Source organism: Ascaphus truei, chromosome 9, assembly GCF_040206685.1.
Source record: "Ascaphus truei isolate aAscTru1 chromosome 9, aAscTru1.hap1, whole genome shotgun sequence".
Taxonomy (NCBI): Eukaryota; Metazoa; Chordata; class Amphibia; order Anura; family Ascaphidae; genus Ascaphus; species Ascaphus truei.
Window position 1 is genome coordinate 24723126 of NC_134491.1, and position 130077 is coordinate 24853202.

The 130077-nt window shown below is 42.5% G+C and overlaps 1 protein-coding gene and 1 long non-coding RNA gene across 2 annotated transcripts; both read left to right on the top strand.

The window, feature by feature from the left end:
* The first annotated feature begins 6848 nt into the window (after window positions 1-6848).
* On the top strand, window positions 6849-106013 carry NGF (nerve growth factor). Its single transcript, XM_075615386.1, is given in 4 exon segments — window positions 6849-7040; window positions 8881-9001; window positions 97805-97920; window positions 105095-106013. Coding segments are annotated over 4 exon segments (1113 nt in total). The 3' UTR covers window positions 105779-106013.
* Window positions 106014-123870: 17857 nt separating this feature from the next.
* Window positions 123871-128072, top strand: LOC142502254 (uncharacterized). The gene is made up of 3 exons (XR_012803695.1): window positions 123871-124144; window positions 125199-125254; window positions 125751-128072. It is a non-coding gene; the product is annotated as an uncharacterized LOC142502254 (long non-coding RNA).
* The last annotated feature ends 2005 nt before the right edge of the window (window positions 128073-130077 follow it).

A 130077-nucleotide genomic window follows, 5' to 3' on the forward strand; every position in this document is an offset into this window, starting at 1 on the left:
AGTATTGTAACAGGGTGTCTCCGGAGAAAATGCCGCATTTATTTCATGGAACAGGGACCCCCTGCTCACCGAATTACAGGTCCCGGTATGGGGTGCTGGTATCTCATGTGCGTTTAAATGTCCCGGTAATGTGGCGCGGAGATTTAAACAGTGCAGGGAGATACCGGCACCCCATACCGGGGGCCTGTAAATCGGAAAGCAGGGGGTCCCCGGACGTGAACTTAATGCGGTTCTGCTCCGGAGACCCCCTGCTTAAATAATAATAAAATAAAAACAGCTTCATAACCTTAGCGGCAAGCCGTTAAGGCAATGAAGGGGTTAAATCCAAGTACCCGGTTTAAAGGAGGTAGAGGGGTGAGTGAAGGGGGTAGTTACCCCAGGGTGGGTGGTTAGGCCTACCGGGAAGGCGGTGGGTGGAGTTAACCCCTTCACTACCATAGCGGTGGTAGCCGCTGTGGTAATGAAGGGGTTTACCCCTCCCGCTACCCACCTGAGATTGGGGGTGTACCATTTCACACTCAAATGTGATGTCACAGGCCTTATATAAGGCCTGTCCCATCTCATTTGAAGCCAAGAAGCCGACGGGGCAACATCTCCACCCCTTTTGGATTATACAGCAGAGAAGAAAGAAGGAAAGAAAGAAGGAAAGAAAAGAAAGAAGAAAATAACTTACCGGAGCCGTCTCTTCAATAAACATATGATCATGGACTTCTTTGCATCGCCTGTTTGAGGAGCATTGAATCGTGGGTCAAGAGATGGTGACGGAATAGGATTCGGAGGGTGAAGACAGCAAAGGTAAAAAAACACATTGATTGTATGTTATTTAACTGTGTGTTTTTTTTAGGTTGCCCATTGACTGCTGGGGAAGTATAATATTTTCATATTATTAACATAGTATAACTATAACCAAGCAGTTGTCTTTTCTGTAAGCTATCAGAAAAGCCATGCTTAATATTACAGCTATATTATGGGTAGCAGGGAAATAGTGTATATGTGATGTAAGGTTTTTTCTTTAAACTTCTCTTCACCTCTCTAATGTGCTGAATGTGTCCTTTTCTCTCCTAGGTGGGCCCCTCAAGTTCTTATCTGTTAATTCTCTCTTGGTAGCGTTAGGCAAGATATATACAGCTGTTAGCCTTGAAAGGGGGGAGGAAGATGAGGTGGCCGGGCATCATAAGTATTTCTTTTTGTTTAGTCTGCTAAAATATATAGCAAATGTATAACTAGTGACGACATCATATAAGATAAGAAATGAGACGCCAAATGAAATAAATAAATATACTGATATATGAAATTATACATGCCCCCTCCCCTCCCCACCCCCCACCCCCCATTTTGGGGGTATAAGTTAGATTGCTTAGGACTATTATTTTTAGTGCCTTTGTGTTAGTCAGGCAGCAATGTTTGATTCGTATTAAATGCACTCTTGCATACAGCTGTTTGCAATAAAGGTTCTCTAAACAAATTGCTTACTAAAAGATACATGTGGGACTGAGTTTTTCCACGACACTGCCAATGTGTTTATCTATGCCCCTTTCTGGGTATAGATAAGCAAGGTGACACTCAATGCATTTTTTGTTATGGTTTTTTATTTTTTATTTTTTAAGTTGCCCACTCATTGTCAGTGTGGCAATCCATTCCCATAGTGGGGCATGGTTTACCACAGTCACAATCAATGTCTTTATTGAAAAATGCTTGTTTTTATTTAAATATCAGGTGTTTTATTTTTTAGCTTGCCCATTCATTGCCATAGTTGCAATCCATGCCCATATTAGGGGGCATGGTTTACCACTGTTACAATCAATGGATGGAGGGGGTGGGGGATAGATGTCCTGAAAATGGTGGTTAAGCCTCCCGGGTAGGTAGCGGGGGAGGGGGGTTAACCCTTTCATTACTATAATGGTTACTAACCGCTAAGGTGATTAAGAGCGGAAAAGGGAACAGACAAGCACAGCCTGTATAAGTATAATGCACCCCATCTATCCACATTTAAGACCCACCTTAAGACACACTTGCTTAAAGAAGCATATGAGTAGCTCCATGGATAATACTAGACACATGATACATAAAGCATGGCCCCCTGCAGACGCACTTACATGAATGTCCTCCTACTGTCTATGTACGTTCTTCCTATCTACCAATTAGATTGTAAGCTCCTCAGAGCAGGGACTCCTCTTCCAAAATGTTACTTTTATGACTGAAGCTCTTATTCCCATGACCTGTTATTTGTTTTATTTGTTATTTATATGATTGTCACGTGTATTACTACTGTGAAGCACTATGTACATTAATGGCGCTATATAAATAAAGACATACATACATACTGTGGCAGGACAGCCTCACGGCAGGGACAGTAAGACACTACAACACGATGTGAAGGTTCATTGTAATACAGTAGTTTTATTATCCACCCGGCAAGTGAATATCAAGGGTACTGTCCCTTTACAGTAAGTAACATATAAAACATAAAAATAAATTCCTATTCCCATTAGGGAAACGTACTCACTTTACTGTCTGTGACCCTTTCGAACAGGGCTGCCAGCTAATCTGGTTCTCTGCCCAAAACCTATTATCTTGTGTAAATAAAGTCTTAATTTTTGCATAGTCTTATTTATGGCTTATCTGTTTGCAGGGGATTCCTATCCCAGGGTCTCCGTGTCGCTTCTTCAGTCCTTCAGGAACGCCGGTTCCAGGAAGCAGGCTGTCCAGTCCATGGTGATCTTTTATCCTGGGTTGGGGTCCCAGCTGGTCCCAACAGCCGAGCTTCTTGCAGGGCTAGGGTACCACTGCTGCCAGGGTTCTACCTAGCTGGGGAGAAGCCTCTCTACCCTCCTGGGGAAAAGCTAACTCTCTTAAAAATTCAGTCTCTCAGGAGTGCTGTCTTAATTGGTGCCAGGTGCAGCAAGCTCACAGAGAGAAACTTAACCTCCTGCATACTTTAACCTATCCACTCTGCTAGCTCTATTGTCCACAAGGACAGTGACGCTGTCACAACACATACACAGAAAAAAAAAGAAATATCACTCACTTACATGTGAGTAAACACTGACGGATGATGTGTAGCGCGGGCACAAGAACTTCAGTGTCAGGGAGATCTCACTGGCGTTCCAAAGAATTCCGCGAGGCTGTTCCTAGACGCGGGTTTGTGTTGTGAGGGGCTGAATAGAATGTGAAATCTTTTTTATGGGGGTTGAGTGTCCTCCAAACATCAACTAGTTGGAGTTCTTTCATAAATTTCGCAAAGATTTTGGGGGATTTCTCAAATTCATCCCATTCTGTGCGAGTCCTGTCCTGTCTCATCTAAAGTCCATAGCTGTATTGAAGTCCCCACCTAGAATAATTAAACCCTTCGCAACCATCATTATTGCATTGAATATGTTTTCATAGAAGGAAGATCTTGACATATTTGGGGCGTAAACATTGATCAACATAATTTGTACACACGCTAACACACCTACCAGACAGAGAGATCTTATCTTTCTTCAGTGTCTCAAGCTGAAAGGGTACATATGGGTGTAGCGCTGCTTCCCCTACCTCCTCTAGCTCCCCAAAACGAGAATACAGGAACATATTAGGTTGATCAAGAAAAGGGACTTATTACATCCTGCCTCCAAACATTTTTGTGAGTGTAAAGAAGGAGGCACTGCGAACTTCAGTTTTATGGGAATTGATCGAATGATATTGAAAGAAGGAGGAGGGGATATTACTAATATCTTAGACCGCAGGGAGGCACAGTGGGTTTTCTTATTGAGGACTCGGGCCCCAGAGGGCATTAATATCGAATAGAATCTGGGACACTTTTTAAGATGAACTGGTGCCATTAAGATATATCTCGCTGCCCCTCATCAATCTCTTTTCCCTTTCCTCTTCCTTTTTTTCCCCTCCTCTCCTCCATCCTTCCCTCTTTTTCCTTTTAGATTTACATCGCAAAAGTGTTCGATTTAGGATCTATTAATATATATATTTCTTATCAGAATTTATTATTCTCAAAGTCATAGTATAAAAATGTTTGATTTAGGATTCTTTCAGATCTCTCTATTTCATGGATATACACCATTTATACATTTAAGGTATCTTATAGGAATATACTAGATCAAATTTGGACCCTTTGCATGTACCCTGTGTCTATATTACTGTACTTGTATTTTGTTTTTCGTTTCTTCTCATGCAATTACCTCGGGTCCATAAGTGTATGATGAACCATACATGACACTCCCTAAAGGGTGAAAAGGTTATGGACTACCGAGGTTTATGATAAATAAAATAACGTAAATATGTTGGATATGATGACTCTTGCCAAATTATTCGGAAGGCAGAACCTCTCGATGTTCTGTTTGAGAGTTTTTTTCTCATATATATGCTGTTGTGACTTGACAATCATTCTGTAGGCATATATGCAGCTACCAATAGAGGAATGATCTATTTTGACTAGAGGATTAATTTACATAAAGGTAGCTAATTCTGACCTTTAGCATAAATAGATAAAGTAGTTAACAAAAGTAGATTCAGTATAGAATTTTTTTCAATTTTTATTGGAAAATAATTTCTATTAGAAAATATTAAAAAAATATTTCATTAGAGTATGTTATACTTAATTCATATGTAATATTTTGTAAGTATAACTACTTGATTTTTTTCCATCTGTGTATGTGCATTTTGCTGTTGAGGTTGTTTTTCATTTCGAACATGGTTACATTTACTGTACTTATTATTGCTCAATTTTATAATATTGGTCAATTTGGTTCATTAGAATTAGGACTGATATCATTTATGAGAGCTAATAAAAACTTCAGAAGGTTTAATGGTATTCTTATGGTTTAGTGAAGTTATCATTTTAAAGCATTAACTGTCTGTGTCCTAGGAGGTATAGTTAAGTTCATAGAACCTGTTTTGTTTAATTTTTGTCTGAGTCATGTATTTCCATATAGGTGTTTGTTAGTAAAGTTTTTTAATTTTATTGCAACTTGTTTTCTGCCTTTGGATGTCATACCCAGAGACAGAATTTATTTGTTTAATGGCCGTTTCCATGGGAACGAGTGACATCACAGGATGTGGGGCCCGCTCGGGCATGCTCACAGAGCCCTCTTGACTCAACAGAGGGCAGATTATGGACTTTCTGTTCGCCCTTAGATGATTCAGACTTGTGAGCGTGCTCAGGTGTGCATTATGTCATCGCGCATGCACCGGACTCTCTGACGTCGCTGCGGTTTGGAACCAAATGGACGATTTGAATATCTATTTAAAGGGTTCTATGTATATGTTGTGGTAACTACTTGATAAAGTGCTTTACGCACGAAACGCGTAGGAGGGTGTTCTACCTCTGTTTTTTTAAATTATGGACCAATAAATTATTAATTTTTACCTATTCCATTTTTGTGACCCACTCTATTGGCTGTGCCCCAAAAACTCAATTTTTTGTTCATCTTGTTGCAAACATTTGGCTGCACGCTTCCAGAGGTACAGGACAGGGGTACAATATCATGTGAGTACATTGTCATATATCACTAAGTGTATCAAATATACTAATACTTTAAGGCTCCAGGAACTATCCTAATGAGGTTTCGACGAATGGGCAACAACCCACTAGTCCTAACCTTCAGGGAAAAATGTGTCTCTTAGGACTTTATATCTGATTGAGAATCACTGTTATTAATTGTAGTTCACTTGCCCCTAGCACTGTGCCTCTGTTCATTTAATCGCATTTCATATATAATCTGCCTCAGACCCTGCGCGGGAGCACTTATATCACTAATTTGTTTATGTAGAAGAGTCACTCCGCGCTGGTGCTGTCTGTATATTAGGTCCCTCTTGCTGCCGTCTGACTAAGGGACTCCACACCCCCTACAAACGAACGAAGTACTACGTGCGAAACGCGTAGAGGTCACGTGAGACTGTTCCCGTGGAGTTTTTCTGGTGGAGGCTGTGCAGGATCCTTTCGTGTCTCCCTGCTGCCTGGTATGTTATTGGTTCGGGTCCGGACCCCTTCTTGTAGCTGCTCAGTGTAGATGCGTCATTGTCCTGTTCTCCTCCCAGCCATTTTATTCAGTTTTTAACGATATTGGTGTGTTATTATTGTAATTTGTTTTACCTTGGTCTATATTCTGGGGTTACTAATAAATGAGATTGTGTCCCTTAGTGTGCCTATCTGCCTATTTTTTTTCACTAATTTGTTTACTTGGACTTTAATTGTGATGGTTGCCCGTGCTTAATCATGGATCGAATTATTTTTTGATATTTTGAAATTGTTCCCTGTGCACATATTCCTGCTTTACAAGGGCAATTTTTTGGAGATTTATTTTTCATAAGCTAAACCAATTGTGGTACACGAACATTCCATACTTGAAAATGGAGAACGCAGGCAGTTCACAGGACTCAAGTCCTCCAGCAGCTTATGCCTTTAATTGTCGTGATGATACTTCCAGAAAGAAAATAGACCTTAAAGTAGTCGACAACATTATAGATGTAGAGTCAAATGATGTATCAGACCTGAAGATTCATTTTCAGAAATTAGAGAAATTATTAATTCTGCACACCAGGGTCTGGTGGGACGCAGTGGCCCTAGAAAACTACATACAAGTAAAGAGGATCCCAAGGGGCCCTGCTAATCAAGAAGTCACCAACGTTTGGTTTCTAGCATAAAGAGTAGAAGAACAATGCATTACTGTACTTAACACCTGTTCGTTTAAATGTATTGAATTCATTTATCAGGAAAAAATTAAAGAAAAGGGATTGCTGGATGGCCAAATTAAAGATTTACAAGACCAGTACTTGGATACAAGGACATTGAAGGATGTAAGAATTACGCTCATATCCTATTTAAAACAATTGAGGATGTGGAAAGAGAAATAATGGCGAAGAAGCAAAGCAAATTTGATAGAGATTATGACAAAAAAATAGTTTCCAGCTGTCAGAGAGTTAATCATCGTACAGATCGATCTTATGGTGCCCCCAGGAACAACTCATCATTCAGATCTACTCCACGGAAATCCATGTTGAAGGGAAGAACAGATAATCAAAGTGGAGAATCGGAACTGTCGGATGTAGAGGCATCTTCCCATGCGGTTTCCTTTGTGGATACGGATATACTGTATAAATATACATTGTAATAATAGCGTAGATGTGCAGGGGGTCTCCTGAGCTGAACCTCATTGGTTTCAGCCTCGGGGACCCCCCTACTTCATGAGATACACGCCCGTTATGGGGTGCCGGTATCACCTGTACTTTTAAAGCTCCCGTGTCACGTGACTGGGGGATTTAAATCCTGCAGGGGGATACCTTTCCACAAGGCCGTGTAAGTGTTTCTGTTATTTTATACTTTATTACCCCCACCATCACTAGTTCGAGGATTCACACACTCGAACTCAAACACTTCATTTTTATTACCCCCAATATCCCTCAACCTGTGCTCCCCCTTTTTTTTCTGTATTTCTGTACCACTAAAGATCCTGGATAGATCCTATCGGGGTCTGAGTCATAGGAAGAGACTACGAAGCCAAGGGGATCCTTATATACTTAATAAGGTCGTAACATCTTATTTTATTTCCCCATTCATTCCATTTTGAGGTAGCGCCCTGGTATTTCTCTCCACTACTACCCCATAATGGGAAGAGAGAGAAGAAACTTCGGCGCTACTGCGCATGACTGACTCTGACTGACTGATCCCGGATGATCTTCAACCAACTTTATTAACACCACACACAAGGGCTACACCGCTGGGCTCCCTCCCACATAGCTCCATTGACTTTCTATTGCTGATAAACGGAAGCGCAGGACAGGCTTCTGGTAATTGTACCCCATAATGTGGCCTGTATCTCATGGAGTAGGGGGTCCCCGAGGCTGAAACCAATGCGGTTCAGCTCAGGAGACCCCCTGCACATGTACACTATTATTATAATGTATATTTATACAGTACGATCGCCTGTAAGAGCCGTGCATGGAGACGCAGCGGCTCCATGCTGTTCTTACAAGCTGCATTTTTTCTATCAGCTATCACGCTTTACAAGTTTAAGCGCAATAGCAGGGGGGGAAAAACAGCTCGCTCGATAAGGCATATTTTTGGCCGCATGGACGACAATGCACTTCATTTGTTAGTGAATCACACGTTTGGCTTCACTTTTTAACGTGCGAGGCAAAAACTCCCAATCGGGCGCAAAAACGCGCTGCTTAGTGCATAGCCCCCAAGTATTTCTAAATAATTTTTTTAACTTTACACTTTTTTTTCTTTTTGTACAATTATGTAATGTCTTTTGGTGATAAGACTGTTTGTCACTTCTCAACGCTATAGGTGAGTTATTGCCATAGTTTTGTCCTTTGTTTATTGTCATTATGAAGCCATGAATTCATTAATCAAATAGCTAAAAGTAGCTAATATCATTGAATTCAGTTTATCCAGGGAAAATTGATAATCATTTTTAGAGTCTGCAAAGTAAAACAGTTACTTTAAGGGTTACTGAAGCTCTCTAATGAAGCCAATTACACTGATACTGTACGTCATTATTTTTTTAAGCAACTTCGACTTCTAATGATCTGAAAACTGCACAACAGAGTTGAAGCTGATAGGTTCTGACATAATCCTAGTTTAAACCCTGCTAGCACTGTAGGGTTTAACAACTATTCTTCTAGAGACTAAAAGAAGAAGAATTAGAGATCTGCATCTGAGATTCTGCACCGAGCTATTGAGCTTCAGTTTTGTCTCCAATTCCGTAGCCCTCTGCTAAATTAAAATTGGAATATACAATAGAATCGATGAACACAAGAGAAAATATGAAACACACCTGGTTTGTGTCAGAAAGGCACTAGGACCTGGAGGAATACTTCTGCCTTATTAGTCAGCCGAGTACTGGAGCTCCCTCAACTTCTGAGGCCAGTGAATGAGAACAGACATGTGAATGGCTCAGCTGGGATTCAAAGCACTTTGTGGACTAGGCTACAGCAGGCTACAAAACAACTGGATCACCCAGGATTTCACCTCATTGTGACTGCCAGATCCACTACAGCACAGGTTAGGTTCTACCTGCATGCGTCAATCACTGACTAATTGCATTCTCTGATCTACTTAACGTTTCTTTATTATGACTACTGCAAACATACTTTATTAAATATAGTGCTGCATTTATCATTACCCCATACAGTACATAGATTCATCCTGTCTTCCTAAAAAAAAGTGCTTGTTTATTATCCAGAACAGGATCAGTTTCTCTCATTTCTGCCGCTCTTTTGGGTCTCCGACATGCAAACCTGGTGAACAAAAACAGCACCGCATTTATGTAAGAATAATGTTTTTTAATTGCAGTTGTTCTTTTGATAAATCTGGTACATTTGTTTGCATTTGGTTTTCTCCAGTTTTGCAGCTGGGAGTTTGCAGTAAGCTGTGTATAGACAAAGGGATTATAAATCAACAAAAGAAAAAATGATGTGTAGTCAGATCGCAAGCCTCGGAGGGCATATATACCTTCCTCTCCGTTTACTTTATGAATTAAGAATTTTAAACGGCTTTGTGTTATATAGTTTAATACCCTGCTTATTATGTCTGCTTCTTAAAGAGTACAGAGCATAAAATTAAACCATATTTACAATATATTTAAATAAAAACATACATTAATACAGCATAATGTGGTGGAAGGTATATATATAATATATATAATTATATATCCTATTATACTTTATGCAACAATAAAAAAAAAACTACAGTTTAAGGTCGTGTCGAATATCAGTATGTATGTATGTGTGTGTGTGTGTGTGTGTGTGTGTGTGTGTGTATATGTGTGTGTATATGTGTGTATGTATGTGTGTATGTATGTGTGTATGTATGTGTGTATGTGTGTTGCTAGTCGACACAACCTTAAATTGCAGGGATTTTTTCTTGTTGCATAAAGTTCTACAATGTATTTCTCCATGCATAAGAAGGTGTGGTGAGATAAAAAGGGTATTGCAGCTACAGGTTCAACTTCATAGTTACACAGGCTTGAATATTTTCCCTGGTTAACCCCTTAGGGGTTGGATGGCCTAGCAATGTGTTGCCAGACACAGAGTTAATATTTTAAAGGAATCTTTTTAATTCAGCAGACCTTTTTTTCCCCCCTCTCTCTATGAGATACGCAAGAAAATAAACATTTTGTATGCATCCCACATGTGCCAGACAGCCCAATAAAACAAGGGTATAAAGCAAACGGCGTATGCCCATGGAATATCCCTCCTTCAAAAATTAAGAAGTGCTTGTTATTACTTGGTTTCTTATAATCCGTAATCGTTTTGGGTTGCTAATGTTCAGCCTGCAAAGCTGGCGGAGAGTAATGTAACTTCTTACAGAATAAATCTTGGGTGTCTTCACGCATTAAAGCGCATTACTCAAAAGCTTGTAGGGTATTTGAAGTATTAGCTGAAGCAGTCTGCCAGCATTTAGTTGCACGAGGAGCTATGCGTGTCTATGTTTCTTGTTTAGTTTTATACTGCGCTATGTTTTATATAGGGCTGGCAACGCATAGTAATTTACACTTGTAGAGAAATATATGCTTGACAACCTGTAATTCTGGTTTGAAGTAGCAATCCTTGAGACTTAAAAATACACACATACAGTACTGTAGACACATTTTGGAAATCTAATATAATATAGCTTCAGATTCCTCTGATTAATGGTTATTGCATTTCGTACATGTGATTTGTGTCTGTTGCTTAACTGCATATTATTTTCTGAAATAAATCAGAATGCTCTCTATGTGTAGAAGTTATAACAAGAAATGGACCCAGAAACCCACTGGCCTGCAGTGCATTGCTGTTCTCTCTGGTAGCAAGTGGGTTAAATGTAAAACAATAGCGTAACTTGGGCAAAAGTGTATATTGTTTCAACAACTGCATGCAAGTTGTACAGTATACAATATCTTCATTACGTGGCTGGGTTTGCTAGATTTAAAGTTCATCAAGACCCATGTCTGTTTCGCACCCCATTATTATCGTATATTTGTAAAGCGCCAACATATTCCACATAAGGATTAACCCATGGGGATATCTTGATAGTTTTAGAAATGTTTGGGGCTTACTTGTACATTAACGACATTATCTGGGGCAGTGTAACTTCCATAGCAAGTACACAGCGCAAGGCTGGAAATTTCAATGTTGTTGATGCCAAAGGCACATATCGCTGCTCCTTCCTTTTTTTTTTTTTTTTTGTGAATCTGTTGCAGACAAGAGTAACAGAGACAGCTTGAAAGATTGGATTGTTCCCATACTTCCCTAGATACTTTGCCAACTATTATTAACCCATTTGCTGCAAGTTGGAAATGCATGGTGTGGCAGTAAAGGGACGAAGTGGCCTTAAACCCTAAAAATACAGCATTTCTGCTTTCTTGCACTTATTTAAAGCTATGATTTATTCTAAATCACATAGGTGAACAGCTGTTTTGTTAATACTGCAATTGTTTAATCATAGCTATTCACACGCACAGACCCACACACGCAGACACACACACACACACACACACACACACACACACACACACACACACACACACACACACACACACCTTTCAATATATATGTATGTGTGTAGTGTGTGTACAGTACATACATACATACTGTACACACGTTCAGTGATTAAAGGCACAAAAGCTCGGAAAACAAATACCAGTGCAAGCATCTTGGCAAGCCACTTTATCTCCCTGTGCCTCAGGCATCAAACATAGATTGTAAACTTGTTGGACAGGGACTGTGTGTCTGTAAAATTCTATGAACCCTATTGGGGGAAAAGTTCTAGATTAAATAGTTATTACATTCACAATATGTACACACACACACACACACACACATTCTTCTAAACTAGTGGTTCGGATGATGTATAGTACACCCACCACACAATCATGTTTTGCGATTTGAATAATTAGGTGGTTAATATTTATAACCACAGCCTAGACTAGATAAGGATTAAAAAAAAGCGTAGTAGTATGTTTAAATGCCAACATAGAAACGTAACCCCCCCCTGATTTTTTTTAGGTTTAACAGCAAGCGGGTTACAAATGTCAGTGCGTATGTATATATTTATATAGCGCCCACAGCTGTACTCAGCACTTTACAAGAGAGATAATACAGTACATGGAATTATAATACAATAAGTGTAATGTGACAGGGTGGATTCACTATCTGATTGTTATGCATGGGTGACCTATGTTAAAGGTTGAGCCCAGCACTGACTAGGTTAAATCTCAGCCTGAGAACAGACTGACTTGATTAGCCTGCTCACCTGGCTCGTTAGGCTTCGGCCCCCAGTGTGAGCGACGGGGTGCCTAGCGGCACTCGTTCCCTGCATCCTAGTGATCTGAAGGACTTCAGATCACTCGCGAAGGGGAGGCATGGCGGGGGCACGGCACTTGACATCACGTGGCTGGTTCGCCCTCATTGGCAGAACCGCCACCGTGGACGTGGCAAATGCTTGGCCTAACAGGGAAAAAAAGAGAAGTTAAAGGAGCAAATCTTGTCTTTCGGCAAAGGTTGTCGCGCATTGTAGTTTGTGCAGGTGTGCAGTGACTGGGCCCGGCCCCATAGAGGGCTGTTTCTTGCTCGCGACGCGCACGCCATAGCGCGCAGCCGCAGGCAGTGGGGACGAGGCCTTAGTCTCTTAAAATGCTGTAGTTCTCTGTGCTCTTGGTTCCTGTCTGAGCCAAGAGAACCATGATGAAATTCTGGAGGGAGGGATGACTGCACCAAAGGTCTGTTTATATTGGAACTATTGCTCTTTTCTATCCTGAACTTGAACTACCCTTGCTGGGAAAAAGGAAAAGCCCTTATCAAGGACTTATGTTTTTGTTAGCTGTTTATATGCTGAAGATAAGCTCTGTTTGTTCCACATTTGTTGAGGCTAAATAAAAAGCCTATATTCCGACTAACCCATTCAGACAATAAACAACATCAGACAATATGAAAGGAAATCCCTACCTTGGAGAGTTTACAATCTAAGGCTACTCTTATAGTGACGGAGACGTCAGGCTACGGTTGCTGGAAAAATCAAATTGAGATGACTTCCAGTGATCGCGACCAAGCCGTTGCGTAGCCCTTACTATAAGCGCATGCGATGGCGGCAACGCATTTGTTTTGACGCGGTGTTGCTGTCGCCGGCACCATAAGCGCAGCCTAAGTGGTATGTTGGGAGACTTACAGATACAGCAGGTGAGTGAATAAATGCAGCAGATGGCAGTGTTTGGCCACAATAGTTTGTAGGAGCGACTGTGGGTGTTGGACAATAGCCATGAGTCTAGGCTGCTGGAACACTTAATTTAAGATGTAAGTTCTATGGTTGATCTTAGAAGTGGAGAGAGAAGGTACTTGGTGTATACTGGGTATGAGGAAGTTCCACAGGTAAGGGGCAATGAGGCAAAGGTTTAAGGTGAGTGAGCAGTCGAGGTAAAAGGGGTGGAAAGTAGACAGTTATGGGTATAGTGCAGGAGACTAGCAGTAGAATAACGAGAGATCAAAGCTGATATGTAGGGAGGAGCAGATGAGTGGAGATCCTTGACTGTAAGGAAGGGAACTTTGTAGGTGATCCGAAACTTGATGGGAAGCCAGGAGAGGAATTTAAGGAGGAGATGAGCAGAGACTGTTTTGGAGAAAGATAGATTCATTTATTGTAGCAGCAGAATATTGATTTGATTGCAAAGAACAATGTTGTGATATAGGGAGGCCTGTTGGTAGTATTTTACCTATCATTTACTCTTTCACATACCGTAATCCAGTTGGGAGAGGATAAGGGCATGAAATAGAATTTTAGCAGTAGCTTGACAGTGGATCTTGGCAATATTAGAGGAAGACATGACAAGTATTAGCTATACTGTGAATGTGAATGGAAAAGGAAAGGGAGAAGTCAAATGTCACTCTTAGACAACATGCATAGGGGACAGGATAGCTGGTAGTACCGTTTTCTGTGATGGAAAAGGGGGATATTAGGCCCGATTTTGGGGGGGCGTATGAAGAGCTGTTTTAGATATATTAAGTTTAAGGTGGAAAAGCGCCATCCACAAGAATATAGCTAGGAAGTAATCAGAGACTTTTACTGGATTGCAGGTGTGAGGGTAGGGGTGGATAGATCTGCGAATCATCTGCATAGAGAAAATACCTAAGGCCTAAAGAGTTGATGGAGCCACTAGAGCCCACCTCGCCTGACGCATCCCGAGTCTCCTTGCCCCTTCAATGTATTCAAGGTTCTTGTGGTCTGTAAGGATTGAAATCGGAAAAGTTGTCCCCTCAAGCAAATGTCTTCATTCTTCAAGAGCCATTTTCATAGCAAGAAGTTCACCATTTCCAACATCATAGTTCCTTTCCGTGGTCGAATTTTTTTTTTTTTTAGAAAATAAGGCACAGGAGGGGAGTTTCCCATGAAAATCCTTCCTTTGAGAAAGAACGACTCCAGCTGTCAGATCGGATGCGTCCACTTATCTTAGGATTCGCCCCTTTCTTAGTAAGAGCCGTAATGGGTGCAACCACCTTAAAAAAATTCCAGAGGAATTGTCAGTAGTAGGCGAACCCCAGAAATCGTATCGGTTTGAGACCTAACGGTTAGGGCCAGTCCAGCACTGCCGATACCTTCGCACGATCCATCTCGAACCCATGGGAAGAGAGGAAGCACCCAAGGAAAGAAATCTGCTTTTGTTCAAATTGATACTTCTTGAGCTTGGCGTAGAGGGAGTGGCCCCGAAGTCTTTGGAGAACCAATCTAACCTGTGCCCGATGTTCGGTCAAAGAACTGGAAAAGATAAGGATGTCGTCCAGATATACAACGAAAAATTGGTCCAAAAGATCCCGGAAAATCTTATTGATGAATTTTTTAAATACGGCCGGTGCGTTGCATAAGCCAAATGGCATGACTAGATATTGGTAGTGGCCGTCACGGGTATTAAAGGCTGTCTCCCACTCGTCACCCTCCCTGATCCAGATCAAATTGTAGGCTCCTCGAAGATCCAGTTTGGTGAAGATGGTAGCCTTGCGTAAGTGGTCGAAGAGTTCTGGAATTAGGGGTAGCGGATATCGGTTCTTTACGGTGATTTTATTTAGGCCTCTGAGAGAGAACCGTCTTTTTTGGAAACGAAGAAGAAACCCGCTCCAGTGGGAGAACTTGATTTGTGGATAAACCCATGCTGAACGTTCTCTGAAATGTATTCCTGCATATGTGTGGCCTCGAGGAGGGCTGACCCATGGGTGTAGATCGATTTGCACAATTATAAGGTCGATGTGGCGTCAAATTCCTGGTAACAAACTGGAAGGCATGATGCGGAAGTCTCAGTAGGTAGCCGAACCTCGGCGATGGTGCGAGACGCCGGAAGACACGATCCATTGCAATGTTGTCCCCAGAATGTCACTTGATGTGTTGCCCAATCGATCTTGGGGTTGTGGTGCCACAGCCATGGAAGTCCTAGGACCACTGGAGTCGAGGGAGAGCAAATTTCGTAGAATGATAGGGACTCTTTGTGAAGTGCCGCGACCGTGACCAGGAAAGGATTAGTCTCGAGATTGTTGGTTTCAGGTATCAGAGGTCTTCCATCAATAGCCACTACTGGTAAAGGAATCTCCCAAGTACAGAGAGGAAGGGAATGGAGTTTCGCTAATGAGTGGTCTATGAAGTTTCTTATGGCTTTTGAATCAACAAAAGCCAGAGTGAAAATGGATGCTGGTCCCCAGGAGAGTGAAACCACCAGGAGGAGCCGTGAAGGTTGTGATGAAGGAAGAATAGCAATGTCCAGAGAATATTCCTCTATCTTCACTGGGCATTGGGGGTTTCCTGATTTAGGACAGTCTTGGACACGGTGACCTTTGAGCTCATAGTACAGGCACTGACACATCTCCTAGTTCTCTCCTGTTCAGGTAATTTGGTGTCATCTTGTTGCATCGTTTCCTCCTCAGGAAGAGGTGTAGAAAGAGGGGTCTGAAAGTGGGGGGCAAGCCAAATTGGTGGGGTTTTTGGAGACGGAGCTTGCTCCGTTCTCGTATACGGAGGTCCATTCTGATACAGAGGGCAATCAGTTCCTCCAGATCTTTGGGAAGATCCCGGCAAGTCAGTTCATCCTTTAAACGCTCAGCCCCTGCCAAAATGCTGCCACCAGAGCTTCCAGCCAGTCTCCCCAGCAAGGGTTCAACTCAATGGCATACTGGCGTGCGGTACGGATTCCTTGTTGGATTCAAAGGAGTGAAGCTGAAGCAGAGGAGACGTGACAGGGGGCGTCAAATACTCTTTTAAATGCCTGGAGAAAGGCAATGGAGTCTTTGATCAGTGGGGATTCTCTCTCCCACAGAGGGGAAGCCCAGGCCTCATCTATTAGTAGGGAAATTACATATGATACCCTGGATTGCTGAGTGTTGAACATGGAGGGCTGGAGTTCGAACTGAATCGAACATTGGTTCAGAAACCCTCTACAAACAATAGGGTCCCCTCTATAACGCAGAGGCGTCAGGATCCCTGGGCGCAGGGCGTGATGGGACTGGCGCCGGAGATGCTTCCGGTAAGGGCAGTGCAGGGGTAGGACCCACCTAGAGTTTCTCTAGCAGGGTAAAAATGTCCTGAAGTTGGCTTGAAGTAAGTGCCAGTTGTTTGTTTTGCAGGGCGAGGAGTGTCTCATGTCTCATGCTTTCTGAGTAGTTCCAATTGGAGAGATGCAGCTCGCTCTACATCAGCGGGGTCCATGTTTGGCCGAGCATAATGTGAGGGTGCTCGTCTCAAATCAGGAGACGGACCCGCAGGGCTGAGGTAGGATACAAATAAACCGACCACAACCCAGGGACAGAGTCCTGTAACAATATCTGTAGTCGGTATGAAAGCAGGGGTCAGGGCTAGCGACAGAGGTGCAAAATTGAGGAGGCAAGTGGAGGCCAGGGCAGGCGAAAGGTAGCAAGGTCCGGGTCACATTCCGGGGTCAACAACAGGAATTCAAAACAAGCAAGAGGATAAGGCGTAACTGCAGACCGACAGGAGCTGCAAACACACACAACTTTGCTCTGCGACTCCCTATGGTAACTGCAGCCATATAAAGCAGGCTGTCAGTACCTAAAATGGCCATAGAGAGGAGAAAGGGCAGGAGAGACAGAAAATCTGGACCGAAGTGAAAACCCGGCACGGATTAATCAGAATCCTCACAGAAAGTTGATCATGCAGGAGAACCCGAGACGTTCTAACAATTGGAGACAAAAAGGCATGAGGGATACAGGGCAGTAGTTATTAATGCATGTAGCGCCTAGAGTGTGTTTAAGAATAGGTGTGACCACCACATGCTTAAAGTAGGAGGGGAAAGTTCCAGAGGATTTGGAGGGATTGAAGATATGGGTTTGAGGGAGTGTATAGGGTTAAAACTCGCTCATCTCAGTAGACCAGGAAAAACCACACCCGGCTTGTAGGTTTGCAAGCTGATTGGAAAGATGAGGTTTAAAAAGCAGGCAGCAAACTTCCCTCACTGTCTCTCATTTTGCTCTGAAACTGTGAGGAAATAGGCTGCAGAGAGCTTGTCAGGGGGAGAGCCTGAACTGCCTTGTGGATACCAGCGATTAGGTACTGTCCGGTTGTTTTGCAGACATATGCTATTTAAGTTAAAGACTATTTTGTTTTGTTACCGAATTGGTGCAACACCTGATACGGGGAATAAAAAACTTTCGTTACATGAATGTGGTGTGTGAGTTCCTTCCTGACCATATCTACAAGGCAGTTCTGTTACAGCGGGGAATAAGACAGGAGTAATAATTCTGATAAGGTGTGACTGGATAGTATCGATAAAGGGAGAAGAGAAAATTAGCTTAGAAACTTCCAACTCTGTTATGAGAAAAGGAGTCAAGTGTTAGAAGGAAGTTTAGTTAGAAGCGGAGGGGAAGGGACAGAAGGAATCTCATTGTGGATAGCCTCCACCTTGCCTTGAAAGTGGTCGGCAAAGGCTTGAGGAGAAGTGAAGGAAGAATGGAAAGTTGGAGGGAGTCCAATACAGAGAAGGAAAGGCGGGATTGGATTTGTGATTGGATGAGTAAGAGTAATGTTGTTTGGCCTTAGAGAGAGCAGAGTTATAACAGGAGAGGATACATTTTATAGTGCAGAAAATCAGCCTAGTGTGAGATTTCCTCCATAGCTGTTCAGAGGTGCGAAAGAAGTGTGTTTGTGAATTTTGCCAATGCCGTGGGTCAGCAGAACGGTTATGCCGGAGCTGATATGCTGTGGCATGTAGGATAGAGTTGTAAGAGTTGACAGGTTCAGAGGAGAGATAGAAGAAAGATTAGCGTTCAGGGTAAATGCCAGAGCAAAGCTATCAGTGGAGCGATGGTCTCGATAGTAGTGAGTAGAACAGGTAAGAGGGGGTAAGGAGAATGAGTGATGGTGAATTATTAGAGGTGATGGTCAGAGTGTGGAGAAGCGGGGGGGGATCAGAAAGGTTTTTTTAGTAAAGACCAGTTATAAATAGTGACCATCCTCGTGGGTGATGGAAATGATCCATTGCTGGAGGCCAAAGGAGGAGGTTAAAGAGAGAAGGCAAGATGCCCAGGAGACTGAGAGATAATTAATATGTCAGTTGAAGTTCCCTAGTAGAAGGATAGGCGAGTCAGAACAGAGAAGGAAAGCAGGATTCAAAGTCAGACAGAAAGGAAGAGGTAGGCTGTCTGTAGATGAGAGAGAAAGAGAAGCCGGATAGTGTGAAACTCAAAAGTAAGGCTGCGTCCCCGCTAGCGCTGAACGGGCGGTGTTTGTGGCGATTACTTACATATATAGATATATGTAAGTCCCTGCTCACGCTGTGCGCGCTCGTGCGCGGGCACACACGCTGACACGCGCTCGGTGCTTAGGCAAACAAACAAAACAAACTTTCCAGCGCGCTCAACTACCCGCAATGCCCCCTCCCCCGCGCACGTAAATGCAGAACTCCCGGCGCTCATGCTTGGAGCGCTCTCCAAGCATGAGTGCGCTCAGCGCCAGCGGGGACTCGGCCTAAGAGAAAGAAACAGGTGGTGATAGGGCAGTGCTGATACTGGCAGCAGGAAGAGTCCTACAACTCCACACTGGCCATTGGGACGTGGGGTGTGAGAGAGTGAAAACATTATACTGCAGGAGACAGCCGAGTCATGTTGTGACTGTCAGGTTTCTGGTACAGCAAAGAGCTGGAGAGAGAGCAGAAGAGATCATGTACAATCAGAGCCTTGTTGGTCAAAGAGCAAACATACCTGTAAAATAGTGAAGAAAATCATGATGAAAGTTTCAGACATTACCAATTTCATACTTTTAATGAGGATTGATTGTTTAACTCAGGAGAGCGCAAACTTTTGGAGCTACGTACCCCTGCCTGCTCCCCCTCGCTTTCGCGCTCCCCTTCACCTCGCTCGGCGGCATGAAATGACGCCACGGGGTGATGTCACGTGACCCTGTTGCCATGGAGACGCCATGTGACGTCACTCCACATGACAACACGGCGTCATTTGACGCCGCTTTGCCACCTCGACGCGTCATACCAACGCACCTGAACCCGGGTAAGTTTGTTGCAGAGGCCTCACGCGATCCCCCGGCATTTCATTTTTATGCCTCTGGGAAGAGCGTGGGGCCTCTGCAAGCGCCCACGCCCCCCCCCCCCCCAAAAAAAAATCCTGCGCCCCCACTTTGCGCACCGCAGGTTTAACTAAACAATTTACATGCCGCATTGTAGCTCTATATTCTTGTAGTACCTTAAAACTCCCCCTAATGGGGAAAAAAAGAGAAGTTAAAGGAGCAAATTAAGGGTTGTAAAACAAGTTTTTGTTATTTAATGTCAACTTTTATCTCCTATTTCTATGTTTGATACAGTGACTCCCACCGTCATGCTGTAACATTACAGGGATATTCTAACATAATCGTTTTGTTAGGCTTCAACATGCATAAATCAAACTAGGCCAAGCATTGACACATTCTAACTGTGTAGTTCAATTTCCAGAGGTCGGCAAAAAAAAAGAAAAAACGGTGTACTATATCATTTGTCAAATACTGTATGTCTAGAAAAGGGGGGGAAAAAGATTAATTCCTGACAGTAAATGGCAATTAGATCGCTTCCTGGATTGAATGTCCAGTTTTTAACTTGTTCATCATATCATCATATATTAGGGTATGGAAGCAGTGCATGTGTGAGAAATGGTGAAGTGCAGGCATGGCAGAGGGGGAGGGGGAGAGAAGGGTTAAGTTAGCCAGGGGGCATAAAGGAAGGGGTTAAATGCCACACACCACACACAACACAGCACCTCTACACACACAAGCACACCACACACACACACACACACACACACACACACGCACACTGGAGCTCTAGACACACAACACAGCACCTCCTCTACACACACAACACAGAACCTCTACACACACAACACAACAGCTCTACACACACAACATAGAAGCTCTACACACACATGCTACACCCACAAACACTGCTACTGACACACACACACTGGAGCTCTATACACACACACTTAGTAGCTCTATACACACACATCAGCTCTACACACACACAAACTGCTGCTACACATACAACAACAGGACAACACACACACACACACACACACTACAGCCACAATAAAAAATGCAGCCACTTGCTAAACTTTGCATTCTTCCCCCCCCCCCACCTCTACACACAACACAGCACCTCTACACACACCACACACACACAACACTGTACCTCTATACACAACACAGCACCTCTACACACACAACATACACACACACAAACAACACTGCACCTCTATACACAGCACCTCTACACACAACACAGCACCTCTACACACACACACACACACACACACTGCTGCTACACATACATATGCTACACCCATAAACACTGCTGCTTACACTGACACACACACACAGCACCTCTACACAGATATACAACACAACAGCACAGCGCACACACACACTGCTACTGACACACTCACACACAAACTGCAGCCACAAAGAAACTGCAGACAGCCACTTACTTCTTTGCAGACTTCCCACTGCGTCATTTGACGCTCTAGGAAGGCACCGGGGGCGCGAGTACAGGAGGAGCGGTGGCAGGTGGGCGCGGCGCCAAAACTTTGCGCACCGTGCCTTGGAAGATCTGTCTACACTCTGAGCCTTTCTCTAGCTCCATCTATGTGTTGCTGTCTCAACATACATTACCCTTATTGTACTTATTGATGCCTTGTGTTTATGATTTTTTAATAATTGATTTGGATAGCTGTTTAATCTATATGTTTCCAATTCTTTATTACCGTTTATATATTTTGATATTATGTATTTTATACTTATGCCGCATTAAAATTGTGTAATATTATTTTATGTTATACATGGGTTCTCACGTATATTGATATATTCTAATCTGGGTTAATTTGCTTCATACTGATTTCTATGATTGAATCAACCACTGCTCACATGATTGGTGTAACCCCACCGCAAAGATACGCCCTTTCCTCTGTTGTTCGACTGCAACAACTCTGACTCAGGCCCTCATTCTCTCCCGTCTCGACTACTGTAACCTCCTGCTGTCCGGCCTTCCTGCCTCTCACCTGTCTCCCCTACAATCTATCCTAAACGCTGCTGCCAGAATCACTCTATTCTTTTTCCTAAATCTGCCTCAGCGTCTCCCCAGCTGAAATCCCTCTTCTGGCTTACTATCAAATCCCGTATCACACACTCAATTCTCCTCCTCTCTTTTAAAGCGTTATACTTTTCTGCTCCTCCTAAGGCTGCGTCCATAGGACTGCAGCCGTACTGAGGCGCGCGGAGGCTGAGGGAAAGCGGGTGCTTTCCCTGGCCTTGGTCCGCGCGCCATCCGGGGGCGTGTCGGGGGGGGGGCTGTGACGTCACGGAGCTGGCCGCTCACGTGACCGGCCCTGCGCTCTCTTGAGCGCTTAAAACTAAAATTTGTATAAGACCTTCGCTTCCGCACGCTTGCGGAAGCGTGCGCGAGCCCCTGCTAAAGCCGCTCTCATTGTGGCTGCAGGGGCTCACTGGTAAGTGAGAGCGCGCCTCAGCACGGGTCAGCGCCTAAGCGCTGACCATGCCCGAGGCCTTACATCTCAGCCCTACTTTCTCGCTGACTAGCACCCTCTCTATCCACCTTTTAAGACTCGCCTTAAAACACACCTGCTTAACGAAGCATATGAGTAGCTCCATGGCTAATACTATACACCTGATACATAAAGCTTGGCCCCTTGCAGATGCACTTACCAGAATGTCCTCCTACTGTTTCTGTACATCCTTCCTACCTACCAATTAGATTGTAAGCTCTTCGGAGCAGGGACTCCTCTTCCTAAATGTTAATTTTTAAGTCTGAAGCACTTATTCCCATGATCTGTTATTTGTATTATTTGTTATTTATATGATTGGTCACGTGTATTACTACTGTGAAGCACTATGTACATTAATGGCGCTATATAAATAAAGACATACATACATACAACTAAATAATCTTAAAGACTACATGGGATCCTTACCAAGAAGATCACACATTGCTTTTGAACCCCAAAAAGTAGATCAACAATATGTGAGTTTTAAGGTGTGCTGCCTTTACCCAAAATACTCAGTGTGAAGGTATTTGTCCGTCCTTAAGAACATTTTAGTTCCATTCATTAGAATGGAGTTGATCTATGCTTCTGGAGGATTTCATGGTGAGGAATATGATTAGGGTATAAAAAGGAGAAGTAAAGATGAGTAGTACAAAACCATTTATATCAAAGCTCAGAATTCACAATGCTATGGTCTTGCCTGTTCCTAATTATGTACTCTGTATACACAGTTTTCAAAGAGATTAATCCTAATTTTGTGTATGCACCCTATTGATTGAAGAACTAGACTTTTTATAAGCAGAGATTGGGCTGGGAGATAAACGGTTAGGTTGAGAAGAGGGCCTACCCTATCGGTTTAGGACATGTGGTTGCGGTGAAACGACCAAATGACTGACGTTTTTTAACTACTGATCTGCTCGCTGCCCGGACTCTCAGCTGCCGGCCACTTCGCCACTAATGTAAGTGACTAACCTTACCACTTACCCAAAAAACCCTAATACTAACACTACCACCTACCCTAAACCCCTTACTATAAAAACCTTTACCTTCAGCCCTTACCCTAACTGCAAAGGGCCCCCTGCCCTAAAACTATCTCCCTGCCCTAAAACTTACCTTCTCGTCAAAGCGGTGGAGGGTCCCCCTGTGACTAAACGCCGGTGGGGAGTTGGTCATGGCAGAACGGCTGTGACCAAAAGTCCCTTTCTGCTACCCTAGGAGCTTTAGAATACAAAATAAAAAAAAATGGAGGAGGGAAAGGGGCTGATCACTGTCAATAAAAAAAGACACAAGTATAAATGTAAGCCTGACAACCGTCTACTTTGCATTTTTATTCCCGAATTTGTATATCATCACACCTGTGTACCAAACTTTTGTATTGCACCTGGCTATACAATAAGGGCTGTTATCTAGTGGCCACGAGCGCTCTGCCATGCGTACGCGCGGCACTTATAATTGGCTGCGGTTAGTCATCTTTTCTATAATAGGGCCGCGCGCACGGGAGTGAGCGTGGAGCCGGCCAACAGGGGAGAAGATGGGGAAAAGATGGGAAAAGAATGAATTTGCGCCGCTACCGGCGCTGTAGTGTGTGTGTGTGTGTGTGTGTGTGTGTGTGTGTGTGTGTGTGTGTGTGTGTGTGTGTGTGTGTGTGTGTGTGTGTGTGTGTGTGTGTGTGTGTGTCAAAGTTAAATAAATAAAAATTATTTTTATTGGGCAACATCTTTTTTATTTTTGAAATATTATTTAATTCATTATTAACTCACACAATCTATACACACACACAAACTCACACACAGTACCTTCACTCACAGCATACACACAAAAAGCATGTGTCATGTGCACCCGCGTTCGCACAGCACCTACTATAGGACAAGCCTAAGAAACTAGGTGGCATGCAAACACTTGGTCACAGGCCTATCAAGGTGACCATATCTGTAGTACATAGATGTTGTGAATGCATAGTAGTCTGTTTTAATTTGGTCAAAGGCCAAAGGGTTATGTGCATGAAAATGTGCTTTTATTTTTGGTCAATCTAGGGTGTGGATTTCTGTCCCATATTTTGGGATTTGCATGCAAATAAAAAATGGTAATTTTTTTAAATTTTTATTATCCTACAACTAAACACAATATTCTGCAGTATAATACAATTGTAGATGACTGACATACATACTAACTATTTGTTCCTTATACGAATAGATATTGGATTTGCTGGATATACATAGGGATGTTATTGTTTCAAGTTAAGCATTTTAAACTGGATAAAAACTAATTATTTATACTGTATTTACTTACATACAGATGCTAAACATTAGAATGGTCAATCACTCCCAGAATATGGTAATACTAGAATCTGCTTGATATACTGACAAACAAAATAGGCCTAGGATTTAAACTACATTTCTGGAATTGAAAAGCTTCTTCCGTAATCTGTGCCCTCTCTGATCTTGTTTTTAGCAGAACATGTCTTTCACACAGACCTTTAACAATGGAACAATCTAATTGCCTGCAGCAATAAAGAAGAATTGTATGCAAAGCTGGTATAAATTCTCTTCAATTATGGAGTGTAGAATGTTAGTTTATCCTGGAATAAATCCAATTTTTTTGCAGGTGTTGCCTAACGTTTGAGCAAAAAACAAACAAAATTGATACAGTATGTAAATATATGTACTCATAAGTGTACAATATCTGCATGTCTTCCACAGGTCCTCAAACCTAGCTTCCCATCTATTTTTTTTATATATGTATTCCCTACACTTTTATATGCTGCATGACACAATATTAAACAAAACCTGGGAAAAGAAAGTACGGAATAAGTGGACCCACTCAGACGCTATTTCTTTATTTTTGGGCTCATCAGTTTGAGCTTGATCACTTGTTTTGTATTGTACAGCTGCTAGTTGTTGCAAACCAGATACAACTAAGTTACTGTGGGTTAAATAGTTACAAAATCCCTCACAATACAGCTTTGTACAGTCATACATAAACTGTCGGATTCTATGCATCATGCATTTTTGTGTTGCGTTGGATTCTAAGGAACACCCAATCCCAGCAAGCTCTAACCCCACCACATTATATATAGGGCTACTGAGCGTGGCCAAATGTGTACAACAAAAGGCAAAAATACTCAGTGCTACATCCAATGTGTCAAAATACATAGTTAGATACTTCAATGTTAGTATTCTCATGAGTAAGGGTCATTTAGTTAAACCCTTTGGCCAAAGCGTTATAAGCCTGCAGCCACTTCACTGCATGACGAGTATGCAGGTCCTAACACTACCTGTGAAAATTCTCATTTACCTCTGCAGTGGAGGGAGAATGACCTGTCCTGCACAGATACATGAAAAAACCTGCTACTTAAAAAATGGGGTGGGGTGAGCTTAAAGTAGCAGTTTTTTTTAATGTACATGTGCAGGATAGGTCCACTGAGGCCATTCTCCCTCCACAGCAGAGGTGAATGCGAATTTAACAGGTACCTGCATACTGGTCATGCTGTGAAGTGGCTGCAGGCTTATAATACTTTGGTCAAAGGGTTTAACTAAATGACCCTTACTCATGAGAATTTTGTCACATTGGATGTAGCTTTGGGTATTTTTGACTTTTTTTATTGGATTCTAAGGACCTTATTAAGTAAACTGCATTGGTGGTAATTGTCACGGGAGACCAGGCATTTACACCTTTTTACTGGGATCATTCATTGATCAAAACCAAGGAGTAAAACAAATTGTCATTTATTCCATTGAAACAGACGTACACACAACGGATTACAATTATACAGAGGAGAACACACTTACTGGGGATCTGGGCTACAAAACTAACCTTTCATAGTTGATATAGCACAGAAAACAAAGTCTTTACAAGTCCTTTTAGATGACCGGGACTAAGTATATAATGTATACCTTGTTCACTTATGTAACTGTATTTGTAACAATGTACTATTTGTCACTTTAACTCTATGCCCAGGACATACCTGAAAACAAGAGGTAACTCTCAATGTATTACTTCCTGGTAAAATATTTTATAAACAAATAAAATAAATAAGCCCGAAAAGTCCTGGAACTGAACTCGGCGTGCAGTTCCTGCTGCCACCGCTCTTTACACTCTGGAGGTGCTGAAATCCCTTTTACCGGGAGCGAGTACCAAACGTCCTGGTACTCTTTTCGGCTTGTAGTTCCAGTCGCAACCACTACGGTCCCTTTTCAGAACTTGGCCCTGAAAAGTGGGACTTAGAAAATGTCTTGCCTTGAAATTTCTGAAGCCGGCTCGTGTCTATTTCTCACAGAGCATCTATTGGTCGGTTCAAATCTGCCGCTGCTCTCTTGGCGCTTAGAATCTCCTTAGCTGATTGGCTGCTAGGTTTCTTATAGGATTTCACTCCCATTCACAGATTTCCTCAGCAATCAGAGCGTGGGAATTTTGCCACCAGCCTATCAGCGTTTTGCCGGTACCCTGAAGCTAGGCGGGCACTGTTTTCAATTCTGCAAAGGGGCATGCGTCAACCTGGTACCTCTGCCTCTTAGCATATTGAACCCCCCCCCCCCCCCCCCCTGCCGAGCCAGCCTCCTCAGAGTCTGGGGCCGGGCAAATGTTCGCCTGCTAGCCCTCATTCATGTCAGGACGTGGCTACTCAAGGATAACTCCGGTACTCCATCCTCCCTAACACCTTGGCATCTCTGTGGCTTTCACGTTCCGGGACCCGAGCAGTCTTAGGGGCACCAACTTGGTAGCCAGCTGGTCTCTTGGAACAATGGATTTAGAAATCCCCAGCTCATATACAGTGCTCCAAGCATTATACATTTTAAACATACTCGTTTAATAAACTATATTTGGATACTGTGTCTTACTAAAAATGTCTAAGTCCTTCTTTCGGGTCAGGGATAGAATACTTGCTATTCTCACTAGCCATATCCCCGCCACACTGCAAAAACCTGACTTTACAATTTTACACAAAATAAACCTTGCAGCTTTATCAGATAGCTGGAGCACCCTCTGAACCCCTATGCCAGGTTCAGGGTGACTTGGGCATGAACTGGGCACCGCCCTCTATACTAGGGACCCCTGTACCATTCTGGGGATACCTTGATCCCCTATATCCCTTTTACCTTTCTGGTCTGTGCTGAAGCAGGGACTCGTGGCGGTGAGCGGCAAGAATGTTTTCAGGGTAGGATTTTGATTGGACCATTGTGTTTCAATGTATCCGAGAATCTTACCCGATTCTCGGCTACACTTTTGGGGTATCCAGTAACCCCAATACATATACTAGACTTTCTCCCCCCACCCCCTCCCCCCTCCTTCCCCAGTGAAATATCATCCAATGATATCTCATAAGGGGGGAAATAAATTCCTTCCTTACTCCAAATATTGACCATCGGGTTTCTCCCTGGATCAACATCCTGCCCATGTTTACTTACAGTATTTGATATATCCCGGTTTACCTTTCCTCTCTATAAAGATGTCTAAAAATGTTGTGTAGGCTATGGTCATGCAAAGTCGCCATCACTCTTTCGGGCAAAGACCAATAATATAAACACATATCCATCCCAGTAATTACAGAGATGCAAGCCTACATGAAAAACAATGTATTTTGGTGATTAAGGGATTCAGAACAGTGATGCTACAATGTAACCACCTCTAGGCAATTTGAGTGGTTTCATGCGTCATTTCAGTGTTGCATCATTGCAATAAACCAGTTTAATTTTCTCGCTGTTGTAGTGGCAAATTGATTACCAACACTGCAAAAATAATACTTTTAGAACCACTGTATGAATTGCTTAGTAATGGAATTGCATGGCTTTTCTATTAATTAGCAGAGGTCTACTTTCCATCAGTTTAAGTTATTGCATAACATACTGCAGAACTAGCGGCAGATACAGCTGAGATAATGGTTAAGACTCCTCATTATTAACCCTCTTCTCCACCAGCCAGACCAGATTTGATGAATTACCAGGTAATCACCAAACATACAGGTGTAGACCAACCTTATTTTTGAATGTGTGATTGGTTGGTTAGCCCCAAAACCTGGCCTGGTGGTGGTATTATGAAGGCAGGGTTAAAAAAAAACTCTGGCCTAAGCCAGTCAGATATCAGCTATCTTGCATCTTGGAGAACAAACAAGCAGATCTCAAGGAGAACTACCAGACTATAATAGTAATAACAGGTATACAAACGACATAAGTACTAAATGGTCAGAGTGCTCATAACAAGCCCAATTGCATCCTTGAAAAAGCACCAGCAGAGTGTAAAATGCGTGGGAGGAGATTTTTTTGTCAGTTTTGTCGTTTTTCGTGTTTTTTATTATGTAAATCAATAAATCTTCTTTTTTATTTTTGAATTTACTGGTGAGTTCCAAATATTTTTCATGGATTCATTGTTCCACCAATCCTTTGCCTTTTTCTACAATCTCGCATCTTGGGTCTGATTCAATATGGTGAGAAGTAATTAAAGTCAATGTCCGATTGTACCTCAAACCCTATTCTATCAGGCCCTTGGTATAAGTTACATTAATATGTTCTGCCCCCCTACCAAACTGCAAAATGGAGAAGAGAAGGAATCTGCTTCCAGTGCTTTTGTCATCCAGCTAAATGGAACTTAATGTGTGCATCTTCATTCACAAATGTGACATGAGTAGTCTTGTATTTTAAAGACATAGGGAGTTATTCATTAAAGTTCAATTAAACATTCCAATCATGGATACATGGGAGGCAGAAAGGGTGTTGCCTTCTTTTCTATTAACATAGAATGGGTTCAAGGAGCTTCTAACAGATGAAAGTAAATACAGTCATTGTACATGTTATATGTAATCCTACCTGCCTGACTTCTAGGGAGATTACATCAGTGAACGATATTTGGCTACTCAGCATACAGTAGGTTACCTTGACTTGGGTGCTGTATGCAGGCGGCTGGGCGATGCGGTAGCAAGGGTGAAAATAATGGGTGCCAGGAACTTATGTAGTACAACATCAGTCTTTATTCATGTCCCCAGACATGGCGACTCGGCACACACACATTACAATGTTGTCCTATTTTCTCGTGGTTATTCATGAATACTGTGCTTCCTCGAGTGCCCACTCTTAACACGCTGAGGGAGGTATATCTGCATAGTTGCTTTGCTGGTATTGGACACGGCCCCTTGGTCTTTTGGCGTAACTTCTGGTATACACCATTAAAGCTGTTATACGCCATTAAAGCTAGGCCCTTACTGGGATACTGGCCGGTTCTATGCAGATTATACCTTTTGTCCTCTCTGGGAACTGCCACTTCCATACAGGCGTAACCAGTTACTGGTATGGATCTGCCGGTAGAGCCGATCCTCCAACACCCGGGAACTCTCTGTCTGAAGCCCTCTGTGGGACCTGCTGGATTTCCCTAGCCATTTTCTGAGATCCTAACTTAAAGGGCACAGTACTTATCTATGCTCTCCTCTTGTCCTCCTGTAACCTTCCCCCTATACTAAATAGCCTATAGTGACGTCAGGATCCTTATGGCAACACTGGGTGGGGCACAGCATACACTAACCTGCTAGTAACCACTTAGGAGAGTGGTTACATATAGTAAGTGTCAGAAACTCTACATGATTTAATTGAGGACATTGGCTTGTATGGTGAATGTGTTAGAAGAAATCATGTATTTTGTGTGTGTGTGTGTGTGTGTGTGTGTGTGTGTGTGTGTGTGTGTGTGCGTGCGTGCGTGCGTGCGCGTGTGCGTCAAAGTTAAATAAATAAAATAAAAATTATTGTGCATCTTTCTTTAGTTTACAAATATTATTTAATTCATTATTAACTCACAAAATCTCTACACACACATACACACATACACACACAGTACCTTCGCTCACAGCATACACACAGAAAGCGTGCGTCACGTGCACGTGCATTCGCACAGGCGCGCGCCTGCACCTACTATAGGACAAGCCTAATGCAGTAGTTAAGCTGCAGATAAGGATTTTGGGTAGTGACATTTTAAGGAATACCCACAAGACAGGTCTCTTTTAGCTTTCTATCCATTTAAATTGATTTGTTAGAGCTTTTGCAAGTGACACAATTGTATATTGTAGAGTAAGTGTCGGACACTCTTGATTGATAGGGGCAGTTTGCTTGTTTTATGTATTTCAAGCATTTTGTCTATCAAAACAGGATGATCGGAGTATATATTTGTGTGAAATTACCATTTTGACTTTGTAAGCACTGATATTTCTATCAAAGCTCAAGCTAATGTTATGACATACTAAGGCAACAGTGCCCCCTTCTGTTGCAAAACTGAAGATAACCAATAGACTGTGTACACAAATGGACAAGTCCATCCAATTGATGCACTCATTTCAAAACAACATTATTGCAGTTTTACACTTAAAACAATATGATTTCGTCTGACTCAGCAGTGGGAGATTTACAATTTTTATGAGATTTGAAGTTTGTTGGAGGAACTCGTGTTTTAAAGGGTGTATATTTCTGAGGGGAATCTGAAGTGTGTTAAGATCAGCATATCAACGTGGATTTATTTTACATGTCAAATTGATGTGCCACGGACACTGTAGCACTAGAGAAGTTGGTTTACTAATCCTTACTTGGATTATACACATCTCGTCCAGTCATATAGTCAATCCACTTTGGTCTATACCCCTCCAGAACATAGTTCTCCTATTAGTTAAGCCAAGCACTATACACATGCAAAACATGTGGCAAATGTCTCATACATAAATAAACAGCTCAATTTACATATAAATACATATAACATCTTAATAGCAGCAGTATAAGTGGACATACTTCAGTCAATTCATAAATAATATAGGGATCAAAAAGGGGTCTTGTGACAGGGTGAATTCCCTATCTGTTTGTTATGCATGGGAGACCTATGTTTGAGATTTAACCTGCACAGTGCTGTGCTCAAACTTTAGTCAGAACAGGCTGACTTGATTAGCCTGCTCCCCTAGCTCGTTAGTGTCTTAAAGGAGCAATCCAAGCAAAATCGTACATGTGTTGTTTTTTATTTTAAATCAGTTCTGTAGTATTAGATAAATATAGCGGGTTTAAGCCACCTTCCCAGCAGTGCAATTTGTGTCAATATTCTTAGCAGTTTGAGCTGTAAACTGTAACAATAGATATTGTTAACTTAGTAATATAAGAATACATTGTAGCTGTTGAGTTACTCACTGAAGGATTAATTTGAAACTGAAAGGCAGGCATTTAGTGAACCCAGGGAAACAGGATGTTGCTGATCGATCACGGGAGAACCAATCGAATGGCAGCTTAGGTAATTTAGTTTTTAATGAAGGCAATCAAATGCTGCATATACAGTATTAAAAAAAAAAAGATATAAAAAATAAATTAAAAAAAAGATATATAGCAAATAAAAAGATCACTTGTGAGCACATTCACATGTCAGGCACGTTCTATTGCGCGGAATTTTAGTTGGCTGTTATTAGTCAGTCTTTCTATAATGGCGCCGCGCGCGCACGCACGGCAGGGAGAGGGGAGCCGACAGACCACGGCGAAGACGGAGAAAATCATCTTTTCGCTGCCAGCGCTGAATGTATGTATATGTGTGTGTATATATGTATGCGTGTGTGTGTGTGTGTGTGTGTGTGTGTGTGTGTGTGTGTGTGTGTGTGTGTGTGTGTGTGTGTGTGTGTGTGTTTTTGTGTGCCTGCACACATTTAATAAATATTTTATTTTTACCAATGTTTTTTTTTTAATAAATAATAAATGACACATACATATATACATACATACACATACATAAACACACACAAGCACACATAAACACACAAACACTGTACCTTCACAGCTCTCAGGCACGTTCTATAGTATACATACAAAAAGCATGCAGCACGTGCACGCGCGGCCGCACGCAGTATAGACCGGGCCTTAGGCAGGTCTGCAACCCTGCCTTTCACCATTATCCCCAGCATACAGTGCTTCCACTGCAGCAAGGGATTCTGGAAAATGACATGCAAATGAGCACACAATGTGTCACCTTTTGTCTGAAAAACCATTGTTACATGGAGCCCATATAAGCTAACGCTCGCTGTTAACACAGCTTTAAAGCACAGCATGGGAATCACACACACACACCCCTCTCTCGCTTGATTGTTCTGGGATGTTGCTTGTGCTGCTGGCGCCTCCTCCCCCTCCCGCTCCCCACACAGCTGGAGGAGAGGAGCTGCATGCTGGTTTTTCCGTGACTTCAAAAAAAGTAGTGAGTATTTTTTACTTTAAAAAAAAAAAACTCTCATTCAACATTCAACATTGGGACAACTATTCTGAACACACACACACACACGTATACATATTTGTACATACATATACACACCCACACACGACAGAGATAGCGGACATCCCAGCTTTTCTAGACTGACTGAGATCCTCCCCCGCTCCCCCCCTCTCCCAGACTCACCAGCTCTCCTGCACTGCACACAGCCCACAGTCTCCTGCACTGCACGGGTAAGTCCTGCGAAGGGGGTGCCTCTGCAACACCGACTTCAGGGAGAGCTGGGAGAGTTATCTCAGCTCTCACCCTCCGGCAGACGCGGAACCCCTGATCGCGATCCCAATAAAAAATTGCGATCCCGGTTATAACGCGGTCTCATTCTGTGGCCCCCGAGCACCGCGTTATAACGGTTCAGCTGTACTTGCAAAGCAGCTGCTGCTGCTTCGCTAAAATGTACTTCTTTCCCAGAATTGTTTTGCGTTTTTGGCAAATTCAACATAAACATTTTGGGAAACATTTCAGTTGAAAATGCACATAAAAAAATTGTGGAGGAGAAAAAATGTATGTAATTGACAGTATAACTGGCATAATCAACATTGAAAGAATTAATGGGTAAAAGAAGACTGTGGGGCCTATTCACTAAACTTCTATAAGTGCATAAATGCACTATAAATGCCCTTTTAGTGCAATATTGCACGTGTAGCTATTTACAAAGCTCCGCTAACAGTGCAATATCTCAGTAAAACGGCTGTCTACCGAGCTATAACAAGTAGTCTGGTAGCGCTCTCTCTCTCTCTCTCTCTCTCTCTCTCTCGTATACAGTAATGGTTACACAGTACATGAATAACACAGGGTAGGGTACAATGGTTACACAGTACATGGGTAAGTTACATACAGGGATGTGGGGTTAGTGGGCGTCTCTCAGGCTCTGACAGGTGCTGATGTAGTGTGCAGCTAGTTCTGCTGTGGTTTCATCTTCTCCCAGTAGGATCGCTTTCTTTTGGTTCTCTTCTATATTATAAAAGTTCTGGATAAGAGCTGGGATGCCTGCTTTCTGAGGCGAGTTTTAAGGTTTGTCAGTCTTAACACCATTAGCAGGGGAAGAGGTGGCAGGGAGGCGTGGGTAAGAGCAGGTGTATGTATATGTCTGGGTCCAGGATTAGGAGAGATATCCCCAGCAGCAGGAAAGAGTAGATAGAGGGTGTGAATAGAGAATTTCTGGGGATGCTTTTCATTGAGGGGTAAAGAAGTTGTTAGGAAAGAGGTGTATACATAATGGTGAAGTGTATGCGCACAGGAGGGGAGGAGAGATGAAGACATGGTGATAGGAGGGAAGTGGGGAAGTTGGAGAGAACAGCAAAGTTTACAAAAGGAGTGCGGAAACAGTAAGCAGAGAAAGCAATAGGGATGTTATAATGAGATGCAGGAGGAGAGACTTCCCTAGGAAGAGTACAATTATCAGAGCATTTAGTTTCACAGCTACAGAGTTGTTGTTGTTGTTGAAGTACAGAGTACTGATCTTCTTGTATGGTCCCCCCTCTCCCCCAGGACACCCACGAGCAGCTCAGTTAAATGCCCACGGTCCCAGACCCTGTTACACTGCTCGATCTTTTGGTTCAAAAGAGCTGTTAAGTATTCCATGAGTACTTCTTGTTTTTAACATTTTTCATTTGCAATCTTTTTATTTGTCTTTTGTTGTTGTTTTTTAATCAGGATTAGTTATGTTATATCAGCCTCCGTCCAAAGGAGGTCACTGTCTATTGGGGTAGGATCGTCGACTGCCGAATCCACTTCTGGTTTTGACGCTGACGATGCCACGTGGCGCACGTCGCGTCACTTCTGGTTTCGGATTCTATATATTTTTGCAGACAAGTGAGTGGGAGACGCTCTTTGACAAAGCGTCAAGAGAGTGAAACGTGTCAGTGGTGCTCCCCCGTGCCACCCTCCATGATGTCACCCAAATTTCAATAAATTGTTTTTAACCTATTTGGCTTGTGCTTAGCCCTCTTTTTTCGCCTGCTGTGGTCCGTTTTTCCTATCCTGGATTCTTCTATTGTCCTGAAACTAGTTGTGCATGTCTCTCTGTTCTATGATTCCTGTCACTGCTCAGTGTAACATTGCAACAATGTTGCCTTCCTCTTGCTCTCAGCCTGTTGCCTAATAACCTTTCCACTGGCTGAGTGGTATGATCCAGGACCCCCGGCTGTTGGTTTCTCCCTGCCGTTTTTACTGCATGTCAGGTCATATCCTCTTCCTCTTTTCACCAGCAGCCTTCAGGAACTGTCATGTCTCCCATCATCTCCTAGTAAAGTTGAATGTCTTTTACCTTTTCCTGAATTATTACAGTCCACACCCCCCTTTTTTGCATGCTGCTATTTTTGCTCAAGAAAAGCTTACAGAATAAAGGAAGGACTTTGTGTGAATACAAGGGGAAGGGGTTTCCCTGCAAGAACGAGACTTACAGAATAATATCACTCAGCTATCACGGAAGCTGAGAGAAGGAGAAAGAACCTCTTGCTGGAAACTGCATCACAGCGCTCCAGCGCATCCTGGCATTCCTCAAGGTTGTCAAAATCAGCGCGCTCTAACGCGTCTAGCGCAAGTGCAAACGCTACCAAGGCACGAGCTAGCGCAGAGGCTGCTCGCACAAGCGCTGCATACACTCAGAAAGAGCTAGCCATGACATTAGAGAGAGCGCTCCTAGAAGAGGAGGAGCAGAGGGATATTGCAATCGCTGCCGCTAGAGCCACCATTACAGCTGCTGCTACCGTCACAGCCACTGCGCGTAGGAAGGCCGAGTTGGACGCGAACTTAGAAGCCTTAAGTAAAGAAGAGGACACTGCAGCCCAAACCGTGGTCTTGGATGGAGCCACAAGACAGGATGGCGGGGAGCAACCGTAGAGTGGGTTTGCTTCAGAGGATCCAGCCCAACGTACTAAAGACTATGTGAGGAGCCTCACCAGTGTGAACGCCAACGCACCAGCTCTACCCGATGAGGAGGATATCACAGATGCCGAAGCTTTGGAGAGTCAACGTGGGAAAGATACTGTTTCTTCAAAGGCATACACTTTCTGGGATAGCTACAGCCACAACAGTGATCCACATGCCCGCACGAATACGGATGCATTACAACAGGCTCGCAATCCAAGTACGCCCACACAGAGAAACAACTCCCCACAGTGACCAGCAGTCATCGCACATTCACGTCAAGGAAGAAACAACTGCAAAGTCCCTCCCAGCAACCACCATTGGACCAAGTGCATCCTCTGTACGCACGCCAAAGGCCCCACCCGACCTCACAGACCAACACAGCAAACGTAGATGGCGGACAGGGCAATATACCAGAAAGCAATCACCCACATCCTCCGTAAAACCAACATACTGATGCATCAGGCCTAACAGACATGGGCAAGTCGTGAGTCATGATACGTCGTGATATGGTACAAAAAGGACTTACCAACTTCGACGACCGTCCTGAGTACTACAGAGTATGGAAGTGCACATTCAAGGATGTAATCAAGAGTCTGGTCTTCACTGCGAGGGAAGCTCAGCCTGCTAACCAAATGGTTTGGGAAAGAATCAACAGAGCATGCAAAGAGACTCAGGGCAGCAAACGTAAACCGCCCCCAAGTAGGCGTGCTATGGTAGCCCATAGATAATCGAAGATGCACTTTTCAAGAGAGTTGTCAACTTCCCCAGAATCACTGTGAAAAATTATACAAAGTTATGAGAGCTCGGAGAATTGCTGCAGGAATTGTAGTCTTCAAGAGCAGATCAATCTCTATCAGGTCTCAACATCTTAGATTCCGCTCGTGGAGTGTAACCCATCTTGGAGAAACTACCTCACAACCTTCAAGAAAGATAGCCTTTGCAAAGTTCAAAATACAAAAGGCAGAAGCAAATCACCTTTCCCCCCTTCTCATTCTTCTTGAGCGTTATTCGTGAAGCAGCTAAAATGAAAAATGATCCCATCTTCGCCATGGGTATGCCAGCGGCACCCAATGCAAGCCACCTAAAGAATGGAAGACCAGCGACAAGATAGAGTAACACTAAAACACCCGTCTTGGTCCACAGGACAGACGTTTCGCCTACAACCTACACGAGTCCCAACCATCCTGCCGCTGCAAACAAGAAATCACGGGACCCAAATAGAGAATGTCCCATACACAAAAAAACACACCATTTGTCACGTAAGACCCCCTGCTAGCACGTGACCTGCATACGGGACAAGGGTTAATACCGACGCTCGCAAGCGTACCCCCTCTTCACCCACTCAGGGGTCCCTCAAATGGGTTGTATCTCTCCTCAAACCGTCCCAATATACCACCGCCACGAACAGCACACGAGTGAGCACGTGACTTTAGATATGCAACCAGGGTTAATACACAAAGGCTTCTCTAGCAACCCCCCTTTCTCCTCTGCAAGGAACCAGCGAGTTAGTATTAACCCCTACTCAATTGCACATCATAACCATCCACTGCCACCACCTGAGGTTATGCAGATATGATAAAAGATCTTAGACTAAAATATCCGCCTCAGGTCCGTTTCTTATAGGAAAAACTATGCACTCTAACACACAATCAGTTGTAGTAACATGTGCCTGAATTTAGCAAGTTATTCTCTCCAGCGTGCACAAAGTTCATTCAGAGCCCAAAGCATTACTTATTAAATGGTTTAATATATATAAAAATACAGTGCTTGAATTACAGAAAAGGTATTACAAAATAAACATACAATTACAATTTAAGGCAGAGCAGCTTCTTAAAATAAAAGGGGTAAAACAGAAAAGTGCATTGGGTTTAAAATTAAGCCCATAGAGGAACGCAAGAACCTACTCAAATAATTTGGCGTTTGCTTCAAATGCTGTGCTTCCACAAATCACTTCTTCAGAGACTGTTAAGAAGCTATAAATGCACAGAGTGTAAACCTAAGCCATTCAAGGCCCCTAACTCCATGACAGAGCAGAGCAGGGAGGTGGGGGGAGGGGGGGATTTTCTCCTCACCCATCTGTAGCATCTAAATGCACCGAGGTTTGCGGAGAAGGGCGCAGTGGTAGATCCTGTTCTAAGATATGCCTTGCTGCATTACACCCAGAGGAACAACCTGAAAAAACTATAAGAATGTATGCTATTATCGATGACCAAAGCATCCGATCATTGGTCAGGTCAGGACATGAGCAGGGCGTATAGAAACAACAGGGAAGAGAATGAATGGCTACATCATATGTTCGGTAGACGGTAGAGTTAAGATACCTCTCCCTACACTTATAGAGTGCAATCACATGGCGGAGGACAGGAGCGAAATCCCCACACCAGACGTGGCACGCTATCACCCTTATCTTAAGGTGATAGCCGATCGCATCCCACCGTTAGCTCATAGCGCCCAGATCTTGCTGCTACTCGGCGGGACATCATGGGAGTACACAAAATCTGTGAACAGCGCAACGGTGCCCACGATGCCCCATATGCCCCGACCAGACTTGACCTAGGATGGGTGATAGTGGGTGAAGTGTGTATCGACAAGGTATACAGACCAGACAACGTAGATTCCCTACGAACAAACATATTGGAAAACGGACGTGTATCTCTCTTTAAACCATGTCCGAACCATTTCTATGTCAAAGAGAGGCTTGGGAACAAAGAGAAACAGAGGCGTATCAGCAAAACATATAGAGATGTCCTTGTGCCAGAAAAATGTACTGATGACCTAGGATGTACAGCGTTCCTGACAACGAAAGATGATAATAAGCAAGCGCCATCGATGTAAGACAGAGAATTTCTGAGGTTGATGGATAAGGAGCTCTTCAAAGAGAGATTGGGCAGTTGGGTGGCTCTGCTCCCATTCCGTTCACCTAGAAGACGTCTCACAAACAACATGCCTTCTCTAGACTCTCCTTACTACGCCGCAATCTACAAAGGGAACTGTAGACAAGGAATCACTTTGTGGCTTTCATGCAGAAGATATTCCTGAGTGGTCACGCAGAGCCAGCTCCCCCACTGAAGGAAGGTGAAGAATGCTGGTACCCTTCATCATTTAGCATCTACCACCCCCAGAAACCTGGTCAGATCCGGGTAGTGTTCGATTTTAGTGCTCAGTACCAGGGACTCTCCCTAAACGATGTCCTCCTTACTGGGCCAGGCTTGACAAATAGTCTCTTGGAGTGTTAATTCGCTTTCGCAAGGGGCCAATTGTCATAAAAGCAGACATCCAACAGATGTTCTACTGTTTCCTCATGCGAGAAGACACCAGAAATTACCTACGGTTCCTATGGTACCAGAACGACAATATTGATGACAAAGTCATAGAGTTTAGGATGAAAGAACATGTCTTCGGCAACAGCCTATCACCTGAAGTTGGCCCCCACAGACTCAAAAAGATGGCCCAAGAAGGGTAAGAAGATTACAGGGAAGATGCTAAGAATTTCGTCGAAAGAGACTTCTACAGTATATAGATGATGGGCTGAAATCAGTTCCCACAGAAGAAGAAGCCATAGACCTACTCAAAAGAATGCAAAAGATGCCAGTAAACTGTCACGAGAGATCAGGTTTTTTAACACCTTTTATACCGGGATCATATGATTAAGCAAAACAAGGAGGTGAAATAAATTGTAATTTATTCCAGGAAAAGACATAGACACAATGGATCACAATATGCAATAGAAAATACACTTACTTGGGATATTGACTAACAAACTAAATTTTCCTAGTCCAAATGGCTACAAAATGAAGTCTGTATGAGTCCTTTCCAATGACCGGAGGTACTCACAAAAGTCCTGGAACTCAATTTGGCATGCAATTCCAGCCGCGACCGCTACGTTCCGTTTTCAGAACTTCGCCCCTGAAAAGCGGGACTTAGAGAATTTCTTGCCTTGAAATTTCTGAAGCCGACTCGCATCTATTTCTCCCAGAACATCTTTGAATTTGTGCTGATGGTTTGGCGCTTAGAATCTGGGGTCCTGATTGGCTGCAAGGTTTCTTATAGGTTTTGGAGTCCCATTCACCAACCACTACAGCCAATCAGTACGTGGCAATTTCCCTGCCAGCCTATCACCGATTTGCTGGTATACTGAAGCTGGGTGGGCAACGATTTCCATTCTGCTAAGGGGCTTGCGCCAACTTGGCACCTCTGCCTCTTAGCATATTGAACCGCCACCCCCAGTTGTCTAGGCTACGCAAAGTCTGGGGCTGGGCAAATGGTGGCCGGATAGCCTTTTGTGCTATCAGATGGGGGTACTTGAGTGTAACTCCAGTACTCCGTCTGCCCTAACACCTTGGAATCCCTTAGTCTTTCAAGTCCAGGACCCGAGTAGACACAGTGACACCAAGCCTGGTGGCCATCTGGTCTCTCGGAACCAGGACCTGGAAATCCCACAGTTCATATTCAGTGCATCAACCATATATACCTTTTATCAAATGTACTCTTCAATAAAATATGCTTTAACACATTACTTGGCTAAAATAACTAAGTCTGTTCTGGTGCGAGGGATAGAATGAGAATCTTTACTTTATACTCACTAGCCTTATCCCTAACACTCTGTAAAAACCTGACCTGTTATTTTACCAAAACCTCTCAGCTTTGTAACTTAGCTGGAGTATCGAAAAAAGAAAGATTAGGGAGTGATCAACTTAAACCATACTAATTGTGATATAAAAATTAATGAATCCAATCGCTAATTGTGAAATGGGTGCAAACTGAACTGAAAAGTGAATCAGTAAAATGAAGGGCATAAAATGATTGTACCCCAAAGAAAATTCACTGAAATGCACACCACTAATTAAAATATAAACTTTTATTTATTATTACATAAAACATATATTACCGAGTGTATATACAGTATAACTATGTTTAAAAATAAATTAAATCGAATGACAAATGTACCAGTGTCCCCCTCAAATATAGCAACTCTTACTCAGTACATAGTGGTAGGGTGATGGGGTTGTATGGTGCAATCAGCAAAGGTGGAAAACCACCATATCAGTGGATAACACAGATAGTGTTTTGATAGTGTTACCAGAGCAGGAATTAGTGATGGTTATTATATCCCTATTTTGGTTTCTCCACCTATAGAGTGCTTAATATTTAATATAGTGTACCACAGTGCTAGGGAGCTAAGAGAGAGTAACTAGTAGGCACATAAGTGTCACTAGATACCTTGTAACATTTCTCACACTGCACTTAGGAGTAATACACGTGTATCTATAAATTACAGCAAAATGATACAACTACAAGTGCCACTTGAATCCACAGAAGTGAGCCCTTAGCACCCCTTGCACAGCCTAGGAACACTGAGAACGTATGAAAGGCACGATGCAAGACTCCAATATCACTAGGTGTAGATCAAGTAATATTCCCTGCCTGGTAAAATACAACTAAGCACTAAACTATCAACATATAAACACTGACAGGCTGACTAACACTGTATTAAAAACTGCTCCATGACAGAGCCTGCTGACGATATGATGTGCCCACGCATTCACACATATATATAGTGGTCGACAAATCCGGTTGCCCAGGGCGACCTGCCAAGCAGCTCACGCGATTTTGAATTAATTCCCCTGCTTGCGCCGAAACAAATTAAAAAATCCCCCTTCCTGATTTGACTGATGCGACTTGCTGGCCTGCTGCCAGGATTTTTTTGGCAGGCAGCTACGCTCTATGTGAGCCTGCGCTGTGATGTTGGCCCCTTCCTTTGGATCCTACTGCAAGGAGCAAGAAGGTGAGCCCCACGCCTTCATCCCCTGCCCTGCCTCCATTCCTTGCCATGCCTCCATTCCTTGCCATGCCTCCCTGCCATGCGGAGCTTCCTCCCTGCCGCACGGAGACCCCCCTGCCGCGCGGAGACCCCCCCTGCCATGCATGAGGGAGTGTGAGGGAGGGAGTGTGAGTGAATGAGAGAGTATGAGTGAATGAGAGAGTATGAGTGAATGAGAGAGTATGAGTGAATGAGAGAGTATGAGTGTGAGAGAGTGTGAGTGAACGAGAGAGAGTGAGCGTGTGTAAGTGTGTGAGCATGTGTGAGTGAGTGAGGGTGTGAGTGAGAGGGTGTGTGAGTGAGACACTGTGTGTGAATACAGACACCCACCCAGTCGGTCATAGTCTCCCACTCACCCAAGTGTCAGTCTGTCAGTCACCCACCAGAGTGTCAGTCAGACATCCACCTAAGTGTCAGTCACCCACCCAGCAGTCAGTCACCCACCCACTCAAGTGTCAGTCACCCTGTCACCCACCTCCCACCCCATCACCCACCCACCACCTCACCCACACTCTCTCTCTGTCACCCTCTCTCTCTCTCTGTGTCTGTCACCCTCTCTCTCTCTCCCTGTGTCTGTCACCCCTCCCTCTCTGTCACCCCCTCCCTCTCTGTCAAGCTCTATCTCTCTCTGTCACCCTCTCTCTCTGTCACCCTCTCTCTCTGTCACCCTCTCTCCCTCCCTCTCTCTCTCTCTCTCTCTCTCTCTCTGTCACCCTCTCTCTGTCACCCCCTCTCTCTCTCTGTGTCAATCTCTCTCTCTCTCTCTCTCTCTCTCTCTCACACCCTCTGTCTCTCTGTGTCACTCTCTCTCTGTTTGTCACTCTCTCTCTCTGTGTCATCCTCTCTCTCTGTGTGTCACCCTCTCTCTCTCTGTCACCCTCTATCTCTCTGTCTCTCTCTGTCTCTCTCTGTGTCACCCTCTCTGTCAGTGTCACCCTCTCTCTCTCTCTCTCTCTCTCTCTCTCTCTCTCTCTCTCTCTCTCTCTCTCTCTCTCTGTGTCACCCTGTCTCTATCTCTCTCTCTGTCTACCTCTCTCTCTGTCTACCTCTCTCTCTCTGTCAAACTCTTTCTCTCTCACATACACACACTCTCTCTCTCGCTCTCTGTCACACACTCTCTCTCACACTCGATCAGGATATCTTATTTACCCTATATATCTTAACTGCCTTATACCTACACCGAAATAACCTGTACTGCTTTCTTCCAGATCTGACTCAAGCTTCACACGGTAGACATCGGAATCCCCCCTAACCCAGAAGACAGGTAGGGAACACCTCCCTTTCAACATATAACATTGCGGGAATGAGAGTACCTGGACATTGAGGGACTGCGGATCAGGTAAGATCCCAGGCGGGATTGCTGCTTTAGATATTGTGAAGCGGGGGCATCCAGACACTGGTTAAGGGTTTCAGGAAACTAGTCATTCACATCTGGTTTTTTTCGCATACTCTCACACTCTTACACAACAAGGACTAATTGTAGTAAAATATAAATGTAATACAATGTAATGTAATACAATAAATAAACTTATTTCAAAAACCAATGTTGTTATTAATTCTTATTAGTTCAATTTCTTTCTTTTTTGTTTTTAAAAAAGCGGGACTGGGGCAGGGATAGGGACGGGGCTATATATATATATATATATATATATATATATATATATATGTATATATATATATATATATATATATATATATAATCTCTACAGTGGTGTGAAAAAGAAAGTACACCCTCTATGAATTCTATGGTTTTACATATCAGGACATAATAACAGTCATCTGTTCCTTAGCAGGTCTTAAAATTAGGTAAATACAACCTCAGATGACCAACAACACATGACATATTACACTGTCATGATTTATTTAACAAAAATAAAGCCAAAATGGAGAAGCCATGTGTGAAAAACTAAGTATAGCTTATGATTCAATAGCTTGTAGAACCACCTTTAGCAGCAATAACTTGAAGTAATCGTTTTCTGTATGACTTTATCAGTCTCTCACATCGTTGTAGAGGAATTTTGGCCCACTCTTCTTTACAACGTTGCTTCAGTTCATTGAGGTTTGTGGGCATTTGTTTATGCACAGCTCTCTTAAGGTCCAGCCACAGTATTTCAATCGGGTTGAGGTCTGGACTTTGACTGGGCCATTGCAACACCTTGATTCTTTTCTTTTTCAGCCATTCTGTTGTAGATTTGCTGGTGTGCTTGGGATCACTGCCCTGTTGCATGACCCAATTTCGGTCAAGCTTTAGCTGTCGGACAGATGGCCTCACATTTGACTCTAGAATACTTTGGTATACAGAGGAGTTCATGGTCGACTCAATGACTGCAAGGTTCCCAGGTCCTGTGGCTGCAAAACAAGCCCAAATCATCACCCCACCACCACCGTGCTTGACAGTTGGTATGAGTTGTTTGTGCTGATATGCTGTGTTTGGTTTTCGCCAAACGTGGCGCTGTGCATTATGGCCAAACATCTCCACTTTTGGTCCAAAGGACATTGTTCCAGAAGTCTTGTGGTTTGTTCAGATGCAACTTTGCCCACCTAAGCCGTGCTGCCATGTTCTTTTTAGAGAGAAGAGTCTTTCTCCTGGCAACCCTTCCAAACAAACCATACTTGTTCAGTCTGTTTCTAATTGTACTGTCATGAACTTTAACATTTAACATGCTAACTGAGGCCTGTAGAGTCTGAGATGTAATTCTTGGGTTTTTTGCAATTTCTCTGAGCATTGCACGGTCTGACATTGGGATGAATTTGCTGGGACGTCCACTCCTGGGAAGATTGGCAATTGTCTTGAATGTTTTCCACTTTTGAATAATCTTTCTCACTGTAGAATGATGGACTTTAAATTGTTTGAAAATTGCCGTATAACCCTTCCCAGATTGATGGACAGCAACAGTTGCTTCTCTAAGATCATTGCTGATGTCTTTCCTCCTTGGCATTGTGTTAACACACACCTGAATGCTCCAGACCAACAAACTGCTAAAACTTCGGCTTTTATAGAGGTGGTCACACTTGCTGATGATCAATTAATCAAGGCATTTGATTAGCAGCACCTGTCTGCTGCTTAACATCTAAATTCCTATGGAAGCAGTAAGGGTGTACTTAGTTTTTCACACATATCTTCTCCATTTTGGCTTTATTTTTGTTAAATAAATAATGACACGGTGTAATATGTCATGTGTTGTTGTTAATCTGAGGTTGTATTTACCTAATTTTTAGATCTGCTAATAAACAGATGATTGTCATTATGTCGTGATATGTAAAACCATAGAATTCATAGAATTCACAGTGCTAGATCTAGAATTTTACAGAAGCCCTGGAGATCTCCTAATTTAATCTTGGTGCCTGGGGCACAGGTACTGTAGAGAAAGTGACTTTCCAAAGTCACAAAGAGATAACGTGTTGAAACTGAGTTTTCTTACCACCTTACAAACGATGTAGTTCAGGTGGGAGGATTGCTGTTTCTCTGACTGGCCGGTCTGTCCGTATAAAACAGAGTAAAAAAAACTTCAGGCAGGAGAAAAGGTGAATAATCCTGCACCATAATTATCATGTAGGCCTGGAGCAAAGAGGCCACAGATGTAGCGTCATGTTGATCGTGTAGTAGGCACGAAATCCACCATGGCAATGGTCCTTGCATCCGTTTGCTCATGAATCACCGAGACCAAACTAATGGCCCATCAGTATAAACACCGTGGTCTTCCCTGCTTCTTAATGGGAATCCCGCTATGTGAATCCTACCGGGCTGCATCAGTCTGGAAGAGACACACATTGAGAGTAGACAGAATCAGTCACTCTCCGTAAGCGCCTCTAACAGGCGATCGCACAGCTTTTATTTTATTTTAATAACACAGTATTGAACAAGGGGCTATCTGGCACCGACCACATTAATTTCAGCCCCAGCGACCCTCTGCTTCCCGAGTTACAGGCTCTGGTATGGGGTGCCGATATCTCCGCCATGTTTAAATGTCCCATTTCATGTGACTGTGACATTTAAATAATGCAGGCTATATCGGTAGCCCATACCGGGGCCTGTAACACATGAAGCAGGGGGTCCCCGAGGCTGCAATTAACGCAGTTCATCAACAGAGACCCATTGATTCAATACTGTGTTATTACAATGAAATAAAAAAAGCTTCATTAGCTTAGAGGCTAGACGCTAGGTGATGAAGGGGTTAACCCAGAGTACCTGGTTTATTGGGGGTAGATAGGGTGGTTAGGCCTACTGGGAAGGTTGCATCAGGGGTTAACACCTGCATTACCTTAGCGGTTGTATCTGCTAAGGTAATGCATTGGTTAACCCCTCCCATTACCCACTGAGAGACCTAACCACCCAGTCTGTGGAAACTACCCCCTTCACCCACCCCCTCTACCCCCAATAAATGTTAAAATACAATGCAAACACCAATACTAGCCAATACACCCATTGACTGACAATGTGGTTACCTATGCACTCAATGGGAGCAAGGATAACTCCGATGCTAATGAAGGGGCAACCTACTACCCACCCCATCTACCCCCACCCCCTACCCCAACACATACAGTACAGGGCAAAATCCCTATTATCCAGATCTGGATAATAGCGCATTTGCCCATTAAAAATAAAACATTTCCCAGCCAGCATATACTAAATAAAAGTTATACTTACCCCTGCCAGGATGAATGCATTCCTCATCCTCCTTAACCACCCTAGCTGTTATTAACCGCTATGGTAATTAAGGGGTTATCAACCCTCCCGCTACCCCCCCAGAGGCGGACTATCCACCCTCTTTACGGCAAACAAAGGCAGGAAGCGCTAAACACCTTAACAATAAAATAGTTTCAATGAAGAATATAACACTATAAAACACTGTAAAAAAAATAATATGTAATGTAACAATAAATAGATAAAAGAACCTAAAATACAGGTATCAATAATATATGGATAAAAAAAAACAGTTGTATGTCCAAAAGTGTGAGTCCTGCAACCACAGTCCAAATCAGGGGATTTTCTGGTGTAGCGAAAGTGATCTGGACGTTTGGGCACAAAGAGCTGTAACAGAGGAAACAACTGTGTATGGAAGACAACAGCTTTCCCTTAATGTATGACTAGTAAGCGGTTCTGAATAAAGTACATGAAAGAGATACTTAGCTTGAGAGTTTCTTTGATGTGTGGTTGTGAAGATTCTCTCTGCAGTCCTCAAGAAGTGGGGAACTGTACCTTAATGAAGGAATACATAGCATAATAACGGTTTTAATAAGTTTAAAAGAAAAAGTGATTGAAAACTCACAAAGCAATTTTGTGTGCGCTGTTACATTTTAAGCTTTCCAGATTTTCACCATTGGAGTCCTGGGTCCAGGCACTAGGTCCACAGTTTCTCTTGCTCATTCTGGGCTTGGTGGGATCCTCCTCTGGGGGCTGTCCGCTCCCCTCGCTGTTGGTTTCCCTTTTCCTCACTCGTGTGTGCTGCTGCAAAAACCTCCTTCTGGGTAGTGCTCGGTACACTCTGGTATGCTCCGTCGGTGTATGGGATGATTCAAAGCTCTGTGTAGCCGACAGCTCTTCCTGGTATCGTGATGTCAGTGCAGGGCTATGGTGGCTCAGAAAAGACACCCTACGCGTTTCGCAATGTCCATTCTCTTCGTCAGTGGATTCCTCCGTTACAGCCCTTTGCGCCCAAACATCCAGATCACTTTCGCTATACCCTCCCTAGGACAACTACCTCCACTCCCTTTACCCATTGATTACCACTGTGGTAAACCATGCCCACAATATGGGTATTGATTGCCACAATGGCAATGAATAGGCAAGCTAAAAATTAAAATCACCCACTAAATAAAATACATTACAATTAAAACAAAAAAATACATTTGTCAAGAAACACATTGACTGTCAACGTTATTATCTATACCCTCAAAGGGACAAGGAGTGGCTCAGTGAGTAAAGACACTGACTGGGGGAAGCAGGGGAACCTAGTTCAGTTCCCAATGTCAGAGTGACTTGCCCAAGGTCGCAAGTCCTCAGGCAACACAAAATAGATTCTAAGCTCCACGGGGCAGGGACCTGTGCCTGCAAAATGTCTCTGTAAAGCGCTACATAAAACATGCTAAAAAAAAATGTCCTGTGGCTGCTGATAGATAGGAGATACTACACCTGTATGCTTGCTTGATAATCCTATTGTCTCACCATGTGAGCATAATTCCTGGTCCAAATACCCCAATACATTTTTAAGGTTGTGGCTTAAACAAAAATGTAATTTGAATGAAATAATAATAATGAATATTAAATCAGGGCCAATTTATCATAAGAAAAATGCTAATATATTTTTATGTGAACATCACCGGTATCACTATTCCCAGTGGGACTGATTTTGATCAACCTTAAGTATCATGTTAAGATCAATCAGGAGAAGACACATGTAGGTAATTTTGAAAAGATGACTTTGATATTAAAGACTGGAGTGTATCTGATACTTTTAACTGGAGATCACCTCCAATTACAAGCAGGTTAGAAGCATGTTGGTTATACAAGTCTCTCTAATTATGCAAGCTGTCTGCTCATCACAGATAAATATCTTCATTGTTTCCTTGGAAAATGTATCTATAATCGCTTGCTTGATAAAGGCAATAATAAATAATGTTTTGTTTTCTGTTTTAAAACGCCTAGTTTGCAATGTTTGCCTCCAAGGACCCAACTCTGTGAGATTTGGGGGTTCCAGGCCAAAGTCATGAAATTCTACTGAGACCTATGAGACTGACATTTTATTTCCTCTGGCTACTCCCTTTGTTTGTAAATTATATAAAACAGTTTAATCACAAAAGAGGTTAGGTAAAGAGTGTAAAAACTGGTCTGATTTGTTTAAGAAATCTATCATTTACACTTCACCTGTTGAACTCACCACTGACATTAGTTCACTTTGGTACAAGAAGGAACCGGTTCTCTACAGGTACTTTCTACACCTTGATGTTCTTGGGAAATTACAGTACAGTATATGCACATGCTTTAAGAGCTCATGACCAAAAAACACTGTAACACCTGTGTAGCTGGTGCTGCTGGTGCTGCTGGTGCTGCTGCTGCTTGAAACAAGGTTGAATTTTCCTTAGCAGATTAGATCACTATGGAGTGTAATGGATAATTGATTCCCTTTGTGCAGTGGGAGGCACAAGGCCAGAATGCAAGGGCTTTCTGCTCCGATTACAACTAAAGTTCTCTTACATAAACCATAGAGCACGCTGTTGTGATTACAGAATGGTCATTAAGTGGAAATAAACCAAACATTTAAAAGTTAATTTGTCATGCTCAGCAGCTCTTTACATCTCTGGCGCAATCTCGAATTATGGACGTCTGCTGTAATGTTTAACCACTTTGTGCTGCAATGCATTGCTGGCATCATCAGCACTGATTTGAGTTACAGTACAGCTCAATTTCACTTAACAATCTATATTGGAAGTGAAGGCAGGGCACTCAGCTACAAAACATTTATGGGGGATGAGACGGCTACTACGTGTGGGTGTGTGTGTGGTGCTTTTACCTGTGGTTCACAGGAGGTCTGAACCTTCGTTGCTGGGAGCCTGGGGTGTACCTGGTCAGTCCGGTGACAGCGCCTACACCTGTGCAAGATCCTTACTATGGGCCTCATGCAATAAGCAGCGATAAGCCACTTATCGGCAGCTTATCGTCAAAAATGCCTACTGCGATTCAGTAAACCCCGATAAGCTGGCGATGAAAGAAAAACTCTGCATTTTCTTTTCCCGAAAAAAAACCTCAGGGGTACTAGAATACAGCGAGTTGGAAAAGCTAGCGATGAGCGCTGAAAAGTTGCTTATCGCCGAGCGGTCTGTGTTTTTTTTTTATTATTTTTTTTTTTCGGGGGAAAAATGCTGAGTTTTGCTCTTATCGCCACCTCCTGTGCCCCCCCATAAAATCACGATTTATTATTTTACACACAACAATTCATACCACAGGCTGGCGGGGGTCCCCGGTGGACCTGACGGGTGTCCGCAGGCCCCACAGTGCACCCCAGGGGGTACCCACGGGTGTCTGGGGGCCTCTGGGTGGTCCCTGCTAGGCTTCGTGGGCCTCCAGGTGCCCCTGCGAGTGACTGTGGCTCCCCGGGTTGTCCCTATGGGTGTCTGGGGGCCCTAGGGTGGTTCCCACGGATGTCTGGGGGCCCTCGGGTGGTCCCTACGGGTTCCTGGGGCCCCACAGCTTTGGGGCCCTCGGTTCTTCCCTGCAGTGTCCCCTGTGGGTCCTCAGGTGGTCCCCGTGGGCGTCCGGGGGTCCTCATGTGGTACCTGTTGGCGTCCGGGGGTCCTCGGGTGTTCCCCGTGGGTCCTCGCTGGCTTGCGGTACCATTCATGTATGTAAAGAAATAAACGTCCTACATTTCAATAAATACACCTCGCCCCCACCAAATACATACAGTACTGTAATGGGCAAAATAACTATTATCCAGCTATGAATAATAGATTATTTGCCCATTATTAAACACAACATTAGCCATGAAGCTTAAATAAATCAAATAAAAACCGTTCTACTTACCCCTGGCAATATGAAGGACGCCCACGTCAAGTTACTGCAGGTCCATGTTCTCAGTTGCCAGAAACAATACATAGCAAAATACATTCTAATGGCCCCATGCCCCTTAATCACCTTAGCGGTTAATAGCCGCTATAGTAATTAAGGGGTTAACCCACCCTGCCCCGCTACCCACCCAGGAGGCCTAACCACCCACCCTGGACCCACTACACCCACCCTGTACCCATTGAGTGTCATAGTGGTACATCATACCCATATAACCGCGTTTGGATTCTTTAAGTCAGAAGGGACAGAGACATCGTATCAGAATTATAAGGAATGGAACAAAAATTGCAAAAGGGCAATCAAATTAGCAAAAATGGATAATGAAAAATTATATTATGTGGCTGTAATTGTTAGTCATTTTGCTGCCTTATTTTTAAAAAAAAAATTGCGATTGATTTTCTTTTTTAATTAATGATGTCTTGTGTTGGGTAATGCTTTTTAATGGTTGTTTAGCTGAGTTGTTTTATTAATTAATTGCTTTGTTGGTAATGGTTGACTTAATTCCTTGTTGTGTTTGTTAGTGCTTGTATTAATTGCATTTGTTGGCTAGTGTTTTAATTTATTGAATTGGGGTGTTAATGTGTTTTGGAATGTTTTATTATTGTGTCTTTTGTGCATTAATATATATTTTGATTAGGGTGACCATTGAGTGCTATAGTGGCTTATCAGGCCAATATTATATGGGTATGATGTACCACTATGATACTCAATGGGTACAGGGCGGGGGTAGTGGGTCCGCGGTGGGTGGTTACAGATGCAGCGGCCGTTATTGAAACACTTCACGTGGTGTATACCTCAGAATACCCATATTATGGCGCAGGATTTCTTCCAACCGTACCGCCTTAAGACGTGAGTGCAGAAAATGGCATTTTAGTGTTCTGGCTTTTAAACTCATGAAATTGACACAGTAGCACAGTACTGTGCACATTACAATTCCTTCATTTCATTGCATTTAATTGCACACAATCCATGAAATTCAAACAAAGCAACCGCGATAAACACGTGTGCCTGGGGCGATTGGCGGCATTAATGCCACGTGGAGTACAGCAGCGCACATGAAAACAGCGCTGTGATTTGTTCGAATAACGACCGCTGCATTTGTAGGCCTCCCGGGTGGGTAGCGGGACAGGGTCGGTTAACCCCTTAATTAATATAGCCGTTATTAACCGCTAAGGTGATTAAGGGGCTAGGGGCCATTAGAATGTATTTTGCTATGTATTTTTTCTGGCAAGGGAGGACATGGACCTGCAGCAAGCTGACAAGGACGCCCTTCGTATTGGCAGGGGTAAGTAGAATGGTTTTATTTACTTTATTTATGCTGACTAATGTTGTGTTTAATAATGGGCAAATAATCTAATATCCATTTCTGGATCATAGTTATTTTGCCCATTACTGTATGTATTTGGTGGGGGGCGGAGGTGTATTGTTTGAAATGTAGGACATGTTTCATTTTTTTCCATACATGAATGGTACCGCAGGCCAGCGGGGTTCCATGGGGACCACCTGAGGACTCCCGGACGCCCACAGGGACCACCTGAGGACCCACGGGGGACACCTTTGGGGAAGAACTGGGGGCTCCACAGCTGTAGGGGACCCACAGGGCCCATCCGAGGGCCCCCAGACACCCGTGGAAATCCCCCAAGGATCCCAGACACCCGTGGGGATGACCCTGTGGGACCCCCAGACACCCGTGGGTACCCCCCGGGGTGCATTGTGGGGCCTGTGAACACCCATCGGGACCACCGGAGACCCCCGTCGGCCTGTGGTATTAATCGTGTGTGTAAAATAATAAATCATGGTTTTATGGAGAGTCACCATTTTTATGGAGGTGGGTGTGACGGTGAAGGGGTTAACCAGGCTCAGGGTACAGTACTGAATGCGCGCTGGCCGTCAGAAGTTTTCTTTAAAATCCTTCTTCAGTGCTGCTCCCTGTCTCCCCGAGTTCTCTGAAGATTTATATGACTTTTGTCTTTACTGGGGTGCTGGGATCGGGAGATTTCTAGGCTGTAAGTTTCAGGGTGGGTTTGTCAGAGAAAGTCTTTACAGAATGTTGCTATGTATCGGGGTTCCCAAGTTATGGGACACCCCAAAAGTTGTATTTGGGTATTGAGTGAGATTCTCGGACACAGCCAAGCATATTACTCCGCCAAACTTTGACTCTGGAAGCATTATTACGACTCACCGCCAGGATCCCTGCTGCAGCATCATCCAGACAAAGTAAATGGGTATGATGGGGTTAAACTATATATGCAGTTCCCCAGTATAGCAGAGAAACCCAGATACACTAAACCTAGTGTGGGGGTTCAGGGGCTGCTCCAGCTAGGTTATAAAGCTGAGCAGGTTTTACAGTGTCTAAAAGTTTTAAAAGTATGTTCTCATGTGTACCAAGAATGAGGCTAGTGACTGTAGGGAATATATACACTCACTCCATCCCTGACACCAGAATAGGGACTCATAACTTTTAGCCCACAGAAACAGGACACAATATATTTTATTAAATGGTTATAGTTTAATGTGTATATGTATTGGTAACCTGTATATGAACTGAGGGATGTTCTAAGTCATGGATTCCGGCCAGCCCAGATGGCAACCCAGCTTGGTGCCTCTGTGTCTGTGCGGAGTCCGTACTTGAAAGACTCAGGGATGCCAAGGTGTTAGAACAGGAGGGGTACTGCAGTTCTGCTTGAGTACCCACATCCTGGGCTAACACAAGGCTATCCGGCCACGTTTTGCCAGAACTCAGACTCTGTGGAGCCTGGAAAGCGGGTGGACTCAGTATGCAAAGAGGCAGAGGTGCCAGGTTGGCGCATGCCCCTTTTGCAGACTGAGAAAAGGTGCACTCCTGGCTTTACAACCTGGCAAATTGGTGATTGGCTGGCAGGAGAATTCCCACGCTCTGATAGGCTGTTCAGGTTAGTTAATGAAAGCCTTAAGAGAGCTTGCAGGCAATGAGAAGCGCAGATTGCAAGTGCCAAACCAACAGCAGTAAATTCTAAGATGCTCAGAACTGAATAGACGTAAGCTTTTTAATGTAGCTGTCGCGGCTGGCATTGCATGCCGATAACAGTTCCAGGACTTTTGCGAGTAACTACCGGTCATTGGAAAATGCTCTAAAAAGGTCATCTTAGGGCATTCCGTTCCGAAAATGGATTTATTCATTTGCCCCAGTCTCAGTAAGTTTGTTAACCTTGAATTGTGTAACTTTGTGTGTTTGTCTTCTACGAGAAATAAATTACCATTTATTTTACCATCTTGTTTTGCTCAATCAAATGATCCCGGTTATAAAAAGGTGTTGAAGAACCTGGACTCCCATGACAGGCGTCTAAAACTGGTGGCAGAGTGGGATAGATTGAGCCTATGTTATAAACTCTGCGGTGTCTTATAACATAGCAGGAAACTTGAAGAGTGCGAGCTTCCATGACAAGGGGTAACTTACACACCTTTCACAAAACAAGGAAAAGACAGGTTCTCTTTCCCCTTAACTTAGTGCCTACATGTGAACATGGACAAGTGATCAGGATGACACCGAACGAAGATTGTTGCCGGTGTGTAATCTATGGGCTACCATCAGACGGTCATTCAAAGACGTTACTGGCGGAGGACTTGGAAGCTCTCCAAGCCCGGATGGCTTTACCAGAGGAGGACTTGCTTACAGCTGCAGCAGTTGCAGTGGTAACCCTTCAGCACAGGAGGTTATTCCTGCCACGGTGGCGGAGGATGGACATGGGGAGGGAGCGGTGCCCACATGAATATTATTGGGGCATCGGTTCTGGGGAGTGCAGCCGTGGTAGCCCCAGTGGCTAATGGACTTGCCACCCCCGGAATCGCCGCACTCTTTGCCTCATGGGTGGAGGGGGCGACCCAGGACTGGGCCGTGACAGTGCAGTGACATACCTTCACCCTCGGTGAACGATAGGGGAATACATGGAATATATGTGGAAAAAAATGATTCAGATAGTGTGATAACGTTAAGACAATGTTCAGTTTCTGTGCTGGATGAGTCTTTAGATTTTAAACTCACATTCTTTCAAATAAATAAAGGTATCTCGAAAGCAGTGGCAAATGTGTTTCCAATGGGCAGGTCTTCCTTCAATGTGGGGATATCCCTCATGGTATGCAAGAACCGTGTGTTATTCAATGTGGCAGGGAGAGAGAACTAATATAACCACTGGAAAGTGGCCAGATGGTCACAGTTCTCCCTGCTAGTTGCACTCAGAGTCAACGTTGAAGGGGAATCAAATAAAGGGTATTGAGATACAAATATCTCCAAATAGGTAGGCTGAGCATACTACTTAGTCCATATGCAAACAAAGGGTGAGCAGAAAAATACGTTTTAATATACAGTGTTGAAAATATAAAGTTTAAATCCCCAAAGCTGAGAACGATGATCGGGACACTATGGAGTATAAGCCAGAGGGCCTCAATATAGATACCCCTGAAAAGCAGTCTGATAGCCACAAATTGCTGTCATCAGCCACGAGGAGACCAAACGGCATATAGACACAATGGGGTATATGATATAAGTGTTCATAAGAAAAATCGCTGGGCCATTTAAATCGCCATTTTGTTTAGCGTTGCTATCACAGTATTCAGAAAGCCTCGATTACCTGTGATAGCAAAATTCACAAAACGGACAATTAGCCAGCGACGTAATGATCGCAACTCTCAAAAGGCCTTACCCGGCGATTTCTTTCAGCTGCAGTGAGAGCTGCTCAGAGAGAGACGCCTGTCCCTGCGCATATCTCACACGAAATTAATGTTTTTTAATAAAAAAGTTATTAATAGTGTACGTGAGCAGGGGGTCTCCGGAGGAGAACCACGTTGATTTGAAGTCCAGTGATGGGACGCAGGCCATTTAAATGCATAGGAGATACCGGCACCCCATAACTGCGCCTTTATCTCGGGAAGCTGGGGTCTCCAGACCTCAAATCAACGCGGTTCTGCTCCAGAGACCCCCTGCTTACGCACCCTAGTCATAAAATTTATATTAAAACAGCTGCTACCCACAATAAACATTAAAACCACAACAACACTAATTCCCACCTCTACCCCCAACATGATTGATACCAGGTGGTCCCCGCAGTGATCTCAGGTAGTCCCCACAGGCGTTTGGGGGTCTTCAGGTGGTCTCAACGCTTGTCTGGGAGCCCTCGGATGGTCCCCGAGGGCCACCGCTGGCCTGCGGTACAAATCTAGTGGCAATTTTTTGCTAACATTTAAATAAATACACCCCTCTCCCCCCCAACACATACATTACAGTAATGGGCAAAATAACTATTATCCAGATATGGATAATAGCTCATTTGCCCATTATTAATAAAACATTTGCGAGCCAGCATAAATAAAGTAAATAAAACTTTCTACTTACCCCTGCCATCATGAAGGGGGTCCTCATCTGCATACTCTAGGTCCATTTTCTCCATTGCCAGAAAGAATACATGAAAAAATAAAATACACTGGCAAGGAGGATATTATCTATTCCAGACTGCACATTTCAGCACTTTACTATTGCTATGATGCCGCCTTTACTATTTATATTTGCTATGGCCTCACTTCTCAAATTATGCACTTCTTTCTACCAGCCTCAGTATGTTTCTAACTTTATTCATATATCTCCATCTTTCCTTCCTTCACCACTTCTCACTTCACATAAACTCCTTTCTTACCTGTGCCCTCTGTCACCACACAGCTATATCACACCCCTACAAATCATCCTCACACATTCTCTTTCTATCCATGCTTCTCCTCCTTGCTTCTGGAGATATCTCTCCCAATGCTCTCGTAGTCGCCTGCCAAATGCAACCTCTACTCCTTCTGGTGTCAACCCCTCTATCCTGATACCTATCCCCTGCCACCCTCCCTCCTCTCTCCCATTCTCCTGTGCCCTTTGGAATGCTCGCTCCCTTTCTAACAAGTTCCTCTTTGAGGATGACTTCTTTCTCTCTCACTCTCTGCTCCTATTTGCTATAACTGAGACCTGGCTCACTCAGTCTGACTCTGCACTGGAAGTTGCCCTCTCTTATGGTGGTCTTTCTTTCTCCCACACTCCGTGCCCTGATGGCAGGGGTGGAGGCGTGGGGCTCCTCTCTCTGCCATTACCAAACCCTTCCTATCCCCCCTCTCTTTATTTTCCCGCCTTTGGGGCTCACACTGTCCAGATTTTCTCTCTTCTCCCTGTCCACGTGGTGGTCATCTTTTGCCCACCTACCTCTACTCATCCCCCTTCTGCCTTTCTCTCTCACTTTGAATCCTTGCACTCTTTCTTTCTCTCCTCAGACTCCCCTGTTCTCCTTGGGGACTTCAATTGCCACATTGATGACCCCTCTCTCCTCCCTTGGGCTTCCCGCTTTCTCTCTAACCTCTTCTTTTGGCCTTCAACAGTGGACTGCAGCCAGCACCCACAGGGATGGCCACTACCTAGACCTGGTTTTCACAAAAAAACTTTTCTCTCTCTGATTTCTTCATTTCCTCTCTCTGACCATCACCTCATCTCATTCTCTTTCGCTTCTCCCCTTTTCCACCTCCATCTACCCCCCGGTTCTGCAGAAACCTGCGCTCTATTCACTTACCTGACTTTGAGTCCACTTTACACTCCTCCCTCTCCTCTCTTAGCTCTGCTACAGACCCTGGCAATCTGGTCAGGAACTACAACTCTGCCTTGTCCTCCTCTCTTGATCTACATGCCCCGCTTTCTCTCTGCCGTCTTCGCCCTTCTAACCCCAGACTCTGGCTAAATTCCTATACGCACATGCTGCGTTCCTCCACTCGTTTCTCTGAACGCCTCTGGAGGAAATATCACACTCTCGCAGACTTCCTTCACTACAAATTTATGCTATCCTGTTTCAACTCTGCCCTCTCTCAAGCTAAACAAACCTAATTTTCTTCACTAATCAACAAGTCTAACCCACACCGACCCATCTCTGTCTTTGACTCTCTACTCAAACCACCCTCAGATGCCTCTTCTTTTTCCTCCATCTCACCTCAGGATTTTGCTGATTATTTTAAGGAAACGGTGGAATCCATACGTCAGAACATCCCCTCTGTTTCTTCCTGCCATCCTAACTCTCCTCCTGCTTTCCTGGCCTCTTTTGTCACTGTCTCAGAGGAGGATCTGTCACTGCTGATTCCTCTTTACGCTCCTCCCTCTCCTCTCTCAGCTATGCTCCAGACCCTGACAACCTGGTCAGGAACTACATCTCTGCCTTTGCCTCCTCTCTTGATCTACATGCCCCGCTTTCTCTCTGCCTTTCTAACCCCAGACCCTTGCTAAATTCCCACACGCAAATGCTGCATTCCTCCACTCTCTTGTTTCAACTCTGCCCTCTCTTAGGCTAAACAAACCTACTTTTCTTCACTAATCAACACGCACAAGTCTAACACACGCAAACTCTTCTCTGTTTTTGACGCTCTACTCAAACCACCCTCAGCTGCCTCTTCTTCTTCCTCCATCACACCTCAGGACTTTGCTGACTATTTTAAGGAAAGGTGGAATCCATATGTCAGAACATCCTCTAGGTTTCCTCTTCCCATCGTACACCGCTTCTTAACTCTCCTCCTGCCTTTCTTGACTCTTTTTCCGCTGTCTCAGAGGAGGATGTGTCAATGCTGATCTCCTCTTCTCCCTCTACCACTTGCCCTCTTGACCCTATTCCCTCCCATCTCCTAAAACCTTTTGCTCCTACTATAATCCCTACGCTCACACACATTTTTAACTCCTCCATTTACTCTGGTACCTTTCCATCCTCCTTCAAGCATGCAACAGTTATACCATTACTCAAAAACAGCAAGCTTAACCCTACCTGTCTTTCTAACTAGCAACCTGTCTCCCTCATGTCTCTCGCTTGCTCCGTTTTCTCAACACCTATTCTCTCCTTGACCTCTACAATCTGGCTTCCACACTGCTCACTCCACTGAAACAGCCCTCACTAAAATAACTGATGACCTCCATGCTGCCAAAGACAGAGGTCATTACACTCTGCTCATATTACCTGACCTCTCTGAAGCATTTGACACCGTGGACCACCTTCTTCTCCTTCACATTCTCCATACTCTTGGTATTCGGAACAATGCTCTATCCTGGATCTCCTTTTACCTCTCCCATCGTACTTTCAGTGTCTCTTTAGCTAACACCTCCTCCTCTATCGATCTCTCTGTGGTGGTACCTGGGGCTCTGTGCTGGGACCTCTTCTCTTTTCTCTGTTCACACTCTCTGTAGATGACCTAATAACATCTCTTGGGTTTAAATATCACCTCTATGCTGATGACACACAAATTTACTTTTCAACCCCCGACCTTGCACCTGCTGTACAAACCAAAGTTTCTAAATGTCTCTCTGCAATATCATCCTGGATGGGCCTCCTTAAACTTAACATGCAAAAACAAATCTCCTCATACTTCCTCCCAAGCTTGGCCCTACTACCTCCTTCCACATTAGTTGGAAGTACGATCATTCACCCAGTAGCCCAAGCAGCTGCTTAGGGGTCACACTCGACTCCTCTCTCACATTCTCCTCTCACATTCAAAAAGTTTCTAAAACCTGTCGCTTTTTCCTCCGCAATATCACAAAGATACGCCCTTTCCTCTGTTGCTCGACTGCTAAAACTCTGACACAGGCCCTCATTCTCTCCCGTCTCGGTTACTGTAAACTCCTGCTGTCCGGCCTTCCTGCCTCTCACCTGTCTCCCCTACAATCTATTCTAAACACTGCTGCCAGAATCGCTCTACTCTTTCCTAAATCTGTCTCAGCGTCTCCCCTGCTAAAATCCCTCTCCTGGCTTTCGATCAAATCCCGCATCTCGCTCTCAATTTTCCTCCTCACTTTTAAAGCTTTACACTCTTCTACACCTCCTTACATCTCAGCCCTAATTTCTCACTATGTACCATCCCGACTCTTCGGTTCTTCTCAAGGATGTCTTCTTTCTACCACCTTTGTATCTAAAGCCATCTCCAGCCTTAAACCTTTCTCACTGACTGCACCGCACCTCTGGAATGCCCTTCTCCTCAATACCTGACTAGCACCTTCTCTATCCACCTTTAAGACCCACCTTAAGACACACTTACTTAAAGAAGCATATGAATAGCACCGTGGATAATACTGGAAACATGATACTTAAAGCTTGCCCCCCTGCAGACACACTTACCAGAATGCCCTCCTACTGTCTCTGAACGTTCTCCCTACCTACCAATTAGATTCTAAGCTCCTCGGAGCAGGGACTCCTCTTCCTTAATGTTACTTTTATGTCTAAATGACTTATTCCCATGACCTGTTATTTATTTTATTTGTTATTTATATGATTACCACGTGTATTACTACTGTGAAGCGCTATGTACATTAATGGCGCTATATAAATAAAGACATACAATACAATCAAATGGCCCATAACCACTTAATCACCTTAGCGGTTAATAACTGCTATAATTCTTAAGGGTTTAACCCACTCTCCTCCGCTACGCACCTAGGAGGCCTAATCACCCACCTCGGGACCATTATAACCAGCCTGTACCCATTGATTGGCATAGAGGTACATCATACCCATATAATATGGGCATGATGAGCCACTATAGCAGTCAATAGTACCCTAATAAAAAAGCATGAAGGCGAAAAATACACAATAATAAAACATATACACAAGCACCTAAACACCCCAATGAAATAAATAAAAGCTCTAGCCAACCAATTAAATAAATAAAAGCACTAGCCAACAAAACAGTTAATTAATTTTAAACCACTAGCCAACAAAACAATTAATTAATAACACCACTAGGCAATACATCAATTAAAACCAGAAGCCAACAAAAGAAATAAAATAAAAAAAACTCTATACAAGCAGAAAATTAAATAAAAACAAGCCATCCAAATTACAAACAATTTAAGCCAAACAATAAACAGAAAAAGAAAAAACAACAATCAATGGAAAAAATGCATTTGCCAAAAAATGCATTGGCTGTCAATGTATTTATCTGTACCCTAAACGGGCATAGATTAATACATTATCAGTCAATGGGCAATGAAAAACATAAAAAGAAAAATATATAATTAAAAAAACCTGAAAAAAAGACATTTACATATATTCAATTTTTTTCTTACCTTTAGAAGTGTTGACCCTTTCTAATCCTGGAGTTTCTGGAAGCTCTTGTACTGCGACGTTATCAACGTCAATCCAACGCCATCCACCTTGAAGATCCGAAACAGGTAACATAATTCTTCTTTCTTTTATCTTCTCTCACCTTCTTCTATCTTCTGTTGTCATTATTTCTTTTATTTCTTTAATCTATCTTCTGTCTTCATCTGTCAATCCAACCGTATGGTAAGTCCCAATGGATGTTGTCTCGTTGTCTTCTTCCTGTTAAATGAGGCATGCAGGCCTTTATATAGGGCCTGTGATATCACATTTTATGGTCAGATGGTACAGCTCCAATCTGATTGGACACTGTATCATGGGCCCGCCTCTTTTTTTTTGGATGTGAAGTCATCTCCAAGGGAGGTACATCACATCCTTAAAACCACATGGCTATACCACATGGTATTACAGCCAATGGAATTGAAGACAATCCCATTGGTTGCTGTACATTAGTTCAAAAAGATGTGACATCATCCCTTAAAATTACGTCACATCCTGTATAAAAGCCTGCACACCTCATTTAACAGGAAGAAGTTGACGAGACAATATCCTTTAGGATTTACCATGGGGTTGGATTTACAGATGAAGATAGAAGATTAAAGAAATAATGACAGAAGAAGATAGAAGATGGTGATAGAAGATGAAAGAAAGAATTTTGTTACCTGTTCCTGATCTTCAAGGTGGATGGCATTGGATTTACTTTGATGGTGTCGCGGTATGAGAACTTGCAGAAACGCCGGGATTTGGAGGGCCAACGCTTCTTAAGGTAAGACAAATCTTGAATGTATGTAAATGGCTTTTTTTCAGGTTTTTTTAATTGTATTTTTTTCTTTTATGTTTTTCATTGCCCATTGACAGATAATGTATTATTAATCTGTGCCCGTTTAGTGTACAAATAAATACAGTGACAGCTAATGCATTTTTTGGCAAATGTTTTTTTTCTATTGATTGTTGTTTTTTCTTTTTCTGTTAATTATTTGGCTTAAATTGTTTGTAATTTGGATAGCTGGTTTTATTTCATTTTCCGATTGTTTAGCATTTTTATTTCAATATTTATTTTGTTGGCTACTGGTTTTAAATGATGTGTTGCCTAATTCTTTAATTAATTAATTGTTTTGTTTGCTAGTGGTTTAAAATTAATTAATATTTTTGTTGGTTAGTGCTTTTATTTATTTAATTGATTGGCTAGATAGTGCATTTATTTAATTGATTGGTTGGCTATTGCTTTTATTTATTTAATTGGGGTGTTTAGGCGCTTGTGTATCTTTTATTATTGTGTATTTTTGGCCTTCATGGTTTTTTTATTAGGGTGACCATTTACTGTTATAGTGGCATATCATGCCCATATTATATGGGTATGATGTACCACTATGCCAATCAATGGGTACAGGGTGGGTATAATGGTCCCAGGGTGGGTGGTTAGGCCTCTCGGGTGGGTAGCAGGGGAGGATGGTTTAACTCCTTAATACTATGACATTATTAACCGCTAAAGTGATTAAGGGGTTAGGGGCCATTATATTGTATTTTTTCTTGTATTCTTTCAGGCAACAGAGGACATGGACCTGGAGTATGCTGATGAGGCCGCCCTTCATGATGGCAGGGGTAAGTAGAAAGTTTCATTTACTTTATTTATGCTGGCTGGCTAATTTTTTATTTAATAATAGGCAAATGAGCTATTATCCATATCAGGATAATAGTTATTTTGCATTTTGCCCATTACTGTACTGTATGTGTTGGGGGGAGGGGGAGTATTTATTGAAATGTTAGCAAAACAAAATTGCCACTGGATTTGTACCGCAGGCCAGCGGAGACCCGCGGGGACCACCCGAGGGCCCTCCGAAACCCGCAAGGACCTCCTGAGGACCCCCGGACACCCGCGGGGACCACCCGAGGGCCCATAGACACCCACGAGGACCACCTGAGGACACCCTGACATCCGCGGGGACAACCCGAGGTCACACAGACACCCGCGGGGACCACCTGAGGACCCCTGGACCCACGCAGCCTCTGGTATCAATCATGTGGGGGTAGAGGAGGTAGGTAATAGTGTTTATTGTTGGTTGCAGGGGTGGTTGAAGGGGATATTTGGCCCTTGGTGGGTGGCGTGAGGGTTTAACCCCTTCATTGCCTTAGCGGTTACCGCTAAGTCAATGAAGTTGCCTTTAAATGCATTTTTATTGAATGGGATTATGCCGGGGGTCTCCCGTGCTTATATTAATGGATATCAGCTTCAGAAACTTCTGGCATCAATCTGATGCAGATAAAAAGCATTTTTTTTCCTAAGTTCCGCCTCGCTGCTTCTCAGCAGGTTTTCACCACCTTCACGCCAACTTTTCCTGGCGTAAGGATTTTGGGAGAAACTCGCCATTCTAGAGCCACGACGGGCCTTGATAACCTAATCGTGGCTACTCGAATTGCACAAGTTTCAGAACCTGCCGATAAGTGGCTTATCGCTGTTCACCTGGCGATTTTCTTTTTGAAGGCTCAAAATTTTGGTGATTCATTCTTTTATCGCCCACTTATCGACGCTTACAGAATCGTAGTAGGCATTTTGACCGATAAGTGCTCGATAAGTGGCTTATGAACGCTTAGTGCATAGACCCCAATGTATGCAGCGGCTGTGAACAATAGTGCCGGTGACGCTCATGAGCAAGATTGCGATCGTAAGTTGCAGCCACTGGGAGACACGGTTATATTGGGGCTTATTTCTCTTGGTCTTTTTGTGGCCATGCAGCGCTAAACTGTTTGCATAGCGCGTATACATTCCAGGGTTACTGTGCCTCTCAGATCATATATTTACCAGCATATACCACTGACTGTTTATATATCTATCTTGGTATACATACATTAATCTACTACCCTCAGATTATAGATATTCCATTTGGCACTTATTCAGTTAATTATATAAACACTTGTTCATAGCCGCTGCATCCATTGTGTCTATATGCCGTTTGGTCTTCCCGTGGCTGCATAATGCAATGTGTGGCTATCAGACTCTGAGTGCAACTAACAGGGACTACTGTGACCATCTGGCCACTTTCTCAGTGTTTATAACATAAAGTCATCCTTAAGATCTTTCCGCAACCTAACAAAATGATGTGGCCAATGCATACCCACCATTGCTAGAGAAAGCTGCCTGGAAAACGCCCTGCCCATTAGGAAATCTTTTAGCTCAAGGGTCAAGTGCCATAGCAGTGACTGAAGTATGCACAGTGTAACCTTCTTTGAAACCAGTACTAAGTCAATTAACTTCTTTAATCACTTGAGTTTCTGAATGGGCAGTCGATAAATCAGATTTACAGAATTGATCTCTATACCTAAAAAGTTATTACAGACACAGGACCCTCGTTTTTTTTATTCTGCCAATTAAACCCTAAATTTCTTAGCAATAACCTGACATGTGCAGCAAGTACCCAAAAATTTCTACCCCTTCTGGACCCACAAATAAAAAAAGTGATCTAGAAAATGCACTACCCCATAAAGGCCAGACTCTGTCTTTACCACCCACTCTAGAAAGTAACTGAAAAGCTTAAAAAGAGGACAAGCCTATAGACATGAAAAAATCAACACGGCCTCTGAAATAGCAACCCAAAATATGGAATGATTCCGGATGCACTGGGAGCAGCCTAAAAGGCAACTTAATATCGGCCTTGGCCATCAGGGCTCTTTGCCACATTGCATTACCACTGTGGTGGCTTAAGATTGCTAATGAATGTACCATAGTTAAGCTCCCCGGAATGCCAATATTCATGGAACCTCAACCCACAAATTGCTCAAAGGAGTATGATCAAAGAGGCTTGCAATCCTACCCAACCTCCCTTCCTTATCAAACTTCAGCTGGACCACTTCACTTTGTTCTACTACTGAACAAAGGTTTGTACTGCAAACCAAAACCCCACCGACTCATGATGGAAAAAGAGAACCCAAATTGTAAGCCTTCGTAAAGCAATAACGCTGAAGATCTATTGGGACAGCGGCTGAACTATGGCAACATGATACCTACGCTTACTTAACTCTGGGACTGTTGGGACATCCTCACCCATTGATGGTTTGGGTCTTGATTTTTTTTTAAACATTGTGATACCTGGTGTGACGGTTAGGGGGTACCCAGACTAATAATAAAGATATTATGCCCGTCTTGGTGCCCCTGAGCCATCTTGGGGAGTTTGAAGTGTCAGCTCTGCAACCCAGTTATGGCATGTGCACTGTATTTTAATAAAGATGTATGTGTGTGTTTTACTGTTCCAGGAGTGCCAACCAGCGGAGATGCACAGGGTGTGAGTTTCAGGGACGATTTTACGGTGTGTTGTCAGGGTGTTTTGTTTGGGTAGAAGGGGGCCAGACTTGCTGCTTACCCCGAAACATTTACCCAGAAATCCTACCAGATTCCTGGGGACATGAAGACACAGACCACCGGACAAAATCCTCCCTAGGAAGCAGTTTGCAGCTCAGCGCCAGATCTCCCTGTTTCAGCACAGACCAGAACCGTAAGACCGGGCAGGGGTTAAACACATTCCAGGGTATATGCCCAATCCCCCTGAACCCAGGGTAGGCGTTCAGTGTATCTCCCACCAGGTATAAAGTGGCAAGAGTAAAAATGTTTTTACGTTCAGCGCTTAAGGAATAAAAGCGGCTGTTTGGTAACTTTGGTTAGAAAGCTCCTAGCGCGCTGAAACTTGCGCATAGTTCAGATAGGAACATATAAAACGACCAGAAAGTAATTTTTATAACTTTTTATAAAAATTGATGAATGAAAGTCCCCCTCAAATAGTGTATTAAACATAATATTTATATTTGGGCTTTCATTCAGGACACCGGAAACAAAAAAATACTCATTTATTGCAGCCCCCACTTAGTCCGTGTGTATAGTGCCCGCGACGACGCCCAAAAACAAATGCATTGCCACCGCGGTCTCATATGCTAAGAAGCAAAGGTGCTACGTTCGCGCTTTCCCTTAGCAGAATGAGAAGCCCCTTCTGCCAGGTTTGTGAAGTATTGGCAACTCAGGGATAGGTTTGAAAAAGTTATTCCCACGGAGAGATTGGCTGCACTAGTTAGGTATAGGGTTTTGAACTCTATAAAAATCCCTGCAGCCCATCGGGAATCCGATTAATGTAAGATTCACCTAAGATTAATGCAAGCACCATCTAAGATTTCGTTTGGACAAGCCACAAGGTAAGAGGCCGCTGGCATTAACTACCTCCCTTAAACCTGCCAACTTGCACCCACCGGCTAGTCTTTACTGTCAAGGGAGACCAGGTTTATCAACAACTTTATATACTGGGATAAATGATTGAGCAAAGCAAGGAGGTAAAATAAATTGTAATTTATTTCAGGAAAAGACATACACACAATGTAATACAATTTACAGGGTTAAAACACTTACTGGGAACAGGGCTAACGAATAAATCTATCCTCTAAACGAAATTCACAAAAATGACCTCTGTAGGAGCCCTTTCCAATGACGGTAGGTACTCACGAAAGTCCTGGAACTGATTTCGGCATGCAATGCCAGACGCGACCGCTACGTTCTTCAGAAGTGGGAATTAGAAGAATTCTTGAGTCAAAATTTTTGCAGCCGGCTCGCGTCTATTCAGTACAGAGCATCTTTGAATTTGCTGCTGTTGATTTGGCGCTTGGAATCTGCGCTTCTCATTGGCTGCAAGGCTCCTTATGGGTTTCGAGTCCCATTCACAAACATCTACAGCCTATCAGAGTGTGAGAATTCTCCTGCCAGCCAATCACCGATTTGCCGGTATTGTAAAGCCGGGTGTGTACCTTTTCTCAGTCTGCCAAGGGGCATGCGCCAACCTGGCACCTCTGCCTCTTTGCATGCTGAACCCACCCACAGTCCTGGCTCCACAGAGTCTGGGTCCTGGCAAATGGTGGCCGGATAGCCGTGTGTTAGCCCAGGATGCGAGTACTCAAGCAGAACTGCAGTACCCCTCCCCTGTTATAACACCTTGGCATCCCTGAGGGTTTCAAGTGAGGACTCCGCATAGACCCATAGGCACCAAGCTTGGTAGCCATCTGATCTCCTGGAATCCATGACTTGGAAATCCCACAGTTCATTTACAGGTTTTCAGTACATATAACTATTAAATATAACTCTTTAATAAAATATACTGGGTCCTGTCTTCTGTGTGATACACTTATACATGTCCCTATTCTGGTGTCAGGGGTGGAGTGAGTGTATATATTGCCTACACTGTCTAGCCTCATACTTGGCACACTTTAGAAATGACATAAACTTTTTACACACAAGAAATCACTCTCATGTTTATCACTTAGCTGGAGTCCCCCGATCCCCTATTGGGCATGTATCTGGCCACCCTTCCTTATACTAGTGACTCCTCATTACACTAGAGACCCCGTGTATGATTGAATGCCTGTTTACCTTGTCTGGAAGATGGTGCAGCAGCAATCCTGGCGATGAGTCGTAATAGCGTTTTCAGAGTCAGAGTTTGCTCAGAGCAATGTGCTTGACTGCATCCGAGAATCTCAATCGATTCCCGGATCCAACTCCTGGGGTATCCCATAACTCTGGAACCCGATATACAGACACATTTTGTAAAGACTTTCTCCGACAAACCCACCCTGAAACTTACAGCCTAGAAATCTCCCGGTCCCAGCATCCCAGGAAAGGCAAAACACACAAATCTTTAATGTCGTATAATTTGCACACAGTCACAGTAATGCATTTAGGACATCTAGGTCCAAGAGCTGACACTCTAGGTCCCCAACACATGGATCAGGGGTATCCAAGTGGGCTGAACCTTTATTAGTGAGCCTGGTTAACCCCTTCACCGTCACATATACTTTCACACATTATTCCCTCCTAGCCCTAAACCCGGCCTAACGGCAAGATAGTGAAAAGGTTAGGTGAGAGATTGCGAGATGCTGACCCACTCACCATGGATCCCCTGCCTAAGGGCAGTGGACTCATTATACAGATACATAACACCCCAGCCTATATCTGAAAACATGGAAAACGAAGGGCCGACCAATCAGATAAGACATTGGCTCAGCGAAGACAGAGACCAAGGGCTCAACCGAGATGGACCAATCAGGTCTGGGGGCTGGACAGTGCTGTAGGATGGCCCATGGTGTGGGTCCACAGGAAGAGTGAAATATAAACTGACCAATAAGGACAAGCCAACAGGGCTTAAACCCAGGCATCACTCCCCGGTTTCAGCTCCATATTTCCCAGAGGGCAAGATGCCTCGCTTCCAGGGGGTTGACATTGCTCCAATGTTGGAGAGTATACTCTGCCAGCAGGCAGGCCCATCAACTCCCCCCCCCCCCCCCATAGTCCCACAACACTACTCCCCCCACCCACCCCCACACACACAAATCCAGTCCTTGGACTCATTGTATGCTTCGCTAAATCAATCACTGGCCCAGAATCACACAGAATGTACACAGTAAGCACATACACTAAGTAAACAGTTTTTCCATATGACTTACTGAGTGATATACAATGACAGGGCTGGAAGCCAATGGCTACTTTGACCATACACATAGGTCACCATCTTCACTGGTTTGGGCAACCAGTGAGCTTAACCTTTAATATACTCATACAGACTGACCCTATTGTCCGTGTGGGTGGGTGTGCGTGTGTGTTTTAAATCACATCAAGTAAAAGACAATTAAATTAAATACTTCTACAATTAAATCAAACAACTTAATATTAAAGGAAATTATCAAGTCAAGATCCTTATGGGAGGTTTCAATGTAAACATTTGTGCCCAGTAAAAAGACAAGGCATTAGATTACATGAAGATACTGAACAAACAAGATGTGGATCAGCAAAGCAAAGTGACAGATACACCATATCACTAAAGCTTTCAATAGCGACACTGGAATAATTGTTGAAGACATTGAATTGGGAAGAAAAATGAATCAAAATCAAAGGTAAAAAAATTAGTCACCTTTGATTTTCAAACAACGTTATTTGTGCTATAGGTCCAGAAGGCCTCAAGCAAAAGTGAGGATCAACAACTGTGTCAACTCTATGAAGATCATAATGGAATGGAACTAGAAGTGAAAACTATGTTTACCTTGGCCAGTAAGTATCAATGAATGGGACAAAAAACAAGGAAGCACTAGCTAAATGAGTGAGTGCTGCATGAATGAATAACTGTTCCCAGTTCCAAGTGAAATAGTGTCCAAGAAAAAATCAGCGCACCTCAAAAATAAAGAGAGAAAGAAAACAATAGTGAAGCAAATTCACAACAAGGCTCATGAAGAAGCAAAGGTGAGATGCACTTACATGAAAGTGCCTGAGCCCAGACACTTAAAGGTATCTTTTCCTCCTTTCCTCAATGCAGGACGGATTTTCAAGGAAAAAATATAACCTCTTAATAAAGGTTAAAAAAAAGGCTTCTTTATAGATACAACCACGTACAACTCAGGGCAGAGTCCATACATAAAAACGGGCCCAGCTGCTGAGTTTCTCTCCCCCTCCGGTTGCCGCGACCATCCTCGCTGTTCCCGCCGGCGTCTGACATTCTTCCTGTTTCTTGGGTGTTGCAGGTCCCCGTCACCCTTTGCGTTTCGCAGGTGGTTCCTGCTTCCTCACGGGCATACATCCTTAGTCCTCGTGTCATCTCCTAATATTGTCCCTCTCTAATGCTGGTTCTAATTGAATTGTATTGAATAACCGCGAGATGGGGCATATAATGGGTAGTGGGTGTACATAACAAATACAAATATTTACAATAAATGACAGAATGCACACATGACTGAAAATATACATTCTACATATTAATTAAACATTATATTACATATACTAAAGATTATTGTACATGGATTGACTTGAGAAATTGATAGGTTGGCACTTAGGTTTATGTCACAATGCCAAAGATATGTTATGTTATCTATTGAAATGTATATATTGTATATGTATATATTATTCTACTTAGACAACTATTTTTGAAAAAATATACTGTATATATAAATTGATTTTGACTGTATCACTATCATATTAGTACTTGAGTCTTAAATATAAAGTCTCCTTAGGGACAATACATTTATTTAGATAGTATGTTGATTGACACTTGACACCTCCAAAATATATTTTCTTTAAGATTCATATATTTACCATATATATTAATTTATTTTCATCTGACAGTATGACTGTCCTATTTAGTTCTTACAGATCTTATCTCCTTAGAGACAATACACACTTTGTTTGAGACTGAGAAATCAGGCAAAAGTTCATTTTGGGAAACACTGGTAACACTTTCTATACTAACTAGATATTATTTTAAAAAAAGAAAAATTAGAAAAAAATCCTTATGTCAGAAAATAGCCCAAATCTATTTTGCTTTTTAAACCCACAGGGATTAAACTTTGTAATTTGTATATCCACATGGTTTCCTTTTGGGAAATTTTCTGGACTAGATCACTAGATGCATTTGGAAGAGAGAGAGAGAGAGAGAGAGAGAGAACCTTCTACTGTGCCTATAGAGAAAAGTGTTTGACTAGTGCATTCTGCCGGTGCTCACATATGGTTGTGAAACGTGGACCCTAATTGCTAATTTAATTCAGAAGCTTCAGATCATTCAAAAAAGCATAGAGTGATTAATGCTGGTATTACCCAAAGAGACCAGAAAAAAATGAATGGGTTTTAAAGCCAAAAAAAGTCAGTAATATCACAAGGATGAAGAAACTAAATGGCAGTGGGCCAGACATATCACATGAAAGAATAGCCATTGTTGTACAAAGATGGTACTCAACTGGATTTCAAGGAATGTCAAAAGGATAAAGCGACGACCAATAGTAAGATGAAAGGATATAATCAGAATATTTGTTGGAACTACATGGAGAAGAGTTGCTTGAAACGGCAGTACCTATAAGATAATTAATATGTATGTATGTATAGGTATAGTTGTGGTGAGCGCAGGAAATAATGAGGATGTATATGGATACATCAATTAGTGATAATATACTTCAAAGACGAAATAAAATAGCATAAAATAGCAAAATAGGGTTTTGGTGAGGGTGAAAGATGAACAGGTACGTATGATAACAGCTATTCTCACACGGACAAGTGTGAGCTCTTCACATAAAGGTATCTTTAAGTTCATGTTGCCACCCCTCAGGATTGGTCCATGGATTCCTAGTTGCCTGTATTAGTGGACAGTCTGTGTCCTTGCAGTGATCCAGGAAAGGATGACAATCGTAGACAAAGATAAAACGTATGGACTTTATTAGAAACAAATAAGTATACATGAACTTACATGTATAGAAAAGCACTTCCAGCACTGGTAGCCGCGTTGAGACCCGATGTGGTATCCTCCTGCTTCCGCGTCCGGTCAGCAGGACCTCCGTCAGAGCACTAGCAGGGGCTATATATGTACACACACATACTTCTACTGCTGTGAAGCGCTATGTACATTAATGGCGCTATATAAATAAATATATATATGTGTGTGTATATATATATATGTATATATATATGTGTATATATATATATATAAATAACGGGCACAGATGAAAAATATCAGTAATTAATACAATAATACACAATGTGTCATGGAAGGTGTTCAGGGTAATAACCAAGTCCCGATTTTCTTTGATCCTAACGAGAATGACAATTGGGCCACAATAGTAAAGTATGAAACGGAAACTTTATATAGAACTAGTAAATTGGCTACTTACAACATTGTCACAGGAGACCAGGTTTATCAACACCTTTTTATACTGGGATCATTGATTGAGCAAAGCAAAGAGGTAAAATAACTTGTAATTTATTTCAGGAAAAGACATACACACAATGTAACACAATTTACAAGGTTAGCACACTTACTGGGAACGAGGCTAACAAATAAATCTGTCCTTTAAACGAAATTCACAAAAATGACCTCTGTAGGAGCCCTTTCCAATGACCGGGAGGTCCTCACGAAAGTCCTGGAACTGATTTCGACATGCAATGCCAGACGCGGCCGCTACGTTCTTCAGAAGTGGGACTTAGAAGAATTCTTGAGTCAAACTCTTTGAAGCCGGCTCGCGTCTATTCAGTACAGAGAATCTTTGAATTTAGCGCTGTTGGTTTGGCGCTTGTAATCTGCGCTCCTGATTGGCTGCAAGGCTCCTTATGGGTTTCAGAGTCCCATTCACAAACCTCTACAGCCTATCAGAGTGTGGGAATTTCCCTTGCAGCCAATCACCGGTTTGCCGGTATTGTAAAGCTGGATGGGCACCTTTTTTAATTCTGTAAAGGGGCATGCGCCAACCTGGCACCTCTGCCTCTTTGCATACTGAGCCCACCCGCTGTCCAGGTTCCACAGAGTCTGGAGTATGGCAAATGGTGGCCGGATAGCCGTGTGTTAGCCCAGGATGCGGGTACTCAAGCAGAACTGCAGAACCACTCCTGTTCTAACACCGTGGCATCCCTGAGGCTTTCAAATCCGGACTCCGCACAGACCCATAGGCACCAAGCTTGGTAGCCATCTGGTCCCTCGGAATCCATGACTTGGAAATCCTACAGTTCATTTTCAGGTTATCAGCATATAACCCTATTAAACATAACTCTTTAATAAAATATACTGTGTCCTGTCTTTTGTGTGATAAAAATATATAAGTCCCTGTTCTGGTGTCAGGGATGGTTGATCGCATATATTGCCTACCCTCACTAGCCTCATTCTTGGCACACTTTAGAAATAACTTTTAAAACTTTTTCACACAAGAAATCACTCTCAGCTTTATCACCTAGCTGGAGCTCCCCCTGAACCCATATACCAGGTTCAGGGTACCTGGGCATGTATGTGGGCACCCCTCCTTATACTAGGGACCCCCTGTTATACTGGGGACCTCATGTATGGTTGCAGGTATACATTAACCCTTTCATGCCCGTTTACCTTGTCTGGATGAAGCTACAGCAGGAATCGTGAGTCGTAAGAACATTTTCAGAGTTTGCCCGGCCGGAGCAATGTGCTTGGATATATCCGAGAATCTCACTCAATTCCCGGATTCAACTTTTGGGGTATCCCAGAACTCCGGAACCCCAATACATAGACACATTCTGTAAAGACTTTCTCCGGCAAATCCACCCTGAAACTTACAGCCTAGAAATCTCCCGGTCTCAGCACCCCAGGAAAAGCAAAACACAAATAAATCTTTAATGTCGTATAATTTGCACAGTCACAGTAATGCATTTCTGACATCTGGGTCCAAGAGCTTACACTCTAGTACCTCAACACACGGATCAGGGGTAACCAAGTGGGCTGAACCTTTATTAGTGAGACTGGTTAACCCCTTCACCGTCACAGTAGCTAATAAAATCAGGCAGTGTGGGTGTGTGTCACCTCACAGACAATCAGTGTACAGATAAACTGGCTCCCTCTCTGCTTGGAATCCTCCGTGCCTGGAGTTCTTAACTCCTGCAGTGCTGTCTTGCTCTGCTCGGTCGGGTGCTGCTCCAGCAGTGTGGTTACCTCTCCGTTGCTGGAATTCCCCATCTTACTACCACGATCACGTGGCTATGATGTCAGACGCCAAAGTCCACAGCTGTAACTGTGCATTCGTAACACACATACTATTGAACTCTCTAATGTTTTCTAGAACCAAACACTTGATCCGTAACTATATATAGCATATTAAAGCATTAAGATAAATGCACAATAAAAGTTGTATAGCTCTACGCGTTTCGTTCCTAGCATGGGAACTTCATCAGAAGAAATAAAATATTCTATGTGCACTCAAGTTAAATACACATCTAGTTACCAATGTGCCTAAAAAAACAGAGGAGAAAATGGAAAAGAAGAGGCAGGCGTTTAGATTCTTTAAGTCAGAAGGGATGGAGGCATCGTATCAGAATTATAAGAAATGTAACAAAAATTGCAAAAGTGCTATCAAATTAGAAAAATGGATAATGAAAAAGGATTGCAATAGAAGGTAACATCTACCCTAAAAATTTCTTTAAGTACCTTAAGAACAAAAAAAATAGAAAAGAAAATATAGGACCCATCAGTGTGAGATGGGCAGGCAGATTATTGGAGATAAGGGAAAAGCAGAGGTATTAAACAAATTCTTTGCCTCTGTGTTTACTGCATATTAATGAACAATTGGTTAACTGAGGGAGAAGTTCATAGGCGGCTTGAAAAAAATAATGTAAATAAAGCATAATGTAAATAAGGCACCTGGCCCCTATGGCATACATCGAAGAGTTCTCAAGGAGTTAAGTTCAGTAAAACCATTACATTTTATATTCAAAGACTCCATTTCCACATGCTCAGTACCACAAGATTGGCGTAAAGCAGATGTGGTGCCTATATTTAAAAAGGGAACTAGATCACAACCGGGGAATTACAATCCTTTAAGCCTGATTTCAATAGTGGGGAAACTACTTGAAGGTTTAATACGGGATATAATTCAGGAATAACTAATGGAAAATAAAATTATTAGTAATAGCATGGATTTGTGAGGGATAGATCATGCCAAACTAACCTTTTTTGTTTCTTTGAGGAGATAAGTAGTACTTTAGACCAGGGAAATGCAGTTGATGTGGTCTACTTAGATTTTGCAAAGCTTTTGATACGGTTCCACACAAGAGGTTGATGTACAAAATAAAGCAAATTGGACTCAGTAAAAATATATGCACCTGGATTGAAAACTGGTTGAAGGATAGATAACAGAGGGTTGTCATAAATGGAACTTTTTCAGGTTGGGCTAAAGTCGTGAGGGAAGTACCTCAGGGATCGGTACTGGGACCACTGCTTTTTAACTTGTTTATTAATGACCTTGAGGTTGCGATCAACAGCAAAGTCTCCATATTTGCTGATGATACTAAATTGTGTAAGGTAGTAGAATCAGAGCAGGATGTAATTTCTCTCCAGAAGGACTTGTGGTGTCTGAAAACTTGGGCAGGTAAAATGCAGATGAGGTTTAATACAGATAAATGTAAGGTTATGGATTTGGGAAGCAAGAATAAACAGGCGACTTACAAATGAAATGGGGATAAATTGGGGGAATCCTTGATGGAGAAGGATTTAGAAGTGCTTGTAGACAGCAGGCTTAGCAATGGTGCCCAAAGTCATGCAGTAGCTGCAAAGGCAAACAAGATCTTATGTTGCATTAAACGGCAATAGATGGAAGGGAAGTAAACATAATTATGCCCCTTTACAAAGCATTAGTAAGACCACACCTTGAATATGGAGTACAATTTTGGGCACCACTCCTTAGAAAAGACATTCTGGAACTAGAGAGTGCAGAGAACAGCCACCAAATTAATAAAGGGTAGGTTATGGACAATCTACTTTATGAGGAGAGGCTAGCTAAAATAGATTTATTTACATTAGAAAAGTGGCATCTAAGAGGGGATATGATAACTATGTACCAATATATTCGGGGACAGTACTGGGAGCTTTCAAAATAACTATTAATTCCAAGGGCAGTACAAAGGACTCTGGGGCGTCCCTTAAGGTTGGAGGAAAGGAGATTTCACAAGCAACAAAGGAAAGGGTTCTTTACAGTAAGGACAGTTAAAATGTGGAATTCATTACCCATGGAGACTGTGATGGCAGATACAATAGATTTGTTAAAAAAAAGGTTGGACATCTTTTTAAATAGGAAAGGTATACAGGGATATACCAAATAAGTAAACATGGGAAGAATGTCGATCCAGGGAATAATCCGATTTCCAATTCTTGGAGTCAGGAAGGAATTTATTTTTCCCTTTTTGAGATATCATTGGATGATATGACAGTGGGGTTTTTTGTTTGCCTTCCTCTAGATCAATAAGGAAGTATAGGTATAGGATAAAGTATCTGTTGTCTAAATTATTTAGCATAGGTTGAACTTGATGGACAGATGTCTTTTATCAACCTCATCTACTATGTAACTATGAATGATCTATTACGGATGTTAGTGCTTGTGATAGGTAAAAGCGATGTTCCCTTTAACCACACCTATCCACAGAGTTCCATTATATTTAGTACTTTATTTATCAAATGTTTTACTAGGAAGTAATACATTGAGAGTTACCTCTCATTTTCATGTACTGTATGTCCTGGGCATAGAGTTATGATGGCAAATACATGGTTACAAATACATAGTTACATTAAGTGAACAGGGTTATTATACATTATATACAGACAATGCATGCACATTTACAGTATTAAACATTGGTTCAAAAGTCTTTGCACTGTAATCCGGAAATATTTAAGCAATATCTATGCTGTTAAAATAGAAGGAGGGAAAGACTAAAATATACCAAATTTTCTGTCTGTAATATGTAGAGTGTGTCATAAAAGCGTATTATCTCGTCACATGTCAATTCTTGAACTGATTCCCTGTAAGTCTCACCAATTAGGTGCAGTCTCACTTATTTATCTATTTTGCATAAGGAGTAACCTTGACTGAGTCTCACTGATAGAAATGTAAATGACTCCACTAAAATGCTGTATGTTTTGCCAAATTTCACTGACTCTGCTCCTTGGCTGTGACCATGCACATTGTTTTCTTTACCTCAGGGATTGTTATAATTACCCCTTTCTATTTATAGTCCCAGTTGTAAATGAAAAAGATATTCAGACTTTCAATGAAGGTTTCATTTAGATGTATCAATACATATAATTGTTATTGGCCCCTTTTGGTTTTAAGTAACGTTAACGTCTGCTATAAATGGGGAAGTCACAAAAGTGGTCCATTTTTAGCCAAGGGAAATATATGAATGCACCTGCGGTTCAAAATCAAGTCCTGGGGTGCTGTTCTTGAAAGTTGTGCTTTAATAAAAAGCAGAAGGAAAAGTTCTGTGATGTCTGCCCTTTCAGGCCATCTTATTTCAGAGGAAGTTTGACATTTCCCTTATCCTAGATGAGACCGTGATATACAGTATTGTGTTTGCATTTAAATGTCTGCACGTTTTTGGTCCAGTGCCACTCATTTCTTTAGAAGGCTCTCTTCCTATGTAAATTGAGGACTGGCTTACAGTAACATGCAGATTCAGAGAACATACAGTAGGGTGTGTTTTAACTTTATAGTTGCGCAACGGCATAGTTTAAATGTTTGTTTTGGAGCGCTCACGTGTATTAATCTAGTCTAGAGACTAAGGCTTGACATCACCTCAAAATTCCTGCATTACATAAGAGGCAACATCTGCCGGGGGGAAACTGAGCCTGACACTGTTTAAGAGAAAAATGACTTCTTTCAGAGGCTTTCCTGGCTGACTTTGAGGATGATTAGGCGCTTAGTGTTCACATTACACATGTTATCTCACAATCTTTTGTGTGAGTAAAACATAGACATTTGCTATTGGGTATTACAACAAAGAGTTTTAACTAACAATAGTTTTCCAAATGAGCAATGCATTATAAAGTTAGTAAAGTACCCGTCAATTGCTAGCATTGTAATTGTTTAATCCTTTCTCTGATAAATGAGCCTGCAATGCATTGCTCAGCATCAGCAATGCATTGCAGACCCCTCTGACAGTTAATTGGTTAAGATAGCTGTATTGGCAAACTGTAGTTCTCAAATGTACATCAAACGAGTTTAGTGAGTGTTTTAAGAGATATTGTAGACTTTAAACTTCTACTAAGACAATACACTTCAACATACCTCTACTAGGCGCAGAGACACTTTAAGTTAAAGCTAAAACTCGCTGCCAACGCCTGATGCCTCTAACCTTTTTAAGTGCCTTTGTTCGCAGAGTGAAAGGCTTTTCTGTGGTTATTACTCTGGGCTACAGAGTACTGGGGGCTAGTTGTGCATGAAATTAATATTTACATTTTCAGTCCATTTGGCATAAGGAAGCTTCATTCTTCTAAAAAAAAAAATAAGTTATTGAAGTTTACAAGTTTATTGAAATGCATGTCATTATTATATAATGTACGTAGAAAAGCATACAGGGCACTGCGGATTAGTAAAACTATTTATTAGCCAATTTTTAAAGCGGTGTTTCGACCTATAGTGGTCTTTATCAAGTGAGACTGTGGCCACACAGAGCTGCACCCTTTGCAGGATAGTATTTATACCTCTTGCTGTTTTCTCCTATATATCTTTTTAACAGTATTTGCGCTTGATCTTTGTTCACACTTCTTTCTACCAGCCTCATGTCTTCAACTCTATTCATATATCTCCATCTCTCCTTTCTTCACCACTTCTCAGTTCACATGAACTACTTTCTTACCCGAGTCCTCTACACAGTCACTACACAGCTATACCCCCTGCACTAAAACACACCCGCACAAATCCTCCTCACACATTCTCTTTCTATCCATGCTTCTCCTCCTTGCTTCTGGGGATATCTCTCCCAATCCTGGTCCCTACCTTATTTCTATCCTAGGAAGTTTTTCAGGCACACGGACTTAGCTAATGAGAAATGTAATTCAGCTTAGAAACCAACGTTTCGAATGAAACACACTCTTTATCAAGTTGAGGTCTGACAGGTATAGGTAACAGCATATATTTATACCCCATAACTTACCCTCCAGGATGTGCTGCAGCTGAATAACGGAGCAAAATCAGGTCCCACCATGACGCGATGGAGGCGTGCGCATCACACGGTGCACGCCACTGTGTACCCGGCGCATGCGTGCAACGATGCGTCAAAGCATCCACACATACCGGCAGTCCCGACATCGCACCCCCTCCATTACCTAGGCAACATGATGCACAGCATCACACATGGCAACAGAGACGCAACACACCAAACATGACAACAAACCCCAGTGAAAAGAAATGCAGCTAAGAGACCAAAGTTATGCACACCATGTACCACTATAGATACTCCTAAGTGAAGGTAGATAACCCATAAGAGCATAAATGGCAACATTAATCACATAAAAATGTATAAACATTTTATTAAAAAGAAAAACAAGTGAACATAGTACAATAAATAGAACTCATAATACAAAACATACTAAACTAACAAACAACATATAGACAAACAAATAGAAGTGTCACTGAAATTAAACTAATCATCTCTACTAGTCGTCCCTAATCCATATTGGAACTTCATAGCAATCAAATACCGATGATGACGGCGGTGGATATGCGCAAATCCGCAACTGCAACAACTTGGTCAACCCCTGTCTAGAAAACATTTTAAGTTTAGCTGTTCGTTGAGTCCACCTCCATTTGACGTCCTCAAAAAATATATCCAATATGCTTCCATTCTTAATAGGGCTGTGTCTCTATCTAGGGCCCCCCTTAGTGGTGGTACAATTTCTATTCCCATTACCCTCAACGCTGATATAGGATGTTTGTGTTGAACACAATATTGTACTGTGGGTTCTGTACCCTTCTTAATAACGCTTTTATGCTCTATAAAGCGTTGTTTAAGCATTTTTGTCGTTTTGCCGACATATAGTAATCCACATGGGCACTTAATAAAATATGCTACATGTGATCCCTTGTTTTATTTTTACATTCCCACCAGTACAAGGATGACAAAAAACATCCCCAATACAGAGACTATTGCATATCGAGCAACTACAGCATCTAAAATTGCTAGGCTTGCCATGACTCACAAAGTGTGTATTTTGGTAATATTTTTTCTCATCAGATTTAATTAGTTTATCTGAAAGATTTCTCCCCCTCCTATAAGCTAGCATGGGGGGTTCCTGACAAATATCACCCAAAATTGCGCTGCGCACGAGAGCTGACAGCTGCAGAGAGGAGAGCACGTGGAGTCCTATGAAGTGAGGAGAGAGCTGACAGCTGCAGAGAGTAGAGAGATCTAGATGCCGGTGAAATTATAACGCGATCCCAGTTATAACGTGGTCTCATTCTGTGGACTCCAACGACCGCGTTATAACAGGGTCAAGCTGTATATATTATTGGCGTATGTAACAGTTACAGACCAGATTAAAATGTAACACAGCCTTAGTTTTGAAAGAACTGGTGGTGGCTGTGAGAGTCTCGGGTAGATTGTTCCAGTTTTGGGGTGCATGGTAAGAGACCGAGGAGCGGCCGGATACTTTGTTGAACCTTGGGACCATGAACAGCCTTTTGGAGTCAGATCTCAGATGATAAGTGCTGTATGTGGTAGGGCTGAGGAGCTTGTTCATATAGATGGGTAGCTTACCCAGAAAGTATTTGAAGGCAAGGCAGGACAGGTGAACTTTGCGCCTAGACTCAAGTGATGACCAATCTAATTCTTTGAGCATTTCGCAGTGATGTGTGCTGTAGTTGCATTGAAGAACAAAACTGCATATTGAATTGTAGAGGGTGTCAAGTTTGCTAAGGTGGGTTTTAGGTACCGAGCCGTATACTATGTCTCCATAGTCGATAATTGGCATTAGCATCTGCTGTGTGCCCCTTTTGTAAAACGTCAATATATATTTTGTCATATCCGCTTTCACCAAGCGAATATATGTACTTACAGATTGATTTTTAATGGGTGCTATGAAGGTGACCAACTTACACGCCCTTGTAGTATTCTCTGTATCAGGTCCGTCTGCAGTTAGTATTGGTTGCGCCACCTCTGACACACCCCTACAAATCCTCCTCACACATTCTCTTTCTATCCATACTTCTCCTTGTTTCTGGGGATATCTCTCTCAATCCTGGTCCCTGCCTTATTTCTACATGCTCTCCTCCTCACCGGCCAAATACAACTTCTACGCCTTCTAGTGTCAACCCCTCCAACCTCATACCCATCCCCTGCCACCCTCCCACCTCTCTCCCTTTCTCCTGTGCCCTTTGGAATGCTCGCTCCCTCTCTAACAAGTTCCTCTCTGTGCATAACTTCTTTCTCTCTCATGCTCTGCTCCTATTTGCTATAACTAAGACCTGGCTCACACAGTTCGACTCTGCTCTGGAAGCTGCTTCTCTTATGGTGGCCTTTCTTTCTCCCACACTCTGTGTCCGGATGGCAGGGGTGGAGGCGTGGGGTTCTTCTCTCTGTGTGACAGTGAGGGGGTAGCCAGGCCATCAAAAAGATATTCTGCCCTGCTGGTTACCTCTGATCCATATTTGGGGCTTTTGAGTGTCAGCTCTTGAATCTGTTTATTGTATCTGAAATGTATGTAATTGTACGACAATAAATAATTTTCTGTGTTTTTCCTTTCCAGGTGTGCCAGCAAGCAGATATTGCTAGGCTATGAGTTTAAATAGGGGGTTTACGGAGAAAGTCTTGTCAGAATGTGTCTAGGTAGCGGGGTTCCAGTGTTGCTGGATATCCCAAAAATGTACCCGGGAATCCAGTCGGATTCTCGGATACATTGAGACACATTGCTCTGGCAAAATCTCCCTTTGAAAACATTTGCGCGACTCACCGCTAGGATTCCCTGCTTCAGCACAGACCAAAAAAGGTAAAAGGGGCATAGGGATGCGTGGTATCCCTGAAACAGTAACTGGGTCCCTAGTATAAAGGGGATGCCCAGTTAATGCCCTGATCACCCAGAGCCTGGTATAGGGTTTCTGGGGGTACTCCAACCATAGATAAGGTTGCGAGGGTTTTTAAAAGTCTAAGTCCAGTTTTCAGTGTGTGTAGGGATAAGGCTGGTGAAAATTAACCTGAACGCTTTTTCATTCTATTCCCCATAACCAAAGGGCTGAAAAAATATGTGAAAGTACATTTTATTAAAGTGTATAAAAGTACATATGCTTGTGCACGGTATATGAGCGGTGGACTTCCAGGTCCACGGTTCCGAGAGACCATGTGGCTACCAAGCTTGGTGCCATCAAATCTGCTCGGGTCCCAGACCTGAAAGACTCAGATAGAAACAGGATGGATGTGATGCTCTAAATTGAGACCAGTCCTTTTTGGACATCCAATATAATATAGGTCCACAATGGGTTAACCTTAACAACGTTGGAGTGCCCCCAATAGAGTTGATTGACAACTGGTGGGACAGACGTGGAGTCAGCCAGACCCTCACTAGATTACAGTATCACAAACCCAGACCAGTGTTATAGAAATAAGTGGTCAATGACCATGGTAAACAGGAATCAATGAAAAGCACTATGGCTCTTTACCTGTACTACCAAGGGGGCACTCGTGTCGTCGGCGGCGTGCAGTCCATCTTGTGAAGATCCAGAGGAGTAGAGAGCGTTGATGGCGCACTGCCAGGGGGTCCTGAGAGAGTACACTTAGTACGAAACGCGTAGGTGCGTTTATCTGTCCGTTCCCTGTGTGTTTATCAGCATGCAATAAACCTAACACCATTTTTTCATCTTTGGAGTGGCCTGGCTGTTTCTTTCTCCTGATTGACTCTCTCAGGACCCCCTGGCAGTGCGCCATCAACGCTCTCTACTCCTCTGAAAGCCTCAGAGTTTGCCTAGGTGTGAAACCCGTTTGGGTACCGGAGTTAGCCTCAATTACTCATGTGCTGGGATGAATGGAAGTCATAGGACCACCATTTGCCCATCCCCAGACTTTGAGGAGCCTAACTCCACGGGTAGCTTCTGATTAACAAGTGGCAGAGGTGCCAGGTTGGCGCATCTCATCTTCAGATTCCGAATCAAAGCTTGCCCGGCTTAGATAGACTGGCAGCGCTCTTATAATTTGGTAGGATTTTTCCCACACTCGGATTGGCTGTAGTATTTCATGAATGAACTCTGAAATTCTATTAAAAAAAAACCTCAGCCAATCCGTTCGCGAGATTCTAAGCGCCAAGACAGCAGCGGCAAATTCAAAATCACCAAAAGATGCTCAGAGAGAAGTAGCAGTGAGCCGGTGTCATGGGAGACCAGGAATTTACACCTTTATACCGGGATTATATCACTGAGCAAAACCAAGAAGTAAAACAAATTGTCATTTATTCCATTGAAACAGACGTACACACAATGAATTACAATAAACAAGAGGAAACACACTTACTGGGGGTCTGGGCTACAAATCTAACCCTTCCTAGTTGCAATAGCACAGAAAAAAAAATCTTTACAAAGTCTATTAGATGACCGGGACTAAGCAAGAAAAGACCTGGAACCGAACTCGGCATGCAATTCCTGACGCCACCGCTCTTTCCGCTCTGGAGGTGCTGAAATCCCTTCACCGGGAGCGAGTACCAAACGTCTTGGTACTCTTTTCAGCCTGCAGTTCCAGCCACGACCGCTACGAAGTATTCTGAGAACTTGTCCCCCAAAAGTGTGACTTTTGGTCATTTCAAATTTGCTGCTGCTCTCTTGGCGCTTAGAATCTCCTAAACTGATTGGCTGCTAGGTTTCTTATAGGATTTCAGTCCCATTCACAGAATACCTCAACCAATCAGAGCGTGGGAATATTTCTACCAGCCTATCAGCGATTTACTGGTACCCTGAAGCTGGGCAGGCATGGATTTCAATTCTGCAAAGGGGCATGCACCAACTTGGCACCTCTGCCACTTAGCATACTGAAGCCACCCGCTGGGCCAGGCTCCTCAGAGTCTGGGGTGGGCAAATGGTCGCCAGATAGCCCTTATTCATTACAGGACGTGGGTACTCAAGTATAACTTCGGTATTCCGCCCGCCCTAACAACTTGGCATCTCTGAGACTTTCAAGTCCGGGACCCGAGCAGACTCAGTAGCACTAAGCCTGGTTGCCACCTGGTCTCTGAACCAGGGACTTGGAAATTCCCCAGCTCATATACAGTGCATAAAACATATATATCTTTATACACCATGTTAATAAATATCTCACAAAATTCTTCTGTCTCCTGTCCCCTAGGATCTACTAAAAAGACGTGCATGTTCTTTTTCAGAGCTCCTAGACCTTCCTATAAGAAGTTTACTAAACAGTTGCTTCAAATAACGCTTAGGTTAAGTTTCAGAGTTGCTTCTATTGTACCGAAGCTGTACTTAGAAATAATTTCACTCTTGCAACCTTATGGATGGTTGGGGACACTCCGAACCCCTATACCGGATCCGGGTATTCGAGCATATACTGTGGAGGACTTCTCATAAACCAGGGATCCCTGACTATACCCAGAATACGCGTATACCTATACCCCCTTTTATCTTTCTGGTTTGTGCTGAAGCAGGGCATCCTGGCGGTGAGCCGCGTAACTGCTTTCCAGGGAGGACTTTGTCCGGAGATCTGTGTCTACATGTACCCAGGAATCTGACTCGGCTCCCGTATACATTTTTGGGGTGGCCAGCAACTCTGGACCCCGACTAGCTAGACACAATCCGACAACACTTTTACCGCAAAGTCCACCCTGAAACTCATAGCCTGAGAATCTCCACTGGTTAGCACTCCTGGAAAGGCAAAAGACACATAAATTCTTTATTGTCACATATTTTGCATACAATGCATTGCAGTACATATACAACAGTCAGGCCCAAGAACTGACACTCTAGGACCCCAAAACATGGATCAGGGGCAAGCAAGTGTGTTTGACCTTTATTAGTGAGCCTGGTTACCCCTGTCACAGACTGTCACAGACTCCTGTCGGAATTTCAAGGCGAGAAATTTTCCCACTTTTCGGGGCCAAGTTCTGAGAATAGAACGTTGCGGTCACGGCTGAAATTGCAAGCCGAAAAGAGTACCAGGGCGATTGGTACTATCTCCCGGTCAAGGGATTTTGGCAGCTCTGGAGCAGATACACCGATGGCATCAGGAACTTCATGCCGATTTAAGTTCCAGGACATTTCGGGACAAGTCCCGTTCAACCTAAAGACTTTATTTTATTTGCCTTTTCACCTAGGAAAGTCCAGTTTTGTTGTCCAGACCCCCATTAAGTGTGTTTTCTTCTGTATTTTGTAATCCACTGTGTGTACGTCTGTTTCTATGGAATAAATGACAATTTGTTTTACTATCTTGTTTTGCTCAGTGAATGATCGCGGTAAAAGGTGTAAATACCTGGTCTCCTGTGACACTCTGCCATTATCGTACCCTTCCTATTTCTCCCTCTCTTGCTTTTCCCTCCTTTGAGGCTCACACTGTCAAGATCTTCTCTCCCTGTCCATATTGCGGTCATCTATCGCCCACTTACCTCTACTCATCCCCCTTCTGCCTTTCTCTCTCACTTTGAATCCTGGCTCTCTTTCTTTCTCTCCTCAGACTCCCCTGTTCTCCTTGGGGACTTCAACTGCCACATTGATGACTCCTCTCTCCCTTGGGCTTCCCGTTTTCTCTCTAACCTCTTCTTTTGGCCTTCAACAGTGGACTGCAGCCAGCTCCCACAAGGATGGCCACTAGCTAGACCTGGTTTTCACTAAAAACTTCTCTCTCTCCGATTTCTCCATTACCCACTTTCCTCTCTCTGACCATCACCTCATCTCATTTTCTCTCTCTAGCTTCTCCCCTTCTCCATCTACCCCTCGTTTCTGCAGAAACCTGTGCTCTATTAATCTACCAGCCTTTGATTCCTCTTTACGCTCCTCCCTCTCCTCTCTCAGCTATGCTCCAGACCCTGACAGCCTGGTCAGGAACTACATCTCTGCCTTTGCCTCCTCTCTTGATCTACATGCCCCGCTTTCTCTCTGCCTTTCTAACCCCAGACCCTTGCTAAATTCCCACACGCAAATGCTGCATTCCTCCACTCATTCCTCTGAATGCCTCTGGAGGAAATTTCACACTCTCACAGAATTCCTTCACTACAAATGTATGCTATCTTGATTCAACTCTGCCCTCTCTTAGGCTAAACAATCCTACTTTTCTTCACTAATCAACATGCACAAGTCTAACACACGCAAACTCTTCTCTGTCTTTGACTCTCTACTCAAACCACCCTCAGCTGCCTCTTCTTCTTCCTCCATCACACCTCAGGACTTTGCTGACTATTTTAAGGAAAGGTGGAATCCATATGTCAGAACATCCTCTAGGTTTCCTCTTCCCATCGTACACCGCTTCTTAACTCTCCTCCTGCCTTTCTTGACTCTTTTTCCGCTGTCTCAGAGGAGGATGTGTCACTGCTGATCTCCTCTTCTCCCTCTACTACTTGCCCTCTTGACACCATTCCCTCCCATCTCCTAAAACCTCTTACTCCTGCTATAATCCCTACACTCACACACATTTTTAACTCCTCTCTACTCTGGTACCTTTCCCTCCTCCTTCAAACATGCAACAGTTATACCATTACTCAAAAACAACAAGCTAAACCATACCTGTCTTTCTAACTATCGACCTGTCTCCCTCCTGCCTTTTGCCTCTAAACTCCTTGAACGTCTTGTATTCTCTCGCTTGCTCCATTTTCTCAACACCTATTCTCTGGTTTCTGCACTACTCACTCCACTGAAATAGCCCTCACTAAAATAACTAATGACCTCCATGCTGCCAAAGACAGAGGTCATTAGACTCTGCTCATATTACTCAACCTCTCTGCAGCATTTGATAACGTGGACTACCCTCTTCTCCTTCACATTCTCCATACTCTTGGTATTCGTAACAAAGCTCTATCCTGGATCTCCTCTTACCTTTCCCATCGTACTTTCAGTGTCTCTTCTGCTAACACCTCCTCCTCCTCTATCGATCTCTCTGTGGGGGTACCCCAGGGCTCTGTCCTGGGACCTCTTCTCTTTTCTCTGTACACACTTTGTCTGGGTGACCTAATCACATGTCTTGGGTTTAAATATCACCTCTATGCTGACGACACACAAATTTACTTTTCAACCCCTGACCTTACACGTTCTGTACATACCAAAGTTTCTGAATGTCTCTCTACGATATCATCCTGGATGGCCCTCCGCCGACAAACTTAATATGGCAAAAACAGAGCTCCTCATACTTCCTCCCAAACGTGGCCCTACTACCTCCTTACACATTACTGTTCGAAGTACTATCATTCACCCAGTAGCCCAAGCACGCTGCCTAGGGGTCACACTCAACTCCTCTCACATTCAAAACGTATCTAAAACCTGTCGCTTTTTCCTCCATAATATTACACATATACGCCCTTTCCTCTGTTGCTCGACTGCTAAAACTCTGACTCAAGCCCTCATTCTCTCCCGTCTCGATTACTGTAACCTCCTGCTGTCCGGCCTTCCTGCCTCTCACCTGTCTCCCCTACAATCTATCCTAAATGCTGCTGCCAGAATCACTCTACACTTTCCTAAATTTGTCTCAGCGTCTCCCCTGCTGAAATCCATCTCCTGGCTTCCTATCAAATCCGGCATCTTGCACTCAATTTTCCTCCTCACTTTTAAAGCTTTACACTCTTCTGCACCTCCTTACATCTCAGCCCTAATTTTTCACTATACACTATCCCGACTTTTGCGTTCTGCTCAATGATGTCTTTTCTCTACCACCTTTGTATCTAAAGCCCTCTCCCACCTTAAACCTTTCTCACTGACTGCCCCACACCGCTGGAATGCCCTTCCCCTTAATACCCGACTAGCACCCTCACTATCCCCATTTAAGACCCACCTTAAGACACACTTGCTTAAACAAGCATATGAGTAGCATCGTGGCTAATACTATACATGATACATAAAGCTTGCCCCCCTGCAGACGCACTTACCAGAATGCCCTCTTGCTGTCTCTGTACATTCTTCCTACCTATCAAATAAATAAACTAAGTAACACACCATACAGCATATACCAAGTTACTAAAACCCATGGGGGCCATTACTCAGTCAGGACAATAGAGCAATTAAACAAAGGGTTTAATATAGAAGTTTTTGTATAGAAGTTTACAAAAAGATTACATACAGATAACCAACAGCAAATAAAAGGGGAAGGTAGTGGAAGCATTCTTATAAATTGCAATGTTCAGTTACAGTCCATGGGTGTGGGGGTGCTGCAGAGGCCAACATCTTCCGACATGAGATAATAGTCAGATAAGTGGCTTCCCCAAGTGAATCTGATTCTTGGGGCAGTGCGTGCCCCAGTAAAGCTGCTGACTGCAGAACAGGATATGGACCCGCAGGGCAGAGGTAGGGAGTAGTACACCGACCTTGGCCTGGGATCTGAGGCCTGGGATGCAGGGGTAGACAGGTCCGGTCTGGGGAAGTTGCAGGCACAGGAAAGGGAAAGGCTCAGGAACAGGACTGAGAAACAGGACTCGGAGTACGGAGTACTTTGCATGAGTAAAATCCAAGAGCACCTGCCTGCTACTTAATGGCCAGAGGCAGCTGCTGGCAATGAGAGCCAGAGAGAGGCTAACTTCCTGTCAGGGAGTGAGGGCAGGGATTGCCAGGAAGTAAGATGGCGATGCTTGCTTCAGTAAGTATGACATCACTTCCTGTCAGGAGCTGAGGGCAGGAATTGCCAGGAAGCGACATGGACCCGTTTGCTTCAGTGAGGATAATGTTACTTCATATCGGTGGCCATCTTAGGTATCAAACAGATCCCTTATAGTATCTCCCCCTTCAGGATCGAACTCCGGACAATCCACTGTAGGCTTCGGGGAAAACAACCAAGAGTAAGTTCTTACCAAGGTGGCGTGCAAGGCTGGGTTCTGGGCATATTTCCATGGAGAGGTCAGAAGAGAGTACAGGCTGCGGTCAAGGCAAGGTACACAGAACAGGAACTATGAACGGAACAGGAGCTATGAACAGAACAATGTGGAAACTCACAGGAACAGAACAGAGCTCCATCGTCTGGAGCTATCCAGAGGACATTTATCCTCCTTAAAGGCAGAGTGCCAGTAACCGCAAAGACCACCGAATCCTCAGTGAGGGTGAAACAGAACTATATACATAAGTAAGGGTTCTTTAGTTAAATGTTTTGGCCGAAGGATTATAAGCCTGCAACCATGTCACGGTAAACCCTCTTTAGCAGGTCCTACACTACCCGTAACGGTTTTCTATGCCTCTCTAATGGAGGGAGAAATGTCCCAATATCCGGGTAGCAAGAAGAAGACAAGCAGGGGTCCATGTGGAAGTCCAGGCAGGACAAAGCATGCAATAGCCAGGTCACAGAAAGGGAGGGATCCAGGATGAGGAATATCCAGGGTGCAAGGCACTAGAAAGTGGGCACTGGCAGAGGAGGGGCCTCTGGACGATCCAAGGTGGGGGGTGGGGAGGGGTTGTCGGTGTTCCCTACCTCTGTGGGTCCTTTGCATGGCTCGTGCAATGTGTAAAGCTGTTGAATGTAGAACAGGATACAGACCCACAGGGCAGAGGTAGGGAGTAGTACACCAACCTTGGCCTGGGTTCTTAGGCCTGGGATGCAGGGGTAGACAGGTCCAGATCTAGGGAAGGTGCAGGCACAGGCAAGGGGAAGGCTCAGGAACAAGGCATGGAGTACGTTGCATGAGCAAAGTCCAAGAGCAACTGCCTGCTACTTAAAGGCCAGAGGTAGCAGCTGGCAATGAGAACCAGAGAGTAGCTTACTTCCTGTCAGTTAGTGAGGGCAGGGATTGCCAGAAAGTAAGATGACCACGCATGCTTCAGTACGGAGGAAGTCACTTCCTGTCAGAAACTGAGGACAGGAATTACCAGGAAGTGAGATGGTCCCGATTGCTTCAGTGAGGATAAGGTTACTTCATGGTGGCGCCCTCTTAGGAATTGAACAGATCCCTTATAGCCCCTTGAAGGGATTCTAGCCCCGTTACAGTCTATGGGCTGAAACTGCACCAATCGGAAGCTTGTCAGTAGGAGAGGGGGCCAATCGGAACAAGCCACATCAGGGTGACATCATATCTCTGTTGCGTTGCCAGTCCGACATGAGGGGGCAGGTCTTACCACTGGCCAATGAGGCCATATTCTTAAACAAAGAACCCTTTCTGTGGTGCGAAAATCTGCACCTGCGGCGTTGGGGGAGCAGACAAATGAGCCCCATGTGGAACTGCTCAATTCCCATGCTTGACAGCCACCATGCCGTCTCTTTCCATCCCACTACTGGAGCAGGGTAGGAGGGTGGCAGGGGAGCCTGAGGGCTATTAGTGGTCTGCTGTGGGCTGTCTGAGGACAAATAAGCAGTCTGGGCCCTCTTGGGTGGTCTATTTTGTCTGCTGCTGCTGCTGCTGTACTCCCTCCTCCTCTCCGCATGTCGAGCAGTGGGGGAAAGAAAGTAAGGTGAGTGGCTGGAAAGCCACACTCCAGCATATTCCTTTACTATTTATATTTGTTCTAATCTCACTTCTTTCCAAGCTACACTTTTTCTCCTACTATCCTCATTATTCCTCTAACCATTCATATATCTCCATCTCTCCTTCCTTTTCCACTTTTCAGTTCACATGAACTCCTTTCCTATCTGCGCCCTTAGACAGCAATTAGCAATACACCTTGTGCTAAACCACACCTACAAATTCTCCGCACACATCCTCTTTATTTCCATGCTTCTCCTTGCCTATTTGAATATTTCTCCCAATCCTGGTCGCTGTCTTATTTCTCATGCTCTCTTCCTCAACTGCCACATCCAATGTTTCCTCGTTGTGGTTTGAACCCCTCTAGCCTCATACCCATCCCCTGTCAACCATCCTTTCCTCTCCCTTTCTCTTGTGGCATTTGGAATGCACACTACCTTTCCAACAAGTCCCTGTTTGTACATGACTTCGCTCTCTCTCACACTCTGCTCTTTTTTGCTATAACCAAGACTTTGCTCACTCAGTCTAACTCTGTTCTGGAAGCTGCCCATTCTTTCTCCCACATTATGCACCATGGTGGCAGGGCTCCTCCTATCCTCAATCTGCCATTAACTAACCCTTCCTATACCTCCCTCTTTCTTTTACTTCCTTTGAGGCTCACATTTTCCAGCTTTTTTCTCTTCTCCCTCTCCAGCTGGTGGTCATCTATTGTCCACCTAACTCTACTCATCATCCTTCTCTTTCTCTCTGACTTTGAATTATAACTTTCCTTCTTTCTCTCCTCTGACTCATTCCCCTTCTCTTCCCCATGGGTACTTCAACTGCCATATTAATGACCCCTCTCTCCTTTTGGCTTCTGTTTTCTCTCTTTAACCTCTTCTTTTGGCCTTCACCAATGAACTGCAGCTAGCACCCACAAGCTTGGCCACAACCTGGACCTTGTTTTCACACAAAAAAATGATCTCTCTAATTTCTCAATTTCCCCCTTTGCCCCTTTTCTTTTTCTCTGACCATCATCTCCTTTACTCTCTCAGTTCTCCTCTTATTCACCATCTAATTTCTGCAGATAAAGTACCTGCGTTCCATTAATCTACAAGCTCTTGACTCCACTTTGCTCTCTCATTTCTCTCTGCTCTGCTACAGACTCTGAGAACTTGGTCATGAACTACAACTCTGTCCTATTCACCTCTCTTAATTTACATGCCCATATTTGTCTCTCCTGGTCTCACCCTTCTAATCCCAGACCCTAGCTAAACTGCCATACACGCATGTTCCATTCCTGCTCTCGCTCCTCTGAACATGCTGTCGCAGTCTTCTTTCTCTACAAATGTATCCTATCCTGTTTGAACTCTGAACTCTGCCCTCTCCCAGGCTAAACAAACCTTATTTTCTTCATTAATCAACACTCAGAAGTCTAATCCACGTCACCTCTTCTCTGTCTTTGACTCTCTTCTGAGACCACGATCTGTTTTTCATCCTCCATTTCACCTTACGTCTTTGCTGACTATTTCAAGACAAATGTGGATTTCTCTGTATCCACCTTATATTCTGCACCTCCTCTTCCTATCTCTCCTCCTGCCTTCCTTAACTCTGTTTCCTATGTCACACAGGAGGAAGTGTCACTGCTGATCTCCTCCTCTCCCTCTATCACTTGCCCTCCTGACCCCATTTCCTCCCAACTCCTCAAACCTCTTGTTCCCACTCTAAGACTTACATTCACACATATTTTGAACTCCTTCCTAAGCTCTGGTACCTTTCGACCTCCTACAAGCATGCAACAGTTATTCCTTTACTCAACACAGCACGCTTTAACCTACCTGTCTCTCTAACTATCACCCTATCTCCCTTCACATTATCCATACTCTTGGTATTCATAGCAGAGTTATTTTCTGGATTTCCTCTTACTTGTCCCATTGTACTTTCAATGTCTGATTTACTAACAAACTGTCGATCTCTCTGTGGGTATAACCCAGGGGTCTGTCCTGGGACCTCTTCTCTTTTCATACTCTCTCTAGGTGTGACGGTGCTCATCTCAAATCAGGAAGCGGACACGCAGGGCTGAGGTAGGGATGCAAATAAACCGACCACAGCCCAGGGACAGAGTCCTGTAAGAATATCCGTAGTCGGTATGGAAGCAGGGGTCAGGGCTGGTGGCAGAGTTGCAACATCCAGGAGACAGGCAGAGGTCAGGCGGAAGGCAGCAAGGTCGGGGTCAGCAACAGGGAATCAAAACAGGCTAAAGCGTAACTGCAAAGACCAACAGGAGCTGCAAACGGTAGAATTTTGCTCTGCGACTTCCTATAGTAACTTCAGCCTCATAAAGCAGAGTGCCAGTACCCAAAATGGCCACAGTGAGCAGAAAGGGCAGGAGAGACAGAAAACCTGGACCATAGTGAAAACCCGACACGGATCAAGCAGAATTCTTACAGTATCCCTCTTGAGGAGAGACCTCCGGGCGATCTAAGCGTGTTTGGCAGGGAATTTCCGATGAATCGCCCGGACCAGTTTTGAGGCATGGAGACCCCTGGATTTGATCCATGAATTTTCCTCGGGTCCATAACCCTTCCAATAGACCAAGTACTGTAGCCCGCCATGGAATCTACGGGAATCCAATATTTGGCTTACTTCAATTTCTTCCTGGCCATCCACCAAGAACGGTCTAGGAGGAGGGAGGGTTAGAGGACCTCTCAGAACCCAGTCGTCTTGTTGTCAGAAATAAACAAACGGCTTGAGGAGGGAGACTTGGAACATTGGGGGTATTCTTAAATTATCCGGAAGTTCCAGTTTGAGCACCACCGGGTTGACTTCTTTCAAGATTTTATAAGGTCCAATGAACTTGGATCCGAGTTTGGAGGACGGCTGTTTCAAGCGAATATTTTTTATTAGCCAGCCAGACCTGATCTCCCACTTGAAACGGAGGTGGTGGTCCTCGACGTTTGTCCGCCTGGGTTTTTTGCTGGAGAGCGGCTTTGGTCAGATTGACCTGGATTTTCTTACAGAGTAACTGAAGTTCTTGGATTTTGTCATCCACTGCAGGAACTCCGGCGTGGAGACTGGAAGGAGGAAGGGCAACGGGATGGTACCCGTAGGCACAGAAAAACGGTGGTTCCAGTGTTGAATCGTGCTTCATGGAATTGCGGGAAAACTCGGCCCACATAAGCAGATGAACCCAGTCGTCCTTTTGTCAGAAATAAAACAGCAGAGGAATTGTTCCAAGGACTTGTTGGCCCTTTCCATGAGACCTTTGGACTGGGGATGGTAGAAAGAAGAGAAATGTAGGGATACCCATTCTTTGGTAGAAGGCTTTCCAAAATCTGGAGATAAATTGGGATCCGCGATCTGAGACTATATCCGTCGGGACTCCATGGAGGCGGAATATCTCCTTAATAAAGATCTCCGATAGTTCAGAGTCCGTGGGTATCTTCCTGAGGGGAACAAAATGGGCCTGTCGTGTGAATCGGTCGACCACTACCAGTATGGTAGTCATATCCCTGGAGGGAGCCAGCTCCACAATAAAATCCATGGAAAGATGGGTCCACGGGCGGGTGGGAAATGGCAATGGCTGGAGCAATCCACAGGGTAATTGTCATGGGAGACCAGGTTTATCAACACCTTTTTATACCGGGATTATATGATTGAGCAAAGCAAGGAGGTAAAATAAATTGTAATTTATTTCACGAAAAGACATACACATAATGTCAACCTATTTCTTCCTGTCTCTCCATCTAACTGTACAACATAGTTGTACTCATTCATCTTTCTGAGAACCGTGTACGATCCAGACCAGGCAGCCATTAATTTGTTCTGCCGAGTAGGCTTTAGAACAAGTACTTGCTGTCCTGGGATGAATGACCGGCTATGGACATTCTGGTCATACCAAGCTTTCTGTTTGGTCTGAGCCTCCCTGAGACTAGCCTGTGCCAACCCCATAAGCATTTCTAGCCGGTCTCTGAGATCTACTACATACTGAAGCACAGAAACATCAGTATTAGTAGTCTCCCCTTCCCATTCCTCACGGAATAGGTCAAGAAGTCCCCGTACCCTGCAACCATATAGCAACTCAAAGGGAGAGAACCCGGTAGATTCTTGCGGTACCTCTCGGTATGCAAACAGCAAATGCTGTAGGTGAATCTCCCAGTCCTTCCCTTCAAACTGCTGCAATGAACATGCGTCTCTTTACATCAATGTATAAAGCACTTTGCTCCATTGTTTGCCAAATGTGCATCAGCTTTTCATTTGGGGTGTCAAAAGTAGAAGTGAGGGAGGAGTAATAATGCATAAATTGTAAGGAAATGTATCAGATTGGGAACCTCTGTGCATCACTTTTTCTACCTTGAATCTGTGTCAGAAAACCTGCCAAGTTTAAAATGTATAACAATATAAACATGGTGTAAGAAAAAGTTTTCTACATTTGACACAACTTTGCACAGTAAAATGGTATAAAAACACATGTTTCTATTAATTGATACATTATTTGAGGGTATCATTTTAATGCTCCCATTGGGCACTGTACCATTGCATTTTTTTAATGGTCCTTGTCACGGGAGACCAGGCATTTACACCTTTTTACCATGATCATTCATTGAGTAAAACAGGTAAAGTGAAATAAATTGTACATTTATTTGCATGAAAAGGCATACACACAATGATACCCAAACTACATAAGAAAAGATACACTTACTTGGGAACTGGGGTAAAAAAAAACTGGACTTTCCTAGCTGTATGGCACTCTAAACAAGACTTTTTCTTTGACCGGGACTTAGCCCGAAAAAACTCAAATCGGCATGAAGTTCCAGAGGCCACCGCTCCCTTCTCTTTGAGAACTTGAGCTCTTTCTTGACCGGGTGTTAGTACCAAACTCCTGAAACTAACAATGGCTTGCAATCCCAGCCGCGACCGCTACATTCTCTTCTCAGAACTTGGCCGCCAAAAGTCAGGATTTAGAAACTTTTCCACCGTTGATTTTTCGTTTGTAAATCTTGGCCGCAAAAAGTGGGAATATTTTCCGGGCAGACTTTTCTGAAGCCGCTGCCTTGTTATTCGCGCAAGAGCACTTTCAAAAAGCCCGTCCGCAGTTCTGGCGCCTGGAATTTCCACGTTCATTGGCTTAGGGGTTTATTTTGAAGTTCATTTACAAAATACTACAGCCAATCAGAGTGTGGGAACTTTCTCAACAGCCAATCAGAGCAATGCGGGGAATCTGAATCTGCCAAGGGACATGCGCAAGTTTGCCACCTTAGTCCCTTGCTATTCAGATGCCACCCGCTGGGTCAGGCTCCTCCAAGTCTGGTGGGGCAAATGGTAGTCCAGACGACTTCCATTAATCCCAGGACGTGGGTACTTGAGCCCTCTCCTGCTACCCAAATGGTCTTCCCACCTCAGGCACCCTCTGGTGGCTTTCATCTCTGATGTCTCAGCAGACTGACTGGTACCAATTTAGTAGCCCTGGCAGTCTGTCGGAACATCGCTTCTGAAAGTCCAGGGAATAGAATAGAAAGCAGCACTTTATTTTCTACTAGCCTTTATTCCCCACACACCTCTAATAGGCTTGGACTGGTCTATAACAGTCCACTCACAGCCTTATATTTGGTTGGAGTGCCCATGAACCCCAATACAGGTTCTGAGCTCCCTGAGCATTAACTAGGTAACCCCCTTAACCTAGGGACCCCTCATAGTTACAGGGACCATTTGCATCCCTGTGCCCATTTACCTTTCTGGCTGTGCTGAAGCATGGAACCCTAGCGGTGAGTCGTGCAAGGGGAGATATTGCCGGGACAATGTGCCTACATGTATATGTGAACCAAGCATGATTCTCTGGTACATTTTTAGGGGAACCGACAACTGCCCAACTACCTAGGCACATTCTGACAACAATTCCTCTGCAAACCCCCCTCCCAGCCCCTCCCCCCCCCCTTGTAACTCATACCGTAGCAATCCCTGCTTGCTGGCATCCCTGGAAAGGCAAAAACATAAAAATTCTTTAATGTCGCACATTTACACAGTATGCATGTACAACGGTTGGGCTCAAGAGCTGATACTCTTGTACCCCAATACATGGATCAGAGGTAAACAAATGGGCTTAAACCTTTATTGAGAGCCTGGTTACCCCTCACCGTCACAGTCCTATTCTAAAAAGATGCAGGGGGCCTTTGGCATTAGCGTTTTATAAGCTTTCTGATTGATGCATAAGTAAATGCTAGCAACCCTCATCGAAATTCTAATTGGTTTTAAGAGATTGAAAATTGGCATAAAAATGAGACATTGTAAGCATGCTGGCAGTTAGCAGCTCCAACACAAACATGAGAATGTTATCAAATGATTTAATCTGGGTTCCGATTTGAAAGAATTCTGGAACACAAATGTTTGTCGCCATCAGTAAAACTCACGTGTTCTTAGAAGTCTGATTTTTCTTGTATAAGAATGATGGCCCCCATTACTAAACTGTCCTATTCCATAAGACACTTTGTATCGCTTGAAAACCTTGTGTGGTCCTTTAAAGGTGTCTAATGGCAGAACACTACATATATTTGCCCATACATCCTAGATTTTACTATTCGGTAATATACAGTGCATGTAGTTATTGATTTGTATAAACTAGTTGTTAAACTACAGTAGTAAAATTCACCACTGTTCAGTTTTTTAATGCATACAGTAGTTAACACATTGACTTTAATAGCATCTCACCATAATGAATATAGGGAAATGACTTTGTCTTTCAGCATCCTTTGGTTTAGTTAAATTGTAATCTTAACTAAGTGGGAAGAAGTATAATGTTCTCTAGCAGTTACAGACAAACACTTACATTTATCATTTTTTTTCTCCCTTTATTGTAATTTTAGAAGCTAAAAACAAGGTGAATTTCTTAACCCTTCTGCTGCCATAAGGACAAGCAATGCTTAACTATGTGTTAATGCTTCATTGATAAGTGAGATTTTATCAGAGAAACAACAGCACAATTCTACATTGTATTTGCTCCAAGTTTAAAAAAAAATCTTTAGAGAGAAAGGAAAGAGTGGACTCTCTGATGATTATGTAACCACAACAGCAACATAAAATCGGAAGCAACAACATCATCATTGGATAAGCAGAAAATGCTGGATAGGCAAACACATAGCAGTAATTGCCTGGTCCAATAGTCAATACACCATATCATAAAGTTCATTAAATTGCATATGCAAAGATAAGCCTATGGAGCATACTGTAGTCTTTGAGTTGCTAAAATTACTTGTATCACTCATAGAATCTATATGTGGCAGAACCACCATTTTACTGGAGTGTAATCCATGTAATTACCCACTAAAAATGAAGGCCACAAATAAACTCACAGAGGCTCTTCCCAGCAAGTGTATAGTGTGCCACAGTAGAATATAAGTAGCATATTTGCCATTTCCGATTGCCTCAGTTCATGCATGCAGAAAATCGGATGATAAACAGAAATTGTATAATGTGACATAGTAATATATGAGTAGTACACTTGTTGTTCCAATCATCTGAGTTGTATGTGCAACAAATCATCCCGAGTGTCTCAAGTAGGCTATAGCACAACTGCTCCTCACCATCCAATATGGCCTGATTCCTGGTCAATCAAATATGTCCAATGCAGGTATTGAAATTGGATGAGATGATTGCTGTAAACACTCAAACTGGTTGAAATGGTCCATGGAGCCAGCCCACATATTAAAAAGGTAAGCTTAGAGGGCAAGTCCCATCTAGGATCAATGGTTTAGTAGGTTGAATGTAGGTGATTGGCACCTTTCAAACAATTTAGGTGGTATAGGTATTTTAAAATATGTTTCAAAGATGTAAATGTTTCTATGATAACCAAGGGCCATATTTACCATGCTGTGCTAATTGGCTGCCTGGTGGTGTCTTATATCTTGTAAATAGTAAATATGGTCCTTAATGCTTTATTCTAAATCTTTCTTGATAATATCTCAGTCTGTAAGTAAATTGTTTTCTTCTTTTGCTTTTTATTTCTAAAGGAATTATAAAGCCATCACTAGCCAAAAATGAAGGACAATAATTATGTGATAAGCGTAAATATTAGAGGATCCAGAGAAAACAAAAACACATACATTTTTTCACAGTGCACAAATAAGTAAGTTTTACCTTAAAAGTAATTCAACCTTCCTAAAGAATACAGTTACACTGAAAGTTACAGTATCTCATATTTTTGGCTGTACTGTGTTGGATTGCCCAGTTCTGACTTTGACAAAATATAATCCAAATTGCAAAATCCAGGCCAGGTAGACATTCTCAGTTATGTGGAAACCCGTCTTCCACTTTATCTTGCACTCTGTTTCTCTACTCATTTTCTAAGTCTTAATTAATATTTCACCCTATTTCTAGCATTCTCATTTTACAGTTTGACTGAAAAGTTGACCCACCATTGTCCCTCTGCTCATCTAAATGCTGACACCAGTTGCAAGAATAAGGGGTTATTGATTAGATACTGATTGGGCACTACAACATAGACACTCCCATTGACTGGATAGAGGGTTCTATGCGGTAGCAATTGATCAGCAGTATCACAGTGTAATGAATAACTCCTTAGGTATTGCTGCTAAAATATCTTCTTCACTCACACTAAGGAATGTGCCCAGTTTATCTTGATCTAAGGATAGAAGACAGGTATTTGCTACAGGTGGTATTAAGAGGCAACCAGAACACTGGAAAGAGAGATGACTGATTTGCATAGCAATGTGCTGCAGGTGCTTTACAGGCCATTTTGTTTGTGAAGGGGTTAATGAACGACCTTCACTGACCTTTCATAAATGTAGAGTAATTGAGCACTAGCATTTTGAAACTTCAAGTATAGTCATTAGGGATCATATATAGGAATAGTAGGCAGAATATACATATTGCACAGCATATTCTAATGGATAGGTAAGAAGCAATAATCACATTGTCTCCTAATAGACTGCTTAGATTGTATGGATTGCAAGCTCTTGTGATCAGGAACCTCCCAGTTAAGTCTATATTTGTTGATTTCTCTCTTGCATATGCTTATGTAACAAATGTATTTTATTTCACACTGTAGAATGCAAAGTACATCATCAATGGTATGCAAGTTAAAATAATGATCTAGTGTAACAATAGTATAGGGTGTGAAGACAGGATGGGTGCTAGGTACATATCTGAGGGGTTCAGGTAAAAAAAGAAAGAGGGGCTCACTTTTAAATAGTGCCTCTGACACAACTTCATTTGAACATATACTTTTTGAAAATGGCATCTGTTACCCTGAAATCTAGCACCATATGACGACTCATTTTGTTCTTCAACACCTGCTTGTAATGGACTCTGAATACATATTTATTTCTCTCAACAGCAAAGCACCATCCAGACTGCACATACAGATGGTATGCTGGGCCTTAACTCAGCGCAGTGTTTGGATGCAATAAAGGCCTCTGGAAGAGAGCAGCTTTCTATTCTGTACATCCAATGGTATGTTGAACCAAGTTAACAAATACAGTGTAATACAGTGGCCAAAGTGTTATGGTACCTGGGTGTATGGAGTGACACTTTTTTCTAACCCCTCTGGTGCCAGGAGGCCATGAACGTATTATGCAACAATACATTTTCTGCAACTTTGTCAATGAAAGTGTTAATTTGCACACCTAAACATTCACTTCTGTTTTAGTGATGCAATCCCACATAGCTGGTCAAAAAACAACCTTTTGTAAACAATTTAACTACAGTTCGATTTAGCTGGTCCAATTTTTGTGTGTACAAATTCCAATTTTTGTTTAAAATGTTGCATTTGAAGGAACCAAAGGAGTGAGATTTGGGGATTTTTGACCAAAACATAATATTATGCGGAAACAGTGTACTCTGCTGAAATATATGAGAACACTTCATCTTAGGTGTTTAGGTAACTAACATACATATTAAAGATTAATTACATTTCTAGGTCACATAAAGCAGAGACAGTATATGGATTAACTTTCAGTGTTTCAGTATTTTTTTCTAATTTTTTTTTGTTTTTGAAAATATTGTCAAATGTATCCAAAGCATCTGGTTACTGTGGAAAGATTAAAAACAGTGTTTTTCAACCAGGGTTCCTACTGTACTCCCAAGGGTTCATACTTGTGTTCCCAAGGCATGCAGGGTTCCATGTAATGTTCAGGTCATTTTAAAATTATACCAAATTCAGAAGAATTTACAATGCATTGGATCTCAGACACGTTATTAGAGGGGTTTGCCATTCCTCGGAATTTCCCATAGGGCTCCTTAACCAAAAAAATGTTGGAAACCACTGCATTAAAGGTTTTAAAAAAATCTAATTTAATTATTTATACTTCCGGAGATATTGCACATTAAACTTGCGAATGCCATTTGTTCATTCAACTTGAAGATCTGAATATCACATGTGAATACCAGAATGCTAAAACTCCCTTATCTGTCATGTGCTAATGGCTATATTTAATACTAACCATAACACAAAGTTAGCACCTGAAATACAAGGACACAATATAAAATTGGGCATGTAGCACCTGCTGATAAGGTCTACCTTGATGTACGTGAACATATATATAGATATTAAACAACAAAAGTACACCGCTCACAGATAATTAACAATTAGAATATATCAAAGCCATATTGCTCAGAGTGCAAGCTATTTACTACATATTGAATATGTACAAATTAGAGGATTGGCTGGAATTGTAACAGTAAGTCCTCTACAGAAAGTGCATTACCATGTGCACTCCAGGCTAATTAATTTTTTATATTTATATGCTTATGTGATAATATGAAGTTAAAAAGGGATTTGTGAAATAAAATATCAATATTAAAAATAGCACGTGGTGCTGCTGGCTCTATCGTAGCTTGCTGTAAAGTATATAAACCCATATTATAGTGAAAAGATGGAAAATTCCATACAACCTTTAATAAGACATAGTAATAATCCCATCAAATCTATACAATATAGATTCACTTATGCCATATAAATGTTGACATTAATCTCATGATATCTTTATTATTTATCATAGTTCAAAATTTGGTAAAACAAATTTGTGTAATATCAGCTGCATCACTCTGCCTATATATTTGTCCTCCATCCAAAGCTTGTACCTATCAATTACCTACATTGGTGATGTAGCGAGTAATACAAAAATGTCCAGCAGTAATGTGATATGGGATAACATTGAGATATCTAAACTACCATATAAAAGCTGTTCACTAGACAGCGCAGCTCTAACATCACTGCCTAATTTTACTATAACTGATAGATACTATTCAAGTTATACCATGGTTTGCAACAAAGTGTCCATATGAATGAAAACATAGAAATATCTAAGCCACCATATAAAAGCTGCTTTCTGGACAGCGCAGCTCCAACATCACTGAGTAATTTTACTATGTCTCACCAAGAATATCCTGGTTATCACCATAATTGGCAACAGAATGTCCTCATAAAATAAATATCATAAGTATACTTAGGTACAATTTAACACCCTGAAAATGATGGCAAGGAAGTGTTTCACACAGCAGCAAGCTAGATCCGTATGCACCACATGATGTGACGTCACAGCGTCACTATGCCCTACGTGTTTCTTTCCTCTACGGAACTTTGTCAGGGGCCGGTGAGGTAAGGAAGCTCAATTGAAGGCTTTAAATAGCCCTACAATTACTATGGTAACCCATTAATGCTACGCACGCACAGTGCAACAATGGCCAGTATGCCTTTATTTGAAGCTCTTACCCAATAAAATCATATTAAGAAACATTTTAATGAAATTCAAGCTTATTTATCTTCCTTGATTAGGTATTAGACTTTTTATAGATCTATATAAAATATATTAATATATCCCCAGACCCCCAGTAAGTGTGTCGTTCTCTTGTATTTTGTAATCCACTGTGTGTATGTCTGTTTCAATGGAATAAATGACAATTTGTTTTATAATTTGGTTTTGCTCAATGATATGATCCCGGTATTAAGGTCTCCCATGACAGGGAGCTAGGTAACAACCAGGGAATTACAGACCTGTAAGCCTGACTTCAATATGGGGAAGATACTTGAAGGTTTAATACAGGATAATATTCAGGAATACCTAATGGAAAACCAAATTATTAGTAATAGTCGGCATGGATATGGATAGATCATGTCAAATTAACCTTATTTGTTTCATTGAGGAGGTAAGTAGTAATTTAGACCAGGGCAATGCAGTTGATGTGGTCTACTTCGATTTTGCAAAGGCTTTTGATACAGTTCCACACAAGAGGTTGGTGTACAAAATAAAGCAAATTGGACTCAGTAAAAATCTATGCACCTGGATTGAAAACTAGTTGAAGGACAGACAACAGAGGGTTGTTATAAATTGAATTTTTTCAGGTTGGGCTAAAGTCGTGAGTGGAGTACCTCAGGGATCGCTTCTGGAACCCCTGCTTTTTAACTTGTTTAATAATGACCTTGAGGTTGGAATAGAGAGCAAAGTCTCCATCTTTGCTGATGGCACTAAATTGTGTAGGGTAGAATGAATTAGAGCAGGAAGTAATTTCTCTCCAGAAAGACTTGGAGAGAATGGATTGTTGGGCAAGTAAATGGCAGATGAGATTTAATACAGATAAAAGTAAGGTTATGCATTTGGGAAGCAAGAATAAAAAGGCTACTTACAAATTAAATGTGGATAAATTAGGGAAATCCTTGATGGAGTAGGATTTAGAAGTGCTTGAAGACAATAGTGCCCAAAGTCATGCAGTAGCTGCAAATGTAAACAAGATGTCACCTTGCATTAAACGTGGAATGGATGGACGCGAAGTTCACATAATTATGCCCCCAATACAAAGATACAAAGAGATACCTGCACCCCATACCGGGGACTGTAACTTGGGAAGCACTGTGTCCCTGCGGCTGAAATTAGTGTGGTTCAGCACCGGAGACCCCCTGCTTCAACACTGGGTTTTTAGAATGTAAATGAAAACTGTGTGGTCACCTGTAAGAGCTGTGAGGGAGAGGCAGCTCTCTCTGTGCAACTCTTACAGACTGCTGGAGCGACATGTCACTCATCAAGCCAACACAAAATAGTGCGATTTTGCATTTATTTAGCGCACAATAAATTTGCACTTTTTCTTAGTGAATACCATTTTTACACAAATGTCTTATACTGTAGTGCGGTAAGAACACGCAAACCCACTCAGTAATGCACTGAATTTATCGAAGTTTAGTGAATAGGCTCCGTAGAGCGCCTTATTTTTAGGCACCAATTTGCTTGGAATCTGAAAACAAGAATATTTATGGCTAAACATTTTTAGCTATAATGGCAAACGAATATGGGATTGGGGGAAATGCAAAGGTTTATGGGTTCCATGGAACGGACATTTTCGCTACTTTTTATCTTCTGGGGGGATTATAGACAGACTGAGATCCTTTCAATGCCAATCTCTTTCACTGATTGCTGTACTGATAGAGAAGTTCACTTGACCCAGTGTTTTGGTGGGTTTTCAAAACAGTTTTTTTCCATATTGTGGTTGTTGTTTTTTTTTTTGTTTTTTGTTTGTTTTTTAAACAACTCGAACCGGTGTTGTGTGTTTAAAAAGCTAAACCACATTGTTTTCCTCCCACCTTCTCCTCTTCTCTCATCAATAAACATACCGTTTTAATTGCTGGTGTTTCAGTTCTGATTAAGAAAATCCATATGGATGCCAAATCGGCCTGGGTCCTGCGTACCAATAGGAGGCCACAATGTCATCGGGGGGTGGGGGATAATTTTGAAGCTTCCAATTTAATGACTGTGCGTGCCATTCTTGAAAATCCAAGAAGTAAACTGGCAAATAAAAAGTAACTGCAGGTATCTTGGGGACAAGACAAGGATTCCTGAATCTAGAAATAGCATGGTTCAGCTCCTGAGAATCCCAACTTCGAATTATGAGAAAAATTAAAATAGAAAATGGACCAGATCGCTGCTTTAAGGATGATTGAATATTTGGTGTAGGAGAGATCAACCATGTAAGCAGGCCAAGCAAAGAAGGAGGACTTTGTGGTGAGCGAGGAGGTAGAGACTTTCACCACGTGTCTCTCTCTGTTTCACTCCCCCAATGTGTCATTCCCCGCATGTCACCCCATCTCTCCCACCATGTGTCAACCCCTCTACTCTCACCCACTGTGTAACCACATCTACTCTCCCCCACTGTGTCACCCCTGTACACCACTCATTACCTTCCCCCATGTGTCTCCACCTCACCCACATTCCACATGGTACCCCTTATCCCCATCCTATATGTCACCCGCTCTCCCCTAGCCATGTGTCATTCCCTCTCCCCTCCCATGTGCCACCCACTTACCACCACATGTCACTCCCATTTTCCCCCACATGTCACATTTTTCCTCCCCTTCACATCTTACTTTTCCCTTATACCCCCATGTCACACTCTTTCACCCCCCAGGTCATGTTTTCCGTATCTCATTTTGTACTGTGCTTCATTGTTGTCGTAATGAATTATGTGTTACTAATGCTTCTTTTTTAATTTAATTTTAGTTTTTTAATTTAATTGATCTAGCATTTAATTTGGGAATTATTCTTTGATGTGGTTTTGTGGCTTTTTCAATTGATTGATTACTTTTTTCTTTATGTTTGATTTGTTTACTGTTAATTTTGTGTGATCTTGTTATGCTCTGTATAAGTGTAGAGTGCAGTCTGGGTATACTCAGTGTCAGTGTATAATGCAGTCAGATTATAGTCAGTGTTGGTGTATAGTGCAGTCTGGTTACAGTCGGTGTATAGTGCAGGCAGGTTATACTCCATGTCATTGTTTAGTGCAGTCTGTTTATAATCTGCATCAGTGTACTGTATAGTGCGGTCTAGTTATACTAAGTGTTAGGAATATACTGCAGTCTAATTATACTTTGACACTGCACTACAGTATACACGGCGTATAACCAGACTGCATGTGCACAAATGCAGGTGCTTCCTATGGCGCACTACCCTTTGCACTGTCTTCCCTGTGGTGTGCCATGCTTTGCATTGTGCATGTTATACAAGTATGTTTAGCCTTGGTAAAATGTATGTTATTGTTGGCAAGTATTCGTACACAATCTCAAACGCCAGCCAATATTTAATTGTGCCAAGTGTAGTGCTACTGGGAAAGTGACCTCAAATATACAACATTATAGATACTATTTAGCTATGACATCAGTTATTCCTTTTTTTCCATAGTAGGGTTCTTTATATATAGATTTAGAGTTCTGATTCCTCCTTATGTATATATAATTATATACATTTATTGCATTCATTAGATTAATATGGTTCTTCATATATTATGTTCACTATAGACATTTATAATATTATTATTAATTAATTCATATTTGGTATTTATGTTCATTTGGCATTTTATATTATATTATTAGGAGTTTCATATATAAACTATAATATTTCACTTACTTTAGGCATTGTTTTTATTATCATAATATTAACATCTCTTTTATATATATATTTGTTAATATTAATTTACTATATGCACTATTGTGGTTTCCTATTAGAGAGGGATATGTGTTACACACATCATTATCCTCAGGTTGTTGTATTCTCCTGTTTTTTATTCCATGCACATTTTTATTTATTTTTCTCTTGATTATTTTTATGCTTCAATTCCTATATTGTAGATGTAATTATATGTTCACTTGTGAGTATTTGTTTCTACTAGATCAGTTATATTTTATCATCAATGATATTATTTTTTATATGCTTTCTCTTTATGTTTCTTCACTTTAACCATTTGTCTCACGTTTTTCCTTTTTTTTTGTTATACTTTGACTTGCTCCCTGGTTGAGTTGTTTGTCCCATTTAGGCTTCCGTAGCCTTTTTACCTGGTTCTTATCACCCGACCATAGGGTTTTTTTTGGCGCGAATATACTCAAATGCAGGGAGCAGTCAGGGTATTTAAAGAGATCTCTCACAAGCAGGGTCACTCTTTGATAAAGCACCCGTTGGGTGAGAAACACGTCAGAGCACCTCTTTTTTTTGCCTTGCTGCTGTTATGCATTATTAAATAAATAATTTTGTGTTGGATGCGAGCCTCCAGCCCTATTTTTCTGCAGTGATCAGTCTTTCACCTTTGCGTTATACAAGTATGTTTAGTCTTGGTAAAATGTATGTTATTGTTGGCAAGTGTTCGTACACAATCTCAAACGCCAGCCAATATTTAATTGTGCCAAGTGTAGTGCTACTGGGAAAGTGACCTCAAATATACAACAAAAAACAAAGAAGCCGCAATGCACATCCAAATTGACAAATTATTTGATTAATTTCTATATGTTTTTGTCTTCTCACAAGTATGGGTTACTTAGTTCAATCTTTTGGCCAAAAAATGTTAAGCCTGCAACCACGTCAAGGTGGACCCATTCAGCAGGTACTGTACCTACTTACTGTACCTACACTACGAATACAAAGGACACAGTATACAATTAATACAGTAGATACCTGCTGAAAGAGCCTACCTGTAAAAGACTAACATGAAAAATCTTCCGAAGCTTTTGCGATTTTCTTCTTAAAAGCTTAAGTAGTCCCTTCTGAAAAATGTATGCAGAAATAATAACTGGCTTGTTTATCCAACAAAATTACCAATATTTAGGGAACTTATGACTACTTGAATAATTGTTTTTTTGTGTTTGCAATTCTAGGTGGATAGAGTAATGTCCATGTTATACTACACTCTGACTATAGTATTTCTGATCAGCATACATGCTGCTCCAAAGACCAAAGACCATGCTCCAATTCCACGCCACGCACATCGAACTAAGTCTGTTCACCGTACTCACGGAAAGTTAGAGGGCCGTAACCATCCAAACTTTCACAACGTCACAGTCGACCCTAAATTTTTCAAAAAAAGGAAATTTCGCTCTCCAAGAGTCCTATTTAGCACCCAGCCACCTCCATTGTCTGAAGACCTGAGGAACTTGGAGTACTTGGATGATGAGGAGTCTCTCAACAAAACTATCCGTGCTAAAAGGACAGTTCACCCAGTTCTTCACCGGGGGGAGTATTCTGTATGTGACAGTGTCAGCATGTGGGTTGGGGAGAAAACCACAGCCACTGACATCAAGGGCAAGGAGGTGACTGTGTTGGGGGAAGTGAACATAAACAATAGTGTTTTCAAGCAGTACTTTTTTGAGACCAAATGCAGGGACCCAAAGCCAGTATCTAGTGGATGTCGTGGAATTGATGCAAAGCATTGGAACTCCTATTGCACCACTACACACACCTTTGTCAAAGCTTTGACCATGGAAGGGAAGCAAGCAGCGTGGAGGTTCATACGGATCGATACAGCCTGTGTCTGTGTGCTCAGCAGGAAAGGTCGGACCTAAATGAACACTCGTCTATGCCACTCCAGCTTCTCCCCACCCCTACCTCAGCCTGTAAATTATTTTAAATTATATGGACTGCATGGTATATTTATAGTTTATACTTTAAAAAAAAGAGACTCATTATTTATTATTAAACTGTTTTCAAAACTCTTTGTTTGTTTTTTGAAGACATGGCATTAATTTGATTTCTTGCAGACTTAACAAAGGATAAAGATGTATATGAGTTCTATTAATATTAAAACAATCAACCATGCAACATTTTTCTACTCCTTTTAATATGTTCTTCCATATTTCATGTTAAATTTAAAGTAAATGTACATTAGCTGCTAAATTCTAATACAGAAATATAGTAATTTACGTTTAAAATAAACCTACAAATTCCACATTGCTAAACGCCTCCCACATACTGTACTATATTTATATTGACGAAAAAGAAACCCCAATTCAAATATTAATCCATGATGTTGACAATTATAAACTGATGGATTTGAAGCAAAGAAAATGGAGTAAAAAGATTGGGAGAGGACAATATTTCCCATATTAATAAGTACTTTACAGAGAAACCCTAACAGCAAAATGTTTGTTTTAAGAATAATTACATATTTTTAAAGCTGCAATTCCCTCCAATATGATATTTTTTATTTTTTACCTTAAGAGGTCCAGGGGGTCGCATGGATCTTAACTGTGGTGCTCCCAGCTCAGGGGTCCACCCAGTTGTAGGTAAAATTCAAGTTTAATGTTTTGCAGCTTCTTGCTTAAAAAAAAAACAAATATGGCAGCTGGCTTCACCAATAGACATTGAGGATTTTTATTGGTGACCCGGAGGCCATATTGGAAGTTTTTTGCAATTATGAACTGGCTGCTACATTGTTCTCAACTGGTAGTATTGTGGGTCAATTTAGAGGCTACTAGGGTGGCCCCTGGCAATGGAAGCAGCAAGGTTGATCTCATTGGGAGCATCGAATAACTATTTTAAGAACTCCCCCCCCCGCCTAAAGAAAAAACAAATAAATAAATCCCCAACAAGCTACCTGAATTGTTTTAAGGAAGACAATGTCACATTCATCTTGTAAAGTAACCATTATTGCAAATATTTCATGGACCTGTGATGTCCTGCTTGCCTTTCTGAAGAAGCTTTTGTCCCAGTCATTTGAATAGAAACAGTATTGTAGCAGGGGGTCTCCGGAGCTGAACGATGTTGATTTCAGGTCCGGGGACCCCCTGCTTCCCGAGTTACAGGCCCCGTTATGGGGAGCCGGTATCCCAGCGACCACAGCCCACGTGATCAGGGGATTTCAACAAACCAGAGGCATACTGGCATCCCATAACGGGGCCTGTAACTCAGGAAGCAGACCTGAAATCAATGCTGTTCAGCTCCGGAGACCCCCTGCTACAATAGTGTGTGATTAAAATAAAAGCAGCTTCATTACCTTAGCGGCTAACCGGGAGCAGAGGTTTTTCTGAGCTGAGCCACGTTGATTTCAGCCTCGGGGAACCCCTACTTCCCGAGATACAGGCCACAGTATGGGGTGCCGGTATCCCCCTGCGGAATTTAAATCCCAGGGTCACGTGACGTGGAGGATTTTCACATTGCGGGGATACCGGCAACCGATACCATGGTCTGTATCTCGGGAAGTAGGGGGTCCCCGGACCTGAAATCAAAGCGGTTCAGCTCCGGAGACCCCATGCTACAATACTGTGTAATGAAAATAAAATAAAAGCCCTGCGATCGCCTGTTAGGGGCACGAAGATAGAGTGACTGATTCAGTCTATCTCTGACTGCGCGTCTCTTACAGACAGGTAAAAAAAAAGAGATGGGAGGTGGAGCGCAGAGAAAGAAAAAACCAGGGTGAGATAGGTTCAATTTATTACAAAAAACAGAAGCACAGAATTACTTACAATTAATAAAACAGCAACATGTAGATCCTCCCACAGGAATCTGGTCTGCAACTAGTGGGTTACCCCCGTCCTAACTGCACACACTGCTTCAGTCACACAGGGTCCCTGACCCGGAACCGGAAGTGTTACGACCGAGCAATAGGCGGGCTCTCTCTGGCCGTGGCAACGGCTACAGCAATAGCACCAGCTACTCAGGACTCACGGGGGAGTACCAGCAAAAAACAGAATTAGGGAGATTCTACTGTGCTAAAAGATGCACTCCTACCCAGGAGTGCAACATATAGGTATTGAAACAACCCTCTACGCGTTTCGCGCAGTATAGCGCTTCGTCAGGAGGTATTAGGGTATTGCAGGAGGTGGTCTTATATAGGTCACCACCTAATTAGCCACCACACAATGCACATGTGTCAAAACATACTTTTAAAATACTTCCCAATGGTGAATGTGACTAGAGGACATATATTATACATATAAAAACACTGAACATACTTACACATAGAAAATGTAATAATACCTAATATAAAATTTACAAATGCATGTCTACCTATACACATATACCAATATTACAATCAATAATATAGATTTAATTAGATAGATATCCGTTTTTGATCCCTAATGATGCATATTATGTACTTGTACAGTTAGACCTTTTGCTAGCATAAATCTCCCAATGGTACATACCAATATTAAAATAGAAATAAAATTAAAAATCTAAAATTCCACATCTAAAAACTATATTCATACCTAAAATATGTGTTGATGATTTTATTGTAATTTCATTTTATTATTAATTATTTAAGAAAAGGATTTAATTCTATCATCTCATTAAGGCCACCAGGGATTTTGCTTTTCAAAGTATAAATCCAATACTGTTCTCTTTGGAGTAATTTTAGTTCTCTATTACCCTTCCTAATATCTCTTTCTACGACCTCCAAACCTCTAAAGTGTAAACCCTTTATTTCACCATTATGTTGCTCTAAAAAGTGCATGGCTAAATTATGTACCTTCCTCCCAGACTCTATATTACGTTTTACATTTTTGATACCATTAATGTGTTCTCCAATCCTTATTTTTAGAGGGCGGATGGTTTTACCAATATAATATTTTTTGCATGGGCAATCTATTATATACACTAAATGTGTCGTTTGGCATGTAATGAATTGATTTATTTTATATTCTATTCCTGTCTGATGGTCTTTGAAAACTTTTTCTTGGGACATATATTGACACATCACACATTTGCCACATTTGTGATTGCCCATCGGTTTACTTAAAAAACTTTTATTTGTAGCAGATTTTTTGTTTGCTCCTTTTAGGAGTGACAGGTGAAGCCCGGTAGGATTCACACAGCAGGGACCCCCGCTGTGTTAATACGATGGGCCATTAGTCTGGCCACTGGAACTCTTGAGAAGCTAGAGGTTACCTTGCAAGTTCTGCAAGGTAAATGGTTGACAACAGCTAGCTGCAGCATTTCCTCTGTTACATTGTGAGCGGCATGTATTGTATACTGTATTCTGCGATGCTTGTTATTGTTCTTTCACTGTTAAGGCTTTTAGGATTTATTTTACAATCTTCAACATAAAAAATGGCAGAGAAACTATTTTGAACATATATTTTTTTAATTAGATATATGAAGATAACACCTTCACAGTCAGACATGCCAGAATAAATATTACATGTTCAAATTACAGTGTAGCTATTTTTTATTTATTTTTTAATATTTTTTTCCTTTATTGGCGTCTTTTAAAATACATACATACATGTGGATATTAATATGACATTCACAGCATAACATAACAAATCGTTGTGAAGTACAGCCACATGGCAGTGAGGAACTCTGAGACACACAATAAACCTTTTTTCCTACTTTCAGTAGTGAAAAGAGAGGGGATGACGAGGGACGGGTGGATAGTTGGGAACGACATGGGGAAAAGAGGGGGGGGGTGGGGGAGGGGGAAGGGATTGTGGCGGGTAGGGCGCACCGGCCCTCGGCCCCGAGGGTATCAGAGTTGGACCAGGGCTTGCACCAGTGTCGGGGCAGTGTAGCTATTTTAAACATATTACACTTACTGTACAATATCAAAATCTGCTGGTATTGCACCCTTTACCCAATATATATAGAGTTATGCCTCGTAAAGCAACAATCCCGGCTGTTTTTTCTTTTCTTATTATTGCATGGTAACCAGGCGAGGTGGGAAGGGTCACCTGCAGCTGTTCCACAATATTTTCCACTCTGGGGACCCCTGGTTCCCGAGATGTCTTAACAGGGAATTTATCAGTTTTGCTATTTCATTCAAGGGAAGAATGGCTGCCAAACTTGCAGTCCCGTAGGCCAATAGAATGCTGCAACTTTATTAGTGACTGCTTCCTGTGTGACCGCCATTTCAATTCTAGCGTAAGTAAGACCAGTAACTTAATCTGTAAGTATCTCAGTTTAACTCCTGTGGATGCCCCAGGTCCCATTCTGCAACAAAATGGGGGCTTGTTTGGAAGGATTGCTGCTTTAGCCCCTTTGCTGCATGAGGAATCAGCAGCACATTGCAGAGCAATATGTTACTGGCCTCTTTGGCAGAAAAGGGGTTAATTGATTTGTTCACTATAGTTACGTAATACAGTAGATTATCCACATACACACATATCCATCACGTTCCATGTTTGTCAAATACTTATCGGGTGCGATACCCATCGTATATTTATATTGACGCAGAAGAAGGCAAAAAAGAAAAAAAAAACAGTGAAACATTTGCCAATGATATTTCATATTAGGGGGGAAAAAATCACTTATTGACCTCAGAAATTTCTCTCTTGACTAATACCCTTTTTATATTTAACTTGGAGAAAGAAAAGTAAGGTAGAAGTGATGCCTTTGATAGTTAACTTGTGGTTAAAAAGAGTGCAAGATTTCAGGACCACAAAGGTCACTTTTTTAGGCAGATTTAGCATGTCGTATTTATACAAGAATTACAATCTAGTAAGACTAGATATACAGGTGTAAATGAGTGTCATACGGAATTTAAAAAGGTCAATGCAAAAACGCTTATCAGATCGTTTCTGTAACACAGCAATACAAAAAAGAACATGCAGATAAATCAGGAATCAATTATTTGTCTGTTCTATATATTAACACGGTAACATCCACTACAAATCTTTGGGGGTAAATTAGATTTAAGAGGGAGATTCCGATTTTTAAGATTGTGCGTGGTCTTTATAAGAATATAAGTCAATTAGGTGTACTCTCTCGCAATGAGGGCGTGTTGAGAGGTATGTACGAAGATATGGGGACACATTCTAAGTGTTATTTCCACTTATCCATTCATACCTGGGTGGATCTAGACTTTCTTTTCATTGATGTCATTTGTTTTGTTTTGTTTTTAAAAAAACCTTTAATCTGTTAATGATAATTACCTTTAACTTTTTGTCTACAGAACATAGTGAGGCATGTCTGTTCATGGGGAATGCACACTTCTTGGGAGCCAGAACCTCTTAGTGTGTAAAGGAGTTTTATGTGACCGTCATCAAGATTGGAAACAAATACTTGTAAATGGTTTGGAAAGAGTAGCATATAAGAGAACCAGACCAGCCAGGGACTTGTGTCAATGAAGTTAAGGCGGGCTTACTTGTGTTACTTTGTTCTCATCTGCTCCGTTCCCGAATACATCTGACGATCACTCAATGACGCGGGTCGAGTGACGTCTATCGGGCGACTAGAAAAGATTCTGTGCAGGAGTGGGTTGGATCGGTATCTCTGGCACCGTGGGCTCCTGTACAGAGAGCATGGCTGTGATTGTGAGGGGGTAACCAGGCTCACTAATAAAGGTTAAGCCTGTTTGGTTACCTCTGATCCATTTATTGGGGTTCGGGAGTGTCATCTCTTGACCCCAGTGATTGTAAATGCATAGTATAAAATTATGCGACAATAAATAATGTGTTTTTACCTTTCCAGAAGTGCCAGCAAGCAGAGATTGCAAGGCTATGAGTTTCAAGGGGGTATTATGGAGAAAGTATTGTCAGAATGTGTCTAGCTAGCCGGGTTCCAGAGTTGCTGGAGACCCCAAAAATGTACACGGGAACCAGGTCGGATTCTCAGATACATTGAGACACATTGCTCCGGTAAAATCTCCCCTTGAAAATGCTTGCACGACTCACAGCTAGGATTCCCTGCTTCAACACATACTACAAAGGTAAATGGGGCATAGGGATGTGTAGTTTCCCTGGAAAGGTAAAGGGGTCCCTAGTTTAAGAGGGGATGCTCAGTTAATGCCCAGCTCACCCAGAATCCAGTATAGGGGTTCTGGGGGTACTCCAACCATACATAAGGTTGCAAGGAGTATTAAAGCTAAGTCCGGTATAGTGTGTGGGGAACATGGCTAGTAGGCATAAAGTGCAAGATTCTTATTCTATTCCCCATAACCATAAGATTTAGAAAGGTATAAAGTATATAATTTATTAAACAGCATGTTTAAAGTGTGTATACGCTTGTGCACGGTATATGAGCTAGGTCCGGACCGATGTTCTGGGTGAATCACTGGGCTACCAGCTTGGTGCCACTGTGTCTACCCAGACATCGGACATGAAAGCCTCGGAGGATGCCAGAGGTGTGAAGAGCATTTGGGCAGAAGGTTTAGACTGAGCACTCACTTCCTGGGATGAATGGCAAGTCCTCGGACTACCATTTACCTTCCCAGACTGAGTGGAGAAAATGAGTTTTCCCTGTTTTGTCCACAGTATGTTTTTTAATATGTGACTCAATAAATCTTTTATATTTTTTGTTAACGCCCGGTGAGTTGATTGTGCTTTTCCGCTGGGTTGCTGCTCAACCAATCTTTGGTCATTTTCGGTATTCTTCGTGATTGGAGTGCTGCTCTACAGGCTAGCAGGTACCGCTGCACAGGACATGCACCATCCGGTTCCAGAAGAGACGGCATTACAAGCAATTATACGCTGAGCAGCGAACACACAGACACGGAGGTAGAGCTTCAACGTGGATCGGGGGCTATGGAGGTATTTATCTATCCTCCACAGTGCAGATACCCCCACCAGCTGTTCATTACATACCCCGTTGGATTATCTGTGGACTTTGATCACCTCGATGCAGCCGTCGTGAGTATAGCGGATATGAAGTATACATACTGGTGTGTGAAAAAGAAAGTACACCCTCTTTGAATTCTATGGTTTTACATATAAGGACATAATAACAATCATCTGTTCCTTTGCAGGTCTTAAATTTAGGTAAATACAACCTCAGATGAACAACAACACGTGACATATTACACTGTGTCATGATTTATTTAACAAAAATAAAGCCAAAATGGAGAAGCCATGTGTGAAAAACCAAGTACACCTTATGATTCAATAGCTTGTAGAACCACCTTTAGCAGCAATAACTTGAAGTAATCGTTTTCTGTATGACTTTATCAGTCTCTTACATCGTTGTGGAGGAGTTTTTCTTTACAACGTTGCTTCAGTTAATTGAGGTTTGTGGGCATTTGTTTATGCACAGCCCTCTTAAGGTGCCGCCACAGCATTTCAATCGGGTTGAGGTCTGGACTTTGACTGGGCCATTGCAACACCTGGATTCTTTTCTTTTTCAGCCATTCTGTTGTAGATTTGCTCGTGTGCTTGCGATCATTGTCCTGTTGCATGACCCAATTTCGGCCAAGCTTTAGCTGTCGGACAGATGGCCTCACATTTGACTCTAGAATACTTTGGTATACAGAGGAGTTCATGGTCGACTCAATGACTGCAAGGTTCCCAGGTCCTGTGGCTGCAAAACAAGCCCAAATCATCACCCCTCCACCACTGTGCTTGACAGTTGGTATGAGGTGTTTGTGCTGATATGCTGTGTTTGGTTTTCGCCAAACGTGGCGCTGTGCATTATGGCCAAACATCTCCACTTTGGTCTCGTCTGTCCAAAGGACATTGTTTGTTCAGATGCAACTTTGCAAACCTTAGCCGTGCTGCCATGTTCTTTTTAGAGAGAAGAGGCTTTCTCCTGGCAACCCTTCCAAACAAACCATACTTGTTCAATCTTTTTCTAATTGTACTGTCATGAACTTTAACATTTAACATGCTAACTGAGGCCTGTAGAGTCTGAGATGTAACTCTTGGGTTTTTTGCAATTTCTCTGAGCATTGCACGGGCTGATATTGGGATGAATTTGCTGGGATGTCCACTCCTGGGAAGATTGGCAACTGTCTTGAATGTTTTCCACTTTTGAATAATCTTTCTCACTGTAGAATGATGGACTGTAAACCCTTCCCAGATTGATGGGCAGCAACAATTGCTTCTCCAAAATATACCTGTTTATTAGAACAATTACTAGCTAGATGAGAATATAGCCACATACAGTAGGGAAATTGCAGGGCATAAGAGGATGAAAATTTTGAGAGAGACGCCAAAGACTATGCACAGGGGCGAGTTTACTCCTGGCAATGGAGAGATTCAAACAAGGGAGATCGACAATGGAGATCACAGAGACCATTCACTCGAAGTTCACGCCAACTCAATCAGAACGATATGACCAAAAGCGACTCGTCCAGAGGAGCCGCCTCTTTTTTAGAACAGAAGAGGCCAGGGAATGGTCAAGGCCGACGTGACAGGCAGGACGCAAGCACCACAGGACAAGGGAGAGTGAAGGAGGGGTGCAGACACAATCATGACATTAGTGGTGAATATTTCTGACATCCCCCTTTCCCCGCAACAGACCAAGGTCCTCAACAAAGGACTTTCCTTTGTCCCGACAGTATTCATGGACCAACTTGAATTAGATATAGATCTTGCCAGGTTTTTCCGTTTATTATGTTTGAAAGGACATTTTGCTAAGTTCCCTAGTACTGGTAGAGTCCCAAATAGTGATGTTGAAGAGGACACTGCATTTCACTTATTAACTACAGATTGTAGAAATAAAAGAAGATTCAACCCGCCGCCGATGAATCATACCATTGAAACTTTCATTACTCTAGTCCAGAAAGACAACTACACCACCTAGGAATACCAACTTTACTAGGGCTGAAAGAGAGGTCCTTAAGGACATTGAATCCAACAAGGATTGGATTATCAAACCAGCAGATAAAGGGGGAACAGTAGCTGTAATAAACAAGACTAACTATAGGGATGAAATCATTCGCCAGCTTTCTGACTGGTCGAACTACACTGTTGTACCACAGAATCCTACACCTGGGGTGGTAGAAAAATTGCACATATTATGAATTCAGCCTTTGAACGGGTGTGATCACTGATAAACAGAGAGATTTTCTAATTTAAAAAATCCAATCACACCAGTCTTCTATACATTACCTAAAATTCACAAGGATATCAATAAGCCCCCCAGGCACCCCACAGTAGCAGGGACTGACTCCGTTTTTCAAACTCTTGTGGTGTTCCTCGATAAATTGCTGCATCCTTTAGTCACTTCTTCAGCTTCATACATCCAGGATACCACTCACTTTTTACAGAAGATAGAGAACTTTACAGACTGTGCTGATAACATGCTTTTGGTCACTTTAGATGTCAATAGCCTGCATACGTCTATACCCCATAACGACGGTATTGAGGTGGTAAGATTGGCACTTAATAGAGATGGCTCCCTTACAGCTAAGTAAAGGATGTTTGTAGTGGGCACATTGTCTGTGATGTTAAGAGAAATGTTATTTTTATTTGAGGATACATACTATATCCAAAAGCAGGGTACAGCTATGGATTCAAATGTCGCGCCCACATACGCCAACATCTTTATGATCAAGTTTGAAACAGACTTTGTTTTTCATCATCAATTATTTATGGTACATGGGCGTATGTGGATGTGCTACATCTACGATATTTTCCTCATATGGGCAGGCGCAGAGGAGTCACTTAACCGCTTCATAAGTGACGTTAATAGTGCAATGACTACAATTAGTTTCACCTCAGCTGTTTGCAATCGGGCTATTCATTTTTTGGAACAAAAATAGATCAAGGTGACTGCTGCTCCATGAACAAAAAATGGGAAAACTCAACAGCAAAAGGTGACGAAAAACACTTTATTGGAACTACATAAAAAAACAGTATCAACAGAAAAAACTCTCCTCCCACGCGTTTCACGCCCCCTAATGGCGCTTTTTCAAGGAGTTAAGGATTGGGGAGGTAGAAACTATTTTATACCTCCCATCACTGGGAAAAGGCAACGGATGCCAATTAGTAATAATGAGCATACAAAGAAAGAGACTGAAAGATACAAAACACAGGGGGTAACAGAAAGAAAGAAAAAATGAGAGAAAAAGAAGAAAGAAAGAAAAAAGAGAATAACAAACGCAATAGATAAAAAAGAAAAATAGAAACAAATAGTATGATTACAATCAGTCCCGAGCTGACCTATTAGGATAGACAATTATGGTGTGCAGCAACTTACATATATATGAAAAGTTACTATATAGCTGCACATCTTGATAATTGATTTGAAACAGTTACTCATAGTACAAAGTTTGTATTTTATGTCATATCCAAAATAGTCAAAACTGGAACTGACTGTTCAGAAATAGAGACTTGCTGAACACATCCTTTGCAATCAAAATCAATGGTAGCAGACATTGTATAGAGATACAAGAGTGCCATCATGTGGACAAAACAAGCACTCTAGTTGTTCTGAGTCCCAAGTTGAAACATCTAGTTATTAATAATAATAATAGCATGTATAGCGCTGCTAGCATTGCAGAGACATTTTGCAGGCACAGGTCCCTGCCTGTAGAGCTTACAATCAATTTTTGGGTGAAAAGGAAACTTATCAAATAGTGGCGCTCTAATTAAATAAATCAAATCTTGCTAAAAATAGTGATGTTAGTGATACTTATATAGACACTTCTAATAAGAATAGAAATAAATTGTAAACAGTGATTAGATAATCAAAAGGTGATACTTATACAGACACATATACTGATGCTGCTATAACCCGGTGAGGATTTCTCTGTCTGTCCTCTTGGTAGATACTGGCGATGATTCTCCAGGAAGCGCAAGGATATGTGAAGGTAAAAGAATATATTGATAGTGCAATATTGTATGTGATAATTATGAATAAGGCTGTTCTAATATAAATGTACTCACAAGCGTGAGAAGATTAAGGGCACATAAAGGTATCTTTGGGTAATCTAGATGTCACACAGCGGTCAGGAGTTCAGTTTCAGCCCCCATGTAGACTCCAAAAGACCTTAAATAAGAAGACTGGACATAGTGCAGACTGTATACAAAAGGATTTTAAAAGGTAAGTGGAAAATGTTACACTCACATGGTTTCAAAAGGTTAAAAGCATTTAGACCACACGTAGTGGATCTCAGCAGCCGGATAGGTAGTAGCGATGGTTCCCCTCCTCTGTGGCGTGCGTGTCACGGGTAGCGTTCCAACGGCACCGGAAGTGATGTCATCTGCTTCCAGGGGTTCCGGCCAATGCTGGAGGTACCTCTCGCAGTGGATCTCAGCAGCCGGATAGGTGATGGCTCTGATTCCCCCCCTCTGTGGCGTGCGTGTCGCGAGTTGCGTTCCGACTGCACCGGAAGTGATGTCATCTACTTCCAGGGGTTCCGGTCAATGTTGAAAGCGTCACTCTACGCGTTTCACCTATTCGGTTTCTTCAGAATCAATTTTTGGGTGCCTGAGGCAAAGGGAGATAAAGTGACTTGCCCTGGAGCCGACACCTGGAATTGAACCTGGTTCCCCTGCTTCAAACTCAGTGCCAGTCAGTGTCGTTACTCACTGAGCCACTCCTTCTCGCATTTAAATTATGTAGCAACTCACTAATGTTTGTTAGCTGTGCTGTTTCTGCACATCCAAAAATTAGAACAAAGAAAGAAGAGTTTTAGAGGCAAAAACTAACTAGGCACATTCAATTGACGATAAAATAGATCGTATTGAGATTACTAAGAAATGTAATTATATGCGCTGTTACACATGAGATGTAATTTGAAATATACTATACCAATATTATGTAAACCTAGTATTATATTTTTGCGAATAAAAAAAAAAACAAAAAAAAATCCTTCCTCAAAGTTCATTTGTCTTTCATTATGTGTGTTTCATTGGGATAACTCATGAAATATAAATGACAATATTTGTCATATATATCAAAAACAGTCAAGTTTGAGCACATTCATTAAGAAATAGTAAGTAATAGAGGGATGAGAGATCCTATAGTATAGGAAGATGGACTATTGTGGTGTTATTAACAACTCTATGGATAGAATTCAATGCAAAATGAAGCACGAGGCTATTAAAGCACAAACTCTCTCATAGAAAGTATTTCAAATCCCATTCTGTATTCAGACCCTTGGGTATTAAAGTTTCAAGTGAAAATATCCAGAAAGCCTCTCTTTTATAGAAGGCGTTCGTTCTATCTCCACCCCGTGTGTGCGGTTTAACATGGTCTCATAGACACCCAAGTGATTCGGACAGCGCGTGAACACACTTATATTAATTGGGTGAAAAAACAATATTGTTCACCAATGAGTGTGATAATCACATACTGTATATTCAAATGTTCACATAAATGGTGAAGATAGAGGAAATAACAAAGTGTTAGGTAATTGATATTGTCTCAACCTCTGATGGGAATTGTTTTGGGTTCCCTTTCAAATGCAGAGTTTTCCAGGGTTCAGAGGGAGCGTAAATATCAAGATCACCCCAAAAAGAGAGAAGGACAAATATAGTGTACTATTGTCATACAATCTTAGAAGGAACGTGATCTTGGCTCTTACGAAGTGCCTACTTACAGTGTGGTCAAAATTATGTGCAGAGAAAGATAGTATCCGGATGTCTGGATCAGGGTGTATTGCTGGTAGTAAATCTCAGGAAAAAAGGAAAAGGAGAAACCGATTGTGCAGACCAATAAAAATGTATCTTAAAATAGGTAAATCAACATATACAGTATGTACTCACATTGTGTACATATACAATGGAAAACATACAGGACACCTAACAAACTCCTATTGAACCCCCAAAAAACCTCCTACCTAATTGAAGCTCACCCCCTCCCACATTTAAATGGTTAAGGGCTCACTCCATAGCATCTTCCAGGGGAACTGGCTTGCTTGCAGTATGGTTGTGACAACTCTAATACAGAGTGCTTTTCCTGGTAATGTACAGGTTAATAAAAGCTTCAATCAGACTTAGAACTTTGCAACTAATATTGACAGATTCACTATAAATCATTCTTCCTGTTATTACACAGGTTATTAAGAATTTATATTAGCGTTAGGGACCCCTGAAATGTGGTCTGCCGTGCCGGTGGCTCAGGGGCTTACAACAATTTTGGCCAAAAATGTCAAACTAAAAGACCATTTTACTTAATAGATATTTATACATATATATTTAGGCACTGTACCGTGTATGAGTTTCACTGGATGTGCTAAAACTGAGCTCTGTCTGTGTTTTATGTTCTGTCTCTGGTTTTAAACATATACAATGGACACATAAATGGTGTTGGGCGCCTGAGGACATCTCGCGCCGTGGAGGTGGTATTGCGCGCCGCCTCCCGGTCTCAAAATTTTCTCCCCACAGTAGCTGGTTGATCCTCCGGTTCAGCGTGTTGCGTCACTTCCAGTCGGATCAATGTCAGATTCGGTCTTATGGATCAGAGAGAATGAGACAGCTTGGATCGGCAGGACCTCCTGGTACAGCTTCTCAGCACCTTTGCAATGGCTCTACGCGTTTCGCTGAGCTTGTCAGCTTTGTCAGGAGCAGCATAGTCCCCATAGTGGGTGGTGTATCTTTATAGTGTGTGCAATTGCTACAATTAAGCCACAGGTTCTCTCAATGAGTCCATAACTCTGTGATCAAAATCCTAATGGAAACAGGTCTAAAAACGATCTCTTTAATTAAATTCAATAAACTTTCATACATAAAATAGTTATTTTGTAAAAACTTATGAACGTAAACACATCTAAATCCTACATATTAGGTCTCATAAATTCCTCCAAAGTCCATGGATTAGAAAGAGAGAAAGAGAGGAAGAATCATGAATCAATAAAACCTTATTTGATAAGATATAAAACTTATATGGTAAAATATATAAATATTTAAATACTTATATAGTAAAATACAAACGTGAAAGGGGTATACAGGTGTCATAACATGCTTGGGTGGACAGTGCTTCCCACTAGGAAATAAATGTTATAAATCTGGGATTTTAGTTTAAAAAGGGGGCTAATTCAAAATCTATGTTTAGACCATTGGGTACCATAGTGTTGAGCCGGTGTATCCAAAACATTTCACGCTTCCCTACGTCCTTATCTCTGTCTCGACCCCTCCAATGCTGGAGTACATGTTCAATGCCCACATATTTCAGACCTCTTAGATTGGATTTGGTGAAATAGGGCAAAGTGTTTTGAAACACTATGGGTCATAACACTACGCCTAATGTTGCTCAAGTGTTCTATGATTCTTGTTTTAATTGCTCTTTTAGTTTTTCCTACGTAGTGTAGGCCACATGGGCATTCTAACAGATAGATAACATATTCAGATCTACAATTCATATATTTGTTGATCTTGAAAACCTCATTTTTGTTGTTAGCTTTAAACGTAATTTTTACTTCCTGTTTTTGCTCACAGGCTTTACATGTTAAGCACCCATAAAAGCCTCCCAATTGTTGGAGCCATCCTTTTTCTTTAGTTTTCCTAAGGCCACTAGGTGCAAGTTGATTCTTTAAGTTTTGTGCTTTTTTTTAAATTCCATTGGGTTTACTCGGAATATCATTTTTTAAAACAGGATCATTTAATAAAACATGCCAATGTTTGTTAATAATGTTATCTATTTTATAAGCTTCTTGATTATAAGTTGTTAGAAAGGCTGTGTCAAAATTCTTAGTCGGAACATGTTTTTCTCTATTAGGTTTTATCAATTCCTTTCTCTCTATGCCACTTGCCCTTGTTAATGCTAGATTTATAGTATCTTCATTATAATTCTTTTGTAAAAATCTATTCTTTAAGATTTCGCATTGACTTAAAAAGATATCATCATCGGTGCAATTCCTGCGCATTCTTCTGAACTGACCGTAGGGTACTTTGTCCATCCACTAAGGATGATGACAACTAGAGCATAGAATATAGTTATTACTATCTACTGTTTTAAAAAATGATTTTATTTTGATTTCTCCTTCATGAATGTAAATAGTAAGATCTAAAAAATCCAGTTCTTAGTTCTTCTTTACTAGTTAACAATGTGAATTTCAAATTATTTATGTTGTCATTAATTTTATTCAAGAAAATATCTAGACTACTCTGATCGCCTTGCCAAATCATAATAATATCGTCGATGTAGCGCCACCAGACGACCAAGCTTGGGCCGGGCCCCACCTCAGACCAAATCTTCTCTTCCTCCCATAACCTCATGAAGAGGTTGGCATAGCTAGGCGCAAACTTGGTACCCATGGCGGTACCACAACATTGGAGATGGAAACTCCCTTCAAACCAAAATATTTTTTTTTATAATATAAATGAAATACTATCAATTAAGAAACTTATTTGAACATCTGATAGTTCTGCGTCTTTGGTGAGAAAATACTTCACCGCAGCACACCACTGCTGATGTAAAATTGAGGTGTATAGGGAGGCAACATCAATAGATGGTAATAAATAATTTTCATTCCATTTAATGTTTTCTAACGTTCCATCTAAGATTGTATGACAATAGTACACTGTATTTGTCCTTCTCTCTTTTTGGGGTGATCCTGATATTTACGCTCCCTCTGAACCCTGGAAAACGTAACATGTTCTCAGCCACACATTTGGAATTGCTCAGACTCCATTGTTGACAAGTGCTGAAATGTTTAGACTCTGGGTGTGTTTGAACTTTTTTAGTTATTAATCTCATGTGTTCCAACACTCTTTGTTTGAATGGCCTTGTAGTCAGACCAACATAGCGCTTGTCACAGCCACAGATAAGCATATATATATAACGTACTCTGTGTTACAAGTTATACAAGATAGAATGTTATACAACTTGCTTCCCTCTTTCTTACTGAAAGTTTTCGTTTTTTGTACAAATTTGCGAACTCTTACATTTGCCACAGAGGAAGCATCAAAGCAACATAGCAAATTGGGAAACAATTCCTTGTGACTTTTTTTAGATGGTTTGGTCATGCTAGGTGATATAATTGTAGCAAGGTTCCCCCGGTATCCCCTTACCTCCACTGCACTGTTGAGGGGAGCCCCGTGCTGTGCCAGGAAGCTGCGGGGGCGAGTGCGTCGCCGGGGGCTCCCGGTGACAACGGAGTCAGAGCGCCGCCATCTTGGTTGTGTCCTCGGCTGCGCAGAGGGTTGCGCATGCGCAGTCGTGATGTGGCGGCCATTACAGAAAGGGAGGCAGGTTGCAAATGGTGCTCCGTAATGCAGGGACCCTTAGTTGCGCATGCGCAGTTAGGGCAAAGTGGCGGCCATTACATGCATGCACAGGGACAGGGAGACTTGCGCATGCGCAGTACACATTGCACACGCGGCCCTAATGATAAAGAGGGCCCTGGAGGACTACAACATCCAGAATGCTTAGGGGCAGGGACCCAATAGGGCTGGAAGCTTCCCCTGAGGATAAGATACATTGTTGTGCACAGACCATGCGAGTCAGTTGGATCCAGAAAGAGATTGGGGAAGGTAGTGTACAGAGAGCAGTGCTCTGCTGTACTAGGCCAGAGATATACCCCAGGCCCCAGGTAGGCCCCACTCCCCACTAGGTTTAACTAGGTTTAGTGGATAAGCTCATAGGGACAGTCCCTAAGGTAGGGACCCTGTCCCATTATATGCGTAATAGTCAGGGACACCATGTCTGCTGCTGTTCCTGAGGATTTGGTCTGAGGGTCAGATCACTGTTTGCTGTGTGCTGATTGAGAGACTGGTCTTCACGGTGTGATTGTCTTGCGAGACCTCATCCCACGCGGAGCACAGTCATCGCGGCTTCGGTAGATCCTTTGAGTAGATTGTCATACCCAGGTGCTGGGAGCATCTGGGCAGGTATCTACACCTTCCACACGTGCACCAACCTTGCTGTTCATATGTGACAGGCCTGATCACACACACTTGGGTGGATTGGGACTAATGGGACACAGGGTTGGGGGAGGAAAGGTGTGGGGTTACAGCCCAGTGAGGGGCTAGTGTTACAGCTGTCAGTATTGGCAGAGTGTTATTCATATAGCTGTTGCTGTGTGTTATGTATAGAGCTGTTAGTACTCTGTGATGTATGTTATGATGTTATGTTGCTTATCCCTATAGTAAACCCTTTTAGCCAAAACCTTTGGTGTGGGCTGGTTACTTTATGGATGTTCCTATGTGAGGGCCATTCTACATTTGCAGAACCCCACATAGGTGGAGGCGCTGACCGAAGAGACGTTCCAGGAGCATGTAACCAGGAGAGGAGTGAATATCTACCCTGGGAGGCCCAATGTGAGATAGGGTGGGGGAAACAGGGGTACATAATGTTTGCCAGTGTCTCTGATTTTTTAAATAAAATGTAGGATCCTGAAAATTTGTACAAAAAACTAAAACATTCAGTAAGAAAGAGGGAAGCGCTGCCCCACTAAACCCCCCCCCAGCCCCCCCCCCCCCGGACGCACCCATCTCCTGCCCCATGCCGGCAACCAAGGGGACCAATGGGAAGGGAGCGCCGGGAGGCAAGGGAGTGCTGGGAGACAAGGGAGCGCATTGTCCCTTCCCGAGGGAAGGATTACCCCCACTACCACCTCCCGCACGTAGAGGGCAGCCACGGGTACCAGGGGCAGAAGAGGGGACATCGCACCATGCGAGCAGAAGACGGAGGGGCGGGATGCCGCAGCCACACTCACCCCCCCCCCCCCCAATATGTGTCTCAAGCCAGAGGTGCAGAGTATAAAATAACGCACACACACCAGAGACAACGGGGGGAGGCATGGGAAACAAGGGGGGAGATATGAGACATTACTTACCTCTGCAGAGAAGGAAGGGCGGGCTTGACTGCTCAGCTCATATAGAGCCTGGCTGCGCGTGTACAGTGTACAGGAGGGAGAAGACTGGTGTCCATATCGTATGCGGTGCCCGGCATCCATAGCACCGACAGCGGAGCAAAGTCGGGATCTCGCGAGACTGAGATTGGGACGCGATCACGTGATGCGGAAGCGGCTGTGAGTGTATGCAGACGCCGGTATCATAGTAGCAGCGAGTGTGATATACTCAGCTAAATATTCTCAACTGCCTTTCTACAACTCATAGAGTCTGATTTTTTTACTTATCATGCTATCTTAAACATTTTTTAATTAAACGGTGTTACACTATATTGTGTCATTACCTTGCTTTACATGCTCATGGTCAATCCCTGTGACGGAGATTGTCTGTCCATAATCTAACCTGTGGGGATCCTGTTGCTGATCTGTTTGGAGTGTGTGGAGAATTTAACAACATCATTAGAAGCTCAGTGGGGACTGGAATATCGAGCAGAGTTCCCGATCCCAGTGTGGATAATGGCATTAATTTGTCTTGATAACTGTGAGTGCATATCATACCATCTTAGAATTTGAAATAGTCCGAACATACTAACATACTACCCTATGTTTTAACCCTTTCTTTTCTTCCCTATTTCTTGCGGCTAGGTCATTCTTCTTCTGAGAGATAGGTATATATAATCAAAAAATAAATAGATGATACTGTTCTGTGGCTAACGAAATGCTTTTAATTGTGCGAGCTTTCGAGATATACTGATCTCTTCTTCCGGCGATGTTACAATGCGATGTTATATATACAATATATATATATATATATATATATATATATATATATATATATATATATATATATATATATATTGAAGAGGCAAAATAAGGTGCGCCAAACTAATTATCAACAATAGTAAAAATGGTGTCAAATGAGTGCTGCCGTAATGTAATGGATGTACACCCCCCCCCCCCCAATATTATACAAAAAAGACAAAATATAAAAGGCGCAAATCAGACAACAGGTGGTTAAATGTCGAACACCTGTGGGATAAATACGTAGAATATCCTTATAAGAATCCAGGACGAGATATGATCTATAAAAGAGAAAAATGCCAATATAGTGAAGTACGTTTAATCATATAAATAAAGCGCAAGTAAAGTGGCTATTTACAATGTAGCTGAAATAAACAGGCATGTAAGGATAAAATCCTTTCTGTGACTGCAGCAGAGAGGCTGGTGATGTCAGGAACTCCTCTCAGGTTACACACTGTGTTCACAATCACTGAAGTTCCCTTGGTTGAAAGTGAACTACACAGTCCCAATAGCCTTGAATAAGGCTTTGCAGTACAGGCAGGAGAATAAAATGTCCTTACTTCAGACAGACAGGGAGATCTGTTAAGAGATCCTCACCCTACCGGTTTTGTAAATTTGTCCTGTCACCCTCTCTCTCTCTGTCACTCTCTCTCTCTCTTTCACCCACACTCTCTCTGTCTCACACTCTGGATCTGGATATCTTATTTACCCTATATATATATATATATATATATATATATCTTATCTGCCCTATAACTACACCGAAAGAAATAACCTATACTGCTTTCTATCAGATATGACTCAAGCTTCACACGGGAGACATCGGAATCCCCCCTAACCCAGAAGACAGGTAAGGAACGCCTCCCCTCCAACATATAACATTGTGGGAATGGGGGTACCTGGACATTGAGGGACTGCGGATCAGGTAAGATCCCAGGCAGGATTGCTGCTTTAGATATTGTGAAGTGGGGGGCGTCCAGACACTGGTTAAGAGGTTCAGGAAACTCGTCATTCACATGTAGCTTTTATTTTTCTAGATCCGACATTTATACACACACACACACACATAACAAGGATTATTTGTAGTATAATGTAATACAATAAATAAACTTATGTCAAAAACAAATGTTGTTCTTACTAGGAATTTATTCAATTGGTTTTTGGGGGGGGGGGGCTGGGGATGGTGTTAGATGGCGAGTAGATTTTTTGGTTCGGCAAGTAGATTTTTGGGTGATCCTCTAGATGTGTCTCTGCAGACTGTTTCTGCAGTGGTGCTAAATAAATCTAACTAATATTGCCCCTCCTCCCCTTGACTCACTTGACTTGTATTTATTTTTTCTTTGCAGGTGACAGAATCTGTCCAGCACTGCCATTTCTGGGCAGCGATGACAAGACAGGGAATGTGTTGGCTATTAATAAGTCATCTGTATGAGGGACTGCAGGGATGATCAAGTTACAAACTAATGTTCCTACAGACTACATGTGGTGTATCCCATACTGGCATTTTACAGAGGCTATGTTAAAATATTTGCTTGTAGAGGAGCATGCTCCAAAATGCAGATAAAGGCTTAGGGGTGCTACTCCTCCCCGAAATATTTTTGGATACCTTTACTCAACTGTGTCACCTAAACTGAACTCAATAATTGTTGTGACGGGAGGGGGTAACCAGGCCCTGTAATAAACGTCAAGCCTGTTTGGGACCCTTATACACAGAGCAGGGGTAACCAGAGAGTTAGCTCTTGGACCCAGTAACATTGTATGATCCCATTGTACTCTGTGTAATAAAACCATTTTGTGTGTTTTCCCTTTCCGGGCATGCAGTCAGGCAGAGATTGCTAGTGTATGAGTTTCAAGGGAGGGGGGGGGGGTTGTGGAAGAACCGTTGACAGAATGTGCCTAGGAGGTTGGGGTCCAGAGTAACCAGTTCCCCAATAAATGTACCTGGGAATCATGCCTGATCCTCGAATACATTAAGGCGCATTGTCCCGGCAATACCGCACCTTGAAAACGTAAGCACAACTCACCACTAAGGTACCCTGCTTCAACACAGCCCAGAACGGAGGATGAGGCACAGGGATAAATATGTATTCCTGTAGCTGAGGAAATCCCTAGTTGAAGGGGGTTCCCCCAGCTAGTGCCAAGGTGACCCACAACTAGTGTAGGGGTTGTGGGTACCCCAACCATATATAAGGTTGGGGGGGGGAAACTGAGTCACAGGGAGTGTGTGGGGAAATATGGCAGGCAGAAATAAAGAGAACATTTTTCCTTTTCTGTTCCCTGTACCCCAAGACTCAGAGTGTATTAAAATATACTTAAATGTAGTGTAATATGTTTTACATTCGGAACCAATGTCCAATCAGGCAGCCTGTGAAAACCCATAGGCGCCGGTATGTCTGCTGGAAATCAGAGTTCAAAGTAGCCAGAGGATGCCCACAGGTGTGAACAGCATTTGGTCAGTGAGGGAAAGGTGAAGTGCTAGGTCCGGAAATCAATGGCAGTCCTTCGGGATGGCACTTGCTCTCAGAACAACTGAGGATGCCTACCGCATTATAGTAAGCGATGACACGTGGCCACGCATCGACATCATCGTGTACACATGCGGGCTGCAAGTCAAGACTGGTGCACGACGTGGAGGTGAGCTACAGCAATGGGAACTGCAGAGGAGGTCCAAATGGACACAGAGGACAGCAGAGGTGCCCAAAGAACATCCAAGAACCTCCACACTCAAACCGGATGGTCAAGTCTGGTGACGGCTGAAAGTTCACAACTGCGCATTTTTACTTTTGAATTCGTGTGTGAGATTCTAGTAGTCTCTGTGTTATGTTATTTTAGCAAAGTTTTATACGTTAGTGTGCCATGTGATTCATTTCTCTTCTTTTAATGTACATCACACGTTATACCATGCACCCCGAGCACAGGGTAGCGAAGCTAAGCACCTATTCATCTGATCAATGTGGCACAAATGCATGACTTAAGGTGTCTATGAGAGATAGATCCTATGGTGCAGCTATTTCCCCAAAATATTATTCATTGTGTCTTATCACATTGTCAGCACTATACAGCATTAACACGTGGGATTTATAAGGTTAATAGGTCTACACACCTAACTTAATGAAAGTGCACTTGAGGTGGTCACAGCATCACTGATTTCGTAATATCACATATTGATGTGTGTTATATTATTTTTCTTCACATATCCATTGGATTTAATCTGTGCACTTACCTGGAGTACCAGCGCCAAGGAGGACTTCATCTTCATATGTATATCAAGAAGGATTTATGGACAGTACTAAAGTCATGTAGGCTGCAGGACTCTGGACATTTTAAAAGATTGGTATTGGAAACATTTCACATACACTTGATTGTTTCTGACTAAGGTTAAACTAGCGCTGAAAGTTGTGTTACATTTCCACTTCGCAACATCGAATGTGTAGGCATGTTCATAGCTCATGGTATGAAATGTGTTAAAAACGATATTCACTAACGTAAATCGCATTTTCTATAGCGTTTGCTAAAAAAAATAACATACCGCACTAGTTTGTAGTTGTTTTACAAGCGAAATTACCTAAGGTACAATTTCACTTCACCAGTCTAGAAGAGCAGCACAGAGAGAACAGAGAGAAGCTGCATCTCCTGCACAACTCTTGCAGGTAATCGCGCTGTTTTTATCGTAAGTTTTATACATATGAATTAAGTAGGGGCTCTCCTCAGGTGAACCTCATTAATTTCAGGTATGGGGATTCCCTGCTTCCTAAGGTAAAGACCTCTTGTATCGGGTGCCAGTATTTCCTGCAGGTTAAAATGCCCCGTGTCACGTGACCGGGACATTTAAACTTGCAGGAGATACCAGCACCCTATATACTGGGGCCTCAACCTCGGGAAGCAGGAGGTTCCAGGACCTGAAAGTCATGCGGTTCAGTTCTGGAGACCCGTGCTTCAAGCATATGTAATACAACGTAAATAAAACCAGAGATTCATTACCGTAGGGGCTAACCGCTAAGCTAATTACGGCGTTAAATAGCAGTAACCGGTTTATTGGTGATGGAGGGGGTGGGTGAAGGTTGTAGTTCCCCCAGGGTGGTTAGTTAGGCCTCACAGGAGGGTTACGGAAGGGTGCACAAACGTTTTCGTCTGCAACCCACTGACAGTTCTCCCCCGCTTACCTCGTCTCTGGTGTTTGATGCCATGTTGCCATGGCGACGAATCACCAAAAACCGCCGGAGAAGGGGTAAGGGAACTTACAGAGGCCTTGCACGCTCCCCCTGCATTTAAGTTAAATGTTGTGGGGAAGAGCACAGGGCCTCTTTAAGCGCCGTGCCCCACCCCCAGAAAATCGCCCCCTCCCCCCCTGTTTGTGCACCCCTGCCATAGCGGTTACTACATTCGGGCAACTACAACATTGTCCTGCCCCCCCACCAACAAACCGTGTACTGCTCTTTAACCCATTCATTACCTTAGAACTTAGCCACTATGGAAATGAAGCTCAGCTTTAATTTATTTTTATTACATAGGATGGTACCCGGACCTGAAATTAAGGTGTTCAGCTCCAGAGACCCCCTGCTTCCATCCTATGTAGTAAAAAACAAAATAATACTCAATCCGATGCAAATCGCAATTCCTATCTCACCACCCTTTAGGTGGTAAAAAAAAAAGCGAGTATTTCAGCCGCGATTTGCAATATGGAGCTACCTGAATAGCAGTTACTGGCAGAAAACAAATGTTTTTCAGCCTTTTTTGACCTATTACACGGATTGTCAGAGCAACAGTGTTAACTAATGTAAAAATAAGTCATTTACAGGCATTATTGACATGCAATAAGGGCTTATTGAATAGTTACACATGCAAAATCACTAGTAAAGTGCACTTTACATGAGTTAAGTCACTTATCGAAGCTACTAGAATAGGCCCTATAGTCTCCAAAACCCTAGCACAATTTTATCTATGAAGAACTCTAATATGGGTTATCTAAAGCCTTCTAACAGGCCTTTTCTGTTATAGTGATTTTTTTTAACTTGCAGAATATGCACTTACAATAAATACCTAAATACTGTAGCCCTATTAGCAATAATAAATGATTTCAAGTACTTAATGAATTCATTATGTTATTGTTTTTATTTAATTTGTATTTATTTTGTTCTTGTTTTCAAGGTTCTTTTGAGGTACAGTGACATTTAAATTCTTTCAACTTGCTCTATCATTACATGTACTTGCAGCATTTTCTTCTCTGTCTACCGAAAGCCCTATTTATTATGGTCTTATCGTTGTTTCTGTCCCTTTATAGCCATAAACCCCACCACGGTTATAACTCATAGTTCTTTATTATTTTTATGTGTGCTTTAGGGACCACCTTGAGTCCCTGAGCTGTACTTTATACAGTGTGGATCCCCAAAGATCTGAACCAAGATCAAAATGAAAGTCCACCACAATATCATTTTTCCCGTAGTCCACGGTTGAATGTTTAGGGTTGTCCTTTTTCTGATTTTCCCAATGGAGGAGCAGGAGTTGGAATCATACTTTTGTGATACACATTCAGTCTTGATGGCCATCCTGGACATGTTATAGTACTGTATGCAGCTTTAACTACCCACAATGCTGCCATTCTGTGTCATTTCATGTCTTACTGTAGTGCCAACGAGTATTCTAAAACAAATCTGGGGCAATCACCTACAAAAC